Source organism: Anabrus simplex, chromosome 3 (genome assembly GCF_040414725.1).
Source record: "Anabrus simplex isolate iqAnaSimp1 chromosome 3, ASM4041472v1, whole genome shotgun sequence".
NCBI classification, from domain to species: domain Eukaryota; kingdom Metazoa; phylum Arthropoda; class Insecta; order Orthoptera; family Tettigoniidae; genus Anabrus; species Anabrus simplex.
The window spans coordinates 8,487,399-8,631,577 of record NC_090267.1 but is presented as its reverse complement, the minus strand read 5'-3'; the positions used below and the strand labels follow the sequence as shown (position 1 = coordinate 8,631,577).

The 144,179-nt window shown below is 39.8% G+C and overlaps 1 protein-coding gene and 1 long non-coding RNA gene across 2 annotated transcripts; one reads left to right on the top strand and one right to left on the bottom strand.

Annotated features, from left to right (window-relative positions):
* Positions 1–33,100: 33,100 nt before the first annotated feature.
* LOC136866926 (uncharacterized) lies at positions 33,101–67,437 on the top strand. The gene is made up of 3 exons (XR_010859588.2): positions 33,101–33,226; positions 43,323–43,439; positions 67,384–67,437. It is a non-coding gene; the product is annotated as an uncharacterized lncRNA (long non-coding RNA).
* Positions 67,438–93,454: 26,017 nt separating this feature from the next.
* Positions 93,455–134,172, bottom strand: LOC137498879 (uncharacterized). The gene is made up of 6 exons (XM_068226549.1): positions 134,152–134,172; positions 124,531–124,620; positions 117,121–117,201; positions 115,339–115,412; positions 100,351–100,467; positions 93,455–93,701 (listed from the first exon to the last, which is right to left on the bottom strand). The coding sequence occupies exons 2-6, from the start codon at positions 124,600–124,602 to the stop codon at positions 93,455–93,457; spliced, it is 591 nt and encodes a 196-aa protein (XP_068082650.1). The 5' UTR covers positions 124,603–124,620; positions 134,152–134,172.
* Between the last annotated feature and the right edge of the window lie 10,007 nt (positions 134,173–144,179).

The window sequence follows — 144,179 nt, the reverse complement described above, 5'->3', positions numbered from 1 at the left end:
AACGGCTGCCATGCTAGTTTGGAATTTCTCTTCGCAGAAATTAGTATCTATTCACTCATTGCTTTGTTAACATAATACTTACAATACTGTTTCCTCAGTTACGTAGCCATTTCCAGTGAGCAGAGAGGGAAGGAAGCGTGAGGGTAAAGCTTGAACCAAAGTTTACATTTTGACAACAATATTTACTGAAATTTATTGTTTTTCTGTTCTTGCTGGATGATCACGTTCTAAAGAAGGATCAAAAGGTCAAGGAATTTTGCAGGAGTCGAAGCCCATACTATACAGACAGGAAATAAATATTGAGCGAAATGACGGAGAACCAAAAACGATAAATGGAGGCTGAAACATCTCAAGTACTCGTAGCTCAAAACTCAAGATAAAAGGTTACAGGGCATGACGCAGAGGATCAGCCGTTCTACTTGTTGACTAAGAAAGAGAAGTTGAAGTCCGAATGGAGAGAATAAAAATTTAGAAATAAAAACTTGATCACCAGAAGACAGAGTGAAACGAGGGTACACACTCGTTACGAAATACCCATGAGGGGTGATCACACGATGTCCGAAGACAACCTAGAAAAACCTGCATTGCAAGTTTTAACCAACAGAAAAACCTACATTAAATTTAAGGTAAACGGAGGTCAATTAACCCTTACTTACTAAAGAGGTGCGCTGAAATCTTCCCTTTATTACACGTTGATCCATTTCACAAAGGTAGATAAATTCCTGCTTTAGCTCGCGCAGCCCCAGCCTCAGCTGCGGCTCCAGAAGGAGACATTCTCCTTTAACTTAGCACTCTTATGGTCCCGATGAAGTTTTGGCACATTAGGTCTAAAATTGGTAGTATTTACAGGTAGGCTGGCTGACAGTTCTAGAACAATGACGTAATCTGCAGTGGATAACAATGTCGACAGACAGAATTTTCATTGATAGATCACAGTATAAGACTGTGGTGATAACTCCAAAATAACAAAAAAGAACTGAAGCTGATCAGCATATCACACCTTAAACATAAACATTCTCTATTATGTTGGTTATAGTGCAGAACACTAGGTAGCACTAGAAACAGCTAGTCAAGATACGTTGAACTTCTTGGTTATGGTAGAGTCGGAATGTACGGCCCCAATTCAAACTCGGAAAGAGACCTAACTAATTTAATAATAATGATTACAGTTATTACGCAGAGGGAAGGAAGCGTGTAGGGTGAATGGCTGCTAACAAGATTCAAAGTTGAAATTTCTTTCTTTTTCCTAGTATTTAAGTGATTTGAACACAAATATAATCTGAAAAATTCCATAAACTCTTTATCAAGTATCTGAGAAGCTCGAGAAATGACAACAGGGAATTTCATAAAATCAGAAAACTATACAACATTGGGGGATCGTAGGCTTAGTCACAGTGGAACACTCAAAATCTTTGATCCGCAGGTCTTCAGAATTTAAAAGGAGAGGCTAGCCTTAACACATTCCGGAATTTACTTATTAGAGAAACAGCCTTGGTTTATGAAAAGTATTACAAGACACAGGATTTCGAACCCTGGAGCTCAATATACGTTAGTTTACAAGGTGTCCTTTGGGCACAATGAGATTTCACACGTGGCCCCATCAGTCACGTTAAAATACCTGAAGCACACTGCTGTGCAGTTTACCCCAAACACCTCAATATCTCTGCTGCCCTCCAAAGAATATAAATTCTCAGAGACAAAATGCCTCCGCTACGCGGCCATGAAAAGGAAGTTAAAATTTAAAGGCCGAGTACAGAAATGGAAAGGAGGCGGAAACTAAAGCACTCCAACATTAATTTAAATGAAAACACTTCAGGCCCGATGACACAGAGTCTAAGCCCATGCTACGAGGTGATCAAGTGAATGACATTTTGAAGCAAGGAAAGAGGGATAAATTTACAAGGTAGAAAAACCTGGTCACTAAAAATTAATTCAGATGAAGATTACGATGGTAACCATTCGTGTTTCCTTTCAAAGTTCCCGATATGGAAAGAAAATTTTAAAATCCGAGAACAGGAAAGAAAGTTGCATTTAATTTAGAAACGACAAAAGAGTACATTTTAGTTAAAGAAAGAGTGCGACCTAGTAGTTACATACTAAGGTGAACGTAGAAATATATCTTAACTTCACACGAAGTAGTTTCTCTTTGATAAAATTTTAAATGTTCTGCCATTCCTTATCACAGGACCACATGACGCCGAATTCCCACCCCTCCTCCATCCTCCGTTACATAGACCACATATTAAGGCTGTCGCAAGATAAGACAGCTCATGCTCAAAAATTCACATCTGGAATAAGTGTTCGGCAGAGTAATCTAGATGGTTTTTTAATCACCAGTTTGATTGGTCCAAAGGATTATGATAGGTAGATCAATATAATATCAAGAAGGAGGATTAATTTAATGACAGTTTTGTAACTTCGGAGAATTAAAATAAAATGTTGGAATGTGGACAGTTAGTTCAACATACAAATAAAAACTTTCTCCATGACTAGTAATGGCTTTGAACACAAGATAGCGCTAACAAATAATTGTCGTCAAAGGGAAAGCTTCTAGGCTTTTACAAACTTCTCGGTTTTTATTAGAGATCGATGCGCAGTAGGAGAAGGAGCTAAATTGAATTTACGAAGATGCCTTACTGACGGTACAATAATAATAATAATACTTGTAAGAAATTAAAGTAACCTGGCCTAACGGACACCCCTATTTCAGCGAACACCTCCCTATGCTGACAATTTTCCTCGGAACTGATTTTATTTTACATAAATTTCACAAGTGTTAAATTGGCCTCATTTAAGCGGACACCTCGAACTCCGGACAGCGGACATCGCCATTTGTCCTGTCCACTTGACTTTAAGCGGACAATTTACACATTGCAGGACAATTTATTATGCCGGACCACATTTCATCCTCTTTTTTAAAACCATTCTTCAGACATAAGGAAATCCCTCTTGAATGTTTGTACTATTTCGAATGCAAGGGGAGAGAAGGTACATCGGAATGCAGTTCTACCTAGTGGTGTATGGTCCTATTGCCCAGAAATGCTGCCAGAGACTGTTGACTCACAACTTACCTGGGGATTTTCTTCCCTTCTTGCATCATTCTATTCATAACTCAGATTATCACTGATAAGGTCGAGCTCAGGTAGGCCTAGTCAACTTGAGAAGGAAAAGACAGTACAGGCGATAATTAGTGAGGCAGAAATACCGTAGCATTTCAGCTGTCTTTACGAAGCTGTAATGTTTGTAAATGATGTAAAATCACTTATAATAACTCTCTCTGAAATACTAACACAGAAATGGCTTAGAATAATAAAAATAAAAGATATGTTTGCTTATATTCAAGGTGGATGTTCTTTGCCGTTAAAATGTTCGATTATTTTTACAAACTTGTTTTAGTGGACACCTCTCGTAACGGACAGACGGTGTCCGCAGAAGGGAGGTTCGACACATTATACCTAACAGAATCACACCAACCTCAACAGAGTCAAGTCCGATATCAGTCACAGCACGTAAGATGAAACCGTGTGTTTGTTAATTTAGAATGTTAAGTATTTATAAACAAAAATGTACATTTAACAATAATGCGTGAAATACGAGTCGGGGTATGACAAACAACACATGGTGGAGCATCGAAATTAATCTATTTACTTTTATTTACTAATATTACTATGAAAAATCTGAATTTCTCCTCCCTATGATGCTCTTACTCGAATCTGAAAGATTTTGGTATGTTACACAATCGTCTTGAAAGTATATTTTTGACTGTTTACATGGCAAGGATGTACAGTTAACAGTAAAGTTGAGGGTGGAATTCGAACAGAGGTTAGGGACAAGGAAGTGAAGGTCAAGCAGAAACACGGGAGACGTTCGGCCAACTAGTGTTAAGGAGCATGTTGGGACTCCAGCACAATTCAGTCTGCATGTCACACACATCCCAGCACGTTGGATGGAGCATCATGGCCTCCATACCCTCCTGACTTTGATCCAGTGGACTTGTATCTGCTAATCAGTAACGCTTGTTCAGCTGTTGGACTGGACGCACGTATCTTCAGCAGTCCTTATTGATGCATCTCCTGAGGTTTCATAACTCAGTAATTTATGTACGTGAGGATATTATCTCCTTGTTTTATCCCGGGAAATAAATTTCTCGCTCAAGATTGATGTGCTCTTGATCTAGTGTGTAATCGTGTGATGAAGAGTGTAGTTGTACAGGGACTACTTAACGAAGTAGCGATGCACAGGAGCGGGCGTAGTCGTCTCAGACGCCTACAGAAACTTAACTCACCAGTATTTACAGAAGTCACCTCCTTGAGCTGCAAGTTTCACATCTTATCAGATGTCGAAACGCACATTGCAGTTCGTGGAACGCACACTTTCCAATGTCTTTTGCAGTTTGCAGATTATTCCTGTAAATTTATCCTGTGAGAGTTTCCCGTAAAATTCGCATGTGTTTAAATCAGATGAAGGAGGGGACCTTAAGTCTTTACTGATTATCTCATCATCATGGAACACTTCCATGATTCCCGGCCTGGTCAGGGATTTTTACCTGGTCCTGACTGTTGGTTCGAGTCTACGTGATTACAATTGAAGAGCTATCTGACTGTGAGATAGCGATCCCGATCATCAGTGGGTTCAGCAAAAAATGGTTCGAGAATGCTGCGAATAAAACGGTCAGAAGTAATCGTGTCCTGAAAAGATATCTGACAGATAAGTCATCGGGCACTAACAGCGCCTTCACGTCTCGATATGTCACATTCTATTGTTCTGTGAATTGACTTGTCCACTTCGTCACTCATAAACAGAGAGTTCGGATCCAAGATACCATCGTACAAGAACCGCATGACACTAGAGCCCTGATGGGCCTTGGCCTACCAAGCGACCGCTGCTCAGCCCGAAGGCCTGCAGATTGCGAGTACGCATGGCCAGTGCTACGGTATCCACGGTACTGTCGTAGGTACCGTAACAGTCTTAAGAACTTGAGACATTGCTAACCAGAACATTGAAAACATTTTCCAGTATGAGTGACGTAATAAAATAAAATAAAAGAACGGAACCGTAACATACCTCTCTGACTGGATGGATGTCGGAGTTACTGCCAAAGACTTCAACGCAATGCATTTTCTTTTTCATAAAGCGGGTCCTAAAGGTTCAATCCTCGCCTGTTATATACGACGCTCGAAAAAAGGACGCCTTATCCGAACTGTTCTTCAAAATAAAGGAATCTACAAATAGCAGGCTGGTCCAAGTGACCAGCTACAAGGGAATATGAGGAGAAAACATCTCATTTACTCTACATGGGTCACCTTTGCCCGAATTAAAGGAGGAGACTGTAGGGAAATGAGCAGTAGGAGATCGAAAGAGGTCAATATTCACCTTGAAACACAACATACCAAGCTCGATAGCTGCAGTCGCTTAAGTGCGGCCAGTATCCTGTAATCGGGAGATAGTGGTTCTAATCCTACTGTCGACAGCCCTGAAGATGGTTTTCCGTGGTTTCCCATTTTCACACCAGTCAAATACTGGGGCTGTACCTTAATTAGGGCCACGGCCGCTTCCTTCCAATTCCTAGGCCTTTCCTATCCCATCGTCGCCATAACCCCTACCTGTGTCGGTGCGACGTAAAGCAAATAGCAAAAAGGAATCACAACATTAAGAGCGATGATATTTAAATAGCAAGTTATGAGTACGGGCAATGTTACTTTATGAAATCAAATCTAAAATGATTCTGGTGTAACATGTGAAGAAGGAGGTTTTTCAAGTATTCAGGACTCATTAATTTGATTGCACCTTTACCCCGATCAAATTTTATAATTCTCTCCTTAAATGCAAGAAAAACAACGAACTAATTTTATAACACAACGTGGTCGATATCTCATAATAACTTTCCAGAAGCAATATTGTAGTTTCAGTCCCCTCTTAAGAAATATGGGTTTGGGGAAGGAATAGGAATATAGTGGAAGGTAAACATAGCATTCAATGTCATAATCCTTTAACTCTGTGAAAATGATAATAGTTATTGATACTTCGATGATTTCGAATCAATTTTATCTCTAACCACTGGGATAAACTGCTTGTTAGTTGGGGATAATAATGCAGATATATTGACGATAGTCTTCAATATTTTCATTTACTCCTTTGCAGCAACTTTTAAGCGTTTTAACAGAAACCTTTCAATGGAATATACCGTTATATTAAAACATTAATTGACCATATTTTCACAAATTTTGATAATTACACACATGTGATTCAGGTGATCGCAATTTCCTCACTGTTGAATTTTTGGCATGAAGGAAATTCCATTGGATAACTTTAATTGCAATAGCATATCTAGGTCTGAATAACTGATAAATTATTTGTGTTCGGAAGATCGTAACGCTTAAGAGGCATCAAGTTATTTTATAGATTCGGTTTCACGGGCTGTAAAGCATTGCTGTAATTCCAGTGAACTTAGCCTTGGGTTAGTGATCAATTAATTTCATTCTTAATAAAAATAGACCTGCCAATTTCCGACACTATAACACAGCTATAATACCTGAGGGATTATACGTGACTGAAGCTTTGACGTTAAGTAGTAAAGGTGAAGCTGACCGACTGGAAAAAGAGAGCGCAGGATACTCCTAGGTAATAGATGGACAGTGGCGAGGAGGATTTGTACAGCAAGACAAAGAGTCAATTAAGAAGAGACGGCTACTCTTGAGGATCACTGATGATCGACTAACAAAAAGAATATGGAATTTTATTCAATTTAAGGCAACAAGGCCGAGATGGTTCCAGGAATGCGAAAACGATCTGAGGCAGATTGGTATTTCAGAACAAGAAATTCATGACAGGAACGGATTGAGAAGGTTGATGAACAACAATCAAGGTTTCAAAATGCAATCAACTTCCAGAAGACGGAAAAGACCTATGTCTGAAGAGCATAAATAGGCACTCGTCGCTGCGCTCAGAAGATACTGGCAGGAAGTCAAAGCCGGAACAAGAACAAGACCTAGACACTAAACTGAAGTTGGTTGTTACCACGCAGACCATAGAGGCTCAACTCAATGTATAAAAAAATACCTGCTTTGCACGAAAAGTCTCCAGGCCTTGGTGTCATAAACTATTGAAGATTATAAGAGAATCTGCAATAATGTCATAAAATAAAAAATAATGTTATAGATGACTACAGCAGCTCTAAAACCGAACACAGTCAAGATTACACAGATCTATAAGTGAGTATTATAATGTTACGAAAATGTTGCAAATTTTGAGTTGGGAGTAAGGTAATGCGATGGGCGACTATGTGGTACTGGCATTTAGCATTAGATATCTGAGCCTGACACCAGAATGTCAATGATTCATCATAAACTCTAAGAGTCGCATCCAATTTCAACCTCAGCAAATAGAACTTTTGTAATATGTAGTAATCATGGGGCCAGTGTAAAACTCTTCAACCCGAAAACTGTACCATATGTATATATCCTAATGTTGAGTATCTTTTAGAATAGTGGCACTCACTGACATATTTTTTCAGCAGTAATGTAGACTGAGTATAAGCTATGTGTCCGTGAACTGGTTGCTGAACCTCTTATTCTAAGGAACACTACGCCCCCGCATATTCTCGGCACAACAGTTTTTAGTAATATTTATTCTGTACAGTCGCTATTAAATATGTTCTCTAGCAGCTGAAGATGACCTATTTACAGGTCTAAACCGGTACTGTCTTTTTATGTAAAATAATATTGACACTATGTAAAATAAAGTATTGATTAGGTGGAGAACTCATCCTTCATACTTGTACTATAAAAGAACTGTTCGATAAAGCATAGGTTACTGGAGGTGTCAAGCACAATTAATTTCAGCCTTAGTGAATGTAGTACGGTACGGTACGGTACTTTCTTAGTGCTGGTGGTCTTCTCATTAATGCAATTAGTCATAACTTGTTAATTGTAAAATTGGAGACGGCTAGGGTGATAGGAATTTTACTGGAGTGGTCTGAAATTTATCTGAACAGCAGAAATCAGTTTGTTGATGTCAATGGTAATAAAAGTTCTCTTTTGTCAGTCAAGTATGGCATAGCTATGGGTTCTCTAATGGGTCTTGTGCTATTTAATATTTTTGTGAATTATATCTTTCAATTTATTGCATAACTATTTAAAATAGTTTTCACTTGAGTCCGCCTTGTCAATACACCTTATGATGATAGAAAATTATGGTAAGATATATAGGGCCGAGGAATAGTCTGACGACGGATTTGTTAAATAAGTTGATGGTAGTAAGTATTGAGCTGCTTTATAACCTCGAAACTAGTTGGTACCACATTACTTATAACTTAAAAGTAAAATTGTACCTACCGGTACTCTAGGTGTTCTGAACATAATAATTCCATAATCGAACTGCAATATGCCAATGTTGCAGCACTCAATGTGAAATAGCGGAGCATCAAACTCTTCGAAATAAGGCAATCAAAGCCACGTATAGTTAACCATTCTTGATGTCCAGACATGAACAGACATTCCACATACTCTTCGTTAACATTTGTCTCGGGCTAATTTAAAACTCAAATTGATCCAAAATTGATCCATTCAAGGCCATGCAACACAGCGATCGTGTTTCAAGTGAAGTATGGAATGAATGGTTTATTATATAGGACTAAATTACATTCTGTCTCGGCCTCCATGAGGCACTCAAACGCATTGCTGATCTCGTCTTTCGCTTTATGTGTGCGAGCGGATTAATTAATGGTAAGTACATTTCAAGGGTTATGTCACACATTTTGACCCTTCGCCTAATATCTATATTTCGTCATTCATTTTTGAAGTTCCTTCGTTGAATAAATAATTTTGTTTCGTTTTATATTTATTTTCAACTTTATTTGTTCAGAGAGGATGATTACCTAGTCGTACTTCCTCTTAGGGCAAATATTACCACCACTACTTCAACCCGCATCACTAAAATTTGTCATAATTTCAATAAATTCAAAGGAAATATTAGAAAGGATAAAATTCAATGCTCACGATTTTATCCTAATTATAACTTATTGTCACATTTAATTTAAGCTGTTTAATTCTTTTCGTATATGTTTTAAATTATTGCATCCTAGAAAAATGTTATACTTTATATTGAAATTCTATTTTTGCTCGACGATCCCTAAATATAAGTATTAAATGCCAACAACTGAATCTTAATGAGGCTCCTTATTGTTCCAGTTTCATTATGATGCAGGTTCTCCACAAATCAGTGTTCAGATTTTCATTATGATATAACCGTTTGACCAGTTAGGTAGGAATAGCATCGCACCTACGTTCAACGCACTTGTTTCCAAAATCAAACACGTCGGACACACATGTTAACATCAGTGCACCTTCTACTTCCACTTCACCAAGTGAACAATAAACAGTTTATATTTGAAATAAAGCTAGGTTATGATAACCTTCTCTCAAAGCTTTGAACACATGACATTGTCAAGGTCTCTGATCCACTAGCGCATGCGCTCAGCGCTCTGTTCAGTAAACTCAACTGTCAAGCGACATCTCGAAAGAAATTCATGAATATTTCAAAAATAGAGTTATAATTATCGTCGAACGTAAACAGTCGTATGCAACTCGCCTAAAATGGTAATGAAGACACTCGTATGGAAATTATAAAACTCAGTTTGCTCGTTTTACAGGTGCCTTTATAGGCTTGTTGCATGCTCGGTGCACTGCAATAACTAGCTCATGGGCTACTTGAAACAATGAAATAAAGTAACCTCCCGCAGGCCCGGTGTACGATACAGTAGAAGGTAATTTTCATCTTTTTCATTTCAGGTGTTCGTGTCTCAAGATTTTGGGAAATATGGAGTTGGAATATGTGGAGGAACCATCATCACAAAAATCTGGGTGTTAACGGCTTCAAATTGTTTCAAAAGTCGTAAGTAATTAGAATGATAATGACCTCGAATTGAAGTCTCTGTTAAATTTTATTGCATTATACGTAGATTACAATAGGGAGAGAAATATCATTTCACGATGAATCGGAACCACTTAAGCACTGGTGAGGATTTAGTGTGATGACGTAATTCCGCTATCATGTCCCTTTTAACGTAAAAGTTGTTTCTAAGATGATCTTCTTGGTCAAACAGCGCATGCGTGCGCTCTGTTAGGTAGAACTTCGGAGCGTGAAACGTTCGCCTTATATGTTTGTGTATTATTAGATTTATTTACAGAATAGCGTAACAAACGGTACTCAAATACAATCAACAAGAGATGAAAGTCGCAATGAATGATTAACTGTTACACACGGCTTCGCTCGCGGGGATTTCCTAACTTGTTCCTCGGTGCTGCACTAAGACATCCCTGAAGTATAAAAACTCGCCGAAAAATTGCATTTCATTTACGCCAGAACCTTTTGTAAACCACGTTCGTGGCATTGCCTTTTGGGGCTTAGATGACCAAGCTCCTGGAACATGCGACATGGAACTCTACGTGTGAGAAACAGTCAAGGAAAGGGTTTGTTTATTTCCAAAGGAGATTACAAATACGCCTGTAACATGTTCAGCTTATGAGATATACTGCCCCACTCCTTGGCTGAGAGTTCATCGTTCAGAGTTCCCGTTTCGATTCCGGACTGGGTCTGACAATTTAATCGCGTGTGATTGATTCTTCTGGCACGAGGACCGGTTGTTTGTGTTTGTCCCAACATTCTCCTCTTCATATTCACTCAACACACCACATTGCCAACCACAACAGGAATACGCAATTAGAATTACATCCCTTCACATAGGCATGGCGTCAGGTAGAGCATCCAGTCGTAAAACAGCGTCAAATCCACATGTGCGACACAGTTCGCACCCGTGGGAAAACCGCTAGAAGAAAAGAAGGTACTCATTTTAAAATATCACCCGTTTTTTTTAAATGTTCACCCCTTAAGTGGATTTTCCAGAAAAAGTGCGTTCATTTATTTTTAAAAGAGATTCCAAGTACGGCCTACCACATTTAACGTCCGTAACACCTCCCGTTTCTGAGATATATGTACCATCATATAAAGAATTCAACTCCTTCCTCACTTCATTTCAATTCTCAACCCTTAAGTGGATTTTCTGAAAACAAAAATGTGTGTTCTTTTTTAAGAGATTCCAAATACCAAATTCTATGTCTAACATGTTGTGTTTTTGTGATATATTGTAGATAATCTCGCTGCTCCAAGCATACTGGAGCTGAAGTTGCCATGGTTACGGCAGTTCATTTCTTTATGCGATTCCTAGAGCAGGGGCAGTGTGGTCCGAGTATCTCAATAACGGTTGGTTTCAGGGCTTTAAGACATGGTTTTCGAGCCCGTAGGGCTTACTGAGTTTTTTCTTCGCGTCAAGAGGCTTAAAATGAGCTTTGTCTCTTCCTCGTACGACAAATTCGATATTTCGCCTATATTAGCAAGTAGTAACTGTCATCTATGCAGTCAGTCCAGTGAAGTGGAAAATGAGAAATAACTAAATTGTATTTGGCGTACTTTACCTTTTCTTTTAAGGCTGGCCTTGAAGTACGAGCAGTGCTTTACAGTGGTTCATCTCTTAACATCGAGCATTCACAAATCGTTTGAACTGTAAAATTAACCAGACCTCAGCTTCGGTTCTTTCATTTTCAATTCCCAAATCACCCTTACATTTTAATTTGTGTGACCATTCCGAGTCATTAAAATGTTTACTGTAATGTTGGAATGTGGCAGTCGGGAGGAGACTATCCTTCAGCGAGGCCCCAACTTCATGTGGAGACTCCTGCAACCAGCGTTTGTTTCGCACTGATTTCTCGTACTCCTCCTACTTACAATTTATCAACTTCGCCACATCTTTTGCACACTCATTTTCAATAACAATATTATCGGCAAATCCCCTGAATTTTTATTTAATCTCGTTGAATTGCGGTTCCTTTTAGAAATTCCTCTTTGATTTCCTTTACCGACTTTTCTATGTAAACATTGAAAACGAGGAAATCACAACGTATAGTCTTGACTCACTCCTTGTAGATGTTTCCTCCTTCTGAGTATCCGGTACCGATCATCTTCAGCATCACATAAAGCTTGGTCCAATCAAAATTTTCGAATGATTTTCTAGATCTACTAATGCCATGTACATGGACTTGTTTTTCTTAATTCGATCCTCTAGGTAACGATCACTTCACGTGTTCCTGCATTTTTCAGAAGCCAAACTGATCCCTTCTCAACTCAGCTTCAACTTGTCTTTCCATTCTTCCATTAATAACATAGGTTAAAATGTTGCAAGCGTGAGGTACTAAACCAATGGTGCGGTAGTACTTTCTTTGGAATAATTATAACAACATTCTGTCTAAATTCGGATGGCATATCTTACAAACTGATGGAATAACATTGCAATGCCGATTTCTCCTAAGGTAGCCAGTAATTCTTAGGATGTATCATCAGTTCCAGTTGCCTTCTTTCCATCTAGGCTTCTCAAAGCTCCACTAAATCCAGGCATCAAAATTTCATCTCCCATTTCACCAGCGTCGAGAGTTTCTTCCTATTCCAAAACTTTATCATCTACTTCCTTCCCTTGATACGACTGTTGAATATATTTCGGTCATATTTTTGCCGTCTCCTTTGCCTAGAACCTTTCTCCAAAGATTTCCTTTATTTTCCCGTATGCTGTCTCTACTTTCCTTAGGACCATACAAACGTCAACATCCTTGCATTTATCTTTCGCCATTCTTCCTCAGCCATCCTTCATTTTCTACCAACTTCGTTGTTTAATCAGCTGTATTCTTTTGTGCCTTCCTCTCATTTTGAATTCTTTTACTCCCACTATTCTAGTACTGTATATCTTGACTTGTACATTGATTATTGCTTAATCTTGCCTTCCTTCTTAACCTGTCTTCAGGAGCCCTACTGATCTCAGCTTTCACGACTGTACGCTTTTCATCTGTTCTGTTCCCTTCAGCCTTTTCATTTAGTTCTTATTCAACATGTTCCTTGAATCAGTCCCTTACTTTATTTTTCTTAAACGTGTCAAGGTTCCTTCTCCTTGCATTGCTTCTTTCTTCAACTTCAGATGTTATTTCAGGACCACGAAGTTGTGATCAGAGTTCAGGTCTGTTCCCGGGAAATTCGGCTATCTGGCACCTTGTCTTATCACAATGAAGTGAATTTTGATATCTTCTGGTATATTGCGAGCTTGCTTACGTTCAGCCTTCCTTTGTGAACAAGGTGAAGAATTCTACCGACTGACTTTCTCTGTCATTCCTTTGTTCTAGTCTGAATTCTTCTAGTACACTCCAGTCTCCCTTCAAATTAAATTCCCATTTCCTTGTACATATTGTGTTAAGTCTCTCTCTTCATGTTAGAATCTTTCCATTTCATCGTTCGCTGAAGTAGTGTGCATATATGCCTAGTCATAGTAGCTATCACACTGCCCTATATTCGTTTTAAGCCAGTTCCTGTATTTCCTCCGTTTGATTTTGTGTCGGTAATTCTGTTGTCGCCAGAAAAATCCTGCCAACGTAATTCATTTATACCAGCAGTGTAACGATTTACTTTATATTCTCTAACTTACCACAACAACTGAAACGTATAAATTTCCACGCTCCGGCTCGCAGAATGTCAGTATTATTCTTCCTGATGATTGCCACCTAACGTGTAGTCCCCACCCGGAGATCCGAACTGGAGACTATTTTACCTTAGAAATATTTTACTCGGGAGGAAGCTATCATCAGGAGATCCGAATCATGGACTATTTTACTGCTGAAATATCTTCCGCTGAGGGAAGCTATCATGGCTCTGCACCATTCATTCATATAATGAGCGATGCATGTTCTCGATATTTAGTTAAGGCTGTAATTTTCCGTTTCTTTCAGCCTTTCTGTGTGCTTTAGTTTTATATATGTTTGTTTGGGGACTTACTGTTGGTTTTGTCGAATAATAAAGCCAGAGATTGGAAATGAAATTAAGATCTTGTTCTCGGATATATTACTTGGCGACGAGAAATGTCGAATCCTAACAGTAAATTGTGAAATCCACGACTAACGAACAAGCTGGAGCGTTGGTTTTAACACAGGCTGTTACACAGGTCATATCAGATATGTCAATTCATATTAATCAAAGAAGAGTCCTTGAATGACTCGAATATTATTTTAGTTTATCACCTGTAGCAGAGGCAAGTCGTGACGTTAGGCTCGGAAGGTAGTCGGTTACCTCAGTCAAAGCTCCTATGAACTCAAGTTAAAGGAGGTTTATTGTTCACCAACGTGAGTTATAGCTGGCAGCGAGGGAGGTTTATTGTTCACCAACGTGAGTTATAGCTGGCAGCGAGTCCAACATCCGGGAGAGTCATTGATGAATTTAGCTAATACCGTCAGGAAGCAGTCTAGGAAATGTGATTTTTGTACATTCCTAGAGAGAGGACAGAGAGACAAGTTTGTTTCGGGGTTATCGTTCGAAAAGGTGGTACGGCGCCTTTTATCAGAGACTGCTGCGTTAACTTTTAAACAAGCAATAAAGATTCGTGTCGATTTCGAGGCTGCCACCAACAATTCCAAGGCATTCCAATCTACCGAGTCTGGCTCAGTCGTATGGACGCAGTCCAGAAGCAGTCAGGTCCACAGCCGAGTCCACGACCGTGGCCGCGACGGTAGTTCAGGTGGACGAAGTCCTCGCCCAAGTAGCCCACTCAGTCAGAACTCTGGACGCTCTAGTCTGGTTCAACGTCGAGATTGGTCTTCTACGCGGTCTAGTCCAGGATCTCCGTCTGATCAACAGATCAGGCGGTGTGGACAGTGTTTGGTAAAGTATAGTCCCGACGACTGTCATGCAAAAAAGTGGAAAGGTTTTACTTGTCAAGGGGAGGGTCATATTGCCAGGTTTTGTCCCCGAAAGCATTCAAATTTAACTTTTCATGTAAACACCTCATGTGATGTGCGGTCTCTGTGTCTCTCTTAGTCAATGGGTCTTTGGTGGACACGGGCAGTGAGTGTACCCTGGTAGAGGATCCAGTTGGTACCGTACTGTCAGTCCTGATACATTTTTCGGTTTGTTTCATGCGGCCGATAACCAGGTAATACCCACGCAGTGAAGAGCTGAGGTGAGGGCGTCTATGCCTAATCTCAATAAAGGTTACACTTTAAATATTGTATTGCCCCAATGTAACTTGCCTTGTGGGGCTGTATTAGGCCGTGATTGGTTGGGTTCTTTGTTTCCACCTTGTTCGTTCATATTAGTCTTAAGGATGGTTGTCTCTTCAGATCTGGGGATTTCTACCCAGGCTTTAGTTGCGAATGCTTTCGGATTGTCAGACAATGATAAACCCATCAGGTGGTATCGTTGAAGGTGCCGTTATTTCACAGGGCGTACGCACTAGGCACTGGGGTTGACTAGAGAAGCGAGGTGTTTTAACCTAAATATAATTTTCAGAATGGGAATGTCCTTATCTGCGGAGATCTAAACACGGCATTGAACCCTCAGATACAGGTGGACCAACATCAGCCGCCAAGAGCAGAGGAATAGTTTGATAAAGTTCAAAATTGCAAGTATTTTTGTCGAATTAAACAACGCTTATTCTCAGTTGGAAGTGGGTGACGAAAGCCGAAAATTAATTACTATAAACAAAACAAAAGACTTATTTGTACACGACAGGCTAGTTATGGGGTTGACCTCTGCGCCGGCAAAATGTCAAGGAATGACGGACCACGTCTTGCGTGGTATGTAGAATTGTGTTTGACTTTTAGATGATGGAATTGTAGGAGGTATTGACAGAGAAGTTTGCATGTCTGTGTTTTTGAAGGTGTTGTCCCGCCTGGATGAATTTAAAATAAAAGTGTGTTTTTTCGTAAAGTCTCTTGAGTTTTTGGGATTACAATTGTCAGAAAATGGTAGAAGTCCTTCACAGACTAAGGTTCAGAAAATAATTAACACACATAGACCCCGAAATGTTACTCAACTCAAATTATATTTGTCTACGTTCAATTATTATCTACATTTTATAGCAATGTGTTCTGATATTCTAGTATGATTGTATAGCACGCCGTGGATGTGGTAAACATACTGCAAGTTGGCTTCTATCAGAGAAGTCATTGATAACGTTATACGATCCTTCCAAACCTCTAGTGTTAGCTGTTGATAGTTCATCGTATGGTGTCGGTACTGTCCTCATCGAGCACCCAATAGCTTTTGAATCAGCTACGTTGAATTCAGCCCAGCGGAATTACAGCCAGCTTCATATGGAAGCATTAGCATTTGTGTTTGCAGCTGAAACAATCCATAAATATTTGTTTGGGAGGGAATTGCTTTTATACAGTAATCATGAACTTCTACAGGCGTTGGTTTTCGGAAAACGAAAAATCCTCAAATTGCAAGTTCAAGACTAATAATATGGTCAGTCATTTTATCGGCTTATAATTTTAAATTCGTGTGTAAACAAAGTAATCAGATTCCTCAAGCTGATTCCATGTCTCGTTTACCCTCTGGGTATAAAGATGACATACCTGAGTGATTTTTTGTATTTAAATACCCTATTATTGTAGTATAAAGGTACGCCGAATTCGACAGAATCTGATCCGATTTTGAATAAAGTTGTAGATTGTGTGCAGTCCAATTGGTCTCATTATAATGCTCGAAGTGAGTACGAATTACGGGATGCGGCATAGCCTGTCGGTCAGTGATGGTTGTCAGTCACTACTGATCTGCATTTAGGGCAGTCGCCCAGGTAGCAGATTCCCTATCTGTTGTCTTCCTAGTCTTTCCTTAAATGATTGCAAAGAAATTGGAAATTAATTGAACATCTCCCTTGGTAAGTTATTCCAATCCCCAACGCCCCTTCCTATAAACGAACATTTGCCCCAATTTGTCATCTTGAATTCCAGCTTTATCTTCATATTTTGATCTTTCCTACTTTTAAAGCCACCACTCAAACTTACTCGACTACTAATGCCATTCCACGCCATCTCTCCACTGACGGCTCGGAACATACCACAGCTCGTCTCCTTTCTCCCAAGTCTTCCCAGTCCAAACTTTGAAACATTAATGTAACGCAACTCTTTTTTTAGAAATCACCCAGAACAAATCGAGCTGCTTTTCTTAAGATTTTTTCCAGTTTCTGAATCAAGTAATCCTGGTGAGGGTCGCATACACTGGAACCGTACTATAGTTGGAGTCTTACCAGAGAATTATAGGCCTTCTCCTTTATATCCTTACTACAACTCCTAAATACTCTGATAACTATATGGAGAGATCTGTACTCTTTATTTACAATCATATTCATGTGATTTCCTTATATTAACACCTAAGTACTTACAATTATCCCCAAAAGGTACTTTCACCCCGTCATCGCAGTAATTAAAACTGAGAGGACTTTCCCTATTTTTTAACTCACAACCTGACTTTAACCCCGTTTATCATTATACCATTGCCTACTGTTCCCCTCACGACATTATTGAGGTCATTTGGCACTTGCTCACAATCTTGTAACTTATTTATTACTCTGTACAGAATGACATCATTTGCAAGGAGCCTTATCTCTGATTCCACAGCTTTACTCATATCTTTTTTATGTATATTGAGTTGGTATCTCGTTCTATCCGCAGCCGGGTCATGGAGATTTTTCACCATAACTATAGTGGTATTGTCAGAAACAAGCTGTTTGCAAGGTCGTATGTCTGGTGGCCACGTTTGAAAGAAGGCATAGAAAGAGTAGCCCAGTTGTGTGAGATTTATCAATCGGTTGGTCGGTCTTTCCCTAAAACAGCAGAGTGTCCTGGCCGGATTCCGAGGGGCCCTTTGAGTGAGTCCACATGAAGCTGTTCGGATTACAAGGTATAAAGTTTCTTATATTATCCGATACATATTCTGAGTCGATCGAATGATTTTCATTAAAGTTTACAGGAGTGCAGCCGGTACTGGAAAAATAAGAGGAGGTATTGACTAGGTTCGCATACCCCCATACAATAGTAATCGACAATGGTCCCCGTTTTAGTAGTCAATAAATTCCTACATACCGTAGAGATGAAGGAATAACATTAATCCTCAATCCACCGTATAACACTCAAAGCAATGATTTGGCTGATCTATCTGTCCAAACCTTTAAGAAAATGCTTCTGAAGTCCATTATGTTCCCTAAAAATATAACTTTATCCACCGACCAACGTTCGGCGGACTGCTTGTTCTATTACAGATCTACACGCACGTCAGTCACAGGAGTATCACCTATCTTGCCCTATTAGCCACGGAATCTCCTGACTGTCATGAACCCAGTTAATAATAAGACCTCGCGTACACTTTCGTTTGGAAGTTCCAAGTCAAAAGACGAAGAGCATGATGGTTTTCGGTGTAGGATTTAGCCTGGTGAGAAGGTGTTATCTGTAGCTTGGGTTCGAGAGTATACTCTGTTGCGGTGGATGTTTCGAGTGCTGCCACTTTTGATTTGTCAGGAGCCTTGTTTGGTACCTATGAGCAGACAAGAGGCACATGGAGTCCATCAACGATCAGCGTCCTAGTGGCGATGCGGAAATGAGGTGGTGACTATGTCATCAGGTCAGGTCGCCCCGTCGGTTTCCACACTCTGATCTAGACTCTTAGCCTAAGTAACAAGCACAATGTATGTTAATTGTACACATTTAATGTCAAGTTGACTTAGGTTTTAGGTAATCTACTATACTTTTGTGGAATTGTATGTACCCCTTGATAGTGGAGGTAAGTTATGATAGGACGGTTCCTTGATGTGTGTGCTCCTTGGGCCTTTTGTTTTATAAATTTTCTTCATCTTTTTTTTCTAGTTGCTTTACGTCGCACAGACACGGATCGGTCTTGTGACGACGATGGGACAGGGAAAAGCTAGGAGTTGGAAGGAATCGGCCGTGGCCTTAATTAAGGTACAGCCCCAGCATTTGCTTGGTGTGGAAATGGGAAACCACGGAAAACCATCTTCAGGGCTGCCGACAGTGGAGTTCGAACCTATTATCTCACGAATACTGGATACTGGCCGCACTTAAGCGACTGCAGCTATCGAGCTCGGTATATATTTTCTTTGGGGAGGTACTGTTGTTTCTTTCTAATAATGAAACCAAAGGTCGAACATGTAATTAAGACCTTGTTCTCGGATATCTTAACTTGTAGCAGTTTTAACGCAGATAAGACATGATAAATATTATTACAAGAACATGTCAGTCAATCTTCCAAGCCCCCTTTTGATGAACCATTGGTTGGGCTTGTCTCTTGACGGTATGGTTGGTGCACCTACGGGTCGGTTATCTCTATCATGCCGTTCCTTCATAAGCGGGTAAATACAAATATTCCATTAAATGTAGTCATGTTACAGTTAAAGTGGTTTGTTGCCGGAGAAATGGCAGGCCGCAAAAAAATATCCTGAAATTTCTAACAAGCAATGTGTCGAATACTCTAACACCCTCACGTCTCATAAGGATCCTGTAGACTGGCGCAAACGTCCCTGCATCTACAATCGTGTTTGGGGAACTTGCGTAAGTTCGTCATCCGACCAGAAAACTAATTTTTCAATAGACACATGGGAGTGATATGAGGGGAGTAGGGAGTGAGGAGTGGGGAGTGGGAAGTGGGCTGTAGCTTGCTGCAGTGGGTGTGTCATCTGACCAGAAAAGAAGTTCTTTCAGTGGGTATATGGTGGTGCGATCAGGGGAGTGGGGAGTGGGCTGTACCTGTAGCTTGCGGCGGCAGGTGTGTCATCTGACCAGAAAAAAAGTTCTTTCAGTGGGTATATGGGATGATATCAGGGGAGTGGGGAGTGGGCTGTACCTGTAGCTTGCGGCGGCAGGTGCGTCATCTGACCAGAAAAGGAGTTCTTTCAGTAGGTATATGGGGTGATTTCAGGGGAGTGGGGAGTGGGCTGTACCTGTAGCTTGCGGCGGCAGGTGTGTCATCTGACCAGAAAAAAGTTCATTCAGTGGGTATATGGGATGATATCAGGGGAGTGGGGAGTGGGCTGTACCTGTAGCTTGCGGCGGCAGGTGTGTCATCTGACCAGAAAAAAAGTTCTTTCAGTGGGTATATGGGATGATATCAGGGGAGTGGGCTGTACCTGTAGCTTGCGGCGGCAGGTGCGTCATCTGACCAGAAAAGGAGTTCTTTCAGTAGGTATATGGGATGATATCAGGGGAGTGGGGAGTGGGCTGTACCTGTAGCTTGCGGCGGCAGGTGCGTCATCTGACCAGAAAAGGAGTTCTTTCAGTAGGTATATGGGGTGATTTCAGGGGAGTGGGGAGTGGGCTGTACCTGTAGCTTGCGGCGGCAGGTGTGTCATCTGACCAGAAAAGGAGTTCTTTCAGTGGGTATATGGGATGATATCAGGGGAGTGGGGAGTGGGCTGTAGTTCCAGCTTGCTGCAGTAGGTGTGTCATCTGATCAGAAAAAAAGTTCTTTCAGTGGGTATATGGGGTGATATCAGGGGAGTGAGGAGTGGGCTGTAGTTCCAGCTTGCTGCAGTGGACAACATTCCACACGATTAAGTACTTTTTCCCCAGGGTCATTATCGATTAAATAAGGCACAAAACTTGTCTCTGGATATGGCGCACACCAGACCGTCCTGGCTGCTTGCCGATTGTTGTAGCCATGGGTGTACTCGGGCGCTGCACCCGTATTATTTATTCTGTCCGACCACCAACTCAGCAGAGACCGCTACGGTTTCCGTTGATGCTATAGTTCGTTGTAGTCGTCGAGGACTCGTAAGTAAGTATATGGCATGATGCTTTTGGTGTGTACAGACAATACAAGGCTTGCGCTGACGCTGATGCGGAATTACTTTTTAAGATAATCAGCTACCACGGGAACAACACAGGAAGGAACTTTATTGTAGCTGGTGATATGAACTTACGAAGTGTTGCAAGAAAATGCGAACGAATGAAATCATGGCAAAGAAATGGCTAATAAGTTAATATGGGGAGGACAGCTGGATGAGAATGTGATTGAACTAACTGGAGGGAAAGGTGATTTAGACGTGGTGCTAATATATCCAGATGATCTCTACAGAGGAATTGAAGTGGTAGATGAAGCTGTCCTTATCGTAGTAAATGTGATAGGGAATGGGACTGTTACGCAATAACATCTGTTTTATAACAGAAACATAGGGAAATTTTTAAAAGCAAATATTATCAATGGAGAATCTTCTCCTATATATATTCTATATAAATAAAATCGTAACGACCGTCTTTCTGTACAATAACTATTTTGGCGAAATTTTCATTCAGTTATCAGTTTCAGGTGTATGTTTTAACTTTGGTGTCTATTTGTTTGTCTGTTTGTCTGAGTTCTTGTAACTTGAAAACTACTGGATATATTTCTACCAAACTTCATATTTGGAAACCGCCTGTCCTTGGGTAGGCTTTAGGGCCAATTATGTTTCTGCATCCCTGAAATGACTGGGGGTTTGTACGAAAGCGGTACCGTGATTTTGCACTGCCACAAAATATATACAACCAAACTGAATGGAAATCAATTTCTAAACGTTTCTTTCTCACATGCGTAACAGATATCATTTACGGACCGATTCTCGGTACAAGTCCCACCGGGGTAACTCAAGAGCGGGTGCGTGTAAAGCATATTTTTGTAACTTGAAAACTACTGAAGATATTTCAACCAAACTTGATATTTAGCATCCACATGTCTATAGGTAGGTTTTAAGGTCCATACCATTTCAAATTCACAGAAAGGACTGGGGCTCTATAGGGAACAGAAACAGTGATTTCACTCGCCCACAATATATACAAGACTCACCGGACTGGAAATTGACCGACCTTGATGGAAATGCATTTCTAAAACATTTTTCACATGTGCATTTTTTCCATAGGAGGATTAATAAGGGAGATATTTAACGGGCGGTTTTGCAGGCTAAGTCCAGTGGACATAGCCAAAGAGGTGTCGTGCGTGGAGCAGATTCCTTATCTATATAAATAAATTCGCAACGAGCGTGTGTCTGTACTTTGACTATTTTGGCGAAATTTCCATTCATTTATCATTTTTTGGTGTAATAATGACCATCTGCATATTTTTTGGCTTTGATATCTTTGTTTGTTTGTTTGTTTGTTTATGTTGTAACCGGTTCTTCAGCGGTTAGACGATACACAGTTAAAAGGGAGGAAAATAAATCAAATTACACGGTACTTGGAACCCTGGACACGCAATAAACATCAGATGAATTGCGCCGAAGTATACAGGGACAAATATCATGTTGGGCAACTTGACGGCTATAAACAAGGAATGTGGAACGGGGACTGGGAACATACCAAAGGTCACAGGAATGCGAAGGTAGCGGGTTTCCAGGAAAATCAACGTGATATCTCGTTTTCAAAATATTATTTTCAAAATGAACATTATAAGGTGAGTTCCACACAAAATTCATCTAGCCAACAATCCAGTCACATAATTTACGAAAACAAGATTAGATGTTGTTTGACAAGAGCATTGCTATTAGGTTAAGAGGTTAACCAAAAACATCTTAGCATAACCTAAGTTCTACAATACGATACAGAAGCTAATAAGGCACAGAAAATAAAAACACAAATTAGAAAGAAGGTAAAGTGCTTTCTAAAACATCTGAGCAATAAAGTGGCGACTAGGGCAAACTCCTATGTGATAACACCAACTAACACAAGGGTAAATTAAAACGGACTGAAATCAACCTTGCTTACCCCAAGGTAGCCCATTCTGGGAGCGAGGACACGCTGACACGCGTCAAAACAGCTGGACTCACGAGATAACGAAGGACCACGAAATGCGGCCTCGCTCACTTAAAAAGGGAAGACTGGCCTTGGTCCGATTATAGAGTGACCAATCAAAACGCAGGAGTTTGCCTATCGCCACCCAGAGTCTTTATCCAGTCGCGATGTTCATACAATGTTCCCGAACTTATGCAGGCATTGATCGCGAACTTTCCATTTTCCAGAATTAGTAAGGACATATTTCTAGAATCCCCAACTGACAGGGGCCAACACACCCTGTTCTAAACGTCCGCGTCACAACCTTTTCTGGACTCTTCCACCTATTATAGAACAACAAAAATTCACAATCTAATAGTTACTTAAGTGGGTAAGGCGAATGAAATAAAACATACTACAAAATATTTTACACCATACAGGTTGGGTAGCTAAATGGAATATGAATAAAACATTCTACCACAATACTCCACATCACACAGGTCTCATATGTGTCTGTTTGTCTGACTTCTTATAGCTTGAAAACTACTGGATATATTTCTACCAAGCTTCATATTTAGAATCCACCTGTGCTTGGGTAGGTTTTAGGATCAATATTGTTTTTAAATCCCTCAATTGATTGGGGGTTTTATAAGAAAACTAAACCGTGATTTTTCACTCCCACAAAGTATATACAGCAAATTTTAATGAAAATCGACCTGCCTCAATGGAAATCAATTTCTGCACCTTTTTTCTCGTGTGCATCATTTTGATATGAGGATTAATAAGGGAGATATCATTAACGGACCGAACAAGTCCCACCGGGCGGGTGCGAGTAGAGCCTATTTCTTATAAGTGAAAAACTCCCGGAGGTATTTCAACCAATCTTAATGTAGCATCCAACTGCCCAATCGTAGGTTTTTAGGTCCATCTGTTGTCTGTTAGGTCATCAGCCCAGAGGCTGGTTGGATCCTCAAATAGCACCACCAAAGGTTATGCAGTTATAAGGAAACCGCAAAAAACCAATGGCAGCACCAAAATGAGGCGTACTAGGCAAGACGAGGAGTGAGGTAGTTTGCCATTGCTTTCCTCACTGGGTCAGAAAGTGCTATTGCAGCACGACTGACCCTATGAGCAACACCTTTCATAACACTCAGATGCACTAGTCGTGCTCGTCGTCCATACCATGCCAAATTCCCGGAATGGACTGGCGGTTTAAAGGGAACCAAAACAGTGATTATAATCTCACACAATATACACTGACTTAGCAAATGTCATGGGATAGTCACCTAATAGCGTGTGGGCCTCCTCTGGCACTGCGAACTGCAGTGAGACGCCGTGGAAGTGAGTCGACAAATCCCTCGTAGTCGTCTGGACGCAGCTGACACCAAATCGTTTGCAGAGCGGCCGCCAATGTTGGTCTGTTCGTGTGTGCAGGATCTATGGCACGGAGCCTGCGTTCCAGGGCATCCCAGATATGCTCGATATGGTTCATATCGGGGCTCCTGAGTGGCCATGGCAGTCGTTGGACCTCCGCTGCATGTTCCTGGAACCATTCCCGGGCGACGTGGGAGCGATGTGGCGGCGCGTTATCATCTTGAAACACCGCAGAACCGTCCGGGCGCTGGAAGCCAAAAAATGGGTGGAGATGGTCTCCGAGCAGCTCAACATACCGCGTACCATTCAAAGTCTCTTCCAGAACAACTAGGGGACCCATTCCATACCACCTTCGAGGCAGGCGGGATCCATCGCTTCATGTGACTGCGCCATACACGGTGCCTCCCATCGGCATGGTGCAGTTAAATCGTGATTCGTCCGACCATATCACTTTGCGCCATTGTTCCAATGTCTATCCCTGGTGACTGACGACAAATGCGCGTCGTTGTGCCCGATGACGTTGAGTTAATAGTGGCAGCCGTGTGCGGCGCCGGCTCCCATACCCCAGAGAACCCATGTTTCTACGGACTGTCCACTGGGAGACGTGTCTAGCACGGCCTGTGTTGAATTGAGCCGTGATTTGTTGCACGGTTGCCCGTCTGTCACTATTGATAAGTCGTCTCAGATGTCGCCGGTCACGGTCATCGAGGGTGGCTAGACGGTCAGTCATTCGTCTGTTGTGGACGGTTACAGCCGCATTCAACCATTCACGATACACCCTGAACACGGTTGAGCGTGTGAAGCCGAAATCCCGCACCACTTCCGAAATCGCACTTCCCATCCGTCGGGCACCGACCACCATACCCCGTTCGAACGGTATCAGCTCACGACGACGTTCCATGTTACACCTGTCACATGTACAGCCACTGCTCACAAGGGCTCCTATACAACTGCCGCTGGCACAGGGGGCGTGTGGTGCGCAGACAACACACCTGCGCATCAGTGCTCCGCTATCCCATGACATTTGCTCAGTCAGTGTATACAAGACTAATCCGATTGGAAATCGACCCACCCTGATGGTAATCCATTTCTGAATCTTTTTCTCATGTGCATTTTTTCGATAGATATCATGAACGGTCGGCTTTGCAGGGTAGGTCCAGCGGACATAGCCAAAAAGGTATCGTACGCGGAGCAGATTCTTTATCTATATAAATAAACTCGTAACGACCGTGTGTCTGTACATTGACTATTTTGGCGAAATTTTCATAATTATCTGTTTCAGGTGCAAAATTTACCATCTGCATACTTTTTAGCTTTAGTTTCCAGAAAGCCCTCGCCACCCCCCCCCCCCAACCTCGCCCCAAAGCAAGATTGCGGCACAATTTGAGAGACGAGCTAGAATATTGAAAATTGGCCAATTTATTTGTATTAGCATGTAACCGACGGAAAGCTTCCAAGAACTATAAATATTTCATATTATACCCCTCAAAATATATCGAAATATTGAGACTATTTTAATGTCGATGCAGACCTTCATTTCGAGGTGTTTCGTGGCTAAACGATAAGTCGTTGCACAATCTCCATTCAATTTGGAATGATCTACAACTTTGGTACTATGATGTTTTGTCGTATCTCTATTCCTTATGCGTTAGATGTGTCTCTAATTCTCGATTCCTCGTCTATTTTGCAATTTGTACACGTATAATTCATAGTTTGAATAACGTATACGAAAGATGTTGTGTTTGAGTCATCAGTCCATAGACTGGTTTGATGCAGCCTCCAGGCCACCCTATCCTGTGTTAACCTCTTCATTTCTACGTAACTATTGCATCCTACATCTGCTCTAATCTGCTTGTCATGTTCATACCTTGGTCTGCCCCTACCGTTCTTACCACCTACACTTTCTTCAAAAACCAACTGAACAAGTCCTGGGTGTCTTAAGATGTGTCCTATCATTCTATCTCTTCTTCTCGTCAAATTTAGCCTAATCGATCTCCTATCACCAATTCGATTCAGTATCTCTTCATTCGTGATTCGATCTATCCATCTCACCTTCAGCATCCTTCTGAAACACCACATTTCAAAAGCTTCCATTCTCTTTCTTTCTGAGCTAGTTATCGTCCATGTTTCACTTCCATACAATGCCACACGAAAGTCTTCAAAAACATCTTTCTGATTCCGATATCAATGTTTGAAGTGAGCAAATTTATTTTCTTAAGAAAGCTCTTCCTTGCTTGTGCTAGTCTGCATTCAATGTCCTCCTTACTTCTGCCATCGTTAGTTATTTTACTATCCAAGTAACAATATTCATCTACTTCCTTGAAGACTTCATTTCCTAATCTAATGTTTCCTACATCACCTGCCTTCACTGGACTGCATTCCATTACTTTTGTTTTGGACTTATTTATTTTCATCTGGTACTCCTTACCCAAGACTTCATCCATACCATTCAGCAACTTCTCGAGATCTTCTCCAGTCTCGGATAAAGTAACAATATCATAGGCAAATCTCAAGGTTTTAATTTCCTCTCCTTGCACTGTAATTCCCTTACCAAATTTCTCTTTGATTTCCTTTCCTGCCTATTCTATGTAAACATTGAAAAGGAGAGGGGACAAACTGCAGCCTTGCCTCACTCCTTTCTGGATTGCTGCTTCTTTATAAAGCCCTCGATTCTTATCACTGCAGACTGGTTTTTATACAGATTGTATATAATTCTCCGTTCTCGGTATCTGATCCCTATCATCTTCAGAATCATAAATAGCTTGGTCCAATCAACATTATCGAATGGCTTTTCTAGATCTACGAATGCCATGTACGTGGGCTTGTCCTTCTTGATTCGATCCTCTAAGATCAGACGTAAAGTCAGAATTGCTTCACGTGTTCCTACATTTCTTCTGAAGCCAAATTGATCTTCTCTCAACTCAGCTTCAACTTGTTTTTCCATTCTTCTGTAAATAATAGTGTTAAAATTTTGCAGGCATGAGATACTAAACTAATGGTGCAGTAGTTTTCACACCTGTCAGCACCGGCTTTCTTGGGAATAGGTATAACAACATTCTGCCGAAAATCGGACGGGACTTCTCCTGTCTCAAACATCTTGCACACTAAATGAAATAACCTTGTCATGCTGATTTCTCCTAAGGCAGTCAGAAATTCAGAGGGAATGTCATCAATTCCAGGTGCCTTGTTCCTTTTTAGGTCACTCACAGCTCTGTCAAACTCTGACCTCAAAATTGGATCTCCCATTTCATCAACATCAACAGCCTCTTCATGTTCCAGAACCAAATTATCTACATCTTTACCTTGATACAACTGTTGGATATGCTCCTGCCATCTTTCTGCTTTGTCTTCTTTCCCTAGAAGTGGCTTTCCATCTGAGCTGTTAATATTCATACACCTAGATTTCCTTTCTCCAAAGGTTTCCTTGATTTTCCTGTATGCAGCATCTACCTTTCCCAGGCCCATACAGCCTTCGATATCCTTGCACTTCTCCTTCAGCCATTCTTCCTTAGCTACGTTGCACTTTCTATCCACTTGATTCTTTAATCGCCTGTATTCTTTTCTGCCCTCTTCATTGCTAGCAATCTTGTATTTTCATCATTCATCAATCAGGTCTAGTATCTCCTGAGTTATCCACTGATTCTTAGTTGATCTTTTCTTCCTTCCTAACATTTCTTCAGCAGCCCTACTGACTTCATTTTTCATGACTCTCCACTCTTCCTCTATAGTGTTTTCTTCAGCCTTTTGCAACATGTTCCTTGAAACAATCCCTCACACTCTTTTCTTTTAACTTATCTAGATCCCATCGTTTTGCATTCTTTCCTTTCTTCAATTTCTTCAACTTCAGATGGCATTTCATGACCAAGTTATGGTCAGAGTCCACGTCTGCTACTGGGAAAGTTTTGCAATCCAACACCTGGTTTCTGAATCTCTGCCTAATCATAATGAAGTCTATTTTTACCTTACAGTGTCTCCAGGTCTCGTCCACGTATACATCCGTCGTTTGTGGTGTTTGAACCAAGTATTGGCAGAATTCAACCAGCCGACTTCCTCTTTCGTTCTTTTGTCCCAATCCAAATTCTCCTACTGTACTACCTTCTCTTCCTCGGCCTACCACTGCATTCCAGTCTCCCATCACAATTATATTCTCGTCACCTTTTACATATTGTATTAAATCTTCTCTTCATATATTCTTTCGATTTCTTCATCATTCGCTAAACTAGTAGGCATATAGACCTGCACTATTGTGGTGGCCATTGGTTTGGTGTCTATCTTGACGACAATGATTCTTCCCCTATGCTGGTCGTAGTAGCTTACCCGCTGCCCTATTTTCTTATTCATTATTAAACCAACTCCTGCATTTCCCCTGTTCGATTTTGTGTTGATAATTCGGTAGTCGCCTGACCAAAAATCCTGTTCTTCCTGCCAACGTACTTCACTTACACCAACTACATCTAACTTTAGCCTATCCATCTCCCTTTTCAGATTCTCTAACCTACCACAACGATTCAAACTCCTAACATTCCACGCTCCGACTCGCAGAATGTCAGGATCCATCTTCCTGATGATCGCCCCCTCTCGTGTAGTCCCCACCCGGAGATCCGAATGGGGGACTAGTTTATCTCCGGAATATTTTACCCGGGAGGAGGCCATCATCAGTACATCATTCATACAGAGAGAGCTGCATGTCCTCGGGAGGTGGTTACGGCTGTAGTTTCCCGTTGCTTTCAGCCGTGTAGCATTATCAATACAGCTAAGCCATGTTGAGTATTATTACAAGGCCGTATCAGTCAATCATCCAGACTGCCGCCCTTGCAACTACCGAAAGGCTGCTACCCCCCTTTCGATGAACCATTCGTTAGTCTGGTCTCTCAACAGATACCCATCCGATATGGTTGCACCTGCGGCTCGGCTATCTGCATCACTGGGACACGCAAGCCTCCCCACCGCGACAAGGTCACATGGTTCGCAGAGGAGGATACGAAAGGTAGAAAAATCTAATTGTACACAAACAGTATCTATATGTAAACCAAATTCTGTATGAAAAATATCCAAAAGTAATGCACTGAGAGAAAACCTCACTCAGATTTACGTATCTAACTCAATCTTACCCATAAATAGATGCGATAGGAGAAAATATAATGTACCAGCCATTTAGACCGCTAAATGTGGCATCTTATGGTACAATCCGTTTGTCGATATGACTTATGATTTAGCAGCAGTTATTCTGTAAACGACGCTTTGCAATATTGTAAACATGCATATATCGTATGTCGATCTACATGTTCATTGATGTCGATTTGTAGCGATGTAGAAAGCGTGCGTCTGCCATTATAATTAATATTTTACAAATCGATAGTGACTCTCAGCTGAGGGACGTCTGCTATTGTAATCATTACTCTCTACATCGATTTTTACTGGCGATAGGACTGGGATCCTTCTCCAACTCCTGTGTAACTGGCATTAGTAAGGAGGGACTACTATTGTAATGAACAATATTCCTTTCTCGATTTGACTGCTAGAAGTCAAGAGTGGATGCAGTTTGTTCAAAACTCCCCTCACCGGTTGTATTTGGGAGTAGGCAAGTGAGCCCACCAATATAAACCAATTTAGGCTACCATCCAAAATGTGCCTGGCATTACGCATAGTGGAAACTCACCAACTCGGCGTGACTAGCATTAAGCAAAGGGCCTGTCATAATGATAACAGCAGAACTTGATTGGTGGTAGGGAAGATGCCTGCCATTATAGTAAAATCTCCTCAATTGTAATCTGTCTGTTAGTAGGGAACGGGTCTGCCATGCTCAGTAGGTAATGGGGCCTGCCATTATAGTGAAAACTTCTCTACTCGATTGTGAATGGCAGTAGGCAAGTCAGCCTGCCGTTACCAACACAATTCTGCCTCTCGCAGTGTACATTGGAAACAACGTACGGGGACCACCCCCTGCTGTTTCTGGAAAACACTAGGAGACGTGCAATTTAAAAAATCATATTCATTGCGTGTACAGTAATTTACTTCGATATCCGTTACACAATGTAGAATACCGTAGCAAAGCGCGGGTACATTTGCTAGTCGTAAATAAAAATGCGAACAGCCTATGGGATTGTTGAGGATTTTGAAAACAGGTATGTACCATTGAAAGTATTAAGAAATATTAAGGGCCTTTTGTGTAATACTGTGAATACAAAGAGATTAAGACTGAGGTGAAGATTAGAAAGAAATAGAGTTAGGAATGGTTGCGGGAGTAAGGAGAAATTGAAGCAATTTCCCAGGAAGTTGAATTTAGCGAAAAAGTCAGTGAAGGATAACATGATGGCAAGCACAATTGTTAAACACAACAGAAGGATATGAATAGATACTGTAAGTGAAAACAGTTTCCAGAAGGGACATTCATAATGTTAAAGGGGAGTGTATATGCGAGTTGAAAGCTAGAAAGGCAGCAGGAATCGATAAGATTTCTGGGGAAAGACTATTGTTTAAGACGATATCCCATATCTGAATTATTTTATGGTACTGTTTGCTTAAAGGAGCGATACCAAATGATTGGTCATTTTCAATAATAGCCCAGTGTATAAGTGAAATATTATCGAACATAAAGCGAATAATTACACGCCAGTCAACTGGATCCGTGTATTTCGTAAGCTCTCATTGTTTCTGATTATATTTGACACGTTTGCAAAATAACTAACTGGTTTGATAGAAGGCAGTTCAGGATTAGGAAAGGTTATTCTAGTGAAGATCGATTTGTAGAATTCCAGCAAGATATAGCAGTTATTTTAGATTCACGAGGCCTAATGGACAGCATACCTATTGACTTCTCCACGGCTTTTAATAGGGTTGATCATGAGCGATTACTGATAAAAACGAGGCTGTTGGCCTAGACAAAAGAATGGTTGAATAGGTTGTTATATTTCAAGAAATTAGAACTCAGAGAAATAGAACTGAAGTGTTATATCGCTCTGTAATACCTAGGACTGGGGCCCGCAGGGCAGTATTAGAGGACCTTTATGTTTGCTTATACATAAGAATTATATGATTAAAGAACGGGAATCGCAAATTGGCGGATGGTGTTAGAAATGAGCTGCAGGAGGACTGTGAATTGGCTAGCGGTATCACCAAGAGAAAAATCCTCTCAGTTTTAATTACACTGTTGATGAGGTGATGGCGGAAACTGTAAGTACGTAGGTGTTATGACTTCGATTGGGATAATGACATTAAGGGGGTACACATCTCTTCACAAGGTTATGTGAGTATTTAGGGCTTGTGGTAAGGACTGCTCGACACGAGGACTGGAGAAGATCACCACTTGTTATTGGTGATTTCCGACAAGCAGTAGCAGTAGAGTTGGGGTTAAAGAGACGAGGTGCTCCACTACTGTGTGTTGTATGTTCCGGGGTGTCAAAGTAGGCGAATACTTTTGAGCGGAACTTTTAAAAGTAGGAAAGGCCATGATCGAAAGATGCAGTTCAAGAGGACATACTGAGGCAAATATTCATTTATACGACGGGGATTAAGGGATTGGGATATGTTATCAAGGGGGTTTTCGATAAATTTCCAAGTCCTTTGAAAAATTTGAGAAAAATCTGGGAGAACAATTGATAGGGAATCCGTCACCTGGGCGACAGCCCTAAACGCCGATCAGTGGTGATTGATTGATTGATTGATTGATTGATTGATTGATTGATTGATTGATTGATTGATTGATTGATTGATTGATTGATTGATTGATTGATTGATTGATTGATTGATTGATTGATTGATTGATTGATTGATTGATTGATTGATTGATTGATTGATTGATTTAGGGTCAGGCGTATTGCTACTGCTGTTGCTATTGAGCCTGTGGTGTACAAACATCTCTATCCACTATGGGAGTGCGATACGAGCCACCACGTGTATTGAAATGCTCTGCTGGCTAGTGCCATGTGTATTCACTGGCCTACCGCCCTCCCTCTTCCTTACACCTCTCACACTCACCACTCTCAACCCCTGATGGCCTGCCGGAGATGTCGTGCCTCAGCCTTTGGTGATTCCACTTTCTTTCTTCTCAATACTCCTTCCTCTCCTCTGGCCGATATGGCCAGTTATTCCTTCCATATTTAACATATTGCTTCCAAAACAACTCTTTCTTTGATTTCTTCTTCTCTTTTATTATTTCGTTCCAAATCTTTCTTGCTCATCTGCTGTCATCCATCCTCAAAATATTGTTATTGTTTCCGTTAATGTTCTATGTCCTCATTACTTCCACAGTTCTGAACTTTCTAGTGGACCCAGGATACTGATGTCTTTGCACTGAAAGCCACACGAGCTGCAAATGAACACCATTTCTTCTTATTCTTCTGTCCGGTCTATTCCCCACTTTATTTCGATGTCGATATGGACTAGTTTTACTGCTGGATGCCCTACCTGACGACAACCGTATCCGAGAGAAGTATTCACTATAGGATGTGTCTGTGGTGGCTGATGTTGTGGTGTGGTGGCTGATGATGTGGTATGGTCTGTAGTTGAAGAGAAATAAATTAAGACAAACACGAACACAGTTAAAGTTTACCAGAATCGAATCCGGAGCCCTCTGAACCGAAGACCTGACTTGTATTCACAGTCAGATAAAGGAATAACTTATAGCCTAATGAACAGCAGGCTCGTGGACAATACTGAAATATTTATTTCAACTCATTTTCTAGGTAACCACTGGCCTGCCTTCGACCAGCACTGTGCAATGACCAGGGCCTTCACTGAAATGTGTTGTATTGCGTTTCATAAGAGAAAATATGAATTTACGGTATACCAGGAAAGCAATTATGGTTTACTGTTTTACTTCGAGCATGCAATTCAGTTATGAAAGGGTATTATGCCCAATTTTAGAGCTTGCTTACTTTAACTTGGGCCAAAAATAGTGTATTCCATGCCTAGAACTTACATTAGTATGACCCTACTTGTGTTCATACTGATGATCGTTTGAATTATCAAACGCGCAAGGTAGACTCTTTATTTCGCTTTCTGCAAATTTGGAGTAAGTTCCTTTCTAAAATGACTAGTTCTATTACCCTACGTGAGCACAATTCTTAGTTCAGTTTTCAGCTCACGTATAACTGTCTCGTCTAGGCGGTTCCAGCGGAGAGCCGCGAATCATACTTCGAGCAGGCAGCACCTATCGATATAGAGGAGGGGTCCAGCGCCGATCCACGAAGATAGTGGAAGACAGGAAGCCTCCCCATTACATCGCTCTTATCAAGGTATGTACAGTCAACACCAAGATAGTGTCACATGACACCGCCCTTATCAAGGTATGTACAGTCAACACTAAGATACTGTCAGATGACACCCCCCTTATCAAGGTATGTAAAGTAACACCAAGATACTGTCACATGATATCGCCCTTATCAAGGTATGTACAGTCAACACTAAGATAGTGTCACATGACACCGCCCTTATCAAGGTATGTACAGGCAACACCAAGATAGTGTCACATGATATCGCCCTTATCAAGGTATGTACAGTCAACACCAAGATACTGTCACATGATATCGCTCTTATCAAGGTATGTACAGTCAACACTAAGATACTGTCACATGATATCGCCCTTATCAAGGTATGTAAAGTAACACCAAGATACTGTCAGATGACACCCCCCTTATCAAGGTATGTAAAGTAACACCAAGATACTGTCACATGATATCGCCCTTATCAAGGTATGTACAGTCAACACCAAGATAGTGTCACATGGCATCGCTCTTATCAAGGTATGTACAGTCAACACCAAGATAGTGTCACATGGCATCGCTCTTATCAAGGTATGTACAGTCAACACCAAGATACTGTCACATGGCATCGCTCTTATCAAGGTATGTACAGTCAACACTAAGATACTGTCACATGATATCGCTCTTATCAAGGTATGTACAGTCAACACTAAGATACTGTCAGATAACACTGCCCTTATCAAGGTATGTACAGGCAACACCAAGATAATGTCACATGGTATCGCTCTTATCAAGGTATGTACAGTCAGCAACAAGATAGTGTCACACAACCACCCTACACAGGACCTCACCACCACCACTGGATTCTCAGCGCCGGTCTGTGGGTTGTAGTGGAACAATGTCGAGTGCCTAGTAGTTGCTCCCTGACTGCTTACTTGCCACAGAAATACATTTGTTTATAGATACATTTAAAATAGGGCCTAAAGATAAATTTAGACACAGTCCATGGCGCTTCACCTGAGATGGGCCTTGGCGTACCATGTGATCGCTGCTCAACCCGAAGTCCTGCAGATTACAATATGACGCACGGCTTTCTAGACCGGGTCCACTATCTCACCATAAATAGGTCATGCATTGTTCACATATAAGGCGAGTTTATCTAGAAAGAGCCCTGATATCCAGGTAAAAAATATTGATCTAGCATGGAATCGAGCTGGTGACCGTTGGGTAAGGGTAAATCAATCCCTTCAAGAACCAAAAATAACTGTTTCAGATACTAGTCTTTGTGGGGGATGGGATTGTGCAGTGAGCAGGTTTTGAAATCTGAACTTTGAAAGTATCGTGAGGGTGTTGTGTCAGACACTGTTAAGGCGTGGACAAGACAGTGCAGGCAGGGTATCCGATGTCTGGGGATACTCCAACTCTGTGGTCTGATCATCTGACTTCTTAATTGGCATTCCGGTGCTGCCTACTGATGATTATCAATGGAAGCACAGTCATCAGTCAATTAATTAATGGTATATATTTAGGTCTGTTGCGCAGATTTCCTATCGGTTGTTTTCTCTTATATGTAGTAAAAAATCTTGGAAATTTGCCGAACACTCGCTTACTCCTCGTTCTAGAAATGAATATTTGCCCCAATTTGTTCCTTCAATTCCAACTTTACCTTCATATTAACATCTTTCTCACTTTGAATAGCTTCGTTTAGCCAATTCCCCCCACTGACTGCTTGGAACATACCACTTAGTCGAGCAGCTTGTCTCCTTACTCCCAAGTCTTCCCAGCCCAAAAATTGCAACATAACTCTACACCTTTGTCTGAATTCGCCCGGAAGAAATCGTGCTGCTTTCCTTTCACTTCCCATATCAAGTAGTTCTGGTGCGGGTCTTACCAGAGACTTGTACTCCCTCTCCTTTACATCCTAACCAGGCTCATTCACGCTCACGTGAAGATTCCTAGGTACTTACAGTGAGGTGCTGTCACTTCTCAATACAGTAGGAGGACTTCTGCTGTCACTTTTCATGCCCTTGTTTTTCGTCCAGCTCACAACATTCCAGGTCACCCAGTATCCAGTAGCTTATATCCGCAAATAGCCACATCTGTGATTATCATTTTTATGTATAAGAAAACGTAAAGGTCCAAGAATACTGCCCCGTGGGATCCCTCCCCCAGCCCCGCTTAATTATTAAGGCATCATACAATACTCCATCTACTCTAATTCACTGAATTTTATTTTCTAGAAATGTATCCAACCATTCAACCACTCTTTTGTCTGGTCCAATAGCCTTCATTTTCGCCAGTAATCCCAAATGATCTACCCTATGAAAATCCTTGGGCAGGTCGATAGCGATAGCCAATTTGATCTCTTCAATCTAAAATATCTGCCTTATCTTTCATACAAGATGAGCTTCACAAGAATATCCTTTGCTAAACCCTAATTGTCTTTTATCAAACCAGGTAGTAATTTTGCAAACGTGTCTAATCAGAAGGAACGTTTCCCCAGCGCTTACAAACAACGCATGTCAAGCAGACTGGCTACTACTTTATGTTTTTCACCGTTTCCATTGTACACGGGAGCTACTATTTAAACTCTCCATTCATTTGGTATAGCTCGTTCATTCAAACAGAATTCAATTAAGTAGCTGAAATTTGACGCAATATCCCAAGCCATAGCCTGAAATCTTATAAATCCCAGCTGCTTTTCTAGCATTCAGTTTTGTATCCGTTTGTAAATATCATTATTATGAGAGGAAAATATCGGTACGTACCAATGTTAGTCAGATCTTGTGCCTAAATATCTTTACATACTGTTGCCTGATGTACATGCTCACATACACACTTCCCTTGGTCATTTATCACTCCTGGAACCAGTTTTTGCCTTAACGTACCTGTATATCCACTTCCAATAAGTTATATTACTGCCAGTAATGCTTTCCACAATATTATCTGACTTTGTTACCTTATAAACTTTTAAAGCTGGGCCTGTATTTTACCTCGAAACTGCCGACTAAAAACCATACAACTGGTATATTACTCTGGAGTAACTTATTCTTAGCCACTTTTTAGGAAATGAACTTTTATTGGTCCTTGATTACTCCGAGACATTGGCTCTATACTTAACGCGCGCCCTGAATTGTTGTTTGTGCTTCAATCAATCAAATCAATCAGTCAATACTGATCTGCATTTAGGGCAGTCGCCCAGGTGGCAGATTCCCTATCTGTTGCTTTCCTCGCCTTTTCCGAAATGATTTCAAAGAAATTGGAAATTTATTGAACATCTCCCTTGGTAAGTTATTCCAATCCCTAACTCCCCTTCCTATAAATAAATATTTGCCCCAGTTTGTCCTCTTGAATTCCAACTTTATCTTCATATCGTGATCTTTCCTACTTTTATAAACGCCATTCAAACCTATTCGTCTACTAATGTCATTCCACGCCATCTCTCCGCTGACAGCTCGGAACATACCACTTAGTCTAGCAGCTCTTCTTCTTTCTCTCAATTCTTCCCAACCCAAACATTGCAACATTTTTGTAACGCTACTCTTTTGTCGGAAATCACCCAGAACAAATCGAGCTGCTTTTCTTTGGATTTTTTCCAGTTCTTGAATCAGGTAATCCTGGTGAGGGTCCCATACACTGGAACCATACTCTAGTTGGGGTCTTACCAGAGACTTTCACCCCATCAACGCAGTAATTAAAACTGAGAGGACTTTTCCTATTTGTGAAACCCACAACCTGACTTTTAACCCCGTTTATCAACATACCATTGCCTGCTGTCCATCTCACAACATTTTCGAGGTCACGTTGCAGTTGCTCACAATCTTGTAACTTATTTATCACTCTATAGAGAATAACATCATCCGCAAAAAGCCTTACCTCCGATTCCACTCCTTTACTCATATCATTTATATATAAGAAAACATAAAGGTCCGATAACACTGCCCTGAGGAACTCCCCTCTCAACTATTACAGGGTCAGACAAAGCTTCACCTACTCTAACTCTCTGAGACCTATTTTCTAGAAATATAGCAACCCATTCAGTCACTCTTTTGTCTAGTCCAATTGCACTCATTTTTGCCAGTAGTCTACCATGATCCACCCTATCAAATGCTTTAGACATGTCAATCGCGATACAGTCCATTTGACCTCCAGAATGCAAGATATCTGCTATACCTTGCTGGAATCCTACAAGTTGAGCTTCAGTGGAATAACCTTTCCTAAAACCGAATTGCCTTCTATCGAACCAGTTGTTAATTTTACAAATATGTCTAATATAATCAGAAAGAATGCCTTCCCAAAGCTTACATACAATGCATGTCAAACTTACTGGCCTGTAATTTTCAGCTTTATGTCTATCACCCTTTCCTTTATACACAGGGGCTACTATAGCAACTCTCCATTCATCTGGTATAGCTCCTTCGACCAAACAATAATCAAATAAGTACTTCAGATATGGTACTACATTCCAACCCATTGTCTTTAGTATATCCCCAGAAATCTGATCAATTCCAGCCGCTTTTCTAGTTTTCAACTTTTGTATCTTATTGTAAATGTCATTGTTATCATATGTAAATTTTATTACTTCTTTGGCCTTAGTCTCTTCCTCTCTCTCGACATTATCCTTGTAACCAACAATCTTTACATACTGCTGACTGAATACTTCTGCCTTTTGAAGATCCTTACATACACACTCCCCTTGTTCATTAATTATTCCTGGAATGTCCTTCTTGGAACCTGTTTCTGCCTTAAAATACCTATACATACCCTTCCATTTCTCACTAAAATTTGTATGACTGCCAATAATGCTTGCCATCATGTTATCCTTAGCTGCCTTCTTTGCTAGATTCAATTTTCTAGTATGTTCCTTCAATTTCTCCTTACTTCCACAGCCATTTCTAACTCTATTTCTTTCCAGTCTGCACCTCGTTCTTAGTCTCTTTATTTCTCGATTATAATAAGGTGGGTCTTTAATATTCCTTACCACCCTTAAAGGTACAAACCTGTTTTCGCATTCCTCAACAATTTCTTTAAACCCATCCCAGAGTCTGTTTACATTTTTATTTACCGTTTTCCACCGATCATAGTTACTTTTTAGAAACTGCCTCATACCTGCTTTATCAGCCATATGGTACTGCCTAACAGTCCTACTTTTAAGACCTTCCTTTCTATCACATTTATTTTTAACTACCACAAAAACAGCTTCATGATCACTAATACCATCTATTACTTCAGTTTCCCTATAGACCTCATCTGGTTTTATCAGCACCACATCCAGGATATTTTTCCCTCTGGTTGGTTCCATCACTTTCTGAATCAGCTGTCCTTCCCATATTAACTTATTTGCCATTTGTTGGTCATGCTTCCTGTCGTTCGCATTTCCTTCCCAATTTACATCTGGCAAATTCAGATCTCCCGCTACAATCACATTTCTTTCCATGTCGTTTCCCACATAGCTGACTATCCTATCAAATAATTCCGAATCCGCATCAGTGCTACCCTTTCCCGATCTGTACACTCCAAATATATTAGGTTGCCTATTATCTTTAGAAATGAGCCTTACACCTAGAATTTCATGTGTCTCATCTTTAACTTTTTCGTAGCTTACAAATTATTCTTTCACCAGAATGAAAACTCCCCCTCCCACCTTTCCTATCCTATCTCTACGATACACACTCCAGTGCCGTGAGAACATTTCTGCATCCATTATATCATTTCTCAGCCATGATTCAACTCCTATTACAATATCTGGTAAATATATATCTATTAAATTACTTAATTCTATTCCTTTCTTTACAATACTTCTACAGTTCAGCACTAACAATTATGTCATCCCTACTTGATTTCCAGTTCCCTGTTCCCTTATCACCGCTCCCTAGGCCATCCCGTTTCCCTGAATGTACCTCCCTATTACCCTTCCAAACAAATTTCCTAACTTATACGTACCACTGCGGTTTAAATGAAGGCCATCCGAGCGCAGATCCCTATCTCCTACCCACCCATTAGGGTCTAGAAATTTCACTCCCAGTTTCCCACATACCCACTCCATAGTCTCATTTAAATCCCCAATCACCCTCCAGTCAGTATCCCTCCTACACAGTATTCCACTAATAACAATCTCCGCTTTCTTAAACTTCACCCGTGCTGCATTTACCAGATCCCACACATCTCCAACTATGTTGGTACTTATATCAGCTTGCTTTACGTTGTTGGTACCAACGTGAAACACTACCACTTTCTCCTTCCCCTCCTCCCTCTCTTCTACTTTCCTCAACATCTGCCTCAACCTAATTCCTGGATAACATTCTACCCTGGTTCCCTTTCCTCCACACACTTTCCCCACGTGTCTAACGATGGAATCCCCCATGACCAGAGCCTCAACCCTACCCACCTCATTTGATCCCCTCCCCTCCTGGTCAGCCCTATCTTTCCTGATAGCTGCAGAAGCTACTTCCTCCTCCCTTTTCTCCTTCCCATGACCCTGTTCCACCTGTCTTTTCCTATCCTCTACTCTACATTTCCCTTTCCTACATTTTCCCTTCCTCCTACTTCCATGCATCTCAGCAACAGTTTCCTGTCCCTCATCTTCCCTCTGTTGTTCTACCTGGTGTGACTCGTACCGATTTCGCACAGACACATTGTCCTGAATTCTGATCCTGAATAGAGCCCTTGGCCTTCAATCTCCTTCCCCTTAGAACATTAGACCACCTGTCTTCTACAACTCCTCCCTTTCCTTCCCCTCCCTCTTGTACACCTACTGTAACCTGTACATTGTTTGAGGGAGTCCTATCTTCCTTCCTGTCTTCTGTGAGAATCCTAATTATCTCCCTCAATCTTTCCAACTCCTCCCTCATACCCCTCAATGCCTCACCACACCCACAATAAGTACACTCGCGCTCCTTAGCCATTCTTTACGGGGGAAAAATTATAAATTAAAAAATAAAGTAACTTATTTGCAAAAAAATAAATGAACGGAGGGATATATTGTCTGGGATAGTACACAACAATAAGGTAATTAATATACGACTACACTACAATACTACTTAGTCGTGCTCTATTTTTTTTATCCTACAACCCCTAACAGGATAAAAACTGCTGTTAATTACTGAATATCGAAAGTAATATCCTACACAAGAACTACACAATTCCAAACTGCAATTAAGCCTATTCTAATTACAACAACAGTATTTTAGTAAGAGTTTCTACGGATACCTCTACTACACCAGTACTACACAAATATTTTACAATAATAAAATGAGTACACTAAATTCTAATAGGATATTACTCGTATACTACTGTACAGTACACTACAGTAATTTTTAAACTACTTTCAGACGTATCCTAATTACGATACCGGTACCGTACCGTATGTCACTACTAAGCACAACAGAAATGAAATTTGCAAGAACTACTGTACTCAAAGATTACCAACGAAGCTAAATGCTTAGACAAATTATTATTAGTATTAGGGTCTAATAGATACACACGAAAGATAACACACGAATATAGCAGGCAGGATACGGCACTATCTAAATGTACTGTATCTATACTACAATGTATCTACACTACACTCCGATGATTGCTAGGCATATCGCCCGTTATGTGCCGTATTCCACAGAATGGGTATGGGTGTGGAGTTAGTTCCCTTTCCTCTGGGCTCCAGTGTCGGAATGTCTCCCGGGTGTATCTTGATACCAGGTAAGTGCGTTTTCTCTTATTTGCTTTATTGAGTTTATTCTATGTTACGTTTCCTTCTTGTTTTATTTTGGTAGCATTGCTTATATTCCTCTCAGCTTGTTTGGCCCCTGTATTTGGCGACTAGGCGGTGTCCTTTCACGATCGTAAGCCCCTTTTCTGGGTGTTACCTGGGGATTTGATATCCTACACCTAATGTTACTCCGTGCCGTTCATTCAATTTCCTGGTTGATGGGCTGAGTGGCTCAGACGTTTGAGGCGCTGGCCTTCTGACATCAAGTTGGCAGGTTAGATCCTCGCTCAGTTCGCTGGTATATGAAGATGCTCAAATGCATCAGACTCGTGTCAGTAAACTTCTGCTGGACTAAATTCCGACACCTCGGTGTCCACGAGGACCGTAAAAGTAATGAGTGGTACTTATTATCATTCCCGGCAGTACATTGAACTTCTCCATTTCCTTTCAGCCTGCCATCCCTCGCTAATGTCTTCATTTCTCTGTAATGATGTAGCGGATCTTGCCATTCCTTTCCAGCTTTGAAGTTACATAAATCTTGTCACAACTACGTTATAGCCGCCCCTGTTACTTATCATTCTCCACTGATCACAATATTTTCATTAAAAATTACCCATGCCTTTCTTATCAACCGTTTGATATTTCATAATTTACTTGCTTTCCGTCGTTCGCATTACAGTCCCTCTTAACATTTAATAAAATCATCTCACCTGTTACATTAACGTCCATTTCTGTATCATCGAATAATCCTATATCAGCGTCACTTTTACCAGATCAGAACAGCTCAAAATCGTCATGTCGCGTGTTATCATTAGAGATGCGCCTTGCAGCATGTTTCTAATCCTTAAGTTTTTCGTAGCTTACAAAATATTCTCTCATCAATATGAATAATCCTTATCCTGTCGTTCCTATTCTGTCTCTACGATAAACACTACAATTCCGTGAGAAAATGTTTGCATCCTTAATATCAAGTCTCGGCCATGATTGAATAGCTGTTACAATTTGTGGTAAATGTAAATCGATTCACTATTCCTAGCTTTTACAATTTACTACTAACATCCGTACTTGACTTCTAGCTTCCTACACTGTCATCACCGCTCCTTAGCCCACTCCTGTAATCCTTTTAAAGACTGATATGTACCATTGCGGTACAAGTGAAGGTCATCTGAGTGCAGTTCCTTATCTTATGTCCAGCCACTAGGATCTAAAAACCTCACTACATAGTCTTATTTAAATCCCTGATCACCTTAATATTCTATGTTCCCGTATTTTCCTTTCCAATAGTTCTGTTGACCAGTTAGTTTCCTTTTGACCCTCCGTCCGATATCTTTCCTGTTGTTTGTGAGACTGAAGAGCTGTTGCGGGGGATGTCAAGGAAGAACCGGAATGGATGAGGAGAGAGGTGTGCCGCTCTTCTTTCTAAACATGATTGTTGTTGTCCTCTCCGCACGTCGACAGTAATTCTCCCCCATCCTTTTCACTTTCCGTGCACATAAACGCTGTGCTGTTTGTAAATTCACACGTCGTCTGATAACGGATCTTTGACGGGATTCGTTCTGGTCAGATCCTCCAGTTTTAACCGAGGTTAACAGTCTGTGTGCGCGAGGCTTGGCAAACGCAAAAGGAGTGGATGGCTGGGCACCGTGATGGCAATTCTTATTACTATTGGTGACTAACTTCTTCATTCCAGGCCTTTTAAAAATTCTAACGTAGTCCAGGAAATGTTAAACATTTAAATGAAAATCTAAAATCATCATCAATATCATCATCTTAGCAGGGTCCGTTGGTTTACAACCCTATCTACAATTAAGCGCATCATTTGGAACAAGATGAACATAGCGCGTCTTCTTGAAGGCCACGTGGTCTATTCCCAGACGTCGTGATGCCAAGTGCCACCTGTACAATGGATGAACCTTTTCTACTTATTACGTCTCACGCATTGAGGCAACTCCCATGAATCTCCGGATTTCTATATTGCTCACATGATCTAGCCGGGTCAGTCCAAGTGACCAGCGAAGCATATTGGTCTACGCGTCTGAATTAATTGCGCCTCTGCATTGGATGGGCGTTTAATTTTTAGCCATCTTGCTCTGTTCAATATTTGCCGTTCGTTATTTTCTGTATTTAGAAAGGTCCCCAGGGGACTGGTTTTGACTGTCTTTGGTCTTTCTCTAGCCGTGAGCTTCGTTATTTGCAGCTCCCTGTCATTAGTTCCTTTATTTTTCAGTTCAGGTTTCATGGTGTCATTGGTCTCTTCATTATATCTATTTATTTTCAGCTTTCCCTATGTAATTAACAAACATGTACTGTTTACTTGTATTTGCAATTTATTTTTAATCCCTGAACATTTTGGAGTAGTCTCTTAAACTGCACACTAACGGTTTAATTTTCATTGTGGTTATAATCACTGCTGGAATTTTACAGGTTGATAAGCCGTGGCCCATAAATGGAGTTACCATTGCACTTGCCCGTCTTCCTCGATCGGATGAATCTATTCTTGTTGGTAGATCTGCAACCATTGTGGGCTGGGGACTTACAAAGGTGAGTATAAAGCAAGTTAGCTATAGAGTTATCTGGCAATTAGCACTTTCCTCGTGATCTTTGCTTCATCAGCCGTTCTCTTACACACATTATTCAGCATGTTCAGTGAAATGAACCCCCATTTTTCTTACAAGGAATGGGAAGGAATACGGAGCATAGCTATTCCAACAAAAATGTTTCAAGCTAATTTTTTCCATGGTACACCACGTGGTTATAGTCCTTTGCTATTCACGATATGAAAGAACGTACCACGTACCTTCAAAAAGAAGGGCACGCGTAATATTAGCGAACCTTCGTTGAATTATGCAGTTGAATACGAAGGGACAGAGATGCCCTTCGTCCTGCAACCATCGCTGCTTGTTGTAAAAACTTGTTCCAGCTATGTTTTTGTCAACTCGCAATTGCTTGGAGCTACATCCTGACTATATGCCATTGAAGCCCAGCCTTGTGTGCTGCTACACTGTCATGCCCGGCATTAATGATTGCGCACTGCGGCGCAAACACAATGCTCATGACGTTCCCTGTTGACGGAGCAACTTTTAAGATCTTCCTCGCCAGCGCCCTCTTTCTTTCCGGTGTGGCAGGTCAGAAACTCAGAAGGAATGAAGACCACTTGATGATTAGCGTTCGGATGTCATTGGTCGCAATACCGAACGTGAGTACAGTTTCCGATAATCCAGCGGGTGTCGAACGAGGTCCATCTACTAGATCATGTCTGGTACTACTGCGAACCATTGTCTTCTCTGGTCGATATGGCCAATCAACATATCGCAGTTCTATTCGAAATATCGATACAATTTCAGAATGATTTGCCCTGACATTGACTTTGGTTCATACCGCGCGACAATTTCACGGCGAATCTCAATACAGTCGCTGCATTTCTCTCAGAAAAGGAGAATCTCTCTATGTTCTTGCTGGTAGAGAGCTACACAGCATCTATACCAAGCGCTGATTGGCTGTTGACCGTGTTACGTCACGGCGGGAAAGGCTTGAAAAATGTGCTGCTCCTACTTTTCAAATCGCCCTCTCAAGTGACGTCACACAAAAAGGTAACAAGCTTACAGATTCGAGTTCGACGCTCGGGCTAACCGTGCAAGCTCAGACTTATATTCAAACCCCGGCTTAACCTAACACAATGGCTGCTATGCTTTAATCTTATGTCCGGTTAACTCTCGAGACTTACCTTAGATACTCACAAATTGTAACTCAGGGCCCATTGCTATTTTCTGACTAGCATTTGCTCGCTGACGCAAGGTCTATTAAGTATGGAATTGTGGTTCGGGGAGAGATAGAAGTAATTTAGCTCACTGTATGTCTTAGAAATAAAACGATGACGACTAGGAACATGTTTGATAGTTGAGAGGAGGCCAGGCAAATGAAATAAGAACAGTTACAGTATGTCTGGTATATGCAGTGTCCCCATGGTAATGTGGAAACATTAAGTATACATCGTTTGTCGCCATCAGAAGAGAGCGCAACTTTCACTTGACCCACAGTGTACACGTGATGTCGACGGGATCGTATAGAAAACTGTTGGCATATAAGATCAGTATTCTTATGAAGGCAGTCTTCATTATCTCCCATAATGTGGGCTACCGATATCTTAATCCGTTTCGGCTTGTTAAGGTATGTGCGCTCGGTTTCGAGAGCATATGTTTTGCTCGAAGACCTGCGAACTTGATGATTATTTCATCTTTCATGTGACCAATCTCCATTTGATTTCACGCAGGCATGTAGAAGGTGTTGTACCTATATTCGCCCATATTGAACAACTGAGGGAGACCCTGTGAGTAGGATAAAGCGTGAAGTCCTTGTCTGCATCGTGAATATGTTCTGGGTAGACAAAGTCAACATCTGGAAGAAAACCGAATTCGGCATGATCACATAAAATGTGTCCACTAGAAGACGCTGATAGGAAGAGACTGCATCTGGTTGTTGATCATCGTGTATTTGTTGTTGTACCTATAGGAACAGATAAACAACACTTACTAACCATGTCTATGTCGATAAGGAGCTCTATCTGCACCTTTGTTTACTTGAGTAAAGCGTCCCAAGACAGACTAGGTCGTGTGAACTAGACAGTAGGTTTGTTTGCAGAGAATGCGAAAATTCTCAAACACGTCTGCAAGAAGTAATACGTCTCCATTTAGGCAGAGGTCTGACATAGTCGCCTAGAGTGCGCATTTCGCTCACCCACATTGGCCATCAACAATGGTTTTCTGTGTGATTAGGCTGTGAAATGCACGTCGGGGAGGCAGTACTGCTTCGTCAAGAACATTCATATCCATAACGAAACACGCCTTTGTGACGCACGAGACTGATTTTGGATGGATTGGGGAAGTGAAGTCCCGTGATGCGCAAGTCTTTTCTGTTTGAATACTAGACATATTCCTCTAGAGTACAGTGGAGAAAATTGAACGCTAGTGCAGGAAGTGAACGCTATATAACGCTCCATGTTCGAAGGAATCAGGGTTCAGCAAGGTTGTGTAGGTCGCAGAGATCTCGTGTGAGAAAATGATGTGAAGCCTGTACTATGAGTTGGTCCTCTAAACATTCCTGTCAGATGTCAATGATCACGCACTTTATAATCTTTACCATGAATGAAAGGCTGTTCGCAAATATGCCACACACAATCACTTCGTCCTAGTAGTGTTGCTGTTCAGTGCTTAACGGCACCGTGGAAGAAGGTGAAGAGTAATATTTGCTAATAGTTTTGATGATGTCGACTGACGAAGTATTAGGAACAATCGTTGCCGTAGAGTGGATGTAGTAGGCTAGAGTGGATATGTGTGCAGCGTGCCGATTTTTGTACGCTTTTGATAGTTTGGCATTAGGCTGTTCTACGACATCTACTGGTTTAAAGTAGTCTTGCACATTGGTATAAATAAGGAGTGGAACTAATTCTTTTCGTTTTAAAGCAATAAACTATTATTTTATCCGTTTCTGTTAGCAGAATGAAAGCAGTAGGATAGAATTGAGTGCAAGAAACCAGTTTGGTGTGGGAATGAAAATAGTAAAATAATCGCTTGCTCACATGTATACAAATTTTAAAGTAGATAAGCCGCTGACACCTATAGGAGATATGTTTCAATACACTGAGGGCGGTAGGTACTTGTGTTATTTTCGCTCTATGAAGAAAACAAATTTATGTGACGCGTTGTGTGATTAGATGGAGAAATATATAGCTGTACTAGTCTAAAAGGGCTTTCCCTCTCTGCATATTCACGCATAACCCAATCTCCGTTGTCAAAAGGCAGCTCATTTTGTTGCTCGAACCGAGTCAAATGTTCGAATTCCACTGCCATTGCAATGTCTTGCAAATTTACTGCTGTGCTCTAGTGAGGGTCTACATGTGACTTTGCAGGACTCAGAGCGCTCACTGCAGATCATGCAAATTAGTATTACCGTTACTTTCGAAGTTGATCATAGTTTTCAGGCTGCTAATGGCCTTCAGCACTACCTACAGGGAATACAGATTAAAGTTCAACAAGAGTCACTTTCCTCAGTTTTACGAGTATTAAGTAACCATTCATAGGGATTGATAGTCGTTGCAACGATTTCGTTCTTTGTGTTAAACTCTGTGACTTCCTCATAAGTTGGCTTAGTGAATTCTTTCTCAAGCTATGTCATCACTTTGAGAGCACATTTTTGTAAAGCTTGTGCTAAAATTTCGAGTTTTAAACCGTGCGATTCGTATTGATAATAATACACGTGTACATACGACGTTTAAGACAAGAATCAAGCGGTACTTTCATTAAGCTACATAGTTTGACGTGTATGTAAATGTAAGCTATTGAACTGTTACTTAATTTGTCTACTAAGGATTCATGCGTATTCCCAAAGAGCGTTGGTGTCCTGCAAGACACCAGAGCCTCCCCCACACGTATATTCCTAAAAAATCACAACAATGACTGAGCTGACTAATTGTACGTTGTTTAGAATGAACTCGGAAGTCCTATGTTAGACCCTCGTCTGCGGTACAGTTACTTAAAAACCGAAGTTGTGTGTATAACAAACAGCAACCACAATTGCTATCGGTGACTTGATACTAGAGTAACTATCTACATAGAACCTAGAGTACAATGAATGATTTCTGTATGATGTGCGGTCTGCAACTGTAGCACAGAATCACCATTACAAAAGATTCTGATATGCTGAGGACATTCCCGAGTCATGTAGCTGGAACGCAATTTTTATAAATGTATTATGGTTTGGGCTTACGTTTAAATTCAAAGAACATGGATACAGTTTAAAACATAGCTTTAAGGAGAGTACGTACTGCCTATGCTGACAATGGTAATTTCTCCATTTGTAGGTACGCTCAGGTAAAAGGTCCTTTGTCCTAAAGATTTCAAACTTTATAGTGTTATTGTATGAAATTTGTTCTTTACAATGCTGTCTTTAGTTTTAGGATTAGATGCATAGTTATTGTTTTGGATTTTTTTCCAAATTTAAAAAATTTTCATGAAAAATTTGAGTAATAACATTTTTTTCTGCTCTCATATATTAACATATCTTAAATAACCTGGTAGCTTTACAGAGAGAAGGTGTGGAAGTATCACTGATAATTATTTCAGATTTCTACCTTTTATAGTTTATTGACTGAGCGTAACTTTAAAATTTAGCTTATATAAATCTTACTTGAGGTGTAGTCAAGAACCCTCCTGCTGCATATTCCTCATTCTACTTGTCCTCCAGACTTCTTTTCATTCTTCTCATTGACTTTCTTATCTTGGCTTCCACTATAAACAGCTTTTTATCCTCCATTTTGGTCCGACGAACATCAAAAGCTTGAAACGCACTGAGCGAATTCCACCCTGGTTGGATCCCCAGCTGTTCTAGAACTTTAATTATGCCTGAATTTCCCATATTAAATGATAAAATAGCATGATGTACTCCTAATTTTAAGGTTTTATATCCAACAAAAATATTTTAGGTACCGGTACACGGCTCCAAATAACACTGTTACAAGACTCGTTTACATTTTAGGTTTTCCCTTGCAAACATTTCTTCAATAAATCGGGATGGGCAAGATCCTTATAAATGGGCTTAATCAGAAGCATCACTCCTCCTGGAAGTCCATGGAGTTTGTAGGTTTCCTTGTCTTTATTATACGTGCACCAAGAACCACGACAAGCAACTCAGTAACCCGAAATAATAAGCTAACATAAAAACCTTGAAGAAACATCTAGCCTAATATTGCTATAACTTGAAGTTGGATTAAAGAGATTACCTGTAAAAAATTGTGAAGTTAGATTAAAGGTATTCAGATCGTAGATATTATCTGTACATCATACGGTATAATTATGTCTTATGTCTTTTTCTGTCTAATCTTGGGCAAGTTTTGGTACTGATGCCGTTTGTGCTATTTTGGATATTTCTATTCTTGTGGGCAACTTTTCTTCATACTATTTCGACTGATGAGAAGCTCCAACATAGTCTATGCGGTTCACTAATGGACTTTTATTTCCTAGAACTAGAAAGTTATCAAAAAGTAAAACCCAGCCTACAGTCAGAAGAGGGCGTGGCAATTGTAAATGGGAGGGGATCATGGAATATCCAAATTATGGGCACTTGTAACGCGATTTCACTGAAATAAAAAACGTTGTTCTATTGTACACATACCAAAGAATACCAAAATACATTAAAATGAAATTCGCAAATTAAATGCATTGCTTAATTTACTTATGCGCTGTCCAGCGTCCTTTATCATTGGATTTGGTCCATCCCAATCACTATTAGCGTTCTTATCTGGGTTTTGTAGTATTACTGACAACGTCTGCATGCGGCTACTTCTAATGAAAACTGACTATGGAAAGGTAGCATTTCTCAAGCGGAATGTACACTGCAAGCAGCATGTGTTCATAGAAATTCGGGTTGTACATTCATAATTAATTGCTGTGACAAGCTGCGTAAGCGTTTGTTTACAGGAAGCTCTAACGCAAGTGTATCGTTAGGTTCAACGCAATATTTCCGTATACACTTTACTTCCTCGTCTCTGCTTTGTTACTTTTATATTCTTCAGGAGAAAATAGCGGACGATCTTCTTTCCGATAATGCGATGATTGAAATTTACAAAGCATGTTATAAAGGAAACAAAATTATTTTCCTCAATATTAGTCTCGATGTTTCGGTAGGGGTAAGTAAATCCGTTGAGGTATGGGCTAGTATTTCTTAATTTGCAGTGATAAAAATGAGATCTATTTTTCATTATTGAATTTAAGATTTGTTTGAAATCCGTAGAAAATATGCAGCCTTTTTTTCAGTAATTGTGATGTTTCTAGAACCTAGCTATGATAGTTTGTAGGCGGTAGCACATGTTACTCATGCAACTCCCAAATTCGAAAGCATATAGGTATTGTTGTATCAGTTTCTACAATGTTGAGCAATCGAAGTTTTCTCGCTCAGGTAATGTTACATACGAATACTCCACAAGACTCGTTGAAAAGTGAATTTCGGGTCTACGGGTGTTGCTGCTACTTTAAGAACATTATGATCACTTACATCGCGGAGTAGAATTAGCTCTTGTTTTCTGTTCATTATACTGTAATACTATACGTCAGTCGTCTTCAACGAATCCATAAACTGTTTCAATAATAGCGTACATAATGGTCTTCATTAATCATCCAGTTGTTAGCAGCTTTCGAACATCTTCTTGCCATCCAATTTCTCCAGCCCTTAAAAAGGTAGAGTTTCATTGCACTTCTAATACCAACATTCTTCAATTAATCTTTTTCTGAACTGTTTAATTTATTACGCGCCCCAGAGAAGAGAAAGGCGAGTCCATGGTTGCTTAGTTGAGATCTCCATCCGCCTCATCTATGCGTCCTGTTGTGTGCACACTAAATGTGGTCAACTTGTGTACACAGATTTAGTTACAATTATTTATAAATTAAATGCACATAACCTAAATCACTGCCCTCACAACAAAACACTTCACTCCGTAAACATCAACAAGCCGTCATCTTTAACAAATGCTTACCAGTAAGCACACGCCACATGGAGGTTGCAATCTTAAAACACAGTTGAAACAGTTGACTGCTTACAACACGTGGTCACTAGTATACTGTTAAACCGTGACTCCAACTAAGTAAAAACTCGTCTACCATCAAGACCACCTATGTGCCTGTCCAGGCTTCCAGAAAGATACGTTACCAAAATACCTTCTCGTAAATTCTCGAGTGCCTAACAACTTGGTTATAATGTATAGAATAGTCTACCATCACCTCGTCTTATCTAGAGCCATTGTGTATGTTACAATGTGCTTTTCAATTCTGTAGGGGATTACACATCATACATATGTAATAATAAATGATATAATATTAATTTACAGGTATTTACATTAACTGAACTCGTATAAATATTTATGTGCAGCACACGCTTCATGACATAAGCTCACAAACAACGCGATCGTATCTTTAGATATGAAGTTTGCAATGAAAATAATGGAAGAGCAGTGCAGCGTCTCCCATCACTCAATGTTTTTTCTTAATAAAGAATTAGAAGAAGAAGAAATTCAGCTGTCTCCTGCGTTATAGATCGCATTGAACTTTAAACTCAATCCAATACATTTAATACAGTTAATTTTTATTTCTTGACGATGGATGGAAAGAAAAAATTGCCAGCCTTCAACAACTATGAAAGAGAGGTGTTGCTAGAACTATGAAAGAGAAGAAAGATATGGCTGAAAACGAAATCAATAAACTTCATCTCGTGGTTGGCTATGCCCTGACAATTGAAACTAAAAATTCCTTTCCTATTACGGAAAACCTCAGCATGGTTGCCACCTGGACTTATTATTGGTACATGGGTGTAATCAATAGTTCCAACCACTCCAGGGAATCGGGATCTTGTATACACACGTCGCGCATCATTTCGACATTCAGCTTCATTTGGGAACGAAACAAACTGTGGTCTCTTTCGGGCAGTCAGGATCGATATTCGATATTCTTTTGATAATTCTACATACTGAGGGCTGGCTTACTCCTCGTAAATGAGGGGAATCAATTTGGAAGTTATCTGAAAACCATGGAAGTGTGAAAGGCTATTGTATTTACCAAAGAAATGCATTAATCTGTGCGGATCATCCCTTAACCTAAATAGATAACACGAAGAGTAGAAAGTGTAAAAACTTTGCGCTATAGTAACAATAATTTTAGCATAATATCTTAACGACCGAGCGATTTGTCAGTGTGGTTAGGGACGCGCGGCTGTGAGCTTGCATCCGGGAGATAGTGGGTTCGAACCCCACTGTCGGCAGCTCTGAAGATCGTTTCCCGTAGTTTCCCATTTTCATACCAGGCAAATGCTGGTGGGGGCTGTACCTTAATTAAGGCCACGAATTTGTCGAATCTATATCGTTTTCTGAACCCATTTTCTGTATAAAATTCAACTAAGTTCCGTGCATTTCTTATAATACGCCGAGGATTCGGCACAACGTACTGAATAATTTCATGGATCTCTTCACTACATCAGCAATATCTGCCATTGTGTTAGAGTCTACTTAAGTACGGAACATCGGCGACTTACCGCCTTCTAAGTATAAGTCTCGTTCATGAATACGACCCTGATGTACACTGACTGACAGAGCGAATGCAACACCAAGAAGGAGTGGTCAGAACTTTATGCCAATTGCAGGGTAGACTGACGTCACTGAGGTATGCTCATGATGTGAAATGAGCCACTGTGCTGCGCACGTAGCGAACGATAAATGGGACACGGCGTTGGCGAATGGCCCAATTCGTGCCGTGATTTCTCAGCCGACAGTCATTGTAGAACGTGTTGTCGTGTGCCACAGGACACGTGTATAGCTAAGAATGCCAGGCCGCCGTCAACGGAGGCATTTCCAGCAGACAGACGACTTTACGAGGGGTATGGTGATCGGGCTGAGAAGGGCAGGTTGGTCGCTTCGTCAAATCGCAGCCGATACCCATAGGGATGTGTCCACGGTGCAGCGCCTGTGGCGAAGATGGTTGGCGCAGGGACATGTGGCACGTGCGAGGGGTCCAGGCGCAGCCCGAGTGACGTCAGCACGCGAGGATCGGCACATCCGCCGCCAAGCGGTGGCAGCCCCGCACGCCACGTCAACCGCCATTCTTCAGCATGTGGCTGTTCCAATATCGACCAGAACAATTTCCCGTCGATTGGTTGAAGGAGGCCTGCACTCCCGGCGTCCGCTCAGAAGACTACCATTGACTCCACAGCATAGACGTGCACGCCTGGCATGGTGCCGGGCTAGAGCGACTTGGATGAGGGAATGGCGGAACGTCGTGTTCTCCGATGAGTCACGCTTCTGTTCTATCAGTGATAGTCACCGCAGACGAGTGTGGCGTCGGCGTGGAGAAAGGTCAAATCCGGCAGTAACTGTGGAGCGCCCTACCGCTAGACAACGCGGCATCATGGTTTGGGGCGCTATTGCGTATGATTCCACGTCACCTCTAGTGCGCATTCAAGGCACGTTAAATGCCCACCGCTACGTGCAGCATGTGCTGCGGCGGGTGGCACTCCCGTACCTTCAGGGGCTGCCCAATGCTCTGTTTCAGCAGGATAATGCCCGCCCACACACAGCTCGCATCTCCCAACAGGCTCTACGAGGCGTACAGATGCTTCCGTGGCCAGCGTACTCTCCGGATCTCTCACCAATCGAACACATGTGGGATCTCATTGGACGCCGTTTGCAAACTCTTCCCCAGCCTCGTACGGACGACCAACTGTGGCAAATGGTTGACAGAGAATGGAGAACCATCCCTCAGGACACCATCCGCACTCTTATTGACTCTGTACCTCAACGTGTTTCTGCGTGCATCGCCGCTCGCGGTGGTCCTACATCCTACTGAGTCGATGCCGTGTGCATTGTGTAACCTGCATATCGGTTTGAAATAAACATCAATTATTCGTCCGTGCCGTCTCTGTTTTTTCCCCAACTTTCATCCCTTTCGAACCACTCCTCCTTGGTGTTGCACTTGCTCTGTCAGTCAGTGTATATCAGTTTATCACACTTGCGTCAGATCTTCGCTTTAGATGTAGCTTTCGTGGGGTAGGGTGTATGCATCTTGCTGGTTGATGATTATAAGACCGGGCGAGTTGGCCGTGCGGTTAGGAGCGCGCAGCTGTAAGCTCGCATCCGGAAGATAGTGGGTTTGAATCCCACGGTCGGCAGCCCTGAAAATCGTTTTCCGTGGTTTCCCATTTTCACACCAGGCAAATGCTGGGGACGTACCTTAATTAAGGCCACGGCCGCTTCCTTCACATTCCTAGGCCCTTCCTGTCCCATCGTCGCCATAAGGCCTATCTGTGTCGGTGCGACGTAAAGCAAAATAGCAAAGATAATTATAAGAATTTTATCATTGTTATCGAGTCTAAACGTCAAAGGTTTTTAAGATTGATACTCTTCGTACTACAACTTCTTAAGTCTACTGTACTCATAATATCTAGCATCTCTTCCATTTTGTTGCTGTAGTAATTTAAGAAACTGTGCACATCTGTTACCATGACGACTCCTTGCAAACAAGTGGTATGTCTTTTCGAGTTACACCGTGTTTTAGAGATTTATTCCACACTGGGTTTAGACAATGTTTATAAAATACGTCCAGATGTAATTGTTTCTTTTGACGATCGAGGACAGTACGCATGGCATGATTTAAACATGAATAAACCCCTTTCTTACTTGTAAATGTATGTGATAAGTACGACCTGTGATGGAAGGGTGTGCAGCAGTTAGTTTTCCCGACATTATGTAAGCGGTTTAAGTGTTCTTCCTCCGTAAATGTGTCCTTTAATATCTACGTACAGTCTAGTGTTCGTTTGAGGATTGTATTCTTAACTCGGGAAGTAAGTGTTTTATCTGGCAATAAAGTCAGGAATTTAGCAATTAACTCTTATATAAAGATCTGAGTTTCACATCCCATATTTTTTTCCTTTTTCCTGTGTATGTAGCCTATGTTCAGTTCTTAACCCGAAGGTTAGTAGGATCCTCAACAGTTCGACCATTATCTACTATAGTTGGACTGTAAGTTGTCTGAATTAGAGCTCCTGAGTAACTGGTATCAGTTGTGGCTACTTGGTTTGAATACTTCACAAAACAATGCAATTACATTTTCACGTAATTTGGAACCAGTAAAATACACTTAACACGTCCTGCCAGAAATATTTAATCATCTGGACAAGATTTCCAGGAAAGGGTTTAAATTACGTGCTTTTCTGAAAACAAATTTGTTTCTCCAATACCGCTGATAATTTTGTTTCTCACTTTAATTAGGCCATCGATAGTATTCTTTTGTGAGGTGTGGCTACCTTCTCAGAAGTATTTAATACAACATTTGTAAAGATTCGAAATCGGGTTCATGCAGAGGTTTGGGCATTTCTCTCTCTTTTGGTGAAACTATGACTATGAGGACATTACACTCGCGCCGTCAGTTCTCTCCTCTTTCATAAGTGTCTGACGAATATTAGGCGAAGGTACTTTTCCACATGTCTAAATTGAGAAATGCGGCTCGGGCAAGCTTATGGCTGCTGAGGGGACTAAAATAACGGAATATGGTAGGTGAATCAATGGACCATTTTCACCCACTCCCATCAAAACTTTTACGATCTCATGAATGTAAGGTACCGATACTGTGCCAATTCACTGTCATAAATTGACAGTTGGAAATAAAATGGACGCAGTTGCCACGAGAAGAATAGATACGGCACATACATTCAATCATCGATATCGAGAAAATTATACATATAGCGTAATCGAGGCGAGAAATATCAAGGTGGCGGCGAGAAAAATAAATTATAAATCTTATATTACCACTTAGCATAAAATACTGCAAGCAAGAAGAAGCAACGTACCGTTGTGATAAAAATACACGAATATTACGAGCAGCTAACTATTATCCGGAGAGAATTATTACATCAGTTGAGAGAAAAAGGCCGATATTACAAAACTGCGTTGAAACGCATAATATAAAGCTAAGAAATCAAGGTGACACATTAAGAAGAAGATTACCTAAACGATTACGTCCCGAACGGCAGCAGCAGAAAATATTTAAAGCTCGCCGGCAAGAAACATTAAAGTCACGGCAATTAGAATCAACATATAAAATGGAAATCAAAATAACTTATATAATTGAAATTTAGGCAGACATATTGGTAATCTAGAAGAGAATGTCCGATTTGAAATTTAGAGAAACGCTTTTATTTAACACTTATATTGATGTTAGAAGGCAGTGAAAACTCTGAGATGACGAAACTGACTACGTCTGTATGCATTTCTGTTACTTTTGCGCAAAACCTGCCCGTCAACATGAGCTAAGAAGACCATGGCCGATGTTCGGGGAAAGGCTTACCTGAGATGACGAGAAGGGAGCATGACTTGTTCCACAACATCCCAGAGACCAGGAGGATGTAGCAGCTAGACCTAAATCGCAGATGACTCAGTACATCTGATTCCAACGTCATTGGAGCAGAGGGAAGAAGATAAGTCATATAAGTCGTGTTTGCAGTAAATAAATTAGAAACCTTTTGAAACAAAATATTATTTCCTGGTGTATTAAACAAATAGTGAAGCGGTGAAATGTTCGAGTTAGCTCATAAAAGTGGATTTTTGTGTAATTTCATATACATGTGACAGTGTAAAGGGATGACAGGTAGTCATCTAAATGAAATAGCAATTCTTTGGCTAGGATGTGAATGAGATATATATAAGTTGCCAATGCGTTCGTAATGTTGTCTAACATAGAGATAAGGTTAACATATGGGAATTATAAGAGTTATATCGACATTGCGGTTAATGTAATGGTTGGTATACCACAAAATGGAGGTGATACTGCCCCCATTATTGCCTGGCGAAGCCCGGCCAGTGAGCGAGAGATCCCGAGGTGGACCGTTCGTTCCTGGCTTTCCGTTTTAGAGGCATTTAAGGGAAAAGTGGTGACGACCAAGCAAGAAAATAAATTTTAAAGAACAACACTCTTACATTTATTAACACAAGCATTCAAGCACAAAATATCCTTGCTGGATTTATTACAATGAATTTTCATAATGTCTGATCTTAATGTAGCGCTTTATGACCAAAATAATCCTCATCCTCCAGCTTTACTGTTCTGGAATGAAAATTAGCAGAAAAAAGTTAGGCCCTTACTGCCTTTAAAAATTAAAGTATTTGACTGAAGGAGTCCGGAGACTTCAGTAAAGATTTGCACAAAATTAGTAGGCAGCTATCTCGCTTATTATTCCACAGAAGAATTAACCTAAGGTTCCATGAAGTTATAGTAATCTAAACACGTGGTCAATATTGAATTCTGATGAATTTCAGTATTTAAAGTGAGTAACATTCATTAATAACACCAATTTAAGCTTTGATGGAAAATCAAAATTAATTCCAAAATTGTATAATGAATTAATTTATTATTATTATTCATTATCACTTGAACTCAAGTTGATTATGCCATTCGTGAACATTTAATTTTTATATTTACATAGTATTCAAAGTTTCAAGTCAGTTTGAAAATATTTCGGAATTTGAATATAAATGTATTGAAAATTTTCTCATCCATGTGCGAGTTAATTGAAGATTAATTTACAAATCGCTTGCCTTTGCGAAAAAATAACGAAACGATCTTTCATTTAAATCTTTAGAGATTGCAAATCCTAGTCTAGTCTTACTCGACACTAATCTCATCAAATTTTTCCTTAAGGTGCGCTAAATATGTCCTCATTGTGGCAAACAACGTTGAACACAATCTGTGCCGTTGCCATAAATGCACGACCAGATCAAATCACATTAAACAATCCAAAAGCATGGAAAATATTCATAATTACAACACACACACCACATTCACACAAGGTAACACGTACTTTTTATATACACTATTTACAGCGAATCATGTCCTTATAAATATATCCATTATTTTTAGCATGGTCACATCAATAGTTCCGGAGGATGAATTTGTGTATGGGAATATTCTTTCTTCAATAGTGGCTAGTGATCGAAATTCGTGATATCACTTGGATTGAAATATTCCTCAGACAACGATGGAGATTCATCTAAATTTCTGAAATTTAATTGAAGATTCCAATAAGATTCCATAATCATCACCATCACATGGATTACAAGTCGCAAATATCGCGTTTGTGAGCCTCAATCGCATTATTATTACTCCCTATTCATGAAATATATTAAACGTGTGCTCCGCTTATAATAAGTCACATTGTGCTCCCAAAGACATAACAACAAGTCATTCACCAATAATAAATTCTCCAATTAATAAATTACTCAATTAACATCCCGCAGGACAGCCATTTTCCAGGCTTATCATAAACTGAGCACATTAAATCTCACATATAAGGAATCTAAGATAATATATAGCTCATGACCGTTTAATTCCATTTTTAACGCGATCTTAACTTGATTATTATTTAAGTGATTATTAGATCTATCAGTCCTCATGAAATGTCGTGAAATTAGTTGACCCGATCTTAAGGAATACAAGTGATCTCAAAATGACACTAAGTTCGATCCTATCTCACAAATTTTACACGTAACTCCAATCCAGATTATTTCCAATATCACAGGCAAACAAATGAAGTTTATCGTGTGGTCAGTGATTTTTTAAACCTATCTAAATCCTATGTATGGGAACTCACTCAAAGACGGACTACACATCTAATCCAATAGGTTTCAAATTTCAGTCACACACATGTAACTCGACTACACCTCAAGAAATGGAAAATGAAATAATTCTGTCTACAGCAAGAACTAATAGAGCTACGATTTAGAGAAGAAAGATCCTCTAGTTTTACGAAGATGATAAACATTTAAATGGTACTCAAGTTGAGATGAGGTTCGACTCGAGGTTGCAGTCGGTCATTCCGGCATTTCCCCGGTCAGTCACCTTCTCTGTCCAGAGACGCCTTACATACTTAGAAGGTCATGGAGACACGGCAGTAGACGTCCCACGATGAAATTAAGATGCACATTGTAGAGGAATAATCCATCTTGATGTACACAGCGATTCACTGGGGTGAATTCCTTCACGTTCCAGAAGTGTAGGCTGTAACTAACACGACAAATATTAAAATACTAGGTGTAGTACCCGGCGTTGTCTGGGTAGCTTTTGAATGTTTACCTTTAGTATTTGTATTAGCAGTCAGTTAAGTGTGAAGTGGACGCTTATTGATTTATTTTTGAGATATTGATTTTACGACCTATTATACAGATTTAGAGTTATTTAAATGTATCTGATTTCAAGTTTTAGATTATTTTATTCTTTCGTAAATCCCTGTCCTTGCTTAAGCTAGAAATGACTGGGAATTTGATTCTTTCAAAAAAAAAGAAAGTAATAATTATATGTATTTGCCAGTCGCACCGTACATAATGATGTACACGATTACGGTAGTCATTGAGACTGTCACAATCAGCCTAGTGACCCCAAAAGCAGTGTATTCAACACTAATCTCGGTCATTTTATGCTATATACTTTGAAGCCCTTCTCAGCTCCTGTCTCAATGGATGCTGAACGTGGACTTCAACAGTATTTTTTTTTTTTTGCTATTTGCTTTACGTCGCACCGACACAGATTGGTCTTATTGCGACGATGGGATAGGAAAGGCCTAGGAATTGGAAGGAAGCGTCCGTGGTCTTAATTAAGGTACAGCCCCGGCATTTGCCTGGTGTGAAAATGGGAAACCACGGAAAACCATCTTCAGGGCTGCCGACAGTGGGGCTCGAACCCACTATCTCCCGATTACTGGATACTGGCCGCACTTAAGCGACTGCAGCTATCGAGCTCGGTTTAAACGGTATCAAGAGCGCCACAGTTCGTATAAGAGACACATAAACAATGGTTTTCGACATTAATATCGGTTATTTTCCATCATTTTTGCACGTTAGCCCCTCTCATTCCCCACCCCCAGCGGAGGCTGTGATTTTTCATCTCCATAGTATTTTTTCTAAGATGGTAAGTCATATGTGTACGAAGTTTCGTTGAGAGCAATTCTGGAACATACCCACAACAGTACATCCATAATATCCGTTATATTTACATTCATCTCCCCCTCTCAACCACCATACTGATTGCGGCTGAAGTATGACTTAACCATCCAGAGTGTCACAGATGAACTCTGTGACCTCGTAAAGAACGTATTCGACATTAATATCAGTAAAAAATCGTTTATTTTTACATTTCACCATTTCCCGTAGGTGTGCTAGGGGTGTTTTACCCCAACAGTATTTTTATCAGATAGTAAGTCATGCGTGTACCAATTTTATAAGAGGGCTGTGCTTAATGAAAAGTACATCCTATTTTTGGTCATTTTGAACATTTTCCTTTCCACCCCTTCTAATATCCATGCCGATAGGGGCTGAACAACGACAACCGGAGTGTGATTATTCATCTCAGCGACCTCGAAAAGTATGGCTGTATCTTCATTAAGGCCACGGCCGCTTCCTTTCCTATCCCATCGTCGCCGTAAGACATATCTGTGTCGGTACGAGGTAAAGCAAATTAGCAAAAAATAAAACAGAAATGTATGGATTGGACACAATTTTCGATTATTTTTATATATCATTCCCCCATCGTCCCCCCACCCTCAAGGAGGCAAAAATTGGACATTAAAAATTTCCGGCGTGTCACTATTCATCTCAGCGACAGCGAAAAGTATGGATCAACACTACTTTTGATAATTTTTATATCTCACCCCCTCGCCCCCTACCCCTAAGGGTTTGTGGTTTGTTTCATGATACTAAAAATTCGGAGTGCCGCTATTCATCTCAGTGACCCCGATAAATGTGGATTCGACATTATTTTCGACAATTTTTATGTATCACTACCCCCTCGCCCCCACCACAGAGGAGCTAATTTGGACATATAAAAATCCGGAGTCTCACTATTCATCTCAGCAACCACGAAAAGTATGGATTCGACACTATTTTCGATTATTTTGATATATCACTCCCCCTCGTCCCCACCCCAAAGGGGGCTGAAAATTGACTTTTAAAATTCCGGAGTGTCATGATTCATTTCAGCGACCACGAAAAGTATGGATTTGACACTATTGTCGAACATTTTATGTGTCACCCCCTCGCCCCCACCACCCCTATGAGTACCCCACGCGGTTTGTCAAAAGAAATCCGGAGTGTCACTATTCATCTCAGCGACCCCGAAAAGGATGGATTCGACAATATTTTCGATTATATTGGCATATCACTCCCCCTCGCCCCCGCCCAAAAGGGGGCTGAATTTGCACTTAGAAAAATTCCGGAGTGTCACTATTCAACCCAGCGACCCCGAAAAGTATGGATTCGACACCATTTTCGAATATTTTTAAATGTGACCCCCTCGCCCCCCGCCCCTAAGGGTACTTGGAACGTCTTACCTCCACGCGGTTTGTCTCCTAACACGAAGTCGTAAGTGTACCAAGTTTGGTGTAAATCGCTCCAGTGGTTTAGGAGGAGATGTAATACATACATACATACATACATACATACATACATACATACATACATACATACATACATACTTACTGTAATCGTAAAAATGTGTTCATATCTTTAAGGCGCTTGATATTAAATTAACGAGCATGATTCTTAACCTAGGGAGTGGCTTTATCATTGGAGCTGGTACAGAGAGAAGTATAGTTATCAATTTGAGAGATTCTTTTGATAAATAGAGTTTATTGATCATCAAAAGCAAGTTCATATACCCTTAATACAGCAGCGTGGAAGTGTCGTGGCTGGTTGGTACCTCCAAGTCCTGAGATGGTGCTGGACATCGACTGGGCAGTGACCACACCAGCTCGGATGAGGAGTTCTGGAATGTCTGGAGGTTCTGGAAGTGTCTCGACGTTCTGGAATGTCCCGACGTTCTGGAATGTCTCGAAGATTGGCACACGCTCCAGGGTTCGATTCGAGACGTAATTCACACTTGAATTTCCTGCACGGCACTCCACACATTCATGGCACTGTCTGAACAGATATGACCTTTTAATTATGGTTACTGCACTCTAGATATTAAATCAAAACGTTCTGGAATAATCACTCGAAGAACAAGTACTGGCAGAAATGCAAGTTCATAATGCAAGCTCACTGTAAGTCAGAATGTTCTAGAGGATTACTGTCACTGCAGTCCTAAATGCATAGTTCTGAAGATTTAAAACATATTGGCAATGAACTGAATAAGTAGCACTCGGAAACTGTCCTGTTCCGTCAATAGGCGAAGTGAATAGCCAATAAAGAAAAAAATATTTGAAAGAAAAAGTCTGACTTCATAAATTATGGATCAATCAAAATACTGGAAAGTTCTAGGCTTTCTGGGAACGCGATATGCGTATTCTGAATTGTCACAGTCGTTAAGAATGAAAACATAAGTCCCTGTGCAGCACTTGGAAAGTATTGCATATTTCACAATTAGACGTAATGTTGAACGTCCCCTAAGTTTCATAGTCTTTACAAGGCGTAAATTCAATGAGGCACTTGAGAAAACAAGTCATATCGTTCACACGAAAGTTTATGTTGGTAGGGCACAAGTTCATCCTACACGCTCGGAAAATTTCAATGTTCCAGAAATTGATTCAAAAAATACAAGTTCGAATAAGTTCGAAACGTAAGTTCAATGCGGTACACAACACTTGTGAAATTCAAAGTCCTTTCAATCGTCGTCGAATAAGTAAGTCCCTATGTGGCACTTCAAAAAACAACAAAGTTCCAATGTGTAGAAATAACAAAGTTCCGATATGTCAAAAATATTAAAGTCCCAACACGACACTCGAAGAAAATGAAGTTCCGATGACGATGTTCCAATATGTCACCTTAAGAAAATAATAAAGTCTTATCGCGACACTTGGCGAAAATAACAAAGTTCCAATGAAACGCTTCCGAAAAAATAACGAAGTTCCTATATAGCACTGTAAGAAAATATGAAAGTCCAATCACGACACACGAAAAATAACAAAGTTCCAATGTGTCAATATGACAAAGTTCCAATACGATGCTCGCAAAAAATAACAAAGTCCCATTCAAGCACTTCAAGAATATGATAAAGTCCCGATACAACACTTAGAGAAAATACCGAAGTTCCAATACTTGGATTTCGCAGACTGTCAACTAGAAGTTCGACACACACAATACTTCTTCTGTCACCCGTGTCGCAGAGATGGCGGAGTGACAGACACTCAATTCGTAGTTCGGGCGGTCCTTCTTTTATACACGTTCGCATGGAAGTGTCTAGAACTCGGGTATTATCTACCCTTATAACTCCTATAATACTCGGTGGATTTTCTTGATATCTTGACAGATGACGTCCATTGTAAAGGTTTTTAAGATGGCAGTGTCAAAATAGCGATAAAGTAGCTCAAAATGTACTTTTTGAGGGTGAGCTGGAACATTACCATATATGGCACGAATAGCTGGCTTACGGCGGCCACGTCACTTGCTGGGTACGTCACTGCGTTCGGCGGGCTGCCTACCTTCCTCCTCGCGCGAAGTTCAACAAACATACTTCGGACTTCTCTCGTAGCGGCGTTCCCGGTACAATACATACATACATACATACATACATACATACAATGACATATATATATATAGATGTTCACACCCGCGGGATTACTAAATGTTCTCGTGGGGAAATAAACTCAACTTGAATCTCCAATATTGAGATTCACTCCATAAGAGTTGCTAATAAATTTTCACTAATTTTAGCAGAGGGGATGTCTGCTTGCACGGCAGAGTTCTGTTTTCACGTGGTTACGATGAAAAGTAGCAGCAGCAGAGAGCAGAGTAGCAGAGATCGATTTATTGCGAACCTGACATTTTATAGTCTTGGCTCGGGAGGCGTGTCCTTTTTAAAGACGATCATTGGTTCATGGGGTCTCTTATAATTGGCTATGACTGTTCTCATAGATTGCTCGCAGCCCAGGTCGTCCGCGCGTGGCCCTCCGTAAACACAGGCTCGTCACGTGATCTACCCCGCACAGTCGAATCAATACATCGCCCTTCTGAATGATAGAAAAAACCAGTTTGGAGCCCACACACAGCTTTGCAGATGATGAACACAGCTCCCGGTGAACAATAAAACTTTTATTATTTATTTATTTATTTATTTATTTATTTATTTATTTATTTATTTATTTATTTATTCCTGACTTACATTTGTGGCGAAGTTAGGGCTCACGGCCCTCTCTTACACTTAACCACTATAAACAAAATTTAAAACTTAAAATTTAATGTTGGCTCGTCGTAAATATTCTAAAGATAGCCAAATTTGAAGGGGACATCAAAGTGCCTTACATAGGTTATAGTTGGGTTCTGTGAAGACATATGAGTAATATGAAATGATACAGAAGTGAATTAAGAAGAAATGGAATATTCAAGCGAATACATGCGTTATGTCAACGTATACATGAGAGTTGTTGAGATGAAAGTAGAAATATGATGTGAAAATATGAAACGGATAACATATATAAAGAATGAGTGAATAAGAATAATGATGGCGATAGTTATTATTTCGTCGATAAAGAAGAGAATGGTTTGTTGCAAGGGTTATATTGAGAAGATTGGCGCAATTTGAGGTTAATAACACATATTTAACTCCATGATGAGCAATAATTCTTAGGTATTCCATATCCAACGTTGAGTTATATATCTCATATATAGGGGGGTGGGGTTGTAGGCACATATAAATCATCGAGATAAGCCCATATAAGGAAAGTTGAGTAGAATGTTAACCAACATTAACTCAGATTTCAACCACAGTCATGTTCGCTTAATAAATATAAATATCATACTTACTTGTCACAGTTATGCTACTGGTGAGGTAACGGACACATGATTGCTAAAGATATTGGTTGTTAGAGTCTTCTTAAATGACATACCATACTTATTTCCATAAATAAAGATGAATGAGGTGTTGACATGTTGATATGTTGTCTGTGATACATTTATGCAGTTAACTTAATTCATAGAATTTATGAAAGGGATGATATTCACATGAGCTGTTAGGAGTGCATATGTGGTAAACGACTTATCGCTTATCTTTTTCCTGATGTATCCACACATAAGAAAACTGAAATGATTGAAGTAATCGATATTGCTGAAAGTATTGATATCCCCAAAATTATTAATCAACTATGGAGATTTGAAGACATGAATGCATAAAATTAGGCTATTTAAGTAAAGGCAACGGATGATACTTACTTGTCACAGTTATGCTACTGGTGAGGTAACGGACACATGATTGCTAAAGGTATTGGTTGTTAATAATAACAGATGTGTACGTCCTTCTGTTGTTGTGCGATAAATCACAAGGTGTTTCCCAACAGTGTCGACAAGGTGCCTTGGCCTGCTGGATCCTCACTCGAGCACTGATTCGACGACAACTCCAGGAACATTCATTCTATTATATTCTACATTGCTTATTTCATGACGATTGGGTAATTCTTTTCTGCCAGTGTAATTTAATCATGACATTTATTTAAGAAGATTCATTTTTATTCATTTAAGGCGTTGCAAATATTTGTATACAAACGTCACTACGTTTAGTTTAAACTTGGTATTCATTTTACGCATCGCACAATTACGATGACTTTTGTCGAGTGGATATTAACATGTAGTCTTGTATCTTTAATCAATTAGATACGTTACCTGGACAAATATATTGCAAACGTTTCTGTATACTACATTCCTTATTTCATGATGTTTCGATATCTTAGTGCGCAAGTGTAATTTAATCATGATAATTATTCAAGGAGATTAATTTTTATTCATTTATTTATTGAAGGTGTTGTAAATTTTGCATATCAAAGTCTCTAGGTTTAGTTTAAAATTGGCTAATATTTTAGGCAATTAGCGTTACTTATAAAATGTGTACTTGATGTATATATTGCTTTATTGAATCAGCTATGATTGTGCAAAGAATGTGTTGAAGATAAATAGATCTATCTGGCTACAGATCTATTTATTTATCAATCTATCTAACCACAAACCACACTCTCCTCCACTACAATAACACACAACTCATACACAACACTATCCTGCACTAATATAACACACAACTCATACACCACACACAACACTATTCCCCACCACAATAACATGCATACACGGCAGATGCTAACCACACTTGTCGGATGGTCTGACTTTCAAGGGTTGCACTAGCCTTTCATCAGTCATGCGAATTATTATTATTATTATTATTATTATTATTATTATTATTATTACCAGCTGTACTGCCCAGAACTTTTCTTTAATGTTAACGCTAAGGACATGCATTATCCTGTAATTATGCGTGAAGTATATTTGCGTAGATTCCGTTATTGTGATGTTGATTGATTATTTCACGAACTCTCTTATACTTTTCAAGTTATTGTAATGCGTTAAATTTTAAACTTTTGTGTCACTTTAATTAGTTTCGCGTAAAATATTTTCCTTGCGGCAGCCCATCTTAGCTGAAAAGTAGCTGGTCCTTTGACAGAAATAACAATAAATGATAACTGAAGAGATACGCGCTGCCTAATATTCACGAAAACTGTGTATTCAATGTAACCCGTTGCTGCTCCAATTATTGTGGGACTTAAGTGTCAGTGATCAGCCTGGCGACAATGAGAACTATGGATTTGTCACATATATTGGTACGTCATATGTGCACTAAGTCCAGTGGTTACGAGGACACATCGAACACACACACATATACTCGCTGTAGTGCCCGGCGTTGTCCGGATGGTTTCTGAATGTTTACCTTTAAGATTTGTATTACTAGTTAGTTATGTGTGAAGTGAATTTTTATAGAATTCCTTTTTTGACTTGCAGATGATATGTTACGATCTATTATGTAGTTTAGAATTATTTAGGTGTGTTTGATTTCAAGATTTAGATTATTTAATTTTCGAGTAAAACTTCGTCCTTATAGGAGCTCGAATAAACTGGGAAGTATTTGATCCTGTCAACAATTAATAAGTGAGAACAATATGTATATAGCCATCGCACTATAGATACGATGTACAGGATTTCAACTGTCAATGAGACTGTCCCCCTGTCGCCCCCACCCCTAAGAGACAAAATATTTGGATTGTCATCATTCAACTCAGTGACCCCAAAACTGTAGATTCGACACAATTTTCGATTATTTTCAAATCTTACTCCCCCTCACACCCACCCCATGGGGCTGAAGGTGAACTTTAAAAATTCAGAGTGTCACTGTTCATTTAAGCAACCACGAAAACTATGGATTCGATACTATTCTAGATTACTTTTATACCTTACTCCCTTGCCCCTTGCCCGTACTGATGCTAGGGGTGTCTAACCCCATGCAGTTTGTCTCCTGATACTAAGTCATAAGTGTACCAAACTTGGTTGAAATCGCTCTAGTGGTTTAGGAGGAGTGTAACACATACGTAAAAACAAACAATGACATATATATTTTTTTATACTTCACCCCCTTTCCATCCCCGCTCAAAGGAGTTCTATGTGTACCAATTATTGGTTGGCAGCTGTGCCCAGACGTACACGCATAATCTCGCTCTCTAGAATCCTGTAGCTGACGTTGCCATGGTTACGGCAGTTCATTTCTTTTATCCGATTCCTAGAGCTGGGCTAGTGTGGTGGCAATATCTCCATAACGGTTGGTTTTCGGGCCCATAGGGCTTACCGAATTTTGTTCTTTGCGTCAAGGGGCTTCAAATGAGTTTTGTCTCTTCCTTGTACGACAAATTCGATTTCGCCTGTATTAGCCTGTTATTTATATATTTTTATATGTACCCCTGTCGCCCCCCCCCCTAAATCGAATTGTTTCGAAAATAAGATACAGCCCATGTTACTCATTGGCAATGTAGCTTTCTATAGGTGAAGTAATTTTTAAAATCGGTTCCGTTGTTTTTCAGTCTATCCGTCAAAAACAAGTATACAAATGCTTTCTCTTTATAATATTAGTATAGATTTACATTTTAATATAGACTACTTTTATTGCAGGTATATGAAACGAATCCGCAGACGTTGATGAAGCAGGAGGTGGTGATTATCAATCATGAATACTGTCACGCCTACTATTGGTTTTGGTGGCAATATGAGGTCACCAACAAACAAATCTGTACCACATTCCATCCAGACAACGCGCCGACAAGCACCTGGCATGTACGTCATCTCGTTCTCCTTCACTATTATTTTCTGAAATAAGTAATAGTATGTTCATCCGAGAGATGGGCAGTTCGAACCCCATAATTGGCAAGCCGATAGGCGGTTTCGGACTGCAACATCACTCCTTGCGACACAAGTTTCAGGATTATACAAGACTGTAGAATTAGTTTAGAGCTGTGCACAAGAGCCACACACTGGTGTAGCTGTAAGAAACACAACACATTTTGTTTAATTTGTAACATAAGTTACTCTTGTGTATAACTCAGTGAACAAATGGAGTTCTTTCATTTCAACGCTCCTACTGTACGTTCACTTGTATTTACGTAACTTGACAATGAACAGAGTTGTTGAGAAGAGCTGAGCACTAGGAGCACACAATGAACAGAGTTGTTGAGAAGAACTGAGCTATACAGCACACACTGAACAGAGTTGTTGAGAAGAACTGAGCTATACAGCACACACTGAACAGAGTTGTTGAGAAGAACTGAGCTATACAGCACACAATGAACAGAGTTGTTGAGAAGAACTGAGCTATACAGCACGCAATGAACAGAGTTGTTCAGAAGAACTGAGCTATACAGCACACAATGAACAGAGTTGTTGAGAAGAACTGGGCTCCAGGACACGCAATGAACAGACTTGTAATCACTTGAAAAAGGCTGATTTGCTCTTGCCATCTCCCAGTTTCATAATTAGAGTCCAGAATATGTAGAATCCACTCTACAGAAGATCAAAAATAGCTGACCCTAACATCTACGGGGAAATCTCACCGCTGGACAAACCAACCAGCCCTCGGCGCAACTTGCTCTTAGGGCCATGTCCTACGGAGCGACTGCTACACATCCTGAAGGATTGCAGGTTGCGAGGTGTCGAGTGGTCGGCCCAAAGTATCCTCTCGGACATTTGTAACCTGACAAACCCCGGTCAGATATTATTATTATTATTATTATTATTATTATTATTATTATTATTATTATTTATTCATGTGTATATTTCAATAATGTGTGTATTTAGCCGTCGCGGCTTAGTAACTCTTTTTGGATCTCTCATTATTGTATATAATCTCGATATTTATTTGGGACTAGCGTGTTGAGTTCACTCAGTTTATCTCCTGGTTGTGTACCTACGTGACGATGCTCCGAGTGGATGTTTACGTGTTGACGGAGCTGAGGTAGAGAAATTCCCGGAACTGGGCTACTTTAAGATGCTGTTGTGTTGGCTTGGGCTAGTGTGGTGCAAGCACGCGTCAGTAGTTGGAAGTTGCAGCTTGCAGTGTGCAGAGGTGATACTTGTGGTAATCTGAGAAGTGTTTGGTACGAGTTGAGGGAAGAAGTCCCATGCCATGTTGGGAGTTTTTGGAGATCTTCAGTTAACGGAACCGGAACCAGGAAGAGTGATGCTGGAGTGGGACAATATTCTATGGTTAAGAATATCTACATGAGGTAACGTGTTGGGCCGTTCCAAAATACAGTATATCAACGCTATCAGCAAAAGGGAGTCCATTTTCGAAAAAGTCATGACTGCGTGTGTATAATGTGCGTTTCGGGATGAACTGAGTTCCTATAGAGAGAGAGTTACTTCATAATATAGAGACATTAATTATTCATATTAATATTCTGTTTATTTTGCTATATATATGTTAAAGGGTGTATTACGACGAGCTATGCTCAGAGTTTAAGATATATTCTGGTTTAATTGATTAAGTAAATTTGTGTGATATTAAGATATATTCTGTTTAATTTTATGGGTGGGGGAAAGTACCAGATGGACTCCTTTTCCAATATTATCTTCCAGGTATCAGTGATTCAGATCTCCTTGTTACAAGGCAACGACCATGCAAAATGAGTCTCAACAGCCGGCAAATTTTAAGAATTATTTATTTGTATATTTATGGCTCCCAAATTCCATTAGTCATTATCAGTTTATATTTATTTAGTAGAAAGATTTCACATTATTCTTGACTTTGTAGACCGGCCGCTCTATCTCACTGTCGATAGCTCCTCAAATGTAATCACGTAGGCTGAGCGGACCCCGAAGCAGCCCTGAGATCCGTGTGAGAATCTACGACCTTGTTGGGAATCGAACCCGGGTCCTCCGGTTAAGAGTCATACACCGCGGGGATGGCCACCCCTAGACATAACAAAAAACGTTATCTTGAATCTGTCTTCTCAGAATTACTTAATAACTCGGGAAGGAACCAGGGGAATTCCAAATGTCCTATCCTGACCAGACCATGAGTCTCAGGCTAATACCAGATTGCAACAGGAGAAGAAAAATAGAGTGGTGATAACGTTTGCAGTTTTCAAACAAGCATACAATTGCATTTACACGAAATCTTTACTAAAATGCTAAAATATCTCAGTCTACTCCCGAAATTAACAACTATGATAACATTGATCCACTCAAGCACGAAGTCAAATGTGACGAATTATCGGTACCATTCGCCATGGTGCCTGCACTCTTACCACTACTGTTCAATTGTCCTTTAGAAATTACAATGAGTTTATGCGCTAATTAAAAATGGGACGAGAAAATGATAACAAACTCTCTTGGTTTCAACGACGACTTGACCGAGAGTAAAGTAATACAAGAGTCATTTGAAAAGGCAGAAAATAGCAAAAGTACCTCGCAAGAGTAATAACAAAGAACCCAAACGAAGAGACTAGATAAAACACAAATAACCTGGGTCTCAACTATTTGGAAAAGTGGGTACTGGGAGTACGGCTTCAGAGAGAGGTTGACTTACGCGGTCATAAAGGTGAATGAAGAAGAAGAAGAATACAAAACGTAAGCTATTCATGAGAAACAACATCTGTCGGTTTACCCGAAAGCGGCGTGCTAAGCACGATATTATATCTTATTCACAGCGATTCCGGATGCGTATAATCACCCACCAGCACTGTGTGACCAACTGGAGACAGCTAATTTCACCTCCTCACCGCTTCAGAATCGTCGTCAACAGAGATCCTTTTTCAGTTTACCGAACACATGATAATCGCGTGGCGCTATGTCTGGGCTGTATGGAGGATCTTGCCACTTCCACTTGAATTGCTGCAGCAGTTCGAACGTTTGGCGGGTCGTGCGACGTGCTATGCAGTATCTAGGTGGTTATGTAGCGCTGGAGGTTGACCGTTCTGAGAAATGTTTACAGTCTGTGTTGCCTATGTGTAGGTGGTTTCATAAAGGCCATTAGTTGGAAGTGTAACTTACTTTTTGATTCGCCCCCGTATGTACACTGACTGACAGAGCAAATGCAACACCAAGAAGGAGTGGTCAGAACTTTACGCCAATTGCAGGGTAGACTGACGTCACTGAGGTATGCTCATGATGTGAAATGCGCCGCTGTGCTGCGCACGTAGCGAACGATAAATGGGACACGGCGTTGGCGAATGGCCCACTTCGTACCGTGATTTCTCAGCAGACAGTCATTGTAGCACGTGTTGTCGTGTGCCACAGGACACGTGTAGAGCTAAGAATGCCAGGCCGCCGTCAACGGAGGCATTTCCAGCAGACAGACGACTTTACGAGGGGTATGGTGATCGGGCTGAGAAGGGCAGGTTGGTCGCTTCGTCAAATCGCAGCCGATACCCATAGGGATGTGTCCACGGTGCAGCGCCTGTGGCGAAGATGGTTGGCGCAGGGACATGTGGCACGTGCGAGGAGTCCAGGCGCAGCCCGAGTGACGTCAGCACGCGAGGATCGGCACATCCGCCGCCAAGCGGTGGCAGCCCCGCACGCCACGTCAACCGCCATTCTTCAGCATGTGCAAGACACCCTGGCTGTTCCAATATCGACCAGAACAATTTCCCGTCGATTGGTTGAAGGAGGCCTGCACTCCCGGCGTCCGCTCAGAAGACTACCATTGACTCCACAGCATAGACGTGCACGCCTGGCATGGTGCCGGGCTAGAGCGACTTGGATGAGGGAATGGCGGAACGTCGTGTTCACCGATGAGTCACGCTTCTGTTCTGTCAGTGATAGTCACCGCAGACGAGTGTGGCGTCGGCGTGGAGAAAGGTCAAATCCGGCAGTAACTGTGAAGCGCCCTACCGCTAGACAACGCGGCATCATGGTTTGGGGCGCTATTGCGTATGATTCCACGTCACCTCTAGTGCGTATTCAAGGCACGTTAAATGTCCACCGCTACGTGCAGCATGTGCTGCGGCCGGTGGCACTCCCGTACCTGCAGGGGCTGCCCAATGCTCTGTTTCAGCAGGATAATGCCCGCCCACACACTGCTCGCATCTCCCAACAGGCTCTACGAGGTGTACAGATGCTTCCGTGGCCAGCGTACTCTCCGGATCTCTCACCAATCGAACACGTGTGGGATCTCATTGGACGCCGTTTGCAAACTCTGCCCCAGCCTCGTACGGACGACCAACTGTGGCAAATGGTTGACAGAGAATGGAGAACCATCCCTCAGGACACCATCCGCACTCTTATTGACTCTGTACCTCGACGTGTTTCTGCGTGCATCGCCGCTCGCGGTGGTCCTACATCCTACTGAGTCGATGCCGTGCGCATTGTGTAACCTGCATATCGGTTTGAAATAAACATCAATTATTCGTCCGTGCCGTCTCTGTTTTTTCCCCAACCTTCATCCCTTTCGAACCACTCCTTCTTGGTGTTGCATTTGCTCTGTCAGTCAGTGTATATGAATGATAAGAGTAAAGGACTGGAATCAGAGAAGAGGCCTTTCTTGGAGGATGACATACTTTATAAAATAGTAAATAACTTACAAGACCTCGACAATGTCGTTTCTATAAAGCGAACAAATTACGCAACCATTTATTTAATATATAAACAGCAAAATATAACAGGCCATCTCGGCAAGAAACAAAAAGGCAACGAAAGTTGTACACAGAGTAAACAGAATAGTCGTTTTTGTTCCATACCTATCACATCTATAACACCTGTGTTAAAGTTGGAAATCTCCTTTATGCATCATAGGTCTAGTCTTTCAGGGACTTCAATTTTTCTTCGTGCCCTGGTCGTAATCAATTCTGGGGTGTCACTAGGCACATCGAAGCCCACTTTGAAAGGTCCCATCTGCTGAAATAGTTTGGGATTATCACAGCTTGAGCAAACCTCCAGGGGATACAAGCGTTGCACGGGTCTAAATTTCTCTCCAGCTGTCTTTACTCTGGCTAACCGGATATACCCATCCTGTCCTGGATAGACTTCCAAGACGACTCCAAGCGGCCAGTGGGTCATCTTCATATCCGTTTTGATTAGCACCACATCTCCTAATTTCTGCTGTTCTTGCCGTGTCTGCCCTCTGTGAACCAACCTCTGACGCAGGCGTACTCATAATGACTGCAGATACCGCAACTTCCTGCTGTCAATATTGCCGAAGCCTGGCACTTCACTTCCAGGGATGCCTTGCACGAAGTTAGCAGGTGTCAAAGGCTTCAAGTTTTCAATCTCATCTTCAGTGTATGTGATAGGTCGAGAGTTCATGATCCCTTCACAGTCACACAGCAGAGTTTCAAGTCCGTCATAGCTGAGTGTCGCTCTTCCACCAGGCAGCAGTGGCAGGATTGAAGTTCCATTTAATTTCGTGTACTGATGAGAAAGATATTATCCTCTTCCAGTCCATAGTTTTCAAAGCATTATATGTGCCAACGAATTTAGTGCTATTATCCGTGTACATGGTGTCGATTCTTCCCCTCCGTGCTGTAAATTTTCTGAGAGTCAGGAGGAATGAATCTGTGCTCAGGGATTTTGTAAGTTTCAAACGTACGGTTCTATGAATGGCACATGTGAATAGGAACACACAGATCGTCTGAAGCTCAGCATGCTTTAAATGGCGAAGTCTCTGGCGAACCATTCTCTGAACAATTAGATTCTTACACAACAATACTATTGGACATTTGAAGTGATGACATTCATCCCCTAAGATAAGTTTTGTCCTAACTCGCATGATCCCTTCATCATCGGTAATAAAAGTCTGCACTACCTTAATCACTTTCCTCTCATTTGGGTCAGAACTTTCATCCTGGATACACTTAAACAGTCTCTCCTCTGCCACCTGGGTCTCTTCACACCTTATTTCTCCATATTGCTTGCAATCCTTGCGACAATTGTTTAGAAACCTTATCATCCAGCCAATCGTATTGTGAAAACTATGTTAGTGACGACGTAAAGGTTGTTTCCCCAAAAAATATCAATCAATCAATCAATCAATCAAGCAATCAATCAATCAATCGATCGATCAATCAATCAATCAATCAATCAGTCAGTCAATAAATCAATCAATCAATACTGATCTGCATTTAGGGCAGCCGCCCAGGTGGCAACTTCCCTCTCTGTTATTTTCCTAGCCTTTTCTTAAATGATTTCAATGACATTGGAAATTTATTGAACATCTCCCTTGGTACGTTATTCCATCCCCTAACTCCCCTTCTTATAAATGAATATTTGCAGCAATTTGTCCTCTTGTATTCCAACTTTATCCTCATGTTGTGATCTTTCATACTCATAAAGACACCACTCAAACTTATTCGTCTACTAATGTCATTCCACACCATTTCTCCGCTAACAGCTTGGAACATACCACTCAGTCGAGCAGCTCGTCTCCTTTCTCCCAAGTCTTCCCAGCCCAAACTTTGCTACATTTTTGTAACGCTGCTCTTTTGTCGGAAATCACCCAGAACTAATCGAACTGCTTTTCTTTGGATGTGCTAGCTACCACCGTCTTCCTTCTATCAACATTTACTTCTTGATCTGTAGCTTGTTATCTGAACTGGGCCACTCTCCTTGCTCTCGTCTCAACCACTATGGCCCCTCCCACCATTGGCCTTCTTACAACAGCCCCTTGAAGGGACATATGCAGGATGCAAAGATTCTGAGACATGACTGCGGTCAGTGGGATGGCTGTGCTGTTGAATTTCTTTGATGCGATTGCCAACAGATGTGTTCCACTCTCATGGCTTCCCTTTAATCCATGACAGTACGACTGTAGACTCACTCCATTAATAGGTCATGCAGTGGAATCACTTATGCATTTTGGAACGAGTTAGGTAAAAACAGTCAGATGCTCGAAACTATAATATTCAACAACATCCTAGATGGTAGAAAAATTCCTCGTTCTTGGTAAGAAGAAATTATATGTCCAGTACACAGAAGGAAAGGGGAGAGATCTAATGCTAACAACATTACTGAATACACTTGGTAAGATTTATACCGAAATTTTGGCAAAACGAATTATAAAATGGGCAGAAGATTACTCTATACTCTCAGCGTACCACTCGGGTTTTAGGAGAGGAATAAGAACCATCGATAATATATTTATAATTGAAACAATAATAGACAAATATTTAAAGAGAAAAGTTGGGAGATTATATTTATTCCAGCGAGAGATCTCCGAAAATATTTCGATTCAGTGAGCAGGCGGACTGTTGTTGCAAAGCTGGTCACATAGGATTGTCACACAAAATGATCAGGGCCATAGAAGAATTATGCACACAGGTGACTTGCACGATTAAATTAAAGGAAGAGTTGGCAGTTGGAGAGATACACTCAAATATTGGACTAAATCAGGAGTGTTAATTAATTGTCACCAATATTGTTCATACATTTAATTAATGATGTATTAGATAATCAAGGGAAGGAGGATAGAACAATAAAGAAATTCCTGGCCTAATTTTCGCGGACGACATCCTACTGCTCTCTCTATCACCAGGCGGTATGCAACACAGTCTTAATAAAACTGCTGAATATTGCAGAATATGTAATTTGAAAATAAATATCAATAAAACAAAAGTGATGGTATGTAAAAAAGGAAATAAATTAAAGGAAAATGAAAGAGGGTGAAGACTAGAGGGTATAGAACTGGAAGTTTTTATTAAAATATAATATCTAGGAAATTATGACATCGAAAGGGAAGTGGAAAGAGCAAATAAGACGTGCTAAACTGAAAGGGTTTTCCGCTTTATGCAGCACATGATGCTATGAGACGAAGATTCCGAATGCTGAACACCAGTTACATAAGAATATTTATAATGCGCTAGTGATTTCAAGAGCACTGTATGGGGCATTGCAGTGGAGAGATGTAATAAACAACAAATTCTGAAAAACAATTATGGTACTTCAGAATGCACGGAAAATTGTGGAGTTAGAAGATTATGCGAGGATATAAGTATTCAAGCAGATATAGCCAGAAAAGTAATAAAATATTGGTTAAGAATAAGAAGGGGAGAGGAGGGGGAAATAGTGAATTTAGCATACAAACAACAGAAGGAATAATTAAGGGATGATTGCTGGGTAACGAAAGTGAAAAGAATGCTCGACAGAATAGGAATGGGAAGCTACTGGGATAAAGAGATTCAGTATAAAGATAAGGAATTCAGTAAGAAATGAATGGTAAGATTGAAGGATATTGAGAAACAGACGATTATGGCGAAATGTGGAACTGAAAGGACACTAAAATCATAGACAATATGGGAATAAGGAGAGAAGTGGTGTGGTGGCTAGTGAGAGGAATAACGAAAATCAGTGTCAACTCTGTGGAGACGAAATGAAAGAAGCGTATCTATTAAGAGGTTGTAGGACAACCGAAGCACTGAGAGTGGGAAGTGAATATAAAACAAAGAGAGAGAGGATTGCTAAAATATTAAATAAAGAGTGAGTTAAACCGCGAAGAATACCAACATTGTTTGTATGAGAAAAGTATGTAAGAAAAGTAAATTAAAAACATGAAAACAAATACAAACAAAAGTAACAAATGATGAACGGCCTGCGTATCATAAAATAATGAATAAAATTACTGTTCGGTAAAAAGTATGTCAAATGTAGCAACTTATAAATGGTTGTATTCTAGCAATAACTCAGACATTAAGTGAAGTATGTTGTAGGTGGAAGGATACACCCAAAAAACTTGTGACACTAAAGCAAGCATTGGAATAATGTGGTAGTATTTACTGGAAAGTAAGTATTTACAATTGTTTAATTATTTCTGCTGTGAAGTGGAAGTAAGTGTTATTTGTCAGTTTGCCGCGAGGTAAGCTGTTGTATTGTACGGTTGATAATGATCATTTATTGCCTTAAGTTTGTAAATATGTTAAGGAAAGGTACATGTTGGGCTAGAAAAATAGCATTGTTAACTTCTAGAACAAAACTAACTATATTTGCTTAAGTAACAGTTAAATAATCGTGAAAGGAAAATAGAATGCATGCATCAAACTTGAGCGAATTGCAATGAAAGAGTGCTCTCTCCGTTACCTCCGGAAGATCCGGAAGTAGGGCAGGGGGTACGCTATTCTCATCAGTACGGGGAACTGGTGCATAGTACTTCGAAACTCTACATTACAGAACCGGACAATGCATTCATTATACCATTTTCTTTCCAGAGGATGCTTTCCCACTTGAGGCAATAATGACCACCATCTTGTGAGAAGAGACCCTGGGAGAAGGGGGCTCCGTGCTGCTTTACGTCATACGTCTTATGGCGACAATAGGGAGGAAATGAAAGGAAGCAGCCGTGGCCTTATTTAAGGTACAGCCCCAGCTATTTCCAGGTGTGAAAATGGGAAACCACGGAAAATCATCTTCAGTGCTCCCGACAGTGGTATTCCAACCCACTGTCTCCCGGATGCAAGCTCACAGCCGTGCGTCCTTAACCGCCCGGGGAGATGAGTTCTTGTGAGACGGAGGCTTTTCGAGCGCTTCCTTCACAACGTCACGGGTTAAAGCGGGGTGAGTGAGTGTCACGTGATGCTGATGTACTCTCTCGTTTCAGGGCGACGCTGGCTGCCCCGTGGTGGCGAACGGTCAAGTTGTTGGCATCGTTTTAGGGGGCGGTGATAGTACCTGTGTTCCTAACATTCACATCCGAGTGGCGACCCACATCGACTGGATAGAGGACCATGTCGGCCGGCTACCGGGCCGCAAGTGATCACCTCCTCAATAAAATACATGTTCATCTTACTTGGTGTACTTCATTTCTCCAGCCCTCACATCCTTCACGTACAGAGTGGCGATGACCTGGCATATATTGTTGTACAGAGCGGCTTTCTGCCGATAAATAACTTACCAGCAATTTCTTGTGTTACTCGGTATGGAAAGTAAGAGAGGAAACAAAAGTTATACGACAAGCGTCTGTCACTCAACGTATTTGAGACAAGAGAAACTTACTTTACTATCATTAGCGAGGGAGACACGATTAGTGTTGTTACTAACCAATGGATTCTGTAGTATCAAATTTACAACATTGATTAATTTACAATTCTAAAGCGTGTTTCTGTACTCTGTTGTATTTCGATTCATCGAAGCCGGAATGTGTACTGTAGTGAATGCCTTTGGTCTGCAGGCATTGGGGGAGCTTTCATTACATAAACACGGGGCAAGCCTGTTGCGCCCAAAATACAGAAAGGAAAAACATATTCACAGGGTTCAGTCTGGCTTGAGCGAGGAGCGAGGTTGCGTGCCGTGAACATGGTTGGTATCGAGCAGTACCGGGTCGCGATTGGGAGGAAGGAGGCTAAGAATGGACTGGCAATAAGAAAACAGAAGGTAAAATGGGGTGAAGCGCTGCTGGTGGCAACAGTATTAGCGGTGCTTCTGGTCATTGGGGGTGGAATTAAACCCAGACCCAAATACCAGAGGCAAATTCAACATGCAAGATTTAGCAGAACTTAAGGTGGTAGTGAGGGAAGTGATACAAGAAAATTGTCAATGGGATAAGGTGAAAGAAATAAAGGGCATGATGGAAGGACAGAGAAAGGAGATAGGGAACATTTAGAAATTATTAAAAACGAAGACTGAGGAATCGAACAATAGAGCGTACAACAATGAGAAATAAATATATTAAGAGGGAAGGTGAAGCATCTGGAAGAAGAGGTGATGATGATGAAGAAGGAAGCAGAGGGGTGCAGGCAGGAGAGAATAAAGAAAGCCATATTTATATATAGTATGGAAGAAGGTGAGAAGGAAGGAGAGGTTGATTTAATCTATAAGGTGGTAGAGGTCATAGGGATAGGATGAAGATAAATTTAAGTGAAGTTGATGTAGACGATGTGGAGAGAGTGGGCAAAGAAAAAGGACGGAGGCCAATTAGGGTACAGTTTTTCTCTACCCTAACGGCAGAAATTGTGTTAAGAAACGGCAACAACTTGCAGGGTCACAAAGTATGGGTGAAAAGAGACATGGAAAAAAGAAGGTGGGGAAAATATGAAGATTCTGAACAGGCATCTTTGGAGAGCGAGACAGCAAGGGATAAAAGCCCACATAAGAGGACAGAGACTGGTGGGGACAAATGGGAGATGGGTTAGAGTGCACCCGGTGTCGAAGCTGAAAGATATGGACGAACACGTCAGTTGCGAAGGGGAGTGATGGCAGCGCAAGATGGAAGCCAGGAAGCAGGAACAACTAGGAGTGAAGATCAACCCGGGTGGAAGTGAACAATGCAGTATGGATACAGATGGACAGAGTAGTGAGGGTGAGCCGCAAGAACCGTCGGGTGAAGTGTGTAGTGGTTTAGAGAGCAAGAAAGGACACGAGAAGAGCAATAGACAAAAAGGTAAAGAAGTTATGAACAGAGTAAGAAGTAGGAGCCTAAACGACTTGTGGGGTAAAGTGTACAAGGGGCGGAGGGTATGGAAAGGCAAGGAATGTTAAGAAAAGGAGGAATCGAAACAGGGAATGAAGGGGCGACAGCTCCTAGGAGTAAGAATAAGGGAGGAAATTTAGAAGAGAGGGAGGATAAGTTGGAAAATAGGATGTGTGAATATTGAGGGGCTAAGAAACAAAATAGGAAATTAAAAGGTTAGGGAAGCAGTAGAAAGTTTTGTTGTTGTGGCACTTTTGGAGACGTGGTTGGAAACAGAGAAAGAGATTTCAAGGAAGGGGTTTGTAATTAAATAATAAATATAGAAGAAAGGAGAGGAATAAGGGACGCGCCCCAGGAGGAATGGGAGTACTAAATAGGGAAGAAATTAGTGAACTAGTGAAGATATCGAGACAAATATGCGAGAAGTTATATGGATGAGATTTAATATGGGATGGGTAGAGGGAACGATGAAGAGAATAAATCTAGTGTTCGTATATTGCCATCTTAGTAGTTCCGTATACACAAATAAGCATCTTCTTGTGGAATTGTTGGTGGAGATTAGTATGATAAGAGAGGAATTTGCAGAAGAAGACGACATGCTGCTTTTTTGGAGTTTGGAATGCGAGGTTAGGGGAACAGAGCCCAGTATATAGTAGGAAAGAAGGGAGATGTATGTTGAGAAGTAGAAGAAGTGAGGATAAAATTATAAACAGTTATGGGGAGAAGCTATTAGAGTTGTGCGCAGCGAGGAATTTATATATTCTGAATGGATGGCAGGCGGGTGACAGTACGGGGATATTGACCTTTGTTTCAGAGCAGGGAGGTAGTGCGATAGATATAGTTTTTAGCTCGGAGGGAGTGTCAGAGTATATTGTAAGGATGGAAGAAGGAGACAGGATTGAATCACACCACTTTCCAGTGTGGGTTCTGTTAAAAAGGGGGAGGAGAGGAATATAAGGAAAGAAGTTAAGATGAAGGAGGAACTAGGGAGTGGGTATAATAAGTACAAATGGACGGAGAAAGTGGAAAGGGATTGGATAGAGTAGCTAAAGAAGAAGTACACTTACTGAAATATGGATAGGAAAGAGCGCTAGAGGAGAGTAATTTCGATAAAGCCTTGGAATTGTTGCTATATCCAATAAAGATGATAGCGCAGACGGGTAAAGGTGGAAGAAGAAAAAAGAAAGAGCGAGAAGAATGATTTAATAAAGAGTGTCAAGGTATGCGAAAGAGGGTGTTGGGAGCGTTAGAAGAGTATAGGAAGGAAGGTGGGAGCGCAGAAAGAGAGGTCTAAGGAAGGATTACAAAAAGAATATTTGCGACGTAAAAAAAGGCGTGGTTAGAGGAACAAACTGAAGCCATAAATGAAGAATGTAAGTTGAAAAACACTGAAAAAGATTAGGGAAGAATAAACAGTAATTAAGGGGGAAGGTGTCTAGAGAAAACGAGTATTGAGGATGTACAGTGGGTTAGCTACTTTGGGGAATTACTCGGAGGGAAGGGGGAGGTATGGTTGAGTGAGACGGGGATGAAGCAATTTGGAGGAGTAGAAGAGTGGCAATTTACGAACTAGACATGGAAACTACAAGGGAAGAAACTTTGGAAGTGATAAGAAGAATTAGGGGCAGATCGGCGGGGGGTTGCAATGGTGTCAATAATACGTTTTGGAAAGAAATGAGCAAAAAATGGCACAATGATGGACGGCATAGTTAAACTATTCAGTAAGATTTTTGAAGAGGGGAAGTACCCTAGGGAGTGGGAGACAGGAATTGTATGTCCAATAGATAAGGGAAAGGGTAGTAAAACACCACGAATAATTATAGGGGAATATCTCTGTTAGATTCCTTAAGTAAAACTTATGCAGGGGTGTTAGCGAACAGGTTAAGTGAATGGGCCGAAAGAAACGAAGTTTTGTCAGATTACCGCGGGAGATTTAGAAAACAGAAAAGAACAGTGGACAATATAATGATAGTGAAGACTGTTATGGAGAAGTATATGAGTTCGTCAAGAGGTAAGGTGTATGCACCGTCAATTGACTTTGAAAGGGAGTTCGATAAGGTGAATAGAGGGGCTCTATTAGAGAAATTTGGTAGGTTGGGGGTGTCGGAAAAGATGTTAAGAGCAGTGGAGGCGATATATAAGGTGATTAAGTGTTGTGTAAAATGGGTGACAATAGGTTGAGCAGACCACTGGAGTCGAAAGTGGGTTTAAAACAAGGATATAAATAATCGTCAATACTGTTTATTTTATTTATTAACGATATCCTGGATGGACTAGAGGGAAACACTGGGCCGTACCGGTGATTAATGGGTTGGATTGATTTTTGCTGATGATATGATATTGATGACTCTAACTTCAAGAGGGATGGAGATGAGCTTAGAGGTGGTGTCGGATTTCGCAAAGAAATGTGCCTTGAAAATTAACGGGAATAAATCGAATGTGCTAGTAGCCCAGGTACACAAAGGGAGGTAGGAAGATGGGAAATCGGTCGTGCAGGTAGGAAGGTTGGAACAAGTAAGTAAGATGGAATATTTAGGAGTCATTATTAACAGAAAAGGTACTTTGGACGATCAAATAAGACGAGCGAGAAGCAAAGGTGTGGCCGCCCTAGCCTCAGTCAAAAACTTGCTGGCTAAATTTCCGGGTATCAGTTATAAAACATCGAGGTTAGTTTTAAGATCGGTGGTTTTTGGTAGGGTAATGTATGGGGCTGAAGTGTGGGGGTTGGATGAGAAAAGAGTGGAATTAAGACGAATCATTTGTAATTTCGGTAAGTCGGTGATGCGGCTCCCGCAGTGCACAGCTAATTACTATGTGGGGAGGATACGAAGTTGAGTGTGTGTTAAATACTGGATGATTTTGAAAAGAGAAGAGGGCGGGAAATTGTTGCAAGCCGCTTACAAGCAACAAATGAAGAGCATGTATAAGGGAGGCTGGCTAGGAAAAATTAAAGGGTATTTGGAGAAGATATGTTTGGGGTACATGTGGGATGCGGTTTGGTCGAAGACAGATGCAAGAGGGTGAAAGGTACTCTCCAGGAGAATTAGAGACATGCGAAGGCAGATATTATTAGAATAAATTACGATGAGAAGCTCCCTTAGTGTTTTGAACAAAGTATTACAAGTAACAGGGAAAAATATTAGGTATGTTGATAGGATAAACAGGGGTGGGATGTCATGGTGGTTGATGGGAATCCACAAGAACAAGGGATGGCTAAAGGGTAGAGATAAGACGACATGTGTATTATGCGGGGTAGTAAATGACTTTTTTCACTTAATTGGTAATTGTAAAGAAACGAGTAAGTTATCGAATTGTCTATTGAGTGCCAAACATCGCGAATTACTAGAAAAAGCGCATGAGAGGAATATTATAAGGTGGATTATCAGGCAATGGGAAGATGGCGGAGAGTTGAATTAGGTACTTATGTGCCATTAAAAGAGATTCTGAGAGAAAATTGAGAGAGGATGGGGCACAATAGGAATAAGTGCAAGTGCAAAGGCTGAAAAGATGCAGGTGTGTTTAAGTCATTGAAAAAGGAAGGTGAGTGTGATGTGCTAAGTTATGGATCTGATTTGATTTTGTAACTACAGGAGGCCCTATGGATCGTGATACGACAGGTGATTGTGTAACTGTTGACTAATAGTGTATTGGAATTCAGCCAGAGTTGGTCAGTAGGCAAGAATTGCGAACGCAGTTGATAAGCAGGCAAAATCATGTGCTAATAGTTGATGAAACCTGATATAAATGCTACGTGTAGAATCTAAGGATAGGGTAGGGCCAGATTGGATTTATTAAGGAATAGAATTTTGGTATTCAACCATTATTTTATTTTTATGGTAGTTAATTGTGATTATTATTTGTTCATTACTATTTTTATTATTAATCGTAGTATGTTAGCAGGAGGGCACTTAGTTGTATGTATGAGGGCATGTGCTGTTTTCTCACTATTTATGTATAGTAAATGGGTAAGGGAGAGGAAGGCATGCTCGTAAGAGGAAGAGGTAGGACGGGCCTAGCCCAAAGAATGATGGAGACATATGTGGGATGAAGAGAGAGGCGGGGAACAGGACGAGAGCGGTTGCTATCCCAAGTGACCGACCGTGAATGGAATGGCGAGAAAACTTCAGTTATCTGGTAAAGGTAGCGGGGTTCCTCTTCTCGGCCTTCATATGAAGGGTAGCCTTGTTCTCACCAGGGGTGATGGCGCGGCCGGACAGTAGTAGTTGTTAGCTAGCTGATATTATTAATATTATTATATGTTATTTATTTTGTTCCTTAATATTAAATGGAGACGATGGACGTGGCATGAGGGGCTGAGGATGACTGCCGTGGTGACCCTCCCTTGGGAGTATCTGGCAGGCCTCATGGCATGCCCAAGGAGTCTCATGTTTCCTTAGTTGTCTGTGCATTGAGTGTATCGTCTGTTATGCTTAAATAATATACTATATTCTCAGGGTTCGCGAGGTGGGGAACATTCCAAATGTTACAAGATGCTCATCTTATCTTTCAGTTGAATTATGATCCTATTTTAAAGGCTTAGTACAAAAACCTTAGCTGAAATAGAGCGCGACTGTCTATGTGTATCGTAGAGTTAGGATAGGAACGGTGGGAGGGGGTATTAATTCTGGTGAACGAAGAATTTGTAAGCTACGAAAACGTTAAAGATGACAAACATGAAATTCGAGGTTTAAGGCTCATTTCTAAAGATATCAGGCAACTTGATATCTTTGGAGTGTACAGACAGGGAAAGGGTAGCGATGACACGTCAGGCATTGGTTCATTGTTATTGGAATTGCAGTGAAAATCTAAAAATTACAAGAAAACAATATGTGCATCAGTAGAGGTGCAAAGGGGTTCCCACAGAGGGCAAATCAGAGGCCGCGTAGCGGGTCACGTGATGCTGACATAATAACGTGGGAAATTTGAATTTGTAAACAAAGCCACGTTTTCTTGTTTGAAAACAAAGCCACGTGCTTTTTTGACAGCTGTCATCCGCCGTCCTTAAACAACAACGCATTGCTAACCTCTGTGCTGCCATCTTAACGGCACTAAACCTCATGGCTACCACCTTATGCATGTAGTAGCGGGTAATTTGAAATTCCACGTGCTTTCTTGACAGCGGTCTTTTTTAAACCGAGCTACGTGCTCTTGTTTGTAAACAAAGCCATGTGCTTTTTGACAGCTGTCATCCGCCATCTTTAAACAACAACGCATCGCTAACCTCTGTGCTGCCATCTTAACGGCACTAAACCTCATGGCTACCACCTTAGGCATGTAGTAGCGGGTAAGTTGAAATCCCTCGTGCTTTTTTGACAGCGGGCATCTTTAAACCATGCTACGTGCCCTTGTTTGTAAACAAAGCCGCGTGCTTTTTTCACAGCGTCAATCTTTAAACAACAGACGATCGCTAACCTCAGTGCTGCTACCTTTACGGCAGTTAACTTCATAGTTGCTACCTTAGCTATGTGGTGGCGAGCGATTTGAAATTCCACGTGCTCTTTAAAGCAACGTGCTTTGTTGAGAGCGGCCATATTTAAACAACAGACTATCGCAAACTTCAGTGCTGGCAGCGGAAAAATCCTCATGGCTACCACATTAGACACGTGGTAGCGGCAATTTGAAAAATCCACGTGCTTTTTTGACAAGCCACGTGCTTTTTCGACGGCTGCCATCTTTAAACAACAAAACTTCAGTGCATACCCGACGCCTAAGAGAGCGAAGCTAACCTCACATCCTCCATCCTGAAGGGGCTATCCTTAGTTTTACGACAGGATGCCCTTCCCGACGCTAATTACACAAGATGACAGCTGCCGGCTCAGAGGCTACTGCACAAGTTGGCGGCTATAAGTAGGCTATTATGAAGAAAGCTACTTTAGAGGCTACTACGCAAGATGGCGCCTATACACAGGCTGTTATTACCTCCTCCTCCACCTCTGTTAAGGTATAGCCTTATACATCTATCGAACAAGTTTAAACATGCATTACTGTAACGACGCGAAGGAAAGAGTGTGCACGTGCTATTATTCTGTTTTTAACCTGCAGCGATGACATCATCATAGTTGTGCATGTTTAGACTTAATCACATACTTACGAAGCTGCTGTTCAGAACATCTATTGTTGTGTTTAGAACATATGACTGGAAAAGCATGTCGTTACTTACGAGTGTTCAGATCAAAATTAAGAGATTAAGATTAGAATCGAACACTGTACTCGATGTCGTTAACTATAACATGTGTTCAGAACACTAAATAAGTGATTAAAACATGTAAAGACTAGAATCACATACTATAGACCATGTCGTTACCTACAACAAGTGTTCAGAACACTGTTTACTGCAATGCAACAGATACTTTTGTAGATGGATTAAAAAACTAGAATCGAACAACAGAGCACTGTTTAGAGAGATACCTTTTGTAGATGGATTAAAAGGAAATTCCCTTCTCAACATATTTACTGAGCTGCTCTTCTCTTAGTTTTTAAAAGAAGCTTAGACGATGACATTCTTACGATTCTGCTGTTTTGAACACCTTCTTTCTTGACACAGTTACTCTTCTTCCTCGACTGATGTAGTATTTAATCAAACTTTATCTTGCAAAGAAAAAGAGGGAGCGGGAGGAGGAGAAGGTAATACACATCAAAGGAGTACCTAATCTAAAATAAAAGAATATGCCAATTATACATTTTTTTACATCTTGTATGTACAAGTTTCATCTTGATTCGTTTGCTGTAGTGATTTTTACCTGATGTTCGTGTACTTCTCCCCTTCTTAATGCAATTCTTGTATGTACAAGTTTTACTTGTTGCTGTACCCCCATGGAACACAGGTAAGGGAATCACTATCCCATACACGTTTGTCATCGAAATGAAGCAATGAACATTTGTTTTGTTCGATCGCATACACATAATGTTTACGTGTTTGAATCCCTTTTTTGCATACAGAAAGCGGCATTTCTAGAGGTGAATACATCGCGATAGTGTTGATTTTATATCATCAGCACTTAACACACGGACAATGCAACTGTTATGCGTCTTGCACACACAGACTACATCCGGTGAACGCTTGATCGTACGCCTTTTGCTTTTTTAACAGATTGTGAATTTTGAGTGTCATAGGCATATATTTTTGGTGCTAATCAATAAACTCAGTCATGATATTCATGCTACGTTCATCTTTCATAAGCTCTATGACTTTCTTGTTCTGCGGCCAAATGTTGAATGGATTACTAGGTGAAAAAGAAGAAGAGTCAAAGTATTGCGAATGGTTTCGCATCACATCGTAGACGTCCATCTTCCGAATATGATAAATGAAACTGTCTGTATCCATATACAAAAGTGTAAGATCAGAAAACTGTTGCTTTACAAATCCATAATCGAAATCATACATTCTTTTATTTTGAAAAATCAAGTATAGCCATTCCTAAATAAATTGCCTTGCATAGACGATCTCCGTTTCTTCCATTTCATTAGAAATTAGGTCACGATCAATAGCAGGATAGGCTTTGAAATTTTGTATTGAGATATCCTTGCGCGCCATGCCGACCATCCCACTGATTAATTAAATGAATGTCGCAATGTTTGCGTACATTTTCCATGCTTTCGCCATACGTCGAGTTATTCAACAGTTTGAAAAACGTACCTTCAAATGTTATAGCACGTTGGCGATGTTCAGTATTTACAGTAAATGCATGTATGATTTAAGCCACGCTTCCTACTTAAACGCAACGATATGATTAATACACTCTAACTGTAAGCCGTATTCGAGGCATTGTATGTGGATAACATACCGCTCTTTCGGAAAAAGAGTAGCAAGCAGTTTAGTATGTTTTGTTGTATCATTACGTGGAATCATTTTCTCAACACAAAAAGGAAGGTCGGAATGTGAATCTTGCAGATGGAAGGGTATGCAAGAGAAGCTTCCAATACGTAGCCGCGATGAAGACCTTTAGCAGCCTCAAAAGCATCAAAATGTTGAATTTCAGTTTCTGTTAGCCATACAAAATCTTGAAATGGTAATGGCTGTGACATGGCCCACCCATACAGATTATTGACATCGAAATACATCAAATAAGAATCTTCTTTCTCTGAATTATAGTTGTCGAGTTAGGGATTATTCGCGATTGCATGCCAGTTGACAAGCGAAACCAGTCTGCCGCGAATGCCGCGTTCAAAAAACGAAAGCATGTCGAGATCCGTTAGAAGATCAAGTTGAACACCGGTACACTTGAGCATCGCATCCCATGACAGACCAGGTGTTGTGTAGTAATAGCAAGGGTACAATCCGTAAATAGTTAACCACATTTTACGAAACTTCTCAAACACGTCACAAAGTAAAAGTGTATCTACCTTCAAATACAAGTATGCATGTTCACCTACGTTCTGTAGATGAAACGTTGTCCACACCTGGCAGGCATGTAAATTGTGTTCATGAGGAATAGATACCGTATGCTTATCGTATGACGATGAGCTGAGTGACGGCGCGCTACATTCACTTAACACACTTGTAAATGCAGACTGAGGAGGTAATTTTGTTTCCTCTATTGTTTGAAAGCTACGAATATAGTCATAGGGCAGAACACCTTTCCTTATACAAAGTTTAAATAGTTCACAATATGAAGAATACTCTCGAAAGTATTTCAAGTCGTCGCTGGAAAGCCCATTTGAAAGTGTATCAAGTGAAAAGTTCATAAATTTATACGAATCTAGAAAGCGAATGTTAATATCGATTACACGATAACTGAATGGAATAAAGCGTTCATAATTTTGCGCAATCATTATTTAATTATGCAAATTCACGAACACTGATGTGACTGTCGTCGCCTGATAAGTTATGGAAAAAGTAAGGAATAAATGTAGGTGCACGATATGAAAAATTGCACGAATCTTGTGCAGGTCCGCGATATTTACCAGTAAAGTGACAGTGATCAGTTTCATCATGCAAAATCATATCATCCAATGTCATTTCAATGGGCACTGGTTGCGAAATAAGCGTATGAACGCGTTGTGCCATGCCGTACAGTTTTCGCCTCGATACATCTTAAAAAAGATAGAGATGCATCGTAGGGACAAACGACTCTGTAAGCTACTGAAAACGGGGTGTGCTTTTGCACGTAATTCGTGTGGGGTTGGCTCATGTCTGCTTGGCAACGATCAACATTCAAAATCTGCATAAACCGTGAAGGGAAGAGGTTCCTGTCGATAATAACTATCAAACTTCATTTCTGCATTTTCCGTGGTTGGTACAACAAGTTTTATGGCAGGTTGTGTTGCACAAACAAGTACGTGTGTAGCTAACAAGCTTTCTATCGAAACAACGGTCGGTCCGCGTGATGAAAGATGAGATTTTAACAGACGGGAAAGATTGGATATAAAGCAGTAGTGGCCTGTGTTTTCATTGCAAGCATATAAAAGATGAAGATGGTGTTGTTTCGGAGAAGAAGCGGTGTAAAGTGGTCCAACAATCCGTCAACATCGTACAGAGAAAAGGAAAAATTCGGGTTGTTTTTTCAAACGTAGAAATGTTTGCTAAATCCATAAGAAAAGAAACACCTTCAAAATTTAATGACTGTTGGAACTAGATAAACATATCCTTATACTAAAAATGTTCTCGACGGTCTATTAGTTGTTGCTGGTTTTAACGCCATGGCGATGCACCATAAAAAGCAATAGTCATCGTTATTCTCAATATTGATCACTGCTCTCTTATTTTCAATCGCTTGAGGAAGTTTAATGTGTCGCCTACCTGAATTGAAGGGGTAGAATTTGCACACATTAATTTGAAGATGCAAAATACTTTCAAGTGCCTTATTACTCGCTCCTTCTGCGAACTTTTGAAATTTAGCTAGCAGTGTGTCAACGATGTGTTTTGCGAAACCATACAGAAATATTGTTTGAACATAAGAGTTTCGTCATTTTAGAAGAAATGTAAATGAATTTCCTGATTATCTTTGAAAAGAATGAAGGGACATGCAAGACTATTGTTTAGTTTAAGCGCCGTATGTATAGAGAGCAAAGAAGTGACTTTCCTTCGAAAAGATTATAACAAGAGGGTAAGAAAGAATTTGGATGTAACACATTTGATGAATATCGTATAATGCCGCTTAGAATACGCGGTGAAAAACATGTATGTATAGTTTCCCAATTGAACGCTCGAACAAATGTAATGACAAATAGCACACTGGGTAGAAGTACATGGAAGTCGTCACATACACGCAAAATTCTTACACCAAATTTGTAATCAGTTTAAATCGCTGATTCAGTAGAAGTTTGCTGAGCCGCCTGGTTAATCCGTCCTATTTTTCTACAAAAAAAGCGAAATGCTACTTTTAGATTAAAAAATGTAAACACATAAGATCGATAAACAGATCGATACATATCTTAAGATGTGCTCGTTCAATGTAGATGAAGACTGCAAACTGCGACTCGAATGAATGATGATGACGATAATTCTTGATGTACCTAGAAAACAAAAAAAAAAAATTAATGTATGTCTGTAGCTTGAAGGATAGCCTAGGCATACGAAGAAAGGTCATACAACCAGGTAAAGTTGCTTTTAGAACCACTTGCATCGCACATAGTGATAATAGGATAGGAAAGGGCTACGAGTGGGGCTCGAATGTTAGTCGGTTTGTTAGCACATAGCCTAACTTTCTTTACTGAGCTAAAATACATGCAACTCGAAGTTTAGTCAGATCTTCATCAGCTAGCGTAGAAGTTGCTTTCCAAAAAAATGCAAGCACTATCCAACAGTTTTACACTGGGCACGTGCGATGCTTTAGCAGGTCTCACTGGAATAATGTGGACATCAGACGATGATTTAGAAAAAGAAATTGTAAATAAAGAAATCTATAATAATAATAATAATAATAATAATAATAATAATAATAATAATAATAATAATAATAATAAAGAGGTGGTAGTATTCATTTTTAGAGGAAGTAACTGGGTAAGCATCGTCTATTAACGCTAATTATTATTATTATTATTATTATTATTATTATTATTATTATTATTATTATTATTATTATTATTATTATTATTATTATTATTGTACCCTCCAACTAACACGAAAATAAGCTCACCGAACAAAAATGAGTCACCCTAGCGCACGCGCACAGCCTCTACGTGAACATAAGGCAGAAGCTATCAGGCGGACAGTGAACGTGAAGGATGTGACAGAGTGTTAAAAGGGGCCGTAACGGTAAAACTTCAGATGTTGTCACGCAAGTTTGTATTACATTAATCATGGCTGACGGTGGGCGAATGGACACTCTCATTGGTTGAAGGCTAGTCCAATAAAATGTCGTTCCCATAATTCAATAGAGAGAGAAGTTATGACCAACTTACGCGATGAAAAGACCTAAGAGTGAGGCAATGTCAAAGAATGAGCATATGAAACAAATAAGAGTAACTATATCTTGGTATGTTGAACTATGGTAGTGACATTTCATAGGGCAAATCTTCAGGCCATGGAGAGTCCATTCGTGCCAACGCCAGCCACGATTATATAACAATGTGATGAAATAGTTGAGACGTTTCGATGCAGTAATTACGATTCTAAACACTTGAAACCATAGATAGCGCTAGTTATGCTTAAATATGAATACGAAATGGAGGCTTAAATCCGTGCGACTTTTGATTGAATATAAAAAAGAAATAGAGGCCTAATTATTAGTAGTACGTAGCGTTCCCCACACCGGAAGAAAAATCACAAGGAAATGTAACCTGAATGATAAACAATGTATAATAGAGAAGAAGAATGTATGTAAATGGAACCAACCTTAATGTAGTGGAGGTTAGGCGACGACACGAAAAAACAACACGATTGAACTTCTCATTCACTAATAATTTGACGTGACGGCCACACCATTCACATACTCTGCTATTTGAAATCAAATTGTGACGTACATAGAAATGAAGTAAATCACTGAAATTGTCCTTGTAATTCGCTGAAAAACTTGTTACATTAATAACACATCCATCGCACGATGCCATGTCAATATAATTAGATATGTTTTCTGTATCAACAATGGCCAGATGCACTGGATGCGCTATGTACGAAGAAAGAAGTAGTAGGCTTTGCTTCTATCAATCCTATCATTGTGTGACCAGTAAGCGACATAGAATGCCGTGGTGTATTAATGTCAAGAGAAACGTCATTGTGGTCCAGGGCTCAGTACCATTTAGTTCCTAAGTACAGTGGTTGGCAGCATCGGCGAGTCGTGCAAGTCGTCTGCGAGAAAAATAAACATAGGACAGTCATACCGCGCGTAGATATTGCCGATGCAAGCGGTAACCATGGTACTACCGCGGTACTAATCCTGCGTGACATGTACTGAAGTTCTAATGCCAATCGTGCGGTGTGTGAAGTTCCTGGATTTGTTAGCGTTCCGCAGCGGACTGTTCAACGTGCCTACAAGCTGTGGTGTATTACACGTGGCAACGAAACATGTGACCATTGTGGTCGGAAAAGGATCCTGACTGACAGGGACCGGAGACGCGTTTCACGGCTTGTGAATTAAAATCGCTTCCGAACCCGACAGGAATTGCTGTAGTCACTACATGGAGGACCATGCCGAGCATGCAATGAACACCTCGCAAGAGGCGTGGACAATAGCTGACTGGCACGGCGTATTACGAGTTACGTTTTTGCCTGAATTCCAATGACGCACGTCCTCGATTGGCCAAATGAAGCCTCCACATGTTCAGGTACAGCGAATGCTGCCTCTGGTGGTTCTAGCGCCTCTGCCAGTCTTCGCAGGTGCGTGCTGCTACTCATTACCCAGGGTCGGGCGTGACCCCTGATACAATGATCGCGGGAGGGGGAACATCTAAATCATCACTTCTGCACTCGGAGGGTCACTTTCATCATGCGTCCCGACCCGACACACAGAAAAATATTCATGTATTCGAAATAACTGTCGAATATGGTATAGGGACACAAGTAATGTGTAAAATTACATCATACCAGATTATTTAGAAATTAATAACATTAAATGATGAAAACAAGTCCACAATCGTAGAATTGTTTGTCTTTAACCATAAGTGAAAACTTCCTTTATTGCAAGAAAAAATACTGAAGTTGTCACCTTGAAAATGATACTAAAATAGTTAGTACATTCAGAAATTGAAATATTAATGCTGCCATTCGTCATCATAAGGTAGGTTCGTTATGCAAGTCCTCCAGTTTCTTCAAACATGGATACGATATTAAATATTTTAGTCCAAATGTGCAGGCGAGGGGAATTGCTGCACGGAACGAAGCCTGGCTCCACGAACATTATCTTCGGAAACAGGTTTTAAATGTTTTCAGTCTCCCATTAGTAATACCTGGTCACACGAATAAGAAAGAGTTTGACAGAAATACCAAGTCTTGGCCACAACGTGCTAATTCAGTGACCATAACGACCCCGTACGACTTAATGAACACCGCCGGTTAGACCTCAATAAACCAGAACAATGAGAGCTTTTTGTTGTCATCTCAGCTGAGAATAAGTAAACATGAAAAATACGGCATTCTAACACAATTACAGTGAGGAGCAACGGCATCGTTCAGCTGCTGGTGCCGCGCTCCGTAGCGAGTCCAGAGGCAGTCTTCAAGTTTACATTACTGGTCTCAACACTGAAAGAGATCTAGTAAAATACGAAAATGTTAAATTAGGAAATATTTTGAAACCGAAGTGTAAAGTATTGAAGTGGACTCGGTTGAGAAATGTAGTCCTTTGCTGGAGAGCGATGGCTCAAGTGATACGAGTAGGGACCGACAGTGTGACTGCCCCCATTCAGGACAGTGATTGTCTATATAAAGCGGAAAACCAGCGGGAAGTTGACCTGACCTTAATGAACTATCGAGTGCGTAACGCAGTACACCGTACGGTGTTTTAAACATTAGTGACCCTACAAGAACTTAAGCTACCTGAACATTTGTATATACTCTTTGAGGTTCAAAAACAAAAGCCTTGTACATTGTACTCCACAAGGATGTTTCTTTATAGCTGACATATTCGAACAAAAAACACCTGTTCTGTCAAAAGTCCTTTCAAGTGGTTCCCGTTCCTTGTCAATAAATTTGCTTGGACGGAAGAAGCAAGCAAACCAGTCCACTGTAATCAAATTGCTTTGCACGTGACTTTATCAATCTTTTCGACCCTTTATCATGTATCCGAGGAATTAGCACACTTTTAAGCGAGAGTGTGTGTAAAATGAAGGTAGACAGGTTCAAACAAGGAGTACTCCAGTAGTTTAACACCGGCCGGGAACAAACCTGTTCTACACACCGAGCTAGAAAGGATAAAGCTGCTCCAGCAGAAGAGAACTATTTTTCCACAAAACCTCGACGAGACTAGTTTCAGCTCGATGCGGCTAACAGCTGTCGAGACTGTGGATCACGTTCAAATGGACTGCGTAGTTTAATGTCATGAGAAAGTAATGTGCCACACAATAATGAGCTGATGTGATCAATCGAGCTGGAATGTTGGTAGCTAAATTCTTCTCTGAAGAACCTACGTGACATATTTTTGAGCTGAATGGAGCACTATTCGACGTGTTCATGTCTACATTTTTCGGTATTGTGGCGGGGATTCTGAAGGTGATCGGCATCAGACACAACCTGTAAAGAACAAGCAGCAATCCAGAACTGAGTAAGATAAGGCTGCCGCTTTCCTCAATCCTAGAAGAGGAAATCTACTCTCAGAGATTTGCGGACGATATTGTTATTCTGTCAGAATCTGTACATGATCTGGAGAAAAAAAGTACAGGATGAAAGTAAATAAATCCAAAACAAAGGTAGTGGGAGTACAGTCGAACGACGTCAGGTGATGCAGAAAATATTAGATTAGGAAACGGTCTTAAAAGAACTGTTGTTACTAATGATGACTGAAGTAAAATGCAGACTAGCCCTTCTTTCCTATGAAAATAAATTTGCTGACTTCGAACACTAATACAGGATTCAGAAAGACTTTTTGAACACCTCCGTCTGCAACCGGGCATTGTCTGGCAATGAATCATGCACGATAAATTGCACAGAAAGAAAGAAAGAAAGAAAGAAAGAAAGAAAGAAAAGGGAAGCTTTCGAAATGTGGTGTTCCAGAAGATTGCTTAAGGTGAGACGGATGGATCGAATCACGACTGAAGAGATACCGAATCGAGTTGGCAAGAAACAAACGATTTGGCGAAGAAGCGATAGGACGTCTTAAGACACCGTGGACTCGCTCAGTTAGTTTTTGTGGGAAGTGAAGGCTCTAAAAGCTGCAGGGAGAGTCCAAGGTATGAATATTATTAGATAGGTGTCGGATGTAGTACTTTCGTAGAAATGAAAAGATTAGGACAGGATAGGGTGGCAGGGAGGGCTGCATCAAACACTATATGGACTAATGACTCAAACGACAACATGTGGCGTACGATTACGATTCAGCGCATCAGTAAGCAGAAGTTACGGGATATGAGAGGCAGGGTAGACAAGCTGTTTGCTTGTGTGACAGGCACGAACAGACCCAAGCACCAATCTGTCCCCTATCATTACACATTAGCAGAGGTAATTGGACTCTTGAGGGGCGGAAAGTTCATTCGTACGATGTCGGCATGTACAAGATTGCTGGTGACACATTTGGTGTTTACCCGACAAAATTCATTAAAATTCAACCTTAGACGCCCGAATGAGATTCAGTTTACTCTGACATCTAGTAGCCTAGAGTCAAACGGAACATCGATATTCACGGGCAAGCATTCGGATGGCGTCAAATTTAAATATTAATACCATACGGTTATTATTACTAAGTGTGGCTCGACGGACAAATGGTTTGTGTATTGGTCCTTTGTCCAGGTCATTCCGGGTTCGTTTCCCGACCGGTTCCACGATTTTAACCTTCATTAGTTAATTCCGACGACTTGGGCGCTGGCTGTGCCGTTTTCAGGGTTACAAATAATGGACAGGGCCCCAGATGGCGTCAACTCAAAATACCTGCGCCAGGCCTCCTCGGAGGCTACACACCGTGGTCTATAGAGGGGCAATGAATGCCTATTAAGAATTGTATTTTCTTTCTTTTCTCATTTGATGAATCTGAAGCAACAGCAACAACAAATTTACAAGAAAGTCCATACAAAAAAAACGGGGAGCTGAGAAGCTCGAAAACATGTTACAAGGGAAATGAAAAGCTCTTAAGACTTGACAGTTGCGGGAGCTGGTAAGCTCAAGAGAAACATACACAAAACAGCCCGTAACCTTAGGAGAAATTTACAAATATTTGTGGGGAGAAGACACTCATCTCACAAAATGTTGTGAACCGTACGTCTCGTATATCATATAAGTTCGAAAACTGATTAGGGTAGCCGAAAAGTACACTTCATCAGAAGAAGCGGTAATTCCAGACAACCTTACGTATGTCGGGCCTCGAACCTTCGAGTTCAAATTAAATTTACTTTATACCCCTACATTTGGCCAGGAAATACCTGTAATGGTGAAACGTTTACACTCGAAGTAACACCCACAGCCGGATTAATTTACTTATCTAACGCGTACAATATACTGAAAGAATAAGGCCCATACTACACGGCCACATAAGTGGACAGACCAGAAAAGAAGAGGATACATACGAAAGGCCGAAACATGAACTGAGAATGGATGATGAAAAACCGCGCAAATCAAAATAGAACTAAACAGCACCTAATAGGGCTTCAGGCTAAGCCATACTACGGAGTGACTAATGGAGAGGAAGTTAAATTTTAAAAACCGGTGCCAACACATAGCCTACTACTACAAGTACAAAGTCCCCATCCTCATTCTCCGGACAAAACGCCATCTACTGCGTGATATACCCTTACTCCCACCTGCCGACCAACGGTGTTAGATCATATAGAATTGACACCTTGACGATCACAGACACGAGGCGGGCTGGTTCGAAATTGTCGGAGAAAGACCGTGCCTTCTGATCAGATCATTTATAATAATTGTAGGTCTATATTTTACATTGTAACACGGGCTGCCTTCTTTCTACCGCGAGACGCGGTGACGTGTCAGTAATGATCTGGGCAGCAATTCTCCAGGTCTCGTTGTTACTTGTCCCAGACGAATGAAGCCAGAGATTACGTAAGAGGAGCATCCTATGACAGTGCTCCAGTGTACACAGCTAAAGAGGTTTGGGGAGCATCAGGATGAACTTGAACGTCCTCCCTGGTCCATTCAATCCTCGTCTTAGACATCATCGAACCATCGGACGTTCACCCACCGTCATATCTTTTCTTGCACTGTTTCGGTGGTAAAAATCAATGGATAGCAATTCGACGAATTATATAAGAAATCAGAGAAACATGAACATTTTGCAAATATACGGAACACGAACACAGTGTAATATTATGGACAATCAAAAATATGAATAGATTTGTTCTGCCTCTTAAAAACACAAAATAAATGAAGAGGAATAGTCTCAGAACACCTCCGGCCCGGCCTGCATTCACAAGCAGCAACCCTGTCGACAACGACTGTGCGGGATCCAGGTATGTTTACATCCTAATAACAGTTAACAAATTATACGGGTTATTCAGCTAAGACGTCCACCTGAAATGATTCGTGAACAGTTTAAGATACTGGCATTCTGTCTTCACTTTCGTTAATGGTATTAAGGAGCACATAGTTCAACATGCAGTGCTTTCCTAGGCTTTCGACAAAATTTATCGTCACACACGTTTCCATATGAGAACTGCTGATGATAACTATCAAGCTTACACTCGTAGTTACTGGGACGTCGCACAGCTCGCAGCACACGAGAATCGGTCTCGAGAGCGTTGGCCATCACCTCTGCTGAAATAATTGGAGCTAAGTCGGGCATTTTAGATTACACGTCCCACTCATGTGTAATGGGGGTTGCATAGGTAGCAAAGGACATCATCTCCGTCTCAAGTTCGAATAATGCACGCCTCTGGTATCCAAGTGTCCTATCTACAGTTATTCACAAATTATGCAGGATTATTCAGCTAAGATGTCCACCCCAAATAAGTTGTGAACAGTTTAAGATACTGATATTCTGTTTTCACTTTCGTTAATGGTGTTAAGGGGTTCATAGTTGAACATGCAGTACTTTTCCAGGCTTTTGACAAAATGTATTGGCTCACACTTTTTCATATGAGAACGTTATTTTGCGCAATAACTGCCAATGATATACTATCAAGCTTACAATCGTAGTTACCGGTACGTCGTACAGCTTGCACTACAGGAGGATTGGTCTCGAGATTCTCGCGAGCGTCTCGAGATCTGCGACGTCAGTCTCAAGAGTCTCGAGCGAGAGCGTTGCCGATCACTATGGCTACATAACCAATGTTATTACTAGCATCACACATACCTCGGTCACTCCCACACTGTCAAAACCACGGGTGAGACTGACGCAGATCAATGAAAGTAACAAATTTGTTCTAGCCCATGACAGAATATATACTACATTGTAAAAGCTACATCTTGCCAGCAAACTACACAATACAGTTCGCAATGAAATAGTAGACAAGAGTAAGGCGTCTTAAAATGTACAGTAAAACGGAAAATGAATTTCCCAGTAAAATGTTGATAAAGAAGGTAAGGATTCCTGAACGAATGAAATCAGACACCGAGCGGTTTGGGTGACGGTCGGGGGATAGTGGGCTCGAACCTCACTGTCAGCACCCCTGAAGATAGTTTTCCATGGTTGCCAGACAAATTTTGGATTTTGGGGCTGTACATTAATTAAGACCACGTCCGATTCCCTCCAACTCCTAACCATCGTCGATAAAAGACCTATCTACGTCGATGCAACATAAGCAAGAAAGAAAATCATGCATACAATATGGAGATAGCTTCAAGAATACGGTATGTGGTTCATAAGAAAGTAACTCCTGATAATTTGATTGATACAGAAAATATTCATTTTTCATATATTTAATTCGTCTGAGATTTTTGGAACTGGAAGGATGATCAGCTCATGGTTTAGCTGCTTGCTTCCCACAAGAAAGGTTGAGGTTCGAATCCCGGTCCATCCTTGGTTGAGATTTTCATCTTGGGATTAACGAGGTGTCTGAAACGGCGTCCGGCCATAATGAGCCTGAGTGACTCCAGTGAGCTCAGAAATACCTGGGATAAGCTGGAGAAAGATAAAGGTTTATAACTCTGTATGACATAACTTGTCATGAGTCCAGCTGAGCCTGCCTTCAGTACTTGGTGAACCGGAGAAGAATGCGCCTTCGCTGACTCCACCGCTCTGCTGAGGAACGGCACTTCATCTGCGATATCCCATCGGCCTCCAGAGAGAAGTGGTGTATATGGTTCATATTAACAAAAATGCTTTATAAGTAGTCACGAAATTCTTTGTTACATTTGACGACCAACTGAAAGGAAACGTGTACAAAATAACAAGGTCATCAAAATGTAAACTTCTACCTTCCTAATTTAGAAATAACAAGTCATTCAGCATAAATCATTCACCATCCTTTCTGATAATACAAAGTGATACTGAGGTACGCAATATTCTTCCTTCCGTGTTTAGAAAGTAACAAGGTCATCAGATATATAATAATAAACACTTTATTAATCATCATAATTAATAAAGATACAGAACACACATCATGCATGGTATAAACAAAGTTTGTCATATGTACTGTCACCTCTCAATATTACATAAGTTCACAATGGATAAACCCCCCGTTTTTGCATGTAATTACATGATATCGACTGCAATGCTCGCTGCACAGCTTGCAAATACAGGTTTCGTCAGGGGGATGGAAGTACTCAGTGTTGCACATGGACCGCCATCGAGTTAACGAAATGTCGCATGTCCTGATTGGTCTTTATCCATGTTCTATTCATCATCGTCTCCGTTGAGTAAAAATCGAGCCACATTTCTTCCCTCTTCTTCACTTCCCAAGCATCTGTGGATGGAAGCCCTCACTTCATTCGGAGGTCCTCGATGAAGATGGTATCCTTTGCAAGCTCATATGCAAGCCCTGATTTTGTGTATTTTGATATTCCCAGTGTAGCTTTCTGGAAGGGCGACTTGACTGCTTCAATTGTCTTCAGCTCAGCCAGACCCAGTTTATCCCATATAATATACAGTCCATATGTGGCAATTGGCGCAATTTTCGCATCGAATAGTTTCAAAGCAGTTTCTAGTGAAAGCTTGGTAATAGTTTTAATATCATATATCATATACTGGACCTATTTTGTAACACATTATATACAATTTTCCATCTTTATGGATAGAAGATAAATTTAGCCATTCAGGTAAGCCTACATTTCACGCCTTTTCCCCCGAAGCATTTTGGAGGACCTAGTGGGATTACTGGAATGCGTGTTTTCCAAAATTAATCACGCTTTTCAAGCTTGTGTTAGGAATTCAATACATGCTTCTACAGTACCTTCTGAACAAATACGTCAATTTCAAGATTCTCCATTAATGTATTCCGCCATTTCCCCAATTCAGCATCTAGTTTAGAACTAAAGCATACGTTAATTAATTACCATATGCCTCGCATCCAAACAATGCACGGAATAACATTTCTGTGCTACAGTCGCACCATAATACTTTTAAACTCTATGGGTTAACACGTAGTTTCCAAAAGTAACAGAAAATTTACTACTGCATTCCCTACGACACGTCATTTCACCAGCAAGAAGTAACATACGTGCGTGATCCTAAATAATCATTTCCCGTTTCTCAGAGTGAACAAGCATGTGAGTCTTGAGACGACTTTCTATCGCAAACGTGCTATTGCATTCCCTACAACAGAATGGCCGTTCTGCAGAATGAAGTAAAGTGTGGATTCTAAGAGTACCTTTTCGACGGAATGTACTATCGCACTCCTTGCAGCGGAAAGGCCTCTCTTCAGAGTGAACAACCATGTGGTTTTGGAGGTGTCCCTTCTGCTTAAACGTGAAATTACACTCTTTACAACTAAACTGTTTTTCTGAGTGAGTTCGCATGTGGGTTCGAAAATCACTTTTCCGGAGAAATGTTCTATTGCACTCCTTACACCAATACAATCCATCTTCAGAATGAACCAACATGTGAGTTCGGAGACGACCTTTTAATGTAAACATCTTACTGCACACATTACAGGAGAATGGCCTATCTCCAGAATGCAGTACAACGTGCTCCTTTAGAGTACTTTTTCGGCGGAATGTACTACCACACTCCTCACATCGGTAAGGCCTTTCCTGAGAATGAATTACCACGTGCCTTCGGAGGGAATTCCGCTGTTTAAAAGTAAAATTACATTCTTTACAATGGAACAGCATTTCTGACGTGTGTTTTACCAACTCGGTGTGAAGGTTACTTCGCTGATTAGACGTACTATTGCCTTCTTTACAAATGTACGATTTTTCACCAGAGTGCACGGACAGCACAGCAATACTCTCCACACTGAAAAAGAAAAAGCCAGCTGCACTTTTGAGGAAGTAAGTGGGTCAACAACACTACACTGGTTGAATGAGTGAACATCAAGATCAGTATCAGAACGAACATGTGAAATTTGCTAACTTTTAAAACTGTTTTCCGAACATATTATATTACCATAATACATCACCTTAAGCAGAATGAGTCACCTATAATTGGGACGAGCTGTGTTTTAACATTATAGTTTCTTCAGCAGCTGAAGATGACCTACTAAAGAGTCGTAACCAGTACTGCTATTTTAGTATGTTTTAAGTACCTTATAAAGAATAAATGTATTGATTAGGTGGAAAGTTTCCTATCTTTATATCTGCGAACACTTTAAATATCAATACGGACAATGAAGCTAATAGATTATAACATACTGTAAACATTACCCGGAAAAAGCATTCCTATGCAAATCTCACTATGACTTGCTTCACAAGCGATGTGTATCCTGTAAAAATTGTTACCTTTTCATATCATTAATAATGTCATAAATTTAATGATTAGCATGATATATCGTCATCTGTGTCGTTTCCTTTTGTAATTTTAACATTCCTTAGTAAACCGAAGCTCCACTGTTCTAATAATAATCATTTCTGAAATTATGTAACAATATTATGTAAGAATAAAACAATAATAGACTCCAGTCCACGTTACTTTCCTTGCCATTAATAACTGAATACTGATGGTTGCATGTGGGGTGACAAATACCAGAGAAATTCCACTATCTGTTGCACAATTCACAGCATGCTGAGAAAGGAACGGGCACTGTGCCGCACCCTATGAATAACTTATGTGAACAAGCAATACAATTCAACAGCAAATGGTAGAGCTAGTATCACGTGACGGCCTGAAGTTGAGATGTTGGACACACTACGTACTATGATATTTTGTATGAGCATCCGTCTCCCCGCAAAAGGTGACATCGTCTTCAGCGTGTTAAACATAATGTGCAATCATTTTGTATTAATCAGCTGGAGTAAAGCAAGTACTTTCCAGAGTGAAACGTTCTGACTTAAATTACCCTCATACAGATATATAGCAAAATATCATCCGGCCCTATGGCTCAATGGTAAGCTTTCTGGCCTTTGCTCCATAAGGTCCCGGGTTAAATTCCCATCCGGGGTGGGGATTTTATTCTTAATTAGTTCATTCATCTGGCTTGGGGGCTGGGCTTGTGCACCATTTTCATCACTAGAAATCATCTTAAGTAAGGGCCCATTCTCACACATACGCAAGTCACATATGAGCCGCTGAGAGCCTAAGTGGTCTAAGTCAAGAAATGTCAGTTTTGAATTATACCACTCAGTGCACTTATAACGCATGAAAATTTCTTGTGAAGAAGTGGTATAACGATAACTCCCATGAGAGACACTTGAGAGCGCCAGATGCATTCTTACCGAGCTCGATAGCCGCAGTCACTTAAGTGCGGCCAGTATCTAGTATTCGGGAGATAGTGGGATCGAACCCCACTGTCGGCAGCCCTGAAGATGGTTTTCCGTGGTTTCCCATTTTCACACCAGGCAAATGCTTGGGCTGTACGTTAATTAAGGCCACGGCCGCTTCCTTCCCACTCCTAGCCCTTCCCTGTTCCATCGTTGCCATAACACCTATCTCTGTCGGTGTGACATAAAGCAAGTAGCAAATAAGGTGCATTTTTCCCATCATGCCAGAGTGGAGCACATTGATAGGAATAGTGGTATAAGTCAAGCATCACAGCCTCATGGTTGTGCTGTTCTGTGTTCATTATCATTGTTATTTACGTTCTGAAATGAAAAAGTCCTTGTAACTGTGCTAATAAGCATCGGTATTGTTTTCTTTATTTAGACTTTTAATATTCAGGTGTATGAAGGTAAAATAGACTTTATAAGGGAAATTCGCTCATAGATCATGCTATCAGGACACTAATTTCTTCCAAATGATAGGAATTTCGGAGTTATCGACAGATAATCAAGAATTGCTCAAATTTTCATTCCGGATGATTGGTGTAATACCATTCAAAGGGCAAGGAGAAAATAACCCTTTGCCGTTTATAGAATGGCTCTCAATGACTTTGTCCTAAAAAGAATAGAGAAAAGTGTAACATTTAGAAAGATGAACACGCACAGAGAAAAGATCAGTTGGCTTCATGTTCGAAGACTTCGTTTTCAGAAAGACTCTCCGCATCTCATTCTCTATAAGGAGTCTCTCGATGAAGGAATCCCTTTTAAAACTTTGGACATTACTCCTTCACATCGTGTTCGTGGCCTTCCTCGTTTGTCTGGTGTTCAACTCATCCCTCTCAACAACGCTGTGTGGCCTGTCACCGAGGCTAAGAAGAGAGACATGATGACGCTTCTCCCATATATCCCTCCGGTACACCTCACTTTCTTCAATCACTAGATTACGTAGCTAGCATTTAACAGAGCAATTATTTTAACTCAATCTGTGAGAGAAAAGGTTGTAATGGAAGCCGTACGTGCAGTTTCACATCTACTGTACGACATTATGATTTGTTAACAATTATTTTATAAATACTTTGCCATATTAGAGGTCGTAAACTCCTTACAGAGTGGGCTTAACTCACCCTCTGAATGGTGCTCCACATGGCGTCTTAAGCCTAATCCTACCAAGTGTTCCTCTATTTCGATCACGCTTCGCAAATCCCTGAGATTCTCAGTAAATATTCCCTCCTCGGAAACCCGTTCCCAACTCTAACAGAACAAAATGACTTAGGAGTGTTGTTTGACAGCAAATTGTTATTTGTCCCCCACATACAAAATATAACCTCACAAGCAATGTCACTTCTCGGTTTGTTGTATAGATTTTCTGACATCAGCGATGTCCACGCCCTCCGAGCCTACTATGTATCTTGCATCCTACCGATTATTGAATTCACGTCTCCTGTTTGGTCTACCTCTTCACCCACTAATCTGAATCACATAGACCATGTGCAGTCATTCTTCTGTTCCATTGTTAGAGCCAGAGCATCTGATTGTTGAAACTTAAGCAGTAATCAGATACTAGATAAGTTAAACCTTTGCCCGTTATCTAGTCGCAGAAAAGTAGCCAACCTTAGATTCGTATATAAGGCTGTTAACGGTTTAATTTGTTCTCTCGAACCTGCATCCTTCTTTTCCTTACATGTTCTAACTTGCAAAACCAGGACTAATCCGCCCCTTCTTATTCTGTATTCCCGCCTCTCTCTCATTCAAAGAAGTTTATTTATCCGCATACCAACTCTTTATCTTCTGAAAGGAACTTAGACGTTTTTTCTTCGTATGCCTCCTTTAATCGATTCTTCCTTAACCTAGTTCATTTTCTTCATATTCCTTTCTTTTCTCTTCTCATTGCTGTCTTCTCTTTTGTACATAATGTAATATTCATTTATTTATTTATTTTTTACTGTACTATACCATTACTTATGTGTTATATCTGTATTTATCTTACTGTGCCTAGCTATAAGTTCTTCTCTTCGTTTTATGTTCAATCTTCAATTTTCCTTGTTGTTTCTTTTGCCTTTATGTTTTGTTCTTAATTGTTGTGGCTTTATTGTTATTTTGTTAGTTTTTATTTTTTTACTCTATTTTTATCATTAGATGTTTTTTCCTCATTGTTCTTCCACTTACTTTTTTATGTTTGCCTTGTGCTACTCCACTGTAAATATATTTTTCCTTTGCGGAACTCTGTAATTCGGCTTCTTGCTGTTTTGGTTTCCCAAATAAATAAATAAATAAATAAATAAATAAATAAATAAATAAATAAATAAATAAATAAATAAATAAATAAATAAATAAATAAATAAATAAATAAATAAATAAATAAATAAATAAATAAATAAATAAATAAATAAATAAATAAATAAATAAATAAATAAATAAATAAATAAATAAATAAATAAATAAATAAATAAATAAATAAATAAATAAATAAATAAATAAATAAATAAATAAATAAATAAATAAATAAATAAATAAATAAATAAATAAATAAATAAATAAATAAATAAATAAATAAATAAATAAATAAATAAATAAATAAATAAATAAATAAATAAATAAATAAATAAATAAATAAATAAATAAATAAATAAATAAATAAATAAATAAATAAATAAATAAATAAATAAATAAATAAATAAATAAATAAATAAATAAATAAATAAATAAATAAATAAATAAATAAATAAATAAATAAATAAATAAATAAATAAATAAATAAATAAATAAATAAATAAATAAATAAATAAATAAATAAATAAATAAATAAATAAATAAATAAATAAATAAATAAATAAATAAATAAATAAATAAATAAATAAATAAATAAATAAATAAATAAATAAATAAATAAATAAATAAATAAATAAATAAATAAATAAATAAATAAATAAATAAATAAATAAGTAAGTAAATAAATAAATAAATAAATAAATAAATAAATAAATAAATAAATAAATAAATAAATAAATAAATAAATAAATAAATAAATAAATAAATAGATCGATCAATCAATCAATCAATCAATCAATCAATAAATCAATCAATCAATAAATAAATAAAACTAACCTGTACATTTTCCTTTTACTCAACTTCGCCAAAACATTTATCGGAAGAGTGGTACAACATTTGATTTGTAACACTTTACCTTTTGCTATGAGTAAACATCTGACAGGAAAAGTGGTACACCAAATTTTAGGAACTATCAAAAGCAATTTAAGGAACAAATAACAAAAATGTATTTATTAAATATAATTCTAATATATCATCTGCATATTTCATCAAATGAATCATGAATTCTTGTAAAGCCTGAATTTACATGAAATGAAATGCAAAATTTTTAATTTCTCAGAATGGGGGGAAAAAAGGACTTCAACCACTTTGGCTCTCAGAGCTCATATCAGGATGTCTACTAGAAAAAATCCTGTATCAAGCCTCTCCAGAGTCAATATGTCATTATTATTATTACATAAAATTCTGTAACAGTAAATAGTGGTATGATCCTCTGTAGACTATACCATAACTTTGCTTGAAATATAAAGGAACTGAATTCCAAATAAAAATGTTAAAATATTTTTCTGAGGATCATGCATCCCTTCCAAAAAAAAAAGAAAAAGATACGTACATACACAGCCAGCTAAACGTTTCCAGACAAGCATTGAGCTGTTAAAGGATGGAATGAGATTAAAAGGAAACAACATATGTATGTATATTTTACAATAAAACTAAGACATCTGAGCAAGAAATAGACAATATGTACACATTTACTCCCACAGATCTCCAGAACACATCAAACTCTGTTCTCATAAAAAAATGCTTTGCTGCAAGTACACTTTTAACTATTCTCAGCATTCTCAGAAGAAGTTTTTCTAACATATACAGGTATACTTTGCCAGGCATTCTGCAAGAAGTTCCAATGCTTTTCCAATGAAGGAGGGCAAAAAAAAAAAAAAAAAAAAAAAAAACAAGGCTGTAATTTTATCCCACAGGAATGATGAGCATTTGCAGATTCTATTATAGCTTTCAGTAGTCAGACTTGCCACTACTTCTGCTGCCGGTTGGAGTTTTCTGACATTTTCTATAGGCCTACACAAGGTTGCTTACACTTGTCTGGCATGCATCTTTGTCCAAATCTGAAATGGTAGTAACAATAGTTACTGATTGGGTCAAATGTTCTTCACCTGTTGTGACTGAAGCTGCAGCTTCTGCAGTATGGACTTGGATTGTGACTGCATTGTTGGCCTAATGGAACAGCTGCAGTTGGTTGTTCTAATTTAGAAATTTTAGCAATTAGTTCATCATATGGAGCATTATTTGAACCACGACTTTCAACAATGCATATTTCACTACAGGGATTCATCTCCAACATTTTATCAGCTCTTACCACAACTCGATCTAGACATCCTGCACTCAATATTAGGATGTTCTTTATAGAATCTGGTATTTTGTTGATCCAAAGTGTTGGACAAATCCCGTTCAGCTAGGGATTGCACTTTTCTCAAAAGCTGACTAGGCTTATAATAATAAAGGTTTAATTTGTTCGGCTCACTTTCCTTAAAACTGTCAAGACGTTGTGATGTACCTCTACAAATTCATAACACAACCAGTCACATCATCTTTTCTGATAGAGCTAGTTGTATTTTCTTTCCTTTATAAACCACATTAATACTGATAGTTCCCAATCAAATTCCTTTTCATTCACCATGTTGTTTTTAAGGAATCCCTCTCCTGTCAAACAGCAGTGAAATCGTTACTCCCATAGGTATGAAGCTTGCTTAGATAATTGCTTCCCTCACTGAGCATTGCGGACGGTTCCGAGTTATTTCATGTAAGCTACAGACTGCGTTTTGGCTATCTTTTGGGATATACAAGACTATTTGATAGAACACTGCTTTTCAATTATTCTTCATTTTATAGCTTTTGTTTGGATTTCCTGACAAAATCCTTACAAAATTTAGAGAGCAACATAGCAGTACCCAGGAATCAGGCATGTTTTAGACAGGAATGAAAGTATTCATGAATGATGTGCTGTTACAAGTTCAGAATGTCCAAATGATGGTGAATTTTTAGAGTTTGATGATGAAATATCTCATAGCAACAATGTTTCAACTGATGAAGAGGATACAGCTTTCCGTTCACTGCCGTGGTACAAAATGAATCTGATAATTGTGTTACAACTGGGTTATGTATAATAACGCACATAGGCTGGTGTCAAGGCATGGCCTAATGAACCTGGAAACAAAGATCAAGTAACACGACTTCTGTTTGGCATGGATTTTTTGTCTGCAGCTGAGCTAAACAAACTTATACTACCAGCAGAATTCACAATCACATTATCATAATACATACCCTAAAACCCTGAAATGGATTAATGGTACTATCAGGAAGTTAATTATTTTTGCTTTGTGCATGTTGGTGTGGTAAGTAAAGAAATCATGTCTGGAAGATTACTGGTTACTGATCCCTTAATATTTCTGCTTCCTGGTGAGTTGGCCATGTGGTTAGGGACATGCGCTGTGAGCTTGCATCCTGGAGATAGTGGGGGGTTCGATCCCCACTGTCGGCAGCCCTGAATATTGTTTTCCATGGTTTCCCATTTCCACACTAGGCTGTAACTTTGTATACATACAATCAGTGGGTATGTAAATGATTAGAGTTGAAATTCTCTGTGACTGGTGAAATGGCCAGCAGACCATGGCTGCTTCCTTCCCACTCCAAGGCCTTTCCTGTCCCATCATTGCCAGAAGATCTATCATAAAAATCATAAAAATCATTAAAAAAAAATCTGCTATATTGATTACCACACCAGAAAAGAGCACTAGGACTACTCAGGAAGATCTCCAGAAAGAAGCAAAGTATTCCTTCAAAAGATAATCAAGTTCTGACAGGTTATGCACAGTTAGAAAGTGGCTGGGAATAGGGCTCTTGCATGAAGCTCACCCAGTCTGCAATGTCTTAATGTCTTGACAGCAGATCTCCATCAATCACCTGCTCTGAAGATGAACTGCTCAGAATTATTTTCTGCAGCAGGACCAGCACCCTTACAAGTGTGAGGCAAAGGGGATGGTCCTAAAGTATCACACATTTGGCATCCCACAGGAGAGATCATCCTTGTTCCATAGAACTAAAGTTAGATCATTAGGGTGTTTTCCATCTGTTTGACTAACATCATTTGGTTCCAAGATAGAAGGGGCATTCAGGTGTAAGAGTTCTTTTTTGAAGTCATTAATTTAACACGTTGATTGCCAGGACACACGTCCCGGTGGCCAAAGCATTTTTTCTTTCATGCATGTAGTAAATAAGCAGTAAAGCAAAAATCGAAGTGATATTTCACTTAAGTGTTCAATGTACATACGAAATACAATAAATATTCCCAGCACACCGAGGTACCGCCGTGGCCCCACAGGAAAGTTCACTGCATGGTTTTGCCTAGACGGCCAGAGCGGTACAGTCTAGTGGTACTAGAAGCTTGCATTGCTTGATAGTACACATTATAGATAACAGAGCGTGCCACAATTTGTTTATTAGTGCTTAGGACTACAATCGCAAGGCACTCATTGTTTTACAGTAGGGTGTGTGTGAAATACTTGCGAGATATTTCTAAGTTACTTTACCAGTGTACGGAGAGGTTAATTATAAAAATGAAACCGTTTTCTTCTCGAACTCGGAAGATAATGACGCTAGCTCTTCAGTATGAGAATTCTCGTAAGTAGTGTCCATGTCAAACTGATCTATTACGTTTTGCAACAAAAAAAACCTTCACCAAATTGAATTTGAAATATATTCATTTCGTATTTACTCCTTGCCAAATGCTCAATGGTAATGTAAAATGTTGCTATGTTGTCAATGAATGTTGTCAATTTAGAAAATGCAAACAAGCCCATGTTTACGCTATATTCATTGCGGTATGCGAAGAAATTAGCTCAGGTATAGGTGCAAAAATTTGGAAGGAATCAGTGTGGCCTATTGATTAGGTAGGCATAAGCTTCGGGTGAAAATGGAAAATCACAGAAAACCATAACCAGGTTTTCCGACAGTAGGATTCAAAACCAATCTCCAAAATCTTGAGCTCGCCAGTTAGCTAACCCAGCACAGCTAAGCGCATGGCTAAACTGATTAGACAAATACTCACCTATTGCCAATAAAAAGAGGATGGATTAATAAAAAATAAAGACTATATTTAGGAAACCAAGCATGCCAGGATTTGCTCCGAGGCCATAGCGGTACGCTTGCATAGCGAATTCAACAGCTCAGCGGTCCACCGGCCCGGCAGGGAAAGTCATATAGCAACACCTGTCAACGGTACTTTATACCGCCATGGCCTCATGAGACACTCTTGGCAGCCAACGTGTTAATAGACTCTTGAGAATTGAACAGAAAACTTGGGGCATCTTAAAGCATGACAGCCATAAATGTCGACTTCCATTCTACATATTCACCTCTGTGACTGACGTATTTTGCAATCTTAGATGTATTATCGTTATGTGTGCCCTTATTCAAATCTACCAATTGCTTAAATAAAAATAATTACACTCCACACATTTTGATCATATTACAAACAGCAATCCACATATAATTCCAAATAAATCATTGCCCAAATCCTCTTTCTTTGAACTCAACTCACAACCTGATTTACTTAACCTACTGCCTTCATGTACCCAAATTTATAAGACAAGTTCACCACCTACTGTAATATAAAATACACTACCCAAAAAAATGTAAGCACTCAGAAAAAAATGGTCAGATGTCAATGTAACTTTGTACACACATACCATCGGTGGGTATGTAAATTAATTCTCTGTAACAGGTGAAACAGCCACCAGGGTGCATTAGTGTTGTTTGTGTTACCAGGCCTGAGCACTGAACCCATGGAAAGTTTCATCCAAGGAGCGAGTGCTACAGAGATAACTGGGTGATGGAAATAGAAGAAGACAGGTCTCAATTGCGTACCACGTGATAATACTGTGGGGCAAAAAATCACGGATAGCCAACATTCTGCACAGAAATTTGATGTGGGGAGCCAGCCTCATGGGACAAAAAGTTGGGGTGAGAGTAAATTTGCACCTCCAATTACACTATGATTAGGAGAACAAATGATGCCACATGCCTGTTTGGAATTATGTAGAAAGATTGTCCGGAAGGGATATGCTAAATATCCCATGGAATTTAAATTACACAGTAGTGAAACTATCACATAAAGAGAGCGTCCCCACGTGATATACGGAACACATGGCCTGTCGCAGGGAATCCCACAATTGCATAAAAGGCAGGGATGATGCTATGGATATTGCAAGGAAGTTTACGATCGGATTCATGGAATCTGTTTAGCTACCTCTCGAGTGCACTGCTTCACTGATTTTCACAATATCAATGGAAGAGTTTGATATTCTCTCTGGGAGGAGTCTTTGGTCAGCCATCTGGTGCCAGGCTTGATAAATAGACCATCCAGAGGCGCACTCCAGATCAGTCAGGAAATAGTTTCGGAGCTTGCTCCACATCACTCCTCACAAGAATCGGTTCCATTTTGCGGGGATGATATGAGAGATATAAGCTCGTATTCAGAAAACGATTCAAATATATGTGTTTGAGAGCGAACAAATATGGAATAATTTCTATAACATTTAAAACAGTTTGTGATTATTATTTAATAGATAATAGGGCATAATTTCTGTGCGCGACGGTAGCCCTGAGATCACCATAGAGTCTGATTGTAACATTAAGTAAACGAGAGGATAATATTCTGTGTTGGTGTAAGAGTGTCTTCAGTGGAGAACGAGATATCAACCATTTTCCAAGAAACAGCCGCCCAACTCTGGACCCCTGGTTTACCAATGATGATTGTTGCTGATATGAAAGTATAGAAGCACCATGGAAGTATTCAGATAAGTGCATAATACCATTATTAGTAATTATGAATGCGTAATTTGTAAATAAGTCAACAGTAGATTAGGATGTATTTTTTAAAATGATATTTATGGGTTTAGTGTAGGAAACTTGTTGAGCGAGTTAATGTTGTTAATTTGCTAGAAATCATGAGGGAATCAGTGTAAGTAATCCACTTTCATCGTTGGGTTACAGTGATCGTGTAATTCATTTGGGAGCGGATCAGATGTAGAGTTTGTTTTTCAGAATAGCCACATTAAAATTTATTTTCTGAGTGCATTAGGTTAGAGATTAATGTGATAGAATATATAGTAGGCCTATAATCACTGCATGTACACAGAGCATAATTAATGCATGTATTTTTTTTAAAGTAGGAATGCACTAGATACATTTTCTTTTACATGTCAAATCAGTAGTAGATTTGTAACATAAGGTCCACGGATACAGATATGCTGTATTATGTATTATGAAAGAGGCTGGGATTCGAAACCACAACCTCCATTTAGATAGGGATTTCCATAAGGAAGTATTTTATATTAATTCGTTTATCCACCTGCATTTTAAAGAAGTATTTCATATTTTTTTTACACGTCTGATCATCGAGTTTAAGAGTGTTGTTTCTTTGTTGTTCTTTGGCGTGCTTAGGTCAGGAACACTGGTCTCTATTATTTGAGTCTGTGTCAGTACGTATTGAATAGTGGGAAAATCCCTTTTGACGATCCAGTTAATTAAAGTTGTCAATTGTTGCCTTACCAAAGGGTATTGCTGTGGTCATTTATATGAGAAGTTTAAAAGCATGTGAGTATTTTCAATATAATGAGAAGTGTACAGTACTGCGTGAGGTCATGCAGAGTTGAGATTTTAAAATGGGACTCGTGAGCGAAGGAAGACAGGTGGGTGTGGTTTCCCATCTGTTTCGGCTGTCAATTTGAAATGTATGGCTGAGGGGAAAACAGTGCTACAGTAAAAGATGGACCCTTGACCAAGATCGTATTTTCTGTCACAAGGGAGTTGTAAATGCGTTATGTTTGTTTCGTATACAAAGAAATTGTTCAGCCATAGGGCCAGGTAATTAATTAATGAATGTAGGATGTGGTTCATGTGGTTCATGTTTGTGGGTTACTATAGTCACGTCCTAGTTCGTGACCATAGCCAAGGGCTGAGTGGCCTATTAAGTGGTCCTGAGAGTCAGGATACCAGTTGCTATGGAATGGGAGTGGGCATCTCGGACATATTTAGTCATGGCCCTCCTTGTGCTCAGGCGGCTAGGACTATACAATTCACCGGTGGTCCATAACCCATTAGAGGAGAGATCCTCACTTGGACTAAGGATCATAGTGTTGTGATAGGAAAATTAAAAGTGGAAAACACTGAAAAACCCTCATTAAGAAGAGAGAAAAGAACTAAAGTATGGAAGTTGAAGGAGAAAAGCATACAAGAAGAATTTCAAAAGGAAATAGCACCCTTGGTACCCAGGACGGAGATGGGGAATGTTCAAGATGAATGGAAAAGATTTAAGGCGGCACTGGTTGGATGCGCAGATAAGGTATGTGGTAGATCAGGAAATGTGAAAGAGAAAGAGACATTCTGGTGAAATGATAGGGTAAAGAAAATGGCATGGAAAGCATAGAAAAAATCTAAGACTGAAGAAAGTATAAGAAACTATCTGGAGGAAAAGAATTTGACCAAGACAGTCATGGAGGAAGAAAAGAGGAAAGCTGGGCCTTATTCACACAGACATTGAGTGATGATATGGAGGGCAGCAGGAATTACTGTATGGTATTTTATGAAACAAGAAGAGAGATCAAGTAAACACCAGATTTGCGAAGGATGAAAGTGGCATAATATTAACAAAGCCAGAAGAAGTAAGAAATAGATGGAGTGAGTATTTTCAGAAGTTGTTGAACATGAGAACTAATAACAGTCATTCAATGAACGACCAGGAAATGCAATTAGTTGATGAAGAAATGAATAAAGAAATTACAATGTATGAAATTGAAATGGCAGTAAGAAAGATGAAGAATGGAAGAACTGCTGGAATAGATGAAATTTCAGTGGAGATGATAAAGGCAGCTGGAACTGTAGGCCTGCAGTGGACATATTTACTTTTCAGGATTGTCTGGGAGAATAAGAAGGTCTCTGAGAATTGGCGAAAAGGAAGAATCATCCCAATTTTCAAGAAAGGCGATAAGAAAGTATTGGAGAACTACAGGGGAATTACTCTGATAACTCATGTTGCTAAGATAATGGAGACCGAGCGAGCTGGCCATGCGGTTAGAAGCACGCAGCTGTGAGCTCGCATCCAGGAGATGGTGGGTTCGAACCCCACTGTCAGCAGCCCTGAAGATGGTTTTCCATTTTCACACCAGGCAAATGCTGGGGCTGTACCTTAATTAAGGCCATGGCTGCTTCCTTCCCATTCCTAAGCCTTTCCTGTCCCATCATTGCCATAAGACCTATCTGTGTCGGTGCGACGTGAAGCAACTAGCAAAAACAAAAAAAGGATAATGGAGAGGATACTGGAAAGTATAATAAGGTTTAGGGTTGAATATCAGAATGATTTCAGAAGTGGAAGGTCAACAATACAGCCCATTTTCATTATTAAAAGTAATAAACTTCATTGTTAGGTTCCGTATTGAGTTGAGACTATGCTTAAAGTAAATACAAAATTTTAATATTCCACCTTCTCAATACTAAAAAATCATTTGATGTTTTTACAAAAACATTACAATGATATTAAAAGGTACTAGTTTCGGTCCACTGTGGACCATCATCAACCTAGCCAAATTACAACAGTAAAAGACATAGTGATAAAAATAGTGTGGAGAAATGAGAGAGGATCTAGAAGGATGGGATGGTGGTGAAATGACAGATAAAAGTGAAAAACCGTATTTGCAAATAATGATAAAAGTAACAGAAGTGTTCACAATGACAAGTAAAATCTTGTGAAGTCACGTAAAAACTCTTGATGAGATAGTCTTTGGTTAGCAGTTACTCCTGTGTTGCACGATTGACATATATAAGTACATATATGCTTCTAGAAAGTTGTAGATGTAAGTTCCACTTATGCGTAGAGGGAAGAATTGTCCGATGAGACCAGCACAAGATTAAAAATTGACAAAGTTGAACCTGTTCTATGGTGGAATGAAAGGCTTTCTGTGTTAAACAGAAGTAGTCTCCGTTCAATCGGGACCCCAATGAACCTTGCGCTGCGTGGAGCAAACTTGCTGAGATGGGGTCATCTGTCTCCTGAAGAGAATCAAAGAGAAATTTAATTGATTTTGCCATTGAATGATTTGTTGTAGTGACATGGATTTCAAAGTAGTACTGTATGTTCAAGTGGAGAAACAGTTATCCATTCTCTCGTGACATTTTATTTCACAACATGTTTACCTTCATAACAATGTTCAATACACATGTGTGTCTAACAGGCTGCTAGAACTTTAGGATTTGTCTGTATATAAAGCTTCTAACACCAGATATCAAACTCGTATGCTTGATAAGATTCACATAACTTCACCTAACCTTACACGAGTAGGGTGTCTCCAACTGTATGCAAATAATATCACCACCCATCACTGACTACAGGAAATACTTAAATTCAAGAGAGTCTTGACAAGATTCCCTGCTTAAAGTTACCAACTGATACATACACTGCACAGCTGAGCACATCAATTATGAAGGATTGCTAGTGGTTTTGTTTTTAATATAAGGACCTAGCTGACAGACATATAATATGTATAATTATTGTGTGTGTGACAGCAAGATTACTTGATGTTCATATTGTTTAATGTACAGTTTACCATCTAAATCCCTTTATGAATGTGAGAATCCTCACACAAGTAGGGTGTCTCGAACAGTATGAACTGGATGTGAACGTGTTTGAATAAAATGCAACTCTGATAGACTTTAAGTTAATATATCTACAGGCAACAGTTGGAAAATTAGGTCAAGTATAAGAAAAGAAGCCCATATAAATATATTAAGTAATTATAAACCTTTCAATATACTATAAAATCAAACAAGGTTGAATTTGTCCATTTAGTTGACAATCTATCTCTGTGTGTAACTGGAGGTAATGCCATATTTCTGAGAAACTTGAGAATGCTTTGAGGGAAATAGTAGCAGATCACATTTCACATCATAAAAACATGACGACAAATAATGAAGTGACTGACCTTTTAGAGACTATATTAAATAAAAGTATATCCAGAAACAGATTAAATATGATCTTATAGTTCCTGAGCATTTCTCTTAATTCTAACCACTAGCTTTTATTAGAGTTTAAAGGTAACCTTGCACAGAAAAAATAAAGCGACAAAATTGCCAGTTAACAGACATAAACAATGCCTACAATTGAGCATGACAGTGAATAGGTAAACTTGAATTTTCATATTATGTGGGTTTGAATAATAATGTTATTGGCTTTACATCCCACTAACTACTTTCTTACAGTTTTCAGAGATGCCTTACGTAGGTTTAGTAGTGTACTTACTTGTTTTCTTCTTTGATATTTGGAACAGGTTGACGTTGTTCTATAAACATCTCCTTCTCAACACCTGCAGAATGCTATAAGTAAGAAATAAGGAAAGAAGAGTAAAATATATATACATAAGAAGCAGCTAACAATAACATTGGCACAATTAAATTATCATTAATTTATCTTCCAATGTAAAAATATAAGAAACGGAAGGGAAGTGTCAAATTAAGTCATAATTGCACAGAGGGGTAGAAAAATAAAAAGTAACAGAAAATGATACGAAAGCACTACAACAGGTAGCAACAGAAAAGGAGAAACTTGAAAGGATCAGGACAATCTACACATGTTAGAAAATTGTCTTTTAATTGCTCCTTCCTCCCATAACACCAAGCTATTTTAATTATCCTATGATGTGCTCCACTGCCTGTTGAAATCTTTCTACTCGTGACTTGACTTGTCACTTTTTGTTCCTTTCTGTTGCAAGGAGGATTCTAACTATACTGCAGACATGTAATGATCCTCATCCCAACATTCATGAATTACCTACCACCATTCCCAGACTGTTTCCCAATCATTTTTTCCTATGACAAGTTTCTAATTATATTTTATTCCAATGACACAGACTTTATATCTAATAAACCACATTGTTACAAAACAATGACAGGAGTTAGACAAAGTTTTGATGTCTCCATTGACCACATTACTTTCTTTGCAATGGATAACTCTGATACACCATATTACATTTACAAATGCAGCAAAAATTTACTATTAAATAATGTCTAAGTATGTGTAGTTTGTCCTTGTCCTTTCAAGTTTCTCCTTTTCTGTTGCTACCTGTTCTAATGCTATCATATCATTTTGTGTCCCATTTCCTACCTCTCTTACATAATTATGACTTGATTTAACACTATTATCATCAAGTTTACTGCCTTCACTGATCATTAAACCAAGTCTCATTATATTTGGTCTCGTCCTCCCAAACAGTTTCTTGTCAGAATAGTCTCTGCAGGATCAACTACAAGGAAGGGGATGTGCCCAACACATGTCACAGTAAACTAATTTGCATGTGACATTCTATTTAGTGAAGATAACTCCATCAACTCATGATATCCAAACTTCACACAACTGTCATAAAACCAGCCAATATGCCACAGCCAGAAATAGGCAATTACTGCAATATAACAGCTGCTATACACTATGCACATTGCGAAGAATAATGGAATTGTATCAGCTGTTGGATGATGCGGAGCAGCTGGCCTTGGAAAAATGCTAGTTGCCAAACAACACCTAACTATGAATTAAAATACCCAATGGAAACCTTGGAACTATGTGAAGAAAGTCAGAATATCATATAGGATACCTAACAAGGCTATGAAAACTACTACATTTTAAAGCATACTTTGATTTAATGCCCTAAAACGAGTCTCTCACTGAAATCAGATCTAGAGTTTTCTTACACTGTACAACATGGTGTAAATATCAGTAACAAATGAAAACGTACAGAAACTCTGTGTTCAAAGATATTTACACAGTCAAAAGCATTAGTAGCAATGATACCAGCTTCGACATGATATGTACTGGAGGGCTTTGAAAATATACCATCTGTCAAATGATACTTAGTGCAAGGACTCGTAACGAATCAAAGCAGATATGCAAATTAGGTTTCAAAACAGTGTATATTCTCTAGAACATTCAAATTTTATGTACTGAAATGAAAGATCACACAACGAAATCTGTTTGACCATCATCTCTGATAATGGCTTATCAAATTATTTACGTTACCTCAAATGCATTTACCTGCGTTAGCCCTGGCTCTGTTAACTCTGATTTGGTTTCTTGTTTCAGAGGTATCACTTCCGTTAAAAGATGAGAATTTTCCTGTGAAAATGAGTATGTATTAGGGTTCCAATTGCACACATCTATTAATGCAGTCACCAACAAATCAACATTATAATTTATTACCTGCCAGTATGTGACTCAATTTCAAAATTTCACTATACTAAACAAAGTTCCTACAAATAGGGGATGCTTAAAACCAATGGGTGCAGTTAAGAAGAAGAAAAGCATCCTATTAGAATGCTCAGGGATATTGTGAATCAATCATATCACATATGAAATATAAATATAAATAAAAAATTTAAAATATCACTGTGACATCAGGAAAAGTGTACACAAATATTGATAATCATTTTACTTATCATAAACAAGATATATCTTCAAAATCCAAACCACTAAATTTTACTTTATACCAGCAAGTACAGCTACAATGTAATATATATCTTTCATCTCACCTGTTGTACATTAAGTCCCAAGCCACAAGACTGGTTAGATCTACAACCAACTGCACCAGAGAAACAAAGTATTACCAACTGTATACTAAAGAAATGAGGAGTGAGTTAGTGTCCAATTACTTTGCTTTCCTAGCTAGACAGTGTTGCCACACATCAGTCTGCCACAACCAGTGGATTTCTTTTTTACTATTTGTTTTACATCACACTAACACACACATGCCTTATGGCAGTAATGGGACAGAAAAGAGCTAGGGGTGGCAAGAAGCAACCATATTCTTAATTAAGGTATGGAAACTGAAAACCATGGAAAAGCGAATTCACAGTTGCAACGTGACAGCTCTGCAATGCAAACTGCTTAGCCAACTCACTTGATCCCAATGAATCCTATACCAAAGAGCCTTAGTACTCAAGAAAAATTATCTAAATGTCACATGGTGCAGTCCCCAGAATCAACAACAAATAAATGAAATACATGCTCCTGCCATCTGTCACCAAACTAGTGAACTCTATCCCTTTCCACCACCTTTCAATACTGCAGCACGCTCTATTCCCCCCACCTTCTTTTACTGCAGTCTTAGGACATGTGATACCCTCTACACCCCCTCCACTTCCCATCGACCCTCTACACACTGAATGAAAAGACAATCAGCACTACGAAATCCCTGCATTTCTCCTCTCCAACTGATCCACCTGTACACAGGCTTCACACCCCAGGAAGAGGTAAGCAGCTAAGAAGGACAGCAATCTTTTGGAATACAGGGGGAAGGCCCAAGGTCAATTACCTGACTTACTGGGCTTCTTCAGGAGATCTGGTGAGGTTATGTTAGAGTTGATAGGTTAGGTTGATCTCATGACCTTGGTGAAATCTGAGGTCATACACCTTGCTGTCGCTGCAAAGGAACATTAGGGCATCAAATCCCTATGCCCTCGTTGATTATTATTATATTCATTTATGGGTACTTGAGACCATGTTAAGCAACAATCGCACATTACAGGAAGCCTTCATTGCAGCCCAAAACATGTGCATTCTTCCTCTATCCATTCGACATTTGGGGTCTGTTCGTTATGGAATCCTCTGAAGCTCTCCATCACTTTTCTAAACTTTATTTGGTTTAGCATGTCTTCCCAATTTCATCCAGACTGCTCAAGATCCATTTTTACCTCCCTGAACCATTTGTCAGAATCTTTAGTTCTACTGTCAAGTGTTGTTCTAAAAGCTGCAATTCAGTTGATCTTGATGCCGCCTTTTAATCCTCCAATGTATACTATGTTGAGCATTCCTTTCCTGTCCAGTTTGTTTTTATATTCGCAGATAATTTTTCCAAACCAGAGTTGAAGAGAACCAGAGATAGTCCATGATCCTGTTTGACCCCTGCTTTAATTTTAAACTCATTCCAGAACTCCCCCATTAATTTCACTTTTGAATATGTCTTCCTAATAATTCCAGTTATTTTGGTGTCTACTCCGAATTCTACCCACATGTTGAACAGCACTCCGCTGTTGACTAAATTATATAATTCTGGAAATCTAGAAAGACAACTACAAAATCTTTGGAGATGTCATTTTCCAGTACTCTTTTCAGCTGCCAGATCTTCTATACACATGGTCTTTCTCTTCTGAAGACCACTCGATGTTCTCCAAGCTGCAGATCTATTTCATCCACTAGCCTTGCCTGCAGGGCCTTATAAACAGGGCTAGTATCATCTTTTAATTGGTTCCAGAAAGACTTTGCTAACTTGTACAGAAATATTGATCACAGTTCCCACATTGTAGAAATAGGTCATTTTCTGTGTTCTTCTGCCATTTTATATTTTAGGTCATTTTCTAATTATTTGTCATTATTGGTCATTTTCATGGAAAGCAGGAATGAGAGAAGCTGAGAAATTCAAAAGGAAGATCCTTTGCAAAGTAAAGGGTCCAACGATTGAGGCTGGGCAGTATAGGTTGCAAGGAAGGGAAGAACTTTACCTTGACAATGAGAGGCTGAGTCCATGAGAAAACAGGAAATTAAATTCTATGGGAATTTATTTAGAATGGATGAGAAGAGACTAACGAAAAGGATATTCACAATACTAGACAGACAAACTAAAGTGTCGGACAAATGGTTCAGGGAGGTGAGAAAGGATCTCCAACAGGTGAGACTAAATTGAGAATTCAAACTGAACAAAGTTTAGGTCAGTGATCAACAAATTCCACGACAAACCAAAATATAATCATGGCTGGATGAGAAGAAAGGCTGCCAGAGAAATGATGCTAAAGTTTTGGGCTTTGAAGAAGGCTTCCACAAACATGTAACTGTTACTTAACGTGGTCTCTAATGGCCGTACACGAAAAAAATATATATACATATATATTGGTCATTTTCTTACATGACTGAGGATTTCAAAGTATTCATGCATGTGGTATTGGATATTAAGGCAAATTTAAGTGAGGAGGCAACACTTTGTCAATCTGGGAACTAAAGAAACCTTGTTCACCACTTACTTCTTGGAAATGTGACCTTCCAGGAGAAACATTGCAGACTAATCTGAGAGGGATGCTGAAAGCAAGGGTGCAGGATCACGTAATGCCAGTCCGGTTAAGTGTGTGGAGTTAACGTTTGTTATCAATTCTGATTTTTGTTTGCAGTGTACATATTTAAAATGCCAAGTAGGGCTGCTCATTTCAAACAAATCATTTTTGAATACTGGAAGGATATTTTCTCTACCAATGGTGAAATGTCTTTCTGCAAAATGTGTGAAGTGGCAAGGGATAGGAGATTTACCATTCAGGAATATATTGGTTGAAAGAAGCATATACGTTACATCGAAAATAAGAGCAGACAAAAAGTTTCTCAACTGTTACTCGCACGTCACCCCTGTGTTACTCAAAGACTTGTCTAAAGCTTGGGTTTCTGCAAACATTCCCATCTAGAAAGTGAATAAAATTAAATTCAAAGATTTCTTAGAAAAGTACACGGATTATTAAATTTCGGACCAGTGTACTGTGAGAAGGAACTATGTATCCCACTAGTTTAATCAAGTGGCCACCAAGATGTTTATAACTGCAAAACTTCCAAGTATGGAATGAGTTATTCTTGGTGAATTGTACCTTCTACTTCACCAGGGGACTACACTGCTTCTGTTGTGTTACTCGTTATCTTAGAATTCACTAAGCACATGATGCGCATGAAAAAAGAACACCTCTGGCCTATTGAAAATATTAATTTTTCAACCATATTAAAGGCAAGACTAATGGCACCCACTTCAAGGCTGAGAATATACCTATTGTATGTCGCATATTATTAACCCCTTTAATGTAAATTATTTTTGATACATTATAAGTTCCTATTCCCTGATTAAGGATTAATGTATACTATTTAAAGAGGGTTATGATATCTGTTATTATTACAAGCACAAGGACTATTTGATTCTGTTAGTCCCATTCATTTGTGGTTTTCTGCTGGTGTATTTATGACTTCCTTTTGCGGAGCCAAATTATTTCTGAGTTATATTGATTTGTGACTCTATAAAATTATGTAATTAAATCTGGACTAGTGATCGAAAGTTATATGTTTATAAACCTAAACGTATATTAAATTTCCGTTTAGGAGTTGGAACTTTTGTAAAATTATATTCTATATTGTTATTATATTATTTTTCTTGTAAATAGCAATATTTTATCACGTCTTAATATCTATGTCCCTTGTTGGTTGTCCTATTGTTATGTCATCTTAGTAATGCTCCTTAATGTCAATTGTTATGTAGGTGACATGACACCTGGGAGAAAACACATACGTGGGTTACCCGTCCATATCCTCACACATGGAAACCCAAATACAGGCTCGCACAATACTTTGATATGTTACCGCCTCCCTGAGTTCAAATACTTATACTAATAGTCAACAGATCACAGTAGCAATACTTCCAAACATTTTAAAGCGTTACAACTATGTTAGGCACATTTCTTCGCAAATTATCAGCTGAGTTTGTCGACCATGTGCGACTGCACAATTGTGTGGTTTACATTCTAATTCCCCCCCCAATTTTGGCAAAATGGTCAAAAGTAAACAAATTACATGTGATGACATAGATGCAATTGTTAATGAAAGTGGCAGCAAAATGTCAGAAGTGTCATTTAGTAACAGTGAAGGTCATTCACCCAAGATTTCTTTCTGCAGTAGTAGTGAATGAGACAACAGCACTAGTGACTGTACAGAAAATAGTGCACATGCACCCTGCTCTGCCTGGAAAGACATGCAAAGATTTGATCCTGGCACATCAACTACAATTCAAATATACAATATTCAGCAGGGGCCTATATTACCATCACGCCTTGATCAGGATACTGATCCAGTAGAGTCCTTTTATCCAGGGAAACACAAAAAAGAAGAAACTAAAACACACAACTAAAGGAGAAGAATTGAATCATGCTCTACTGCAAGTGTTTCAGACATGAAAGCATTTGTTGGTGTGGTCATTATTATTATTATTATTATTATTATTATTATTATTATTATTATTATTATTATTATTATTATTATTACTGCACTGTGCAGTCTACCCCCATATCGTTTGCATTTGGTGAACAGTTATTATAGTGATAACAAAATTCAGAACTGTGCATGATTATTTTCAGGATTATTATTTTGTCTCCTTCATGTGGCATTTATTCCATGAACAATGTCCAGCTACTTAGCTGAATGGTCAGTGCAGTGCTCTTCAATTCAGATGACCCCGGGTTCGATTCTCAGCCAGGTCAGAGATTTCAACCTTGAATGGTTAATTCCCTTGGCTTGGGGACTGGGTATTTGTGCTGTCTCCAACATCCCTGCAACTCACACAACACACATAACACTATACTCCACCATAATAACACGCAGTTAACTACAAGTGGCAGATGCCACCCACCTCTATCGGAGGGTCTGAACCTTACAAGGGCTGTACCTGGCTAGAAATAACCACACAAAATTAAAAATTGGTGAACAATGATAACAGTAATAAGATTAATAACTGTGCATTACTCATTTCTATGACTGTTATTCTTGTTTTATTATGCCCATTCATAGAGCACGTTCGAACTTGTTCATTGGCTCGATGACTTTCACATTCCTATTCTACCAAATCTCCACATGAACTCACTGTGTTGCCTCTTTTATTCTTCTGACCACTTTGTACCAGTCCGGCAGCTAGTTTCCATCATACATGTGTGCTTATTTACTGAGGTCCTGAAGACTTCAAATAATTTTTCATTATGGTTTCCCTGATGTTCAATTCATTCATGTTCCCTCTCGCTTCCTCCAGCCGATTTAGTCTACCGTTCTGGGACTTTATTTCACTGAATAAACTTCTTGTGAATCTTTTATTATCCATTCTAAAAATGTGTCCAAAAATTTCAAACATCATCTCTGTACCATATTGATCAAACGATCTGCATTACTACAGAGGTCTGCAGTCTGCCTTCTAATTCAAATTCTATTTTTTTGTGTGAGGCCAAAAATGTATGTTCTTGTTTTTCAATATCTGTAACTTTAGTATGACCACCTACCATTGTTATTATTATTATTATTTGTGTAGACAGTGAACTGTGATTTAAAAAAATACAATAACAATTTCGCACATTACATTATACTGGTAAAATTCTTCAGTGACACTTGTGGTGTTCTTTCAGTAACAAATCTTCATAAAAATAGCACTTCATTCATGGACCAGATCAGTACTGAAATTCATCAAAACTCATAATACTTGTTATTTTTATACATGAATACATAATTTAAGATAGTCTTAGTAGTAGTATTTATATCAAATTACTTTTCTCCGAAACCCTTCGCCTTCGGCCATAACTCATTGCCGCCCATGAGGGTTAATAGGTTCAGAACTTCTGTTTACTGAATGGTAACTTGATGAAAGGTATTGTGTGTAATATGTATTTCATAACTTCGGCATAGAATATTATGCGCAAGTGGACAAAATTTATTAAGAATTTGAACTCTATGACAGAAGTTTTTGCCTACATAGACTAAACTTAATGAGAGATGAGAAGGACATTTGCACACAAGAATTTTGTTGAGAATATATCACTGTACATTTTATTTAATTTCAGATTACTATTTTTCTCTGAGTTATTGTTCTTTATCTTATAAATTTCACAGTATCTTAGAAAGGTTCAAATATTATTATGTGTCCCTGACATTTCAATTATAAGCTTCATTTAATTTCAATATATTTTCACTTTATGAGTGGTATAACACAAGATCTTATTTTTGTACAGGTTGTATACATTTACCTTGATAACTACATAAAGCAAAATTTTTATTATCATTACTAGAATGTGATGGTTTTGTTGAATGCTTTCCCTTCCATGTGCTTCCACCCTTTTCTTCTTCGTGTGTTGATCTCTGGTTCTTTATCCATTGTTTCTTTGTTTCTGCAATATATTGCTTACTGGTTCTTTTACTTTCCTTAATGTTAGGACATATAACACCTAAAAACAGTAACTTTCACAGTGTGCCATACAGAAATTCAATCTTTTCAAAGTTTTTAACATCCTTCAGTCCTGGAAATGCTAATTTCCATTCCATACTCACTACACCTCCTCGCCAGCACCATCATCATCTTCCATTATGACCAAATCTAGCACATAGGTTAAGAATCCTTACTATATTTCCACTCACCTCAATCACTCCCCAACATCTGAGCCACAAACACAAAAAAATAAGATGGTAACTACTGTCAGCCCTAACCACCAACAACTTATCCTTGGTACTCTCATCATACACCTATTCAAGATCTACAAAAGATAAACATTACTGTCTATTACTCACATCTTGACTTGTCCGACAGATCGTCTGTGATCTGACAAACAGCACTGGCTTTCATCCAATTGACCCCATGTCATATTCTCAATTATTAAATAATATTTATGGTAGTAAACTTACAAAATTTGAGGCTTCTTCTTCTATATGTGAAGACCATGCTGGCTCACATTTGACAAACACAGGTTCCTCCATACTTCTTGACAAAATACCCTGTAAAATAAAATTTATACAGCTCTTGAAATAAGTCCAATATGTATAAAATTTGGGACTCATCTTAGATCGTCATGAATTTTGGGAATTCCAATAATACAGTATTCACAGATATATGTACTTAGTCAATTCACTGAGGATGATTTAGTTTTAAGGGGAAGTAAATCTACAGAAGATCAATCAATCAATCAATCAATCAATCAATCAATCAATCAATCAATCAATCAATCAATCAATCAATCAATCAATCAATCAATCAATCAATCAATTTATACTGATCTGCATTTACGGCAGTCACCCAGGTGGCAGATACCCTATCTGTTGTTTTCCTAGCCTTTTCTTAGATGATTTCTATGAGATTGGAAATTTATTGAACATCTCCCTTGGTAAGTTTTTCCAATCCCTAACTCACCCTTCCTATAAATGAATATTTGCCCCAATTTTTCCCCTGGTATTCCAAGTTTATCTTCATATTGTGATCTTTCCTACTTTTAGAGATGCCACTCAAACTTATTCATCTACTAATATCATTCCACGCCATTTTTCCGCTGACAGCTCGGAACGTACCACTCATACAAATATAAATGGTCCATTAATGGACATTATAAATTTTACACCTAACTCATTCCTGGTTGCCAGCGTTTTGTCCCCATGTGCTAAGTTGGGACATAAGCACACCCACCAAGACGCATGGCTAGTGCAGGAAAATTTATAATGTCCAATAATAGACCATTTATATTACTACTTACTTACTGGTCGGCGCTACAGACCTTGTAGGTCCTTGGCCTCCTTTATCACCTGCCTCCATTCATCTCGGTCCTCAGCTTTTATTTTCCAACGTTTAACTCCTAACTTTCTAAGTTCATCCTCAACATCATCAATCCATCTTTTCCTGGGTCTTCCTCTCCTCCTCCTTCCGTCAAGTTTTCCTATAAACACCTTTTTAACGTTGCAGGTTTCTGCCATTCTCTGAACATGACCGGCCCACCTAATTCTTCCCTGCATAATTTTAGTAATAATATCTGGCTGGCCAAACAGTCCTTGCAGCTCTACATTTGTCCTCATTCTCCACCCATCCTGATCTCTTACTGCACCGAATATCTTTCTCAGTATCTTCCTTTCCCACCGTAACAGCCACTGTTCTTCTCTGGAAGTAATCACCCAGCATTCTGATCCATACATAACTATTGGTCTTAGTACTGTTGTGTATATTTTAATTTTTGTATTCCTGCTGACATTCCTGGATTTAAACATATTTTGCAAGGCGTAAAAGCATCGGTTTCCACTTGTTATCCTCTCCTGTATTTCCACGGAGGTTTCATTGTCCTCTTTTATTATAGAGCCTAGATATTTGGAAGATGTGACTCTTTGATATTCCTTCCCATTTAATCTTACTGTGGTCCTTCCTCTTACTCCCTCTGTATCTCCCATCTTCATATATTTTGTTTTGTTTATATTCACTTCTAGTCCTAACTCCTGTGCTTTCTCTTCTAATACTGAGTAGCTCTCTTGAAGAGCTCTTTCATTTCTTGCAATTATTGCTACATCATCAGCATAAGCTATCACTTGTACTAATCTGTTCAAAATGGTTCCCCCTGGGTTGACGGGCAATTGACGGATTACTTTTTCCAATGCTAGGTTAAAAAGCAGTGTGGAAAGTACATCTCTCTGTCTTAGTCCTCTCTCCACTAAAAACTCCTCTGACAGATCTTGCTCCACTCTCACCTTGCATACTGTTGTTTTCAAGGTCATTTCTGTTAATCTAATCAATTTCCTTGGATTCCTAATTCTTTCATCTTGTAAATTTTAACTCTATCTAGACTGTCACATGCCTGTTTAAAATCAACATACAGCTGATGTAGCTGTTTGTCATATTCATAAAACGTTCTAGCACTTGTCGTAATATAAATATCTGATCCAGAGTAAAGCGATGTTTTCTAAAGCCTGCTTGGTAATCCCCTAATATTCTTTCCATCCATAATTCCAATCTTAAGGATAGTACTTTACCAAGAACCTTGTACGTTTCATCCAGCAAGGTGATCCCTCATTAATTTCCACATACTGCCTTATCTCCCTTCTTATGTATTGGGTAAATTATACCCAATGTCCAATCCTTGGGTATTTCCTCCTTTGTCCAAACCTCCTTAATCAAGTCATAAACAGCCTTTTCTATTCCCTCTCCCCCATATCTCAACAGCTCTGACTCCATTCCATCTTCATCTGGGGCTTTATTATTCTTTAATGCATTAATTGCAGCTTTGACCTCTTCCAAGTCCAGCTGTTTTACTGATTCCTCTTCCAATTCTCTTTCTTCCCGATCAACATTTATATTATCCTCCTCTCTATCATCTTCATTATTTCCATTGAGTAACTCGTAAAAATACTCCTGCCATCTTCCAAGCACTTTGCTTTTATTACCCAGAAGGTTTCCATCTTCATCCTTGAAGAAAACAGCTCTTGGTTGAAATCCTCTCTTAAGGTCTTTTGTTCTTTCATGGAATTTTTCGTACCTCGTTTCTATCCTTCATTTCATCCAGTTCCTCAATTCTCTTTCTTTCAAAAGCTCTTCTCTTATATCTATATATCTTATCTCCTCTTCTCCATTTCTCTCTATACTCTTCTACTATTTGTCTTGTTCTCCTTTGAAGCATTCTGTTCCTAGCATCATTACTCTCTTGGATTAATGTTGAACATTCCTCATCAAACCATTCTGCTCTCTTTACCAATTTCTTCTTTCCCAGGGTACTATCTGCAACGTCACCGATAGTTGTTTTCAGTATCTCCCATTTATCTTCCACTTCTCTTTTCTCCCATAATTCCCTTTTTATTTCCAAAGATTCAGCCATTTTCTTTTTGTATTTCTCTTGCAATTCCTTATTTTTTAGACCTTCAATATTGTGCTTTGCCTTTTTTCTTACTTTTTCCATTCTTGACAAATCTATTTTTTGTCTGTACTTGACTCTAACAAGATAGTGGTCTGTATCTGCATCAGCACCTCTGCAGTTTCTCACATCCATAATATCTGATGCATGTCACCTGTCTATGATAACATGGTCTATTTGATTTCTTGTCATGCCATCTGGTGAAATCCAGATCGCCTTGTAAATGTTTTTCCTAGGATGCGAAGTACTTTTAATTATCTGCTTTCCACTCACAATATCAATCAATCTCAATCCATTATCATTACTTAATTCATGCAGGCTTTACTTCCCTACTAAGTGTTTGTACACCTCTTCTCTTCCAATTTTTGCATTTAAATCTCCAAGGATAATTTTCACATCATGTCTTTGACCTCTTCTAATTTAGTATAAAACGCAGTTATGTTGAAGAATTTTGCCCTAATTCTCACAGAACACATCCTATCATTGATTGGAGTAAAGTTGATCATGCTTTGCTTTACCGACTGTATGAGGAATCCTGTGCCATACTGCCTGCTTCTTCTCCACTGTACATCAAGATATGTTGTCCAGACATGAGCTTCCCTTGCCCTTTCCATCTTAGTTCCTGTAGAGCTGCTATTTTCACTCCATACTTATCCATTTCATTGCTTAATTCTTTCAACATGCCAGGTCTCTTTAATGTCTTAACATTCCACATTACTCATTACTAATATATCCTTTTTCCTTCTCCTTAGCCATTTTTCTTGCCAGTTCGTCACCAAGTTTTCCAGTCCTGCTGTATACATTCTTAAGGTATCCGTATGAGTTGTTTTTTTACGAGGTAGGGGAGTTAACCCTATGCTCAACCCCTAACCTGGAGGACCAGGGTATCACTCTTAGTATGGATCATCACCGTAGACCTGTCCGGCTTGGGTTGCCCTACCAGGAGCAGATGCTCCCGCCGGCATAGCTCTAAGGATCATTTGACGATGCAAGCCTCCAATAAACACTCATTCAGGACAAATATTTCAAGTTCCCTATGGGAATCAAGATCTATATCAACATACCACTCAGTGGAGCAGCTCAACTCCTTTCTCCCAGTTCTTCCCAGCCCAAACTTTGCAACATTTTTGTAACGCTACTCTTCTGTTGGAAATCATCCAGAACAAATGAAGCTTCTTTTCTTTGGATTTTTTCCAGTTCTTGAATCAAGTAATCCTGGTGAAAGTGTCATACACTGGAACCATACTCTAGTTGGGGTCTTATCAGAGACTTACAAACCCTCTCCTTTACAACCTCACTACAATCCCTAAACACCTTCATAACCATGTGAAGAGATCTGTACCCTTTACTTACAATCCCATTTATATGATTACCCCAATGAAGATCTTTCCTTATATTAACAACCAGATACTTACAATCATCCCCAGAAGGAACTTTCACCCCATCAACGCAGTAATTAAAACTCAGAGGACTTTTCCTATTTGTGAAACAACCTGACTTTTAATCCCATTTATCATCATACCATTGGCTACTGTCCATCTCATTTTGCTGTTGCTCACAATCTTGTAACTTATTTATTACTCTATACAGAATAACATCATCTGCAAAAAGCCTTACCTCTGATTCCACTCCTTTACTCATATCATTTATCCGTCTTACTAATAAACGGTGTATAACTTTTATACAAGGTTTATACACCGTTTATGTGTAATTCGTTACCTACTAATAAACCGCGTATAAGTCTCCTTTGTATACACCTGTTATACTTATTAATTGAATTGCTTATACAGACCAGGACCCTTGTATACGTGTTGTATAGAAGTGAGTAACAGAAAAAGAAACGAGTGAGCAGTTTATTTTTGTGGTATTTATTGTCTACAGTAATATAATCGTGGTGAAATATTCAACTTATCCATTTAACATTGAACACACATTGAAAGAACGGACGATAACATTGATGATCATCACGGTATTTTAAAATAGAAGACATACACCATTCAGAGGTTATGGAGGCTAGACATCATCGTAAAGAGACGGAATGACAATGAATGACTATAAAAGAAATTATGGTTGGGCATATTTTTTGTGTAATAATGTGTTACTGCTTAATAGACTTTTGAAACTGCAAGTTTATTATACATTATCTGCCTCTACAAAGATCTTTTATCAAATCTGAGTACCCTAAAAAGGGTCATATTCCTCGACATAAAAAATGGTACCGGTATAACATGAAAACCGTACATAATATGATTTCCATACTTTGTAGTTGAATATGCATAAATATGATGTATAAATGCCTAATAGAAACTATTTTGATCAAACCTTTCTTTTAAGCTACATATCAGTTTTTCCTTTCTCCTGGAAAGTAAGGATTTTGGAATGTGTACACTTTTCAACTCGCCGATTCAATCACAAATGCTTACGTTCTCCGTACTATCCCAGTTAGGAGTATTGATCTTTTCTTAAGCTTTTCCATTTATTTCTTGGCGCTCATTACACAAGCAAGATGAAGAAATGTTGATATCAGTATAAGCCAATTACCAGCTGCCTCACTTTGTGTTACCACTGCCTTTTCAATATGCCGTGCTACAGCATGACTTTCCGGAAACTTTTGCTCATAGATAACCAGTAGAAGCGATTATAAAGGCGGTGAACATGCGAAAAATGCCAGTGAACCACAGGAAGAGATTCTTATGCCTTGGAACGAATGTATACGTGATGTATAGTAATACAATGCTACCACGTTTATTAGTAAGAAAAATATAAAACGCTTATACAGGGTTTATTCACTGTATAACTATACAAGTGTTAAACAACTGTATAATAATTATTTAATTTATTTTCCGGGTTGAACCGTGTTGTACTTGTACGCATATCACGTACAGTTTGCCGACGTTTCGAATACATTGCAGTATTCATTGTCAAGGCGACTGAAATACCCCTACTCGATCCGAGGTAATCAGTCTCCCAGGCAGAGTTACACTACTAGAGTGGCCTTGATCTTGGCCTTTTATATCCTAGCCTATCTGGCTGGCGTAAGCCCTGGCTGTCTCGCGAGGCTTCTGGAAAGTTTATGTCACAGCCAGGTAGCGGGGGCTTGCCCGCGCTGTTATGTAATGGGGTTGCGGCCCGTGTGTTTATGTTGTGGTCAGTATGTCTTAAACTATGAATGATGGGCATCCAAGAATTACTGATTTTGTATCCTTCTTCTAAATTAATGTTATTCGGATGTTTCTTGATTTCGATAGCCTCGCGGATTTTTCTTTCCAGATTCCAAGGGATAGCTGCTAGGATCTTGGTCTTGTCAAATGATATTCCGTGCCTAGTTTCGTAGGAATGCTTTTCAGCAGTAGCCAAGCATTCCTACGAAACTAGGCACGGAATATCATTTGACAAGACCAAGATCCTAGCAGCTATCCCTTGGAATCTGGAAAGAAAAATCCGCGAGGCTATCGAAATCAAGAAACATCCGAATAACATTAATTTAGAAGAAGGATACAAAATCAGTAATTCTTGGATGCCCATCATTCATAGTTTAAGACATACTGACCACAACATAAACACACGGGCCGCAACCCCATTACATAACAGCGCGGGCAAGCCCCCGCTACCTGGCTGTGACATAAACTTTCCAGAAGCCTCGCGAGACAGCCAGGGCTTACGCCAGCCAGATAGGCTAGGATATAAAAGGCCAAGATCAAGGCCACTCTAGTAGTGTAACTCTGCCTGGGAGACTGATTACCTCGGATCGAGTAGGGGTATTTCAGTCGCCTTGACAATGAATACTGCAATGTATTCGAAACGTCGGCAAACTGTACGTGATATGCGTACAAGTACAACACGGTTCAACCCGGAAAATAAATTAAATAATTCTTCACACCGTGGAAGCTTCACTTCTAAGGAACTGTATAATAACTTTTTATTAGTAAGATGGTATATATAAGAAAACATAAAGGTCCAATAATACTGCCTTGAGGAATTCCCCTCCTAATTATTACAGGGTCAGATAAAGCTTCGCCTACTCTAATTCTCTGAGATCTATTTTCTAGAAATATAGCAACCCATTCAGTCACTCTTTTGTCTAGTCCAATTTCACTCATTTTTGCCAGTAGTCTCCCACGATCCACCCTATCAAATGCTTTAGACAGGTCAATCGCGATACAGTCCCTTTCACCACCAGAATCGAAAATATCTGCTATACCTTGCTGGAATCCTACAAGTTGAGCTTCAGTGGAATAACCTTTCCTAAAACCAAATTGCCTTCTATCAAACCAGTTATTAATTTTGCAAACCTGTCTAATGCAATCAGAAAGAATGCCTTCCGAAAGCTTACATACAAGGCATGTCAAACTTACTGGCCTGTAATTTTCAGCTTTATGTTTATCACCCGTTCCTTTATTCACGGGGGCTACTATAGCGATTCTCTATTCATCTGGTATAGCTCCTTCAACCAAACAATAATTAAATAAGTACTTCAGATATGGTACTATATCCCAACCCATTGTCTTTAGTATATCCTAAAAAATCTTATCAATTCCAGCTGCTTTTCTAGTTTTCAACTGTTGTATCTTATTGTAAACATCATTGTTATCATATGTAAATTTTAATACTTCTTTAGCATTAGTCACATCCTCTATCTGGACATTTTCCTTGTAACCAAAAATCTTTACATACTGCTGACTGAATACTTCCGCCTTTTGAAGATCCTCATATACACGCTCTCCTTGTTCATTAATTATTCCTGGAATGTCCTTCTTAGAACCTGTTTCTGCCTTAAAGTACCTATACATACCCATCCATTTTTCACTAAAATTTGTATGACTGCTAATTATGCTTGCCATCATGTTATCCTTAGCTGCCTTCTTTCCTAGATTCAATTTGCTAGCAAGTTCATTCAATTTCTCCTTACTTCGACAGCCATTTCTAACTCTATTTCTTTCCAATCTGCACCTCCTCCTTGGTCTCTTTATTTCTCTATTATAATAAGGTGGGTCTTTACCATTCCTTGTCACCTTTACAGGTTTAAACCTGTTTTTGCATTCCTCAACAATTTCTTTAAACCCATCCCAGAGTCTCTTTACATTCTTATTTACCGTTTTCTACCGATCATAATTACTTTTTAAAAACTGCCTCATGCCTGCTTTATCTGCCATATGGTACTGCCTAATAGTCCTACTTTTATAACCTTCCTTTCTATCACATTTATTTTTAACTACAATAAAAACCACTTCACTAATACCATCTATTATTTCGGTTTCTCCATAGAGCTCATCCAGTTTTATCAGCACGACGTTCAGGATATTTTTCCCTCTAGTTGGTTCCATCGCTTTCTGAATTAGCTGTCCTTCCCATATTAGCTTATTTGCCATTTGTTGGTCATACTTTCTGTCGTTCGCATTTCTTTCCCAACTGACATTTGGTAAATTCAGATTTTCCACTACAATCACATTCCTTTCCATGTCATTTCCCACATAGCTGATTATCTTGTCAAATAATTCTGAATCAGCATCTGCACTACCCTTTCCTGGTCTGTACACTCCAAAGACATCAAGTTGCCTTTTCTTAATTCTAGTCAGAGGAAAAAAAGAAGGAGTTAAGTGAAACTGTACTAACAGTTCACAAGAGAGAGATTAAGAATCTGAGATGTTGCGGTTAGATGACATCAGAGCATACTACACAATATTGCCAACTTAGGAATTATTCTCTTATAGGCTAGTGAGAGGAACATTACAGAATATGAGACAAGTCTGGCTAGTGACTAGGCTATTGGTCTAGAGGCATTAGCCCCCAGGTTAAAGCCACAAATGGGCCAAGACTTCTACCACCACCTGTTACAGTACTGGCTAGTGACAAGACTAACTGATAGTGACATCGCAGAAACTGCTATTAGATCTGGCACTCGCCACACCACGTCACTTTTAAACTTCGATGTTTCATTATTTTTTGTCTGGGGATTAAGAGCGGACATTTTTTTTTATACCATCTTTTCCTCCAGATAAAAATTCCAACATGAGATATACAAGAATTTGAGCTATAACTGTACAAACCAGGACACAACGCCCTCTCTCCCGACTGAAACTACATTATATTCTGTCACAAATATTAATAACTAGCTTACACATTGAAAAGAAATGTTACGGTAATGACCAGAACTAATTCCCATCAACTTTTATCACTGCCGGACGAACAGTAAGTAGCCTACGGCGTTAACAAAAGCTAGGCAGCCACACAAAGCATTCTTCACATAAAAGTCATACAATGATATTTTGCCATACTAGCAGCAAAACACGAATATTGCATCCTGTTGATGTTTGCATGTTTTTTAGTCATGTTGGTGTAATCTAGTGACCTTAACAACAAATAACTTTTCACCTGTATACATGGATAAATATTGTAGGCAGATATAGTTTTACGTCACACCTTCAACTGTACAATCAATTAAACATATATTCCAGTGATGCCTTGTTTATTTTTACATAAGACAAAACAGCCCTACAAAGGTACTCCTTCCACCCCGTCAACAACCACGCGTACCAACTACCGTTTATTTTACGTGGGCCCTCCCCGTCATATTACCACAGGCTTCAAGAGTAGGCTCTGGCTCAACCTCAAAGACATTACCCACCTACGGTCGTGCAAGTATACGTACCCATGGCCAGTAGGCAGTAATGTTCGGTCTTCGAATGTTAAAACCTTAGCGTAAAATCGTGAAAAAACGTATATATATTCCAATATGGCAATCCACATCACATACGAGTGTTAAGCTATTATGCCCAGTTAAGAATTGCTGATGCATCTAAAACACTGAGCGTATGTTGAACATTAAAGCTTGAAATTTTCTTCACCAAACGGAAACGAAAAATAATTCATGCAGTAGGCCTAGAGGGTTAATGTAAAAAGTGCAGAAATTGCTAAATTTGATACCTTAGACCCATAAAGTAAAATACATTTCTTGTACGTTGCAGTTGTATTTGTTCAGGATGTTCAGTACAAAGCACTGTCATCTGCAGGTGCAGCGGTTTACCTGGAAATTGAAGGAGAACTAACCACATCTGCAATTGTGGCAGTTTTGTGCGGGCACTATTCGGAATCTTAAGAAAATTTCAGACTCGGTTTTTTTTTTTTTTTTTTTTTTTTTTTTTTTTTTTTTTTTTTTTTTTTTTCACTGGCACAGCAACTTGTTAGAAACTGAAAGAAAAATTCGAATCTTACGGTTGCCTAACAGTTGCTGTACCAGTCTCCCGCGAGTTTTATACAGCATGACGGCCAGTTCGAGATGAAAACCTTTCCTTCGTACAAAAATTCCATTTTACATTATTGTAAAAATAAACTGAAGATGTAGAAAGCTGTGACAGTAATATTTTCACACCAAATCACATGCTTATCACCTATTATAGGTCTTTTTTTTTTTTTTTTGCTAGGGGCTTTACGTCGCACCGACACAGATAGGTCTTATGGGGACGATGGGATAGGAAAGGCCTGGGAGTTGGAAGGAAGCGGCCGTGGCCTTAATTAAGGTACAGCCCCAGCATTTGCCTGGTGTGAAAATGGGAAACCACGGAAAACCATCTTCAGGGCTGCCGATAGTGGGATTCGAACCTACTATCTCCCGGATGCAAGCTCACAGCCGCGCGCCTCTATGCGCACGGCCAACTCGCCCGGTATTATAGGTCTATGTCGATGACAAGCACGATTTCTACTTTTGAAAGAAGTTGTACACTCAACACTAGCTAATAGCGCATAATAGCACCATTGCTTGACGTAGCTGCTAAACACTAAACTATTCCTCCTTATGATAATTTACAAGCACGATTACTACTTTCGAAAGAAATTGTACAATTGTCTGTTTTATTGTTTAAAGGGGCCTAACATCTAAGGTCATTGGCCAAATTGTACGAACACTAGCTATAACCGTAAAGCGCATATTAGCACCACTGCTTGACGTAGCTGGTATTCCTCCTTATCATAATCCACAACGTATTGACCTCATCTGCTGTCAGAAAGAATAAGTCTTTGCTATATTCTGAAATGGTAGAAAACTGAGATAAGCCATTCAAAACTATCATCAGTGCCGTACACGACTACTGCTTGGTCATTTATAACGCCGTCATGGAGCCGGCGCCGGGTCCCCGGGTCATTCATGAACGAACGACTCCAACACTGAGTTGGAGCGTTGCCTACACAAGCGCCTAGTGACAGGACCGTACTATGAACGAAAGAAACACGAAACGCGCATGCGCGCTTCCATGCTGTACCTCTAGCTCATGTAACTAATGGGGTTGACAAGTGCTATTATCGTAAGGTGACTATCGTTATTCGGTGGTTTTATTTCGTTCTGATATTTCCTTTTCCTTTTCCTTCGTTATTGTTGTTATGTTAATTTCTTTTTCTTTTCTTTCGTTGTTATTGTTCTGTTTTCTTCATTTCGTGTGGTTTTGTGAATAAGCAGATAGGCAATACGCCTACTCTGTAAGTTCAGTTTGTTTACTTGCTCTGAGTGTGGTAGTGTGTACGAAGCAAGAAACACTTCACGGAGGCATGTAACATCCTCTGAAACTGGAAGAGATAGCGCCAAACTGACGGAAACCACAGGGTAGTGGGATTCATACGTGCAACGTACCGGTATGTAATAAAACTTTTGCTCAGCAATCGTGTGTGAAGCGGCACCAGCGTAACCAGCACTCTGATACTGAGAGGGGAAGGTGTACTATGTGTGATTATACTTCACCAGTAAGAAATGCTATACTTGATCATTTCCAATCGTCCCATGTTATTCACATTCACCGTGAGAGGAAAGAATTTAATACATATTCTGATTTTGTGGCTTGGAAAGAAGAAAATGAACGAGGGACCAGTTCTTCTTACGTCAGGAATAGGGGGGTAAAAAGATGCTGAGATGGAACGAAAATAATTAACTTCTCTTGTAACCGCTCCGGTTATTATACCTACAAAGGGACTGGGCAGAGGCACTTGAAAACCCAAGGAACTTCAAAACTTAATGGCTTTTGTCCGGCCGGAATGAAGGTAGAGCTGTTCACGGATGGGAAGTGTCACGTTAGTTTTACATCTACGCACATTGGACATAAGTGTGAGCTGGGTCATTTGCGTATTCAACAGAAAGACAGATAAATGTTAGCTTCCAAACTTGCTGCCAACATACCGTCACACACTGTGCTTGATCAAATACGGTGTTCTATCAGTGAGGAAAAATTAGATCGAGTGCATCTTCTAACTCAGAAAGATATACAGAACATTAGTCGGTCATACAATTTATCATCCGATATAATGAAGCATCAAGAGGACGGAACTAGCGTAAGCGCCTGGGTGAATGAAATGAAAGAAAGTGAAAATCCTTGTGTACTGTTATACAAAGAACAAGGGAAGGAGCATCCAGAGCTCAGAACCGAGTGATCATGAATAACGCACAAAGTGAAATTTTACATATGTACGGTTCAGACTGTAAGTTATATGTATGGACAGTACTCATGGGATGAACAGTTATGGGTTTGAACAGGTCACTTTATTAGTTTTAGATGATATAAGGCAGGACTTTCCGTGCGCGTTTTTCATATCAAACAGAACAGATGAAGTGGCGTTATCTCTCTTCCTGAAAACCATCCGAGAAGAAACTGGTGATATTATGTCAGACATGGCAGACGCATTTTATAACGCGTGGACGAAGGTTATTTTGTGCGTGGCACGTGGACAGAGCTTGGAGGAAAAATTTAACGAAAATAAAGACAAAATCTAAGCAGGAAGAAATATATAAGCTTGTAAGGACTATACTGGAGGAACGAGATCCCGAGTCTTTCTCACTTCTGTTAGAGTCAGGGCTGAAGACAGTGATACCTCTGACTACGGAAAGTATTTTCTTCAGCATTATGTGCCGTGTAAAGAAATGTGGGCGTACTGTTATAGACTGCATTGCGGCTTAAACACCAATATGCATATTGAGAGAATGCATAGGACGTTTAAATACATTTATCTAAAAGGAAAGAATGTAAAACGCTTGGACAAGTCAATTCACGCAATTATGAGTTTTGTGCGAGATAAACTCATTGACAGATTAACTGTCATACACAAGGGCAAAATAACTTCGAAAATTGCTGACTTGAGAAAGCGTCACAGGACAAGTTTACAGTTGGAGGCTGACACCATCACTCAGCAAGATGGGTATTGGCAAATCATTTCCAGCTCGCAGGTGAAGGAATTGTATGAGATAAGGCAGGTACTCTCTCAGTGTGATTGAAAAATTATGTGTGTAGAGTGCAACGCTTGCATTCATATATTTGCATGCACTTATCATGATTCTGCTATTAAATGGAATATGTGCAAACATATTCATTTGCTGTGTCGTATTTTTAAGCCTTGTACACGACTTTCAACTTCAGTGAGTGGCCCGTCCCCTTCTCTAGTTATTGATTGCAATGAGAACACAGTAGAAACGGAAGTAATTACAGCTGAGCTAAGCAAACGAAAACAGGTCATAAATGCAGACTTGGCAACAAAGAAATCGTCCTTGATATCGAAAGTGACAGAAATAATTGATTCCATTGAGACAGAAGAACTGAATGCACTAGCATAACACATTGCTCCTTTGCCTGCTGTTCTAATCGCACTTCGACAAACCAAGGACGCAAGTCTGAAATTAGTGCCGTCCGACAATGTCTCTCCAGCAAATAAAAAGATACCACGGTAGCGACTGTTTTCCACTAGAAAACAGAAGAAAATTTCCAAGACCACATTAACAAAACCAACCCCAGCTGAGACCCAGAAAATTGCAGCGAGCATTATTATTCAGAAGAGGCCTAAGTAGAACCGTGATGAATGCTGGAAGACGCATGCAAGTTATGGTGGTGCCCAAGATTCATGTGTATGTCCTTAGTTAACGTTGTATTTGTAAGAATATATAACATACATGTACGTTAGATAAATGTGCGCGTAAACTATATTGTTCACTTTCTTTAGGACATTGTGTGTGTCGACTTCAAAGTTCATAAATCCTCGTGATGCTCTCTTGTAAATAAACTCCCCTACTTTATGAATGATTTTATGATAGTGCCTAAGGTGTGTGCGTGTCCTTAATTAACTTTGTATTTTTAAAGAATTTATAAGATATCTTTTTGTGGATAAATGTGCGCGTAAAATATATCATGTTCGCTTTCTCTAGAAACTGTGTGTTCGTTTTCGAAGTTCGCAAGTGCTTGTGTTGCTGTCTTCTGAGTAAACTCCCAGTCGAATATAACTTTATGCAAAACTTGTGGCCATTCAACAGCTTGAAAACACTGTAAGTACCTGTACTGCTTTTTATTGCTGTTTCGTTTCTGCTATCATAATGCGTGCCTGTGGCATGCTGTTTCTCGCTACTCGCTTGCTGTCCGCTATTCTTTGTGTAATTTCATGATAATGCCTAAGGTGTGTGTGTGTGTCCTTAATTAGCTTTGTAGTTTTAAAGAATGTATAAAATACCATTTTGTAGATAAATGTGCGAGTAAAACATCATGTTCACTTTCTTTAAGAAATCGTGAGTGTTCGTTTTCAAAATTCTCAATTGCTTGTGTTGCAATAAACTGCCCGTCGACTACAACTGTGTGCTAAACTTGTGCTCATTCACCAGCTTGAAAACACTAGGTACCTGTACTGTATTATACGGAGTATTACCGACGTGAGTTATTCCGTAGACTGTATTGCTTTTCATTTCCATTTCCTTTTTGCTGTCGTAATGCCGGTTCTCGCTGCTCGCCTGCTGTGTTACGCATGCGCACATTGGAAGCGGTCTTTAGGCGCTTGTGTTCCACACGCTATAACAGAAGGCCTGGACAAGCCGACACATTATTTTCTGGGCGAACAAAGTAGTTCAGGCATTGGCCGCGTTTATGTTCTGTTGTTCTCATGTTCTGTCTATGTCCTTATATTGAAGATTCATACAATAATGCGAAAATAATACATTTTTATCATTATGCCCGGTGTGAATCAGATATAAATATATAAAACAACTTAGAACACACTACACTTCATAGATTTCTTTCATTTTGCACTTGTTTATCTCACAAGAATAAAGAATACGGAAATATGCCTAAATAGAAGTACTCACCCGATTTTTCCCTATTTCTATAATTTCAACACTTTTCTGCCCAGAGGCTTCCTTGAATTTGTTTAATAAATCAGTCATTAGTCACTTTCTTTGCATTATTATCAAGAACAGGCCTGAAAAATTTTGTAAGTATAACGTATGTGATGTGTGCTTGATCACAGTCGCGGCACTGAAACGTCTCTTTAAACTTTGGAACGGTAAGGAATTTCAGCTTTCGGACAAGGTTTTATATTCCGAGATATCCTAACGCCCGCATTGTAAATATTAATACATTTTAAAGAGGAAGACGAATTTGCGTCGGCACTTTGTCGGGGAGCAGAATTTCCCTTAAAGTACTTACACTGTAATCCGATTCGACAAAGTATAAGCTACATATTCTGGAGTTATCATTAGTAGCCCAAAGAGGTCCTTTTCTGCTGCCCTGTCGAGAAATAGCAAGCCTCCATACCTCCCGTAAACTCGGATTTTTAGGAAAAAGATGAACATTTATATTTGTGTATATTTCTTCGCTGTGTCAGATGTGCAGTTAGGCACGCAACAATAAACCATCTTAACCTACAGAATGGAAAGAGAAACTTGACGGCAATTGGCCCCAGGGGCTCTGGAATTTTGAGCGTGGGTTGGTGACCACGGGGCCCTTAGCTGAGTCCTGGTATTTCTTCCACTTACTTGTTCTAGGCTCCTCACTTTCATCTATCCTAACCGACCTTCCTTGGTCAACTCTAGTTCTTTGCCGACCCCGACGCTATTAGGTATGCGAGAGCTAGGGAGTCTCATTTTCACGCCCTTCGTGGCCCTTGTCTTCCTTTGACCGATACTTTCATTTTTCGAAGTGTCGGGTCCCTTCCAGTTTTTCTCTCTGTTTAGTGTTATATAGAGGATGGTTGCCTAGTTGTACTTCCTCTTAAAACAATAATCACCACCACCACCTTGACGGCAATTTGGAAGCACATAACTAAACAAATGTTAAGTGCATCTCATCAACCATCCATATATTGCAAATCGTGAGACCAAATAAATTAAAAAAGGACAAAACTCTTCATATTTCATGTTAGATAAGGCCTTACGTTATAAAATGAAGTTTAATGTGTTATTTCTTCTCATAAAACATGTTGCAGTAACACACGTAATCATAGAATTCGCGTCAAACAACAGAACATAAACGCGAACCTAGCGGTGGGAAAGAGAAAAACTATTACCCCGCTTTTAATGCAAGAAATTGGCTCTCTGTCCAGGCCTTCTAGTATCTAGTAGGCTTTGGCTGGAGCTAGTCACTTCAGATATTTTGAACTGGTCATTCACGCGATCAAACACCTCTAGCAGTTATTTTTTATTAACGGTTATAACTGGAGCGGTTACACAAAAACACTCGTTAACATTAACGGTTAAAAATAACCTCTAGTGCCGAAATCAGTGGCTGAGAAGGTAAGGCGCTGGCCTTCTGACCCCAACTTAGCTGGTTCGATCCTGGATCAGTCCGGTAGTATTTGAATACGTCAGCCTCGTGTCGGTAGATTTACTAACACGTAAAAGAACTCCTGCGGGACTAAATTCCGACACCTCGTCTCCACCGAAATCCGTAAAAGTAGTTAAGTGGTACGTAATGTCAATAAAAGTATTATTATTATTATTATTATTATTATTTTTATTATTATTATTATCGGTATTATAACCTCTAGTACAAGAGGGGTACTTCATATTCGCTGCACAAAGGAAATACGGTGCCAGTAGCGTGCCGGCCTGGTCAGCGATTTTCAAGTGAATCTGAGGGCTGTTTCGAGAGGTCCACGTGTTTATACACTTGAGAATCTATCTGACGGTGATGACGGCCTCGGTCAAGAAAGCCGAGAATAACGACCGGGAGGATTCGTTACGCTGACCACGCGTCGGCTCATAATCTGGAGGCATTCGGGGTGAGGAGCGGTCGCTCAGTAGGCCAAATGCCCTTCGAAGCAGGAGGCATTAGGGAAGTATAGTATGTGTACCAACTGCAAGGTTGCAAGGAGCGTAAGTTAAGTCATAATTCCCTTTTACGTAGGCCTACGTACTACTACCGCAGATAGGCCTACTTCACCCACGGAAAAATACATGAAGTCGATCAGTTTAAGAATGACGAAAAATTACCTGCAAAAACAGAAGGTTACTGTAAATGAATGTAAAATACATGCTTAAATAACTTTATAGGAAAGCCACGGCAAGTGTTGAACAGGAACATGGACAAGGAATACAACAGAAAATGTAATCCATTATCATTTAAGAATGATGTTAATTACAAGCTGAAATAACTTGCATAAATTCTGATTACTATGATAGTAACTGGTAATGAGTACGAGCGCGCGGCTTTACCCTCTTCCTTCATAATTCCCAAAACTGTAGAGAAACACGTTTACGAGTCAGTAGTGATTACTGGTAGCGTGCAGGACCCCGCTTGGGAGCGGTATACCCAAAAGTGGACTGAATCTATTCGTATTCGGAGTAAAAAAGGAATCAGAAGAGACTGACACGCCCTCCAAGGCTTGCTTTTTCCTCAGTTTCTGTTGTCTCTTATGTTCCGGACATTGCAACGATCCTACTGAATGGTCCCCTGCGCAATTGAAACATAATTTAGTCGAGGTCTGACAATCGTTTGATTCATGATCCTGGGCGCAATTAGCGCATCTCGGGTGTTGAGCCCTACAGTTTTTTCTCGTGTGGCCATATCTTTGGCAACGCCGGCAGATCGTTGGGGGAAAAACAAAAGGTTCCACAGGAGTACGCACACGATAAATGGAAATAAAAGCCGGTAAAGCCTGACTTTGGAAAGTTAGTTTAACGGTACCCGTTGGAAGATAGAGTACCTTGCCCTCCTGAACAGCACGGCGTTTCATGCGCTGAGCTCCTTCAATGGGGGTGGTCGATTCAGCTACCTGATATATTTCCTCCATGGACAAATCCTTATCAACCCCACGGATCACGCCAATCTTAAATAAGGCTGCGGAACGGATAAATGCCTTAAGATGTTTTTCCTTTAGCACCGGGTTGGCGAGGAATTGGTTAGCTTTCTGTCTATTCTGGAATTCAATCTGTATCCGCTGGCGACCTCGCCCAGCAACTTGAGTGATACCTTCAAATTTACGATCATGGAAAATTTTTCCTAACGCCATGGGATGTATACAACCCCAGTTCTTACTGGCATCTATGGCCTCCACGAATACAAAATATGGCCCTATATGGTTATCATCATAGAGCTGAGTTGCCGGTTTTACAGAAAATATATCAACATTGAGCGATGGATCAGGTGTACTATTATTAGGAGGGGGTGTAGGGAGCACCAACGTATTGTCCATCGAGAACTCATGACTATCTACTTCAATTTCTTCCTCCTCCATTCCTAAACCCCTACACGCGTCCGCCATGAGGTCGGAAAGGAAGTGTGGAGTTAACTCATAGAATATTCATAACGGCTCACCGCTTCCAAGGAAGCTTCGAGAACAACACCAATGAAAATACACAACAAACTTAACCTACGCACGCACGACACTAGAGCTGCTCGGCACACGTCCACTCACCACGAGAACGTACGTGAGACTGAGCGGTGCCCTCGTTAACCGAGTACACACGAGTATTGCCGAGCCGCTGTTATTTAGGTAACTGGGTATCTCCTGTAATCGTTACAAGCCCCAAGCCCCAGCTAAAATTTTCATGGAAATATCACTTCCTGTCTGCAAGGTAGACCCAAATAGGGTAAGTTAAGCTTCGCAATTTCCTCTTACGTACTATTTTATCTGTCTCCGTTGTACAATAGCCATCCATGGAGAAATATCGATCGTTTTAAAAAAGAACGAAACTACCGAAAGAAAGGGAATCCCACTTCATAACAGCGAACTGTACTGTAAAATGAATGTAAAAGGCACAGATAAACAACTATTTAGATAAAAGCTGAGGCAAGTGCTGAATAGGAACTAGATAATTGAACAATGCGGTAATTACAATAATATAAAAAATACAACAGAATGTTACCCTAAATGATATAAGAGGCAACTGAATGCAAAATGAAAGCTTAAATAATTTAACAATTTAACGTTAATATGCACCGACACAGACAGATATTATGGCTACAATGGGATAAGAGAGAGCTAGGAGAGGGAAAAAGCGGCCGTGGCCTTAATTAACGTACAGCCCCAGCATTTACCTCTTGTGAAAATGGGAAAGCACTGAAAACCATCTTGAAGGCTGTCCGGCTCCGCGTCCACCTGACACCCGGCGGCCCCGGGTTCGATTCCCGGTCGGGTCAGGGGTTTTTGATTGTAAATTATTAATATCCCTGGCCTGGTGACTAGGTGTCTGTGTCGTCCATAATCTTCCTTTCCTCACACTCAACACTTTACACTTCCTCCATTTACAAAATACACACAGGTTCCTCACATATGGTGCAAGTAGGGGCAATAGATCTTTCTAGATCGACGTCCGGAAAAAATTGCATTTAAAAAATCTTCAAGGCTGCTGACAGTGGGGTTCGAACCCACTATCTCCCGAATAAAAGTTGATAGCCACGCGGCTACTTGCTCGGTACATATTTAGAGAAAAACCAAGGCAACTGCTAA

Bases quoted from the DNA above. Each gene is read 5' to 3' on its own strand.
- LOC137498879 (XM_068226549.1), bottom strand. From the start codon at position 124,602: ATGGAGGAACCTGTGTTTGTCAAATGTGAGCCAGCATGGTCTTCACAT. The intron at 115,413-117,120 runs GTAAATGCATTT...TCTTACTTATAG, and splicing joins CAGAGCCAGGGCTAACGCAG to CATTCTGCAGGTGTTGAGAA. The intron at 100,468-115,338 runs GTAAGTACACTA...TTTCTTTTTCAG, and splicing joins AATATCAAAGAAGAAAACAA to TGTGGAGAGTATTGCTGTGC.